The sequence below is a fragment of the Stenella coeruleoalba genome (genome assembly GCF_951394435.1).
Source record: "Stenella coeruleoalba genome assembly, chromosome: 2".
In the NCBI taxonomy this organism is placed as follows: Eukaryota; Metazoa; Chordata; class Mammalia; order Artiodactyla; family Delphinidae; genus Stenella; species Stenella coeruleoalba.
In genome coordinates, this window is record NC_137147.1 from 24,273,972 (window position 1) to 24,418,150 (window position 144,179).

The window sequence follows — 144,179 nt, forward strand, 5'->3', positions numbered from 1 at the left end:
GAACACATACAAACGGTTCATCTGAGGAAGAAGTGAAAGGTGATCTTAAGAATCAAAGTATGGAACCGTTGTATGAAGGCCTTGAGTTCCCAGGCTAAAGAAAAAGGACTTGATATTGCAGCTGATGGGAGACATTGAGGGCTTGTGGGCAGGAGAATAACCCAGGGAAAATGATGTTGAGGAAGATTGCTTTGGCAATGGTGTGGACAGGATGGAGTAGAGGGAAAAAAGAGGCAGAAAGATCTGTCATAGGCAGAGGGCCTAAATTAGTATCGTGGCAGCAGGAAGGAAAAGGGGAAAAGAGGATGCAACAGGCTTTGGGTGACCGATGAGATGCTTCAGGGGAAGAACGGATGGGAGACTGAGTGAAGCATTGTCAGAAATAGGAAGGTGGGATGGAGTTGGGAGATGGATTTGGAATGAGGGCGATAATGAGTTCTGTTTTAGGCATGATAAGTTGAAGAAACAGAAGAATCGCTCAAGCAAAATGTCTAAGGTGCATTTAACAGTATGGGACTAAGGTCTGCAAGAAAGTCAGGACAAATATGAAAGTGTATCACCTCCACTTCATGAAAGAGAGGGTCTGTGCCCATGTAAGTGAATGAATCCTCAAAGAAAAAGGGGCCAGAGCACTGAGTCTTAACCTGGGAGGGATGGGGGATATTAAGATATCCTGGAGGTTCTTTTTTTTACATGCATATTCAACAGTAAAGTAAAATTTTACATTCAAAAAGAAAAAGGAACTATATGGCTTTCCAATATAGATACAGAAAAATAATGCTCAAAAAAAAATCTTAACTGAGAAGGATATAATTAGCAAGGAAGGAAAAGCGATCTATGCTGGCTGTGTGTTATGTATGTGGTTGATGAGGAAAGCGGGGCGGGGGGAGGGGAATGAAGATCACCCTTCTTGTCAATTTCAGAAACAGAGGGTCAGCAGTAGCCCCGCAGACCACACAGCCAGCCTTGGGACTAGCACCTGGCTGGGTTTGCAGTTTGGCATTTAATCTGAACCTGATGTTCAGGGCTGCTAAAAGACAAGATATGGGCTGGAACAGGGGGCTCAGGGAAGCAAAGGGGACCACATCTTTCCAAAACAATCCCACCATCAGCTCTGAATTTGAATAGATCTTCAATGAAGATTCAAAAGCCAGCTCCATAAAAGTTCACCTAATGGAGGGTAGGGAACAGGAAGTGAGCTCAGAAGAGCCTTTGATAGTCAGGATATTGAGAATTTTCAATACAGAATTCTTATGGAACTACAATGCCTTTTTAAAAATAATTATAAAAATTAGAAAGCAACTGAAATGTTTCCTATGTAGATGTCACACACTGTCAAAGTGCTACCCTAGCTGGATCCAGGGACCATTCTGGATCCCACGAAGATGTCTGAGATTTTTTACCCTTCTCTTCACTCTTTCTAGTGCTATGGCCCACCCTTCTTGTGCCTATCTCTCTGTGGTGCACAGGTTCTCAGGGTACATACAAGAACAAGAAGAGAAAAAGATCATCAGTAGGTAAGACATGCAAAGTTGAAACTGCTTTAGAACAGACTGCAAATCATATGTAGATTATATGCAAAATATACGTATGGCCCTCTAGACTATGTTATACCTTTTGGGAAAATCCCTATGGAGATAGCTGCTTTTGCGGCTCAGGAGAATGGAAATGGCTACGAAAGCAAAGTCATTTGTAAGTGGCTGTGGCCATCATGAAGCCTGTCATGAAAATGACTAATATAGAGAATAGAAAACATTTACTGAAACAGGCAAAAGGAAGATGCAATGTTCAGGAACCAGGCCAGAAGTTGAAGGCCTCCATCATTTAATCTAGTACTGTGTCCCCCTCGAATCTATAATATCCCACCCCCTCAGATAGTTTTTAATCCTCCTTCCTTCCTTCATTTTGGCTGGGTTATTGGGGAAGGTATTTCAGGGGAAGAAGGAAGTCACTCATGGAAAAAAAAAAAGAGAGAGAGAGATTCGGGGGGGTGGGGAAAGGCAAGTTATCTCTGCCAAGACTTTTCTCTCATTCACTTTCAGGGTAACTCTTCCCCCCCTGTAAAATCCACACATATCATCTCTTTTTCCATACTGAAGTAGAGAAATGAAATGTCACTAATTGCTATAAGTGCCAAGTGCCAACGTTGAATTTTTATGAAGCCACAAGGACTTTTAAAAAGAGTAATTACATAAAATCAGAAGGTAATGGAGACATTCACCCTATGTTTCTGGAGGAAGTAAGGAGATGGTGAAGATGGTAGGGGGTGGGGCCTGACAGAAAGAGAAGCCACAGGTAACCATCGTGTCTGCAGGGTGATTGGGAACTTGGAAAAGAGAAGGGGAAAGAAGAAATACACATCTTAGCATTTTAAGCGCTTAAAAGAGAGGAAATTCAGTTAATTTAGTAAAAAGAATTATAACAGTAGCTAATATCTGTTGACTGCTATATATAAGGCATGGCTATGTGTCATGGTATTAAATACAGCTCTATGGGAAAGTCATTGCTATAATGTTGATTTTATAGGTAAGGAAACCAAGACCTAGAGCCAAAATCCCCCTGCTTAGTAAGTGGTGAAATGTGGATTCTAAGCCAGCAGGTGGATTCTGCAGGCTGGATGGTAACTATGACACTAGCTACCCTGTCTAATTCAGTGCTGGTGGAGAAGGGAGGAGACATGTCTTGGAGAATTCAGGAGCAGAAAATAGTGTCTGGACATTAATTCAACTTCATTTATGATTCTGGTGTAGCATGATTTAAGGTGCCCTGGGGAAACCCTTTACATAAATGGCCACCATCTCCCTCTCCTCAATCTCCATCCCCAGATTCTACTAAAATATGAAGCTTTTCCTTTCCTGGGTCATTTCTTGGGGCTATTAAGCAACTTCCCTCATTAAAATGCAAATCTGAACACAAGCTGCTCTCAGGCTCCTCAGTCATTGCACTGCCCTGTGTGCGAGATCATCAGGAAGCCAAGCTTAAGATCCTTCTCCAAAGACAGGAGTGGCACAGGGACACGTGAGAAGGAAGGATAGAGACACGCAGTCACAGGTTGAGGAAGTCTGCCACCATGGGCAGGGGAGGACACAGGGGATAGGCTGGGACTGGGGAGAAGGATGCTTAAGGGGTGGGGCCTGAAGGAAAGCTCCACCTACTTCCACAGTCGTGTCTCAGACCAGCCCTTCCACAGGCAATTTCCTGACCTTCATCACGAGCTTCAGCATGGACTTCAGCTTCCTCGTCCTGTCTGGGGTTCTCCAGTGGCTTACAGCAGAGCCTAGAGCTGCTCAGCGTTTTGATAAATGACTTGGTGAGAACATTCATGACATGCTGTCTGGATGTTGTAATGAACTAAAGCTGAAAGGAATAGCTAACTCTTTAGTCATCGGAATTAGGGCCCAAAAGATGTGAGCAGGCGAAAGCAAAATTTAATTTTAAGGGGCAAATATAAATTGTGGCACTTAAGCACACTACCCCCACCAACCCCCAGCAGTCACAAATAAAAGGAAGTCAAAAGTCCCACCTCTTCTTATCACTCACCACAAAACCTAGGGTTCTGGTTCAGAGAACAGTGCCATATATTAGGAGGGGCATTAATGAGGTAGACATATCCAAAGGAGAAGAATCAGATGCTAAGAGGTCCAAAAGCATGTCACATGCAGAATGGCTGAAGGAACTGCTACGCACAGCCCAAACGGGAGAGAGCTAGGTAAGGACATGAGAGCTACCTTCAAACATTTTAAAAGTTGCGCATGCAAGATAAAGGACCAAGTGCATTCTGCAAGATGAGGGTGGAATAATAGGGGATATTTCACTTGCCAGAATGCCACAGAAGAGTCAAAGTGGGGTTTTAGAAGATAACCACCAAGAATCCATTCCAACTCTAAGACATAGGGTTTCTGTGAACCAAGATGATTTCTGAAGAGGCCAAGCAACTACTTACTGGGTTGAACCCTATGAAACTATTTGACTGGTTTTGACCTACAAAAATGACAATTAAAATGGTTCAAACTGATACCCTGAGAACACCACCCATAATCAAAAAGGCTGAAGCACGAAACGAGGCATCAACAAACCACCCAACAGCAATCATGAACCGACACGAACAGAAGATCAACCGTTTACTTGTATGATTTTGGCTTTTCCACAAGCCTTGAACAATACTGGGGATGAAGTGAAGAGTTGGGCTGATGATGGTGATAGTTTCCAGAGGAGAGCCTGTTGCTATTTCTCCAAGGCAGGTGCCTCTGGGTTGGTCCTTCCATGATGCCACTACATTCCATTCTCACCACTAAGCCCTTTGTTGGATGTAACTGTGCTAGCGCACTCACTATTTGCCTCTAGACCGACTTTGTTCTTACAGCATGGTGACCCGGACTGAACAGAAAGTATTTCCTCAATGGCGCCCATGACTCACCAACAGTGTCTGTATGGCATAGCCACAGGGAAGAGGAAAGAATGTCTGCAGCACCTTCCCAATCTATTCCACCTCTCTGGAGGGGCGGGTGTGAATACCATGGAAGGAAGAGAGATGAAGGCAGTCGTGCTTGTCACTCTAAGGGTTAAAGCATCAGCAATTATGGCTTCTAGAAAAGACTCTTCCCAAAGAAGAGGAAGTCCTTGCTCTCCAAATGTCATGAACTTCTCTAAAATAGCTCTTTGTTCATGAATGACATGAAGCTGGAAGGGCGGGCAGATGTGCTAGATGAATTAACTGTATCCAAATAGACCATGGTGTGCAGGATTTTAAAAATCCAGGGATGAATTTGACAAAATCAAAGAATGGTCCCAAATCTAAGTCAAATAAACCAATTGCACAAGTGCAGGAAGGGGAGAGAAATGGCTTAGGAGCGGTGCACACAAAATCTTAAAAGTTTTCAGTGACTCTAAGTTCAATTTAATACTATAGTCATTTTTTAAAAAGTAAGGTGTTTGATGCTGCCGTTAATAGATGCAGGGAGTCTAGAAAAAGGGAGCAATGCTACCACTCTATAATGAATCGGTTGCAGCATGTCTGTAACACTGTATGTGGTGTGGGCATCCTTCTTCGGAAAGGAAGCAAAACAATGTTATTTTTTCAGAGAACTATGACCTGGATGAGAGAGCTGAAAACCCTCCTTGTATGAGAATGCCCAAAGAAACTGGAGACGTTTTAGCCTTTAGAAAAGAAAATCCTTAAAGACAAAAGCCCTGTCTTCAAACACTGGAAGTGTAATTAGATCTATTTTGTGTGTCTCCAAGGGCTGGAAGCAATACAGGTGGTGAAAGCTATAGTGACTCAGAATAAAGGAGAGCTTGTGAACACTCAGTGCTGTTAGAATGGAACAGAATGGCTAAAGGAGCAATGAGTTACTCATCACTGAGGTAGTTCAAGCCAAGTTTGAATAAACTCTTACAGAAGAGATTCAAAAATTAGGTGCACAAAGAACCTTGACAACCATCTGGCCCCTTTCCATCTCTGAAATGCTGATTCTAGCAACAAAGTTTATGAACACATACAAGATGGCAAGCAGTGGGGATGCAGGCATGGATAAGTCTCTGTTCTCGAGAATAAGGGACTCCCTGTCCTTCAAGAGCCCACAGTGGCTGATGTGGGCATGTGGGGGACAATACACAGCTGGTTATAGCAGAGTGTATTATGATGAGGGCTTCACTAGCCCTGTGACCTAAGGTGCCATGGAGCTCAAAGGGGGGATCATTCATCCCCTCCTCCCTTCTATCTCCTCACCCCCACCTCCCTGCTTCCCTTAATTTATGGAGGGTATAAACCAGCAGTTAATGCTGAAGTTTTTAAGTCCCTTCACTTTCCTTTAAAACACTGTTTTTCAAACTTTGGTCATATCAGAGCACCTGGGGGAAACGTCTTACTTCAATGAGGCTGGATCGCATTCATTCACTCTCCAGGTGATTTTCATGCTCACCAGAATTTGCAAACCGCTGCTCTATATAATCCAAAACCTGGGTTCAAATCCCAGCTCTACCTCTTGCTAACTGGGATTCTGAGCATGTTAACTATTCCGTGCCTTTTTCCTGTAAAACAACAGCATCTCACTTGTAAGATATCTTCTCAGGATCACTGTGACCATCACATGCAACCACATATGGATACCACTAAGCAGAGTTCACGGCACGTAGGAAGGGCTCAAAAGCTTGTAGTCACTGCTGTTGTTATTCAGGAGACCGGCATATCTAAGCCCTCTCTCCTCCAACCCCCCCCTCTCATCTCTTGCCAACATCGCTTCTCCAGTAAGCTGGCAGCACCGGCAGACCGCCTACCCAGGCGTCCTCAGATGCCTCCCTCCATGGGGAGGCACAGTCAGCTAAGTGGCCCCATAAGGGCACCCACTGTCCTCAACAATCAGCTGTATTCCATCGGCCCACCCCTCCTGAGGCCCAGCCCCACAAACTGACTAGCTTAGCCCAGGAGCTTTCCAGACCTTCCTAGGCAGGTCTTCGGGATGGGAGGGTCTCCAGTGCTACCATAAATAGGCTGTGTGACTCAGCTGAATTACAGGGAAGCGCTATGGCCTGTTTTCTCTCCTGTACAAAGAAGGAATTAATCTAGAATAGTTTCTCTTTGGTCTCACCAACGGCATCTTGAACAGCACAATCTTTGAATGAAACTTCCCCATACACTGCGGCACATTTAGCATTCGTTGTCCCTTCCTCCTAAATGCCACCAATGCCCCCTCATTATTGGAGCAACAAATACCCATCCTACACGTTTGGCAGGGTCAGGGGTAGGGGCAGTACTATCCCATTGAGACGACAGGATCACTTTAATGGTTTTTCCAGCTCTAACCCTGACCTTGCCCTCCAGAACTGAGAAACAAACTGGGACCATCAGCAGCACCCCGGTGAGTCTGCCTTGCCAAGACAGTAAAGCAGGCGATTTTAAAAGGCTCTAGAAAAAGGCACCAGGGCCTAGTGATCTGCTTCTTTGAGTTATAGCCGAAGCTGGAGGCACGCTGGCAAGCAGCTCCTTACTCACACCTACTCATCGGGAACAGCTACAGGAGCCAAGGGGCTCTTCCCAGGCCCCAGCCGGGCAATTGGCTGGGAGCTGAGCACTGTTAGCCCAGCCAAGGGCCCCTTTCCAATCCAATTACGCGCAGCAGTGGTGGATTTCCCTACAGCCCGCATTCCCCACTGAGCTGAGCCCAAGATGGGCACTGAATAAACACTGGTTCAATTACCTTCTGTCTCAGGGTGAACCCCAACAAAAAAGCAGCCTGTCTTTTAAAGGGGTGTGGGGTAAAGCTAAGAACTGAGCCTTGAGCGCTATTCATTCACTGAGCAAGGGTCTACTCTGTGCCTGTGATGTACTGGCACTGTTCTAGGCTGACACCATCCACGTACAGGACTAGTGTACCTTTGTGGGGTGAACGCTCTAGCTGGAACTCCACAGGAGACATCTCCAGGGCCAGACATACCAGGGTCTGCCTCCTGCTCCACCACTTTTTACTGGGCGGGACTGATGAGTTAACATCCCTGAGTGTCCGTTTGTTCATGGTGAAATGGGTTTAAAAACAGAATCCACCTCCTGGGCATGTCAAAAGAATTAACTGATGCACGTAAAAACATAGTATTTCAGTGCCTGGCTCAAAATACAAGCTCAATAAATGTTTCTCCTAATAAATAACAGAGAAAAGCCAGTGGGACTATTGCCCAAAAGAATAGGAAAGAAAAGACAAAAATAAAACGGGTAGCACTGGAGTTAGGAGCTGTCTGTCTCTGGTAATGGAGGAGAAGGCGTTTTCCTGAATCCTCCTCCCCAAGAGAGCTCAGTTAGATGGCCTAATCATAGATCCTCAGAATGGAAGAAGCCTGAGAGGTCATCTGATTTAAAGAAGCCTGATACCCAGAAAGGTTAATGACTTACCCGAGGCCACATAGCTCCTGGGGAAAGCAACAGAGCCAAAGGGAGGCAGAATGACAAAGCAGAGACCCCGGGATGCATTTAAATCTTGATACCTACCACACTTGCTTCTGGCCTTGGGCAAAGGATGTGATGTTTTGGAGACCAAGTTTCTTTATCTGTGAAGTGGTAGGGGCCTGGCACATGGTGGATTCTTTACAAATATCAGTCCCCTTTCCGCCCTCTTACTGGGGTTTCTTGGCCTCACTTGAGAGCAATGGTGGCCAGGATCTAAGTCTGAGGGACCTCTTTACTGAATGCATAAAGATCAGGAAGGATGGGAGAGTGTGTGACAAGGAGAAAACAGCAGGTGTGTTTAGAGGTGTCTACAGCTCGGCAGTGGGAGCATCCTCTGAACAGTTAGGGGGACCAAGACACAGGAAAAGAATGTTTTCTTTTGTTTTTAGACCTCTCTGAGCCTAAGTATCTTCATCTGTAAAACAGAAACACATGTGGAAAGGATCAAGCAAGATAACTTAAAATAATAGCTAATGTATACATTGCTTACTATGTGCCAGGCACTGTTCTAAAGACTTGACATGCATGAGCTCATTTAATCTTCACAATAGCCCCATGGAGTAGGTACTTACTGTCCCCATTTTACAGAGGAGGTTAAGTAGGGCCCACAAAGGAAAAGTAAGTTGAACAGGCCATACTGTGCTGAGATAGAGGCAGGATGTCAACCCAGGCATCTGGCTCCGAGCCTGTGCTCTAACCCAGAGGTGGCACACTTTTTCTGTAAAGGGCCAGATGATAAATCTTTTAGGCTTTGCAGGCCATAGTGTCTGTGTTGCAGCTGCTCCAAGCTGCCTTTGCAAAGCAGCCATAACTGATACAGAAATGAACAAGCATGCCTGTGTTCCAATAAAACTTTGTGAACACTGAAATCTGAATTTCATAAAATTTCTGCATCACTCATTATTCTTCTTTTGATTGCTTTCAACTATTTAAAAAGTGAAAAATCAACCTTAGCTTGAAGGCCGTGTGAAAGCTGGCAGCTACCTTGCCTCACATATATAGGAAGTGCCTGAACAGAGACCTGCACAGACCAAGTGGTTGCTAAGTGTTCATTCCCTTCCCTTTCCTTAATCTCATTCTTCCTCTTAGCTCCTATCAACCCAGAAAGTGGATTTTTCACTCTGTGCCCAGCAGAAGAGATGAGGAACAGGGCTTTAGCAAGGTGGAATGCACCTTCTTCAGTAAACACAGCCCTGTGGGCCCCAAAGAGACGGGGAGTTTTAGGTCAGTGTGTCTCCAGCTTTAACGGGCAGATCCCTGGGGCTCTTGGTCTTTGCAGGTTCTGACTCCACAGGTCTGGGGTGATGCCTGAGATCCTGCCTTTCTAACGGGCTCCTGGGCGAGGCTGATGCTGCTAGTTCTGTGGGTCGGATCCCCTCTCCCAGCAGCAAGCTTCGAGAGCAAAGCCTCCATGTCCATAAACACAAGGCAGCGTGTCAGGCACTGCCTCCTGGCTTCGGGTGAAGAACGGTGTCCCTCAGGCTGGACGAGGGACTCCCTGGAGACATAGCAGGGCTCAGGACAGATCAGCAGGTCCCCTCTCCAAGGAGAGCACTGAGATGACTTAAACTGGAGGAGGAAGACAACAAGGGGCAGAGATCAAGAGCAGGCAGAGGGAGGCTCGAGCAAAGGCTGTCAGCTGCTTCCAGCAACCGCGGACCAAGGCCCCCTCTGGGCCCCGGCAGACAGGAGCCCCTCCTCCCACGCCTGCCAGGGTTCCAGTGGACCGAAGCAAGAGGCCTACTTCCTCATCAGGCCTCTGAATAACTAGGGCACTTCCACAAGGTCACAGCTTTTCATTTAAATTCCAGCTCTAATCAGCAGGCAGAGCCTGAGAAATTATCCCTTCCGAGGAGAGAAGCTGTTATTGGAGCACCGTAAACAGCACCCTAGCCCACGGCTGGGGGGAGAGTCTCTGGGGGAGGGGTTGAGAGGGGTCTCACAAGCACAGGCCCCAGCCCTGTTCCCTGCCTCTGAGATCCTCCTCTACCCCATCCTCTTCCTCACTTCCTTTGGCAGAGAGTTCTAGAACACATCGGGGGTGGGGAGATGACTGAGGGCAAACAGTTTGTCAGGGCTGGGACTGCCCACTCCTGCCCCACAGGCAGCCCAAGGGCAGATCCTAATGGCCAGGAGCATGGGATAAGGTATCCCTTCAGGGCCACAAAGGGGTTACATGGCCTTGGAGATGCCCCTCCCCTCCCTGGGCCCCCATTTCCTCCTCTGAAAAGTAAGAGTTACAATCCTTAGACAGGATACCCTTTGAGCTCCAACGTGTCTCGGGACCCTACAGACCCACACTGCCCCTGGTGCTTGCGGCCACACTTTCAGCTCAAGAAGTCCTTCTGAGGTCCTACTACGGTGCCATGCACTGTGCAGAGCTGGGAATGCAGACACAGACAAGATGTACGCCTGGCCCACAGCTCTGCCTTGGAAATGCCAGGGTTTTGAAGAGACAGGCACAGGCTTCGGAGGCACAGCCATCTGCGATCCTGGTTTGCGCTGGCAGCTGGCGACCGTGAACCTCTCTTTTGCAGCGAGGATGACAACGCTTACCTGGAGGGGCTGATGTGAAGATAAGGGAATGCATGGGAGGCATCAGAGCCGAGGGTCTCTCACCTCCTTCAGGCCAGCACGCCACAAATGCCTCTTGCCACTTTTTTTTTTTTTTTTTTTTTTTGCGGTACGCGGGCCTCTCACTATTGCTGCCCCTCCCGTTGCGGAGCACAGGCTCCGGATGCGCAGGCTCAGCGGCCATGGCTCATGGGCCCAGCTGCTCCGTGGCATGTGGGATCTTCCCGAACCAGGGCACGAACCCGTGTCCCCTGCATCGGTAGGCGGACTCTCAACCACTGCGCCACCAGGGAAGCCCTCTTGCCACTTTATTATCCTGAACCTCCTTCTCAAGGACTAGGAGAATGGGCTGTGGATTTTCCCACACAGAAGTCCATCGAAATACCGCTTGCCCCTTTTCTCCTACCAGGACACTCTTTCTGAGTCCCCAGCTCATCTCCTGGACCTTGGGAAAGGTGTTGCCTGCCAGGCGCCATCTCCAACTGCATTTTATAGTAGGGTTACTTCTCAGCAATCTCCTCAACATGTAAAATTAATCAATTAATCAATCGTCACTTTATAGTATTCCAGCGGCCCCTGGGTAAATAGTTACATTAGCTCATAAAATCCCCAATTTGTCTTCCTGAGCGGAAGGAAAAAAAACATCAGAGAACCACTAAAGGCCTCCTGTTTCGGAGCCACAGCACCGCTGGCTCCAGATTGCCTGGCCAGGGGCTCGGAGAACGGGAGGCCGCCCGCTGACCGCAGCCAGGGCCGGGCAGCTCAGGCTGCCTCCTGCTACGGCCGGGGCCACAAGCGAAGTTTCTGGACCTGTGATTTGCTTCAGCCTCAGAACCCACAAAAAAAAGCAACGGTCAACGGGGTGACAAGATTGGCAATCAGCTCTTGACACCTCAAGGGCAGAATGGAGAGCGCAAGGTTCAGAATCAGGCTGGAATCCCCACTTGGTCCTGCTACTCAGCTGCTGGGTGACCTCAGCACAGCACTTAACCTCCTGACCTCAACTTCCTCAACAGAAAACTGGGGCTCAGGCAATGTGTCTCAGAGGATTACTAAGAGAACAAAATGAGATAATGGCCATGAAACTGAGATAGTGCAGTGTTGTGCTAGTGATAGTGGCTATTTCTAAGGTAGGGTCACCCCACTGACATCCATCCCTTTGAAGAGATGGAGGGGAGCCTATGGGTCCTTAGCGTTTCACCCCACCAGGACCAGTAGGGCACCTTTGTGAGAATTAGGAAAAGGTGCCCCCAGGTTAGAGGCCTGCCCCTGGGTGCAGGCGTGGCAAAGCACAGATTGGATTTTGGCCTCCATGCCTTCCCTGAGCATGCAGCCGCTATGCAGGACACAATACACAAGTCTAAGTGGAGACCCTGGGTCATCTCTGCCGTGAACCAGGAAGAGAAGAGGTTGAGCCAAGTGGCACTTTTACAAACAAAATTTTTGATGTTGGGCTCACTCCCTCACTTGAAGTATCCTAGAAAACATCAGCTTAGCAGAGAGACCTTCCTGGACCACCCTCTTTAAATTAGCAACTTCATTTTTACCTGCTTCACTTTCCTCCACAGCACTTATTACCCACCACCTGATACAACAGACATGTTATTATATACATACATATATAAGATGTATATATGTTTGTATATATGTGTGTATATTTATCTATATATAGAGATATATAAAGATACATACATTTTTTTAGTGCCTTGTCTTCCCCTGTCTATAATAAAAGATCCATGAGGACAGGGATGGTCTTCTGTTTTGTTCACTGTTTTATCCCTAGTACCTAGAACAGTGCCTGGTACATTGTAGGTTCTCGATAAATAAATATTTGCTGAGTGAGTGACTGAACTACAATATTATAAAATAGAATACATTTAATGATATCTTCCTAGAAAATGCTGTCCTGTGCTTTGGTTCAAACACCAGTTATTTTCAAAGGTGCAGGGTAGGCAGAAGAAACAGAGGCAGGGAAACCCTGTGTATTTGGTAGGGATAACAGTATTAGCCTTTTGTGTTGTGTAATATTCCATATAGATCAATGATCAGAAACCCTACTTAAGTCTGGCTGATTCTTTTACATATTCAAAAGCGATAAAGGATAAATTCATTTGGAAGGGGTGCTACTAATAAAGAAAAAGTCACATTACCTCTGCGCAAAAATAAACAATAGTCTCATTAGGAAATACGAGATCTTCAAGTGAAGAAATTCTGGGATGGGACCCAGCGTGTTCCAATGCAGTATGCATGGGCTTTGGAGTCTGAAAGCCCCAAGTTCAAATTCCAATGAGCTGACAAGCCCTATGACCTTGCACAAACTGCTTAATCTGTCAGGCCCTAAATTTCCTTCACAATTAAAATATATATAACATCGACATGTACACACTGCTACATTTAAAAAGGATAACCAACAAGGACCTACTGTATAGCACAGGGAACTCTGCTCAATGCTGTGTGGCAGCCTGGATGGGAGGGGAGTTTGGGGGAGAATGGATACATGTATATTTATGGCTGAGTCCCTTTGCTGTGTACCTGAAACTATCACAACATTGTCAACTGGCTATACTCCAATATAATATAAACAGTTTAAACAAACAAAATGTACTTAACAATACCTATCCTGTATTGATGCTGTAAGAATTAAATGCTAAAAAGACTAAATAAGAAAATATATGTGAAAATACCTTAGAAATATGATACCCCCTTCTTATTTGGTAGGGTTACTCTTAACCCAAAGTTCTAGACAGTTTAGAATGGTTTCCAACCATTCTGTATCACCTGACACTTCTTATCTATAAATGGTTATTCCTCTCATATGCATCTATGTGTATGTGTGTACACATATATGTGTCTATACACACACATTGCTTACAGTCAGGACCCTGGATGAGTATCTATTTGTCTATTGACAAAAACCATTCCTCTTTCTTTTTCTTTTCTTTCTTTCTTTCTTTCTAACAGTGAACATGTATTAGTTATTATAAGCATTAGAAAAAAAATATGGCTAATTCCACTGTGGAAAAGTAAAGTCATTTCTTAGAATATAAAGAAAGAAACCTTCTTTTACCCACATCATATTTTCCATGCTAAGTATATCATATCTTCAACTTTCAACCACATGAAGCTATAGAAGATAAGCAGATTTATGAAGACAAGGCAAAAATGCTTATTAAATTGGAGAATACATATCCTAAGAAAATCTCTTAAAAATAGTTTCAAAAATTGCACAATTTCCACTTCTTTTATTCACCCAGAAATATTAATCAGAAGAAAGTAATTGTATAAGCATGGGAACCACATTCCTTTGATTTTAATATGGTTCTTCAAAGCCAATTCAAATCCTTCAATTCAAGGCATTTCTTATAAATCTAAATCAATGAAAATGCAATGTACTTAGATTCTTGTTCTGTTTAGAGTCCCCAGGAAAAGGTCTCCCTCAGAGGCAAACCATGCAGTCTGGCAGAGGGGAAATTTCCACAGCAGTTGTGCAAACACAAAGACTCACCTGGACCTTGACTGACATCTGTGGCAGCATTTTCAAAGGGAGGGAAAGGGAGAGGAGAGAAAGAGGGAGAAAAGGGAAGAAGAGTGTTAGCAGCACACACACACAATACACTGTGTCCTTGCATGGCTACCAAGTTCATGCAAGACTCCACATACGCTCAGACTCTGAGCAGTTAGTTCTACTGTCACCCAAAAACCACCCATGCAAGCCGAGGGGCCAAGCTCCCTTTTCACTGTGCATGTAGCAAGAGAGGTGAGCTTCACATCTGTCCGGAAAGACATCATCCTGGAATCAGATAGGGCTTCAAAGAGCTAAGCAGACTGGAATCCTGCAAGAATATTGGTTAAAATATTCTGGTTGATTTCTGCAATCCAACACCCAAGCAAATCCTCCTCCCCTCCAGTTACAGAACACTGGACATGAAGCCAAGCAAGGTTTCCCCACAGAGAGAAAAGATAATAATAAACCATTCCCTTGAGGAACAAAGGAAAAGGCATTAGAATTAAGAGCAAATTGCAGCGTTATTCACTTCATAAGACTGGAGGACACAAGATCACAAAACATTTATAATTCCCTCCCTCCCCAGTATTCCCAGTGACCATCCTTCATCACAGACAGCAGTGTGTGTGCATGAGATTGTGTGTGAGTAGATCACTTGCCACACAAATTGAAATTCTGCCTCTCCTAATTTTTCTCCTTGCGTTTCACACCATCATTAATGACAGAAATTGCCATTTGAACTCTCTTCTGACAACTACAAATAAACATCCAGCCTTGGGAAGGTTAATATTTGAATTAAACCAATGAACTTTCAAAAAGTGAAGAACGGTCCACTCCCATCATCTCCATGAATACAATCTCCTCCTCCTCCCCTCAAATGTAAAATAGAATTATGCTGGGGAAGCCCAACCAAGAGCAGCCCAAAGCATTGTTAAAATCCCTAGACCTGACCTGGTAGGATATACTACAGCTTAGGAAAAGGAATGGGGTTACTTCACGAAACCACTGGCCATCCAGGCCATCCTGGGTGACTCCCTTAGAATCACTGAATGGTGGGTCTGGGACATCCGTAGACATTATCTAGTTCAATTCTTTTTTGCTAAGATGGAGGATGAAAAAAGGTTGAGAGACTTGTCCAAGGTCACACAGCTAGTTCAGGGAAGGGATCCTAGAAAAGACCCTGGGTCTCTTGAATCCCACCCAATTCAATGTTCATTCAACTGAAACCCAGGTCCCTCCAGGGCATATGGGACCGGAATTCAGTTTGCAAGCTTAAGTGAGCACTGAAGCCGTGAGGAAGTGGTGAGAGCCTCCCAGTTACCCTATGTGCTTCTAATCTACAGCAATCAGATTTGCAGAGCTCCAGCGAGTTCCTCAGGGCTCTTGCCCCAACAGAATCCAGGCGCTGACTTAACCTGCAGCAACAGCCAGGCATTTCTCCAGCCCACACCCTGCATTCCCTGGAAGCTGTATTTGCTCAATGAGACTTACAGAGAGCTCTGAATCATTCCTCAGCCACACCCACTTCCAGGTTTTCTGGTGAGTTGTTAGATTTAGGGGTGGAGTAGCAGCATGGAGGAAGAAAAGAGGCCAAACAGAAGAGGTGGAAAGGCAAAACACGCTGCGAAAATAACAAAGCAGAGCCATTAACCGTGACTGATGGACTGCCTAGAACAGTGGTCGTAAAAATACCCCTTCATTATTATGCAGGGTATCAAACTATTTACACATGGTGGAGTTCAGTGGTGAAAGTGTCAACACTGTTGTTCATAGAAACGCACTCTTCGTGGGCACCAAGACCCAAGGGAGACAGGACACCTTGGAACCCCAAAGTTCTTCTGACACTAAGTTGGGCACTGTATTTACAATCCTCAATTATGGAGACAGTCCAGGTTCAAATTCTGACCTGCTTGATGACCTTGAGTTAATCAGTGAATTTGATTGTTTCCTTCAGCTATAAGATGGGAAGATAACACAGCTTCCCTCGTGATAGTGTTATGATAATTAAATGAGATTAAATACTTGTAAATCACTTAACTCAGTACAAGGCAAACACTGCATAAACGTTAGCTGCGCTGATTGTTACCATTTTGAATTACCTCGGACAGAATTATCCAAATATGTTGACCAGATGGCTCCCTGAAAACACCAAGAGACCACAGGAAATTTTTTTAAATTTATTTATTTATTTTTGGCTGCGTTGGGTCTTCGTTGCTGCATGCGGGCTTTCTCTAGTCGCGGCGAGTGGGGGCTACTCTTCGTTGCGGTGCGCGGGCTTCTCATTGCGGTGGATTCCCTTGTTGCGGAGCACGGGCTCTAGGCTCGCGGGCTCAGTAGTTGTGGCTCACGGGCTCTAGTGCACAGGCTCAGTAGTTGTGGCGCACGGGCTTAGTTGCTCCGCGGCATGTGGGATCTTCCCGGACCAGGGATCGAACCTGTGTCCCCTGCATTGGCAGGTGGATTCCTAACCACTGCACCACCAGGGAAGCCTGACAACAGGAATTAAGTTGTATTTCGTTTGGTGATTTGGGTTCAACTTTTCTGCTTGTGAACGAAGACGTTGCTCCAGCCCTCCTCTCCTTCTGGGTCTCTTTCCTGTAAGGTCGGATCTTAACAAACGGCACCGAGAAACAGAGGAAAGCTTCAAGTGAGCTTTATTAGGGAGCGCTCCCGGGCGAGGTTCACTGGTCCGAGAGAAAGGGGCCAGAGAAGTCGCACCCGGGTGAGGGTTGGGCAAGATTTTATAGGGGAAGAAGGGAAAGGGGTGTGGTGAATCTGGGAGGGCGCAGGGTATTCCTTATTTGGTGGTCTTTTCGGGTATCCTGGGGGACCCTTAGTCCCGCCCCTCGAAAGGCGGGAAGGCTGGGCTGGTTTCAAAGTCCCCAGGTCAGTTCCTGGAACTGGGTGGTCCGGAATGTCTCCAGGGCAGTTTCTGGAACTGGGTGGTCTGGAGAATTTCGTTCTGATGCAACCTGTGAATCTGATTGTGTTCCCCTGCCTCGGGCCAGTTGGCCTTACATTTCCTCCCTCCCACTCCTCAGTGAGAATTGGGGTAAAGGGGAGTTCAAAAATTCTAGGTGAGCAGAAGTAGGGGGCAAAACAAATTCCATTCTTATTTCTTTTGTTTTCCCTCCTGAAGCCTTAATACAGCCCAGTTCTAGTCCTGCATATAAAAAATACAGTATCTCCTCTTGCCAAAGAGGGGCAACAGACCACGAAAAACCCTCTTTAGCTGAGGGGTCAGTGTCCAAGCTCAGTTCCTGATTGTGGCGCCAAGCCAGAGGCAGTTCTGAGCATTCATGTCCAACCTGAGGAAAAGAGACACAGTATCACTTGGCACCTGTTCCAAGAAGCAGTGAGTGACCTGAATCTCTGCACTCAATTCTGACCAACAGAATGAAATGGCAAAGGCTGGGGTGTGGCAGTGGGAGAGCGGAATAGGGGGAGATCGGAAGCTCCACAGTACCCATCTGGTATATTGTGCGCCCAGCATCGTTTCCCCTTCTTTTTGTATCAAGTCCCAGTTGTCTTCTGGGGAATCTCTTTTCCCACCCTTAATCCCTGTGGTTTGGTAAAGATGACCCCCACCCTCACCCTGGCTCCAAGGGTACATATGTCCTGCAGGCCAAGTCATAGGGATTAACGCAGAGAAAGGGGGCTCCACAGCTGGATTACTGGCACTCAGGCTCTGGCTCTTCAGGCTGCATGGACTTTGTGCCAGTCACCTGAGTTTTCTGTGCTTCAGTCTCCTTATCTGTAAAATGGGTGTGTTAATAGTTCCTACCTCCTAGGGTTGTTAGGAGGCGCTCAGAACAGTGCCTAGCATCTAGAAAGCCCTCAGTTAATGTTAGCTGGTAATTTTATTACCTTCATATATGGGAGGGCAAGGGTATTTTTTAGAAAAGCAACCTTTCTTGTGGTTACACAGCAAGGAAGTCTGACTTAGGATGCAGCTGGGGGTTTCTAACTCCATGCCTTGCTGCCTCCCCACTTCCAAGGTGGTCATCCCCAGAGCACTTCAGGCTGTCATTGCTGCTGGTACACAGCCTGGAGTCTGTGTATGAGGCAACAACACTGGGCCCTAGGACGGATCAGAGGAGATATATATATATATGTGTGTGTGTGTGTGTATCAATTTTTTGATAGATAAAAAGTGGGCGCAAACTGCCAACGAAAAGGCAGTTGCCAACCAGATGAGATTGATCCAGGGGAGTTGGCATCCTCTCCTGTGCCAACACTTCCTCAGCCCCCTCCTGCTGTTTTATTTTCTCACACTGCTAGGCCTGTAGTTTTCCAGAGCGCCACTGCATTTAAATCTATATTCTATTTTCTCTCCTAGAAAATAGGTCAGACCCAAGGCAGAGTTCACCAGGTGGGGTCCCAGAAGGTTTGGCTGCACCTCGCCTCCAGGAGCCTGGCTGTGCAGCCTGCCCCATGCTCCCCAAAGCTCCTCCAGGGACGTGGGGTGGGTGTTTGGAGGTATAAAAGTAGCAAGTGGGGGAATCTTGGACTTCTGCCTCTTGAAATGATCTAGCCCAAGTGAGAGGTGAGGTGGGAGGGCTCCCCGGGTTGAGCCATATTCTGCAACAGCAGCAGATGGAGGGTCCTTTCGTTCCCCCACCTGGTTAGAAGAACCGCATCTCCCCAAATTGCAGGAAATTGTTTCCCTTTAACTTTAAAATAACCACGCTGAGCATACTCACTTGTGGCTGAAATTATTGTTGAATACGCAGTAAGCGTCCGTGGGGCGCTGAGTAGAGGTGGGACTGCCCTAATTTACTTCTTCCCTCGTTGTGATGCCAAAGAGAGTGGGTGAAGGGTGGCAGTGGCTTTCAAATCCTTTTCCTCTCTTGTGGCTTTCCCATCCCTGGTTTGAGCATGGCACTCCTAACAGAGGTGGCCCCAGCCTGGATCAGAACTCCTTTTCATCAGGGTCCCACCCCCAACAATGTCTCAAGCACCTGCCATCCACCGAGGTCAGTGTGAGTGCCAGAGCTTGGAAGACAGGAGAGGGAAGGTGCCAGTTTATATGGGCCGGTCCTCAGCCCTCCTGTCAAACAGCAGAAGGAACTAACATGAATGGAGCAGGTCCTGCCTAGAGCCTGTGCATTTGCTATTCCGCTGCCTGCCAGAACAGTCTTTGTCAGACAGATGTAAGACTGGTCCTCACTTTCTTCAGGTATCCATTCAAATGTTCCTTCTTAGAAAGATTTTTCTCTAACCAGCTTCTCTAAAATGGGGACCCTCCTCTACCATTGACCCAGCTTTTCCTTTCTTTATGGCACTAATCACTATCTGACATTATAGGATGGGTCTGTTTTTATTGTTTAAATCCCCCTTGGAATATAAGCTTCATGAGAGCAGTACTGCCTGTTTCATTCACTGCTTGTATCCCCAGTGTTTAAGGAGGAGCTGGCCTACAAGATGTGCTCAGCAATATGCAATGAATAGTGACTAGATCATCTCAATTGATACAACTCACTGATATAGATGTTATTGGTGTCTCCATTTACACATGAGAAAATTGAGGCTCAGAGAAGTTAAGGTCTGTGCCTATGGACAGAAAGGCAGAGCTGGGATTGGACTCTGGGTCTGTCTTAATGCCCTTACTCGATTATGAACCCTGTTTTCTTCAGCGTTGGCCTCATTATCAGGTGAGTTGTCTCCATATAGAAACAAAGATGGAATCTGGCAGCTCTAGAGAAAAGAGAGCAGCCTATTTCTTGGTAATTCCAGTAAATTCCCTGGGAAGGCTCTCATTGGTTTGGCTTAGGTCACATGTCTGTTCCAGAGCCAATTACTGTGTCCATCATCACATACCAGAGGATGAATTGGGGGATAAAATGGGGTAATGCCTCTACGTCCCTGGCGCAAATCAATACTAATCATAAAAAAGCTCACATTTATTGAGGATCCTCTGTGTGCTGGGCACTGTCCTCAGTGCTTAATATACATCTTCTCATTTAATTCTCACCACAACCCTAACAGGTAGGAACATTATTCATCCCATTTTACAGATAATGAAATTAAGACCCAGTGAAGCAGCTCTGTCATTACTAACACATCTTATACTTAGAGTAGCACATCAGATAAGGGTCAACCTATACTTCTGAATAAAAGAGTAAACCAGGATAGGTACCATCTGACCCATCAAGCTATAAATTAGGGATACGAATACTGGGCATCTCATAGGAGTGAGAAAAAGGCATAGCCCAGGCAGAAGGAGGCGGCCAAATGCAGTGTGACCGTAAGTCTGGACAACTGGAGTTCCTGCCTGGGCTGTACACTTTAGAGGAGCCTGCTCTGGCCCTCCTGAAGCCACATCCCACCACATGAACTGAGCAGTCCACAGGGCCGGCTGGATTTTCCCACCCAGCACCAGCAACACCTGCCACTAACCCCGAGGACACTCAGGTACTCAGGTACTCTGAATTCCTTGCCCAAACTGCCCCAAATCCATGTGGGCCTCTTCCCTGTGTCCCTTCTTCCCAAAGCAGACCGACCCACTGATGTGTGTACTCTTGTGTCAAGAAATGGCCAAGGGGAAGCTATTTGCAGGAGCTGTTGACTTCTACAAGCTGGGGCACCCACAGAAATGTGCACAAGGATATCTGTGGTGCTGCAACTGGAGAGAAGGGAGGCTGACCCCTAGCCTCCATGTGTATTCTTATCCCAGGCGCACAAACATCGGGCAGGTTTTCAACTCAGGATTACACCTGACTTAACATTAGGAGAAAAAAACTTAAAAAGGCAAAGACTGCATCTCCCCAACAGTCTATCCTTTCTTGCCCCTGAAGAAAATGAGCATAAGATTCTTCCCTCTACTTCAGGAACAAATATATAGAAACAGTATTTTTTTTTTTTTAGTTGAGAGCTAAAGCAAACTTCCAGCAGCAAAGAGGCTGGGTTTCCTGCATTCTGGGGCTTTTTCTGGCTCTCAGTATCTGAGCTCTTCAAACACAGGAAGAGCTGTCTTTCCACAAAAGGCCAGGTGGTGTTAGCTTCATCCCCGACACAGAGCCCATTTATCCGCCTTTGTAGAAGACTGAGCCCTCCCAAGCCCTGGTGCTGTTTGCTTTTGTTCTTTGATGCTAATGACTCCAGATTGCAAGATGGAGCGGAGGGGTAGCTGCTGTGTCAGGTGCCAGGCTGCCTGGGAAGGCAGCGGCGGGGAGAGGGGCAGGATGAAAAACAGGAAGGAACGAGGATGGCACTCCTGTGGGCCAGGTCTCCGCTGCTCCCGAACACTTTAGGGGCTACAACACACTTGTAGTGGCTGTGGCTTGAGGAGCCTGAGCTTGACTGACAGTTGGGAGAAGAGGGAATCTACTTGTTACAGATACAGTCGGAGATCAGTGCAGACAGTGGGCTTTGTTCTTCGTGATTTTTTTTTTTTTCATTCTTTAGAGGTTCTGAGCACAGATGGGGGGTAAAGCAATCTGGGCTTTAAATCCTGTCTTCGCTATTTGTTATTAAAAATATTTTTGTTCAGTTTCTTACTTTACCTTCCTCTTCAGCCCCATGGGAATAATGGCAGTGGAGTCAATTCAGCTAGAAGCACCCACGCATCCCTAAAAGTCAATGTGCTATGCAAAATCACGTAGTAGAAACCACAGGGCTTACAGGGAAAATAGGATTGGGGCACAGTACCCCAAAACTTCATCAGTGACACATAATGAAAGATAGGAACCCGTTTTACACGTGTTAATGGTTAAGGAATGCATAAATGATACAGTAAGTATAGCGCTTGAAAAAGACCTGAAGTTGCTTGTGGAAGTGGGAAACTTGCAAGTTGCTTTGAAGTAATGAAAGAAGGGTCATCTGAAGTTGGACAGGAAGTTATAACACCAGATGCTGATGGGTGTGGCTCATAACATGCCTGGTAACTGAAGTAGCTGGCACGTGTTCAGGTGTGTGCGCTTTGTGCATTCCTACACAGTTTGGTTCATCTGGCTGCAGTTTTCTGCCTTCACCTAGAGCTTCTCATGGGCAAAATCATGCACAATCAAAAGCAAAATTATTATGCTCAAATTGTTCCCTAATATATCAATAGCATTGGAACAAATTTGCATTTTCGAAACAAGCATTATAGCAGAACTGACTGTACCTAATTGAAATGACTGCTATGAGGACCAAATGAGATGATTCATACAAAGTGCTTGGTACAACGCCAGGCACAGGGTAAATATTCAATAAACACTTACTGAAACTGTTATTATTAATGTTTCTTCTGGCTTGTTGACACCTCCCTTGTAAACAGAAAGTACCCAGTTGAGCCTTCTATCCAGCCTTGCAAACAAAAGGCATCTCTAGCTAACTGCTAACTCCCCACCTTAGGCCATGAGGCTGGCACCTGCAGTAGGCCCCCACCTAACGAGACAAGGGTTTTAGAAAAGTCCTCATAGCGGATGGACACTGCTGGAGACAGGCTCCAAGTGCCAACTTCTTAGGTAAAGAAATGGGCGTTGGCCTCCCCAAATGAGCATGACCCACAGGGAGAAAAGTACACACCTGCATCTCGGAGAACACCAGGAAATCAAAGGAGAAACTGACCAACATGAGAGGATGCCCCATCATCTGGCAGGATAAGAGAGGAGTGCATCACAGGAGGGGAAAGAAATCAGTCAATCCTCAAATTAGGAAAAGAGCCTAGATGCAGACATTTTCAATCTCCCTGTCGCCTGCAGAGAGCACAGGGGTTAAGAGGCAGGAAGAGCTGAGTGAAAATCCTGGCTCTTCCACACACTATGTATATGAGCTCATGCATGTTAGCTAACCTGAGACTCAACTTCCCCACCTGTAAAATGGGGACAATCTACTTATCTTCCGTTCTGCAAGATGAAAAGAGTTCATGGGGACTGATGTTAGGGTTATAAGGAGTTAACGTATGCAAAAGCACTGAGAGGGTGTCTGGCACTGAGGGAGTGCTAATCAATGCTGGTGAATCATAATTATTACATTTCCTCACCTGAGCGATTTCCATGAGACAGAGTTTTTGCCCTCTTTCTAAGAATTCCTCGCTCTCTGGAAAGACTAACTCCTCAGGGCTTATGCCAATTAGAAGAATGATCTGGAAGAAGCAAGGGTTTCAGTGGAGGTGAGTTCTGCAAATTCTGCAATTCAGTACAAAGGGCCTTGGAAGAGGAGGCTTATGTCTGCTCCTCTGTAGGGGGCGCTGTTGTAGAATGTGGGAAACAGCCCCACGCTTAGAATCAGAAGCCCTGGGGTTTTTGTTTTGTTTTCCTAAAATTTTTATTGTGGTAAAATACACATAACATAAAAGTTACCATCTTAACCGTTTTTAAGTGCACAGTTCAGTGGCATAAAGTACGTTCATAATGTCGTGCAACCATCACCCATTTCCAGAACTCTTTTCATCTTGCAGAACTGAAAGTCTTGTACCTATTAAACAACAGCTATCTATATGTCCTGCATCCAGCCACTGGCAACCACCCTTCCACTTTCTGTCTTTAGCAAGTTAACTACTCTAGGAACCTCACATGAGTGGAACCATAGAGTATCTGTCCTTTTGTCACCGGCTTATTTCCCTTAGCACAGTGTCCTCAAGCTTCATCTATGTTGTGGCATGTGTCAGAATTTCTTTCCTTTTAAAGGCTGAATAATACTCCATTGTTTGTATACTGTAGTTTCCCCCTTATCCATGGGGACTACATTCAAGACCCACCAGGGGACGCTTGAAACTGCAAATAGCACTGAGCACTATATATACTATGTTTTTTCCTATACATATATATCTATGATAAGTTTAATTCATAAATTATCCAGTTGTTTAAGCCTTGCAAACAAAAGGCATCTCTAGCTAACTGCTAACTCCCCACCTTAGGCCATGAGGCTGGTACCTGCATTAGGCCCCACCTAACAAGACAAGGGTTTTAGAAAAGTCCTCACAGCAGATGGACACTGTAAGAGATTAACAATAATAACTAGTAATAAAATAGAACAATTATATTGTGATAAAGTTATCTGAATGTGATGTCTCTCCTTCTCCCAAAATCTTACTGTACTGTACTCACCCTTCTCGTGATGATGTGAGATGATGAGATGAAGTGAGGTGAATGATGTAGGCATTGTGACGTAGCATTTAGCTACGAATGACCCTCTGGTGATAGGTCAGAAGAAAGATTATCTACTTCGGGTGATCCCAGAGCATTGGTGATGTCAATGGTTGGACGTCAGGATCAGATGATGTTGATGGGTGGGGATCCCGAGTGGGACAGAGCAGGATGGCACAAGATCTCATCATGCTACTCAGAAATGCACACAATTTAAAACTTATGAAATGGTTCATTTCCTGAATTTTCCTTTTTTTTTGGACCATGGTTGACTGTGGGCAATTAAAACCATGGAAAACAAAACTGCAGATAAGAGGGGACTACTGTACACCACATTTTGCTTACAGAAGCCCTGGTTTTGAGCCCTGACTTTCCAGCCTACTACCAGCTCTCTGACCTTGGGCAACTCACACAGCCTCTCTAAGCCTCAGCTTTCCCACCCATAACTAGCAGGAATAATGACTCCAATTACATGAACAGGTTGCAGTGAGGCTGAAATGAGCCTGTAAATGTGGAAGCATTTTGTAAACAACAAAGTGCTATGTCATTCCTGTATTCACTCCAGAAATATTAATCGAGTGGCAATTCCTTACTGGTCCCTATGCTAGATCCTGGTATGAAAAACAATAAGTAGAGCCCCTATTCACAATGATATTACAACAGAAATTTTAAAAGAAGAGAAATACAGGGATCACAGTTCATTATAATCCCTGCTATTTACTGAAGGCCTCCTATGTGTCGGGTACCTGCGGCAGTGTCGGACGTATATGACCTCATTTAATCCTGATGTAGACCCACTTAACAGACGAGGAAACCAAGGCTCAGAGAAGTTAATATCCCCAAGTCCCCTTAACTCATAAGTACTAGTGATGATTTGAACTCAGATTTCTCTGAATCCAAAGCCCTTTTCCTTCCCACAGCACCACCCATCCTTCCCCGATTATCTCTTCCTTCTCTGGTCTAACCACCCAAATCTATCACCCTATGTGACATGGGGGCAAATTTCAAGAAATTGGTGTGGAAAACTGATGGAAACTGTTGAGTGTCCACAATATCTTCTGCTGGGCAGGATCTCCAGATCCATATTTCAGAGAAAGAATTATAAATTGGGGCAACATACCCAAAACTGAATTCCATAAAAATACAACACCCAGCAAGATGTGAATAGGAGTTGCTTGCCAAAAAAAAAAAAAAAAAAAAAAAAGTGTGGTCAAATACATTTAGAAAACAGTGAGGTAAAGCAAGGTAATCAAGTATCTCTATGGCAAGACTCCAGAAAGCCACACCTACACTAAGGTACATTGTGAAGTCCAAGAGGGGATATAGTGTGCAGTTTTCCCAATGTTTTTGGAACATTGGACACTTTTTCTTCCGCAAAACACCTAGTAACATCTCACAGAACACAGTTTGAGAAAGGCTGGCTTTGAGGCTCTCAGAACAGCTGGGAAGCCTTTCAATTTATCACAAGCCTCTGTCCTCACCCTTTTAGTTCTCATAGTGAGACTTTGTATCTGGTTCAGTTTGAAATAGCTAACATTTATCGACCACTTAACTACATGCCAGACACAGACTTAGGTGCTAGAGACTCAAAATAACTTCTGGGGATGCAGTTATAGTAAATCTAATAACCAAGAGAGTGTATAAACATGATAGGGCGGCCATATACAGCCATCTAGTATCACACTTCGCATTAATGGGGCATTTGGGGTTGACAGAGACTGCTTCAAAGTCTTTTGCTGGAGAAATCTTGCAGTGGTCCCCAGAGGATAAACAGCAACAATTAAGTGGAGAGAAATCTTGTAAGAACATTTTACCAAAACAGGCCAGCGGTCAGATTGACATCCCTGAGGGATGGGCTCCCTGCAAGGCATGTAGTGCACCAAAAAGACCATAAGCATTGAGCTTAAATCCCAACTTTGTTATCTATTACGTGACCTTGGATAAGTTATTTAAACTTCATCTGTGAGATGGGAATCATTACATCAATTTGAGTTGTCAAGAAGATCAAAAGAGGCAATTGTATATACAATGCCTAATGACCTGCCCAGCACCATGCTTAGTTCCATTTTTTTTGATTGGTAACATCCCGGAGTAACGTGTTAAGAAAGAGTCTGAGGCTGCATATGAGCTTAGAAAGAAAAGAGGGTCATGATTGATTTGCAGTTCCTGCCAGGGGCTTGAAAAGGAGGGGGTCATATATTGGCTCAAGTTAGCTGGAGAGTTTCAACAGAGTGCTTTCCTTGCCCTGAGAAAAGGAGTTTCTAATGACCTGGGGAACCTCAGAAGAAAGCAAGTAGCCCTAACAGAGGCCTTCTCACTACTAGCACCTGTCAGCATTTCTGCTTTCCCTTATACCCTTCCCTTTCTTTCATTTTCAGGAAATGAACAAGGTTGATTTCTTGTCTTTGCAAAGCAAGGGTGGGTTGTGATGTGAAATTAGTACAGTATTTGCTCTGAACCTAAAATAATTTTTTTCTGAGCCTGAAAACCATGCATGTAGCCTAATTAGTACCAGTCCTATTTTAAAAGGCTCAACAAGATTCTGCAGACCCTACTAGAGGGAGCTCAGAAACCCAGGCAAGGAGGCATTCCACTGCCAGGAACTGCAGAGATCAAGCAAGCAGAGAGGGAGCCCCTAGAAGGAAATTTACATTTTCATATTGATAATATGCTTTTTGAGTTATAATTAATATTAATCGCCATTTTTATCTTGTAACGTCTGTGGTCAGTTAAAAACAATAAAAACATTAAAATTCGATTGTTCCAGAGAGAACAGAGTAGACACATTGAATTTTAGAAGTGGAAGAGTGCTGGCATGTCAAGCAGATCCGCCTCTTTTGGTTTAGCAGTTCATTCCATCCACGTGTACTCATTGCATATATCCATCGACGTGTACTCATTGCATATATCCATCGACGTGTACTCATTGCATATATCCATCGACGTGTACTCATTGCACATATCCATGGCCAAGGGACCGTGCTAGGCACTGGGGTGATGGCTAGTGAACAAAACAGACACAGGCCTCGCACTCTTGGAACTTAAAGTCTAGGTGGGGAGATGGGCCACAAATAACCAGACAGACATTTAGCTATTTAAGTATAATTATGATCAGTGGCATAAGGTTGTACAGGATCCTTTGATGCTCAGATGAGAGAGACAGACCCAAGACAGGGGAATTGACATGTCCACCCAGCTGGACAATGTTGAAGCTGAAACCAGAATTCAGGTCATCTGCATCCCAGTTCACAGTTGTTCTCACTGTGCCACAGCTGGGGGACCAGTGCCCTGAGAGGGGTTTGGGAGAAGAATCCAGTACTAAGAGTATGGTGGTGGCAGCTGGGACAGAGAAGCAAGTGGCCAAATATCTGCAGCTTTCACAGAACAAGAGTGTGAGCCTGGAGACTTCACTGTCTTCTCAGACACTCACTCATGCATCGCAGCAGTGGAAAATGGTTTCAGCTACCCTCCCGTGGGGGCCTGAACGCTAGAGCCTTCAACAATCAGGACAACAAAGAGGGGACAGGAAAGCCTCCCCCAAAACCAATCAGAGAGGACAGAGAATGGGAAGTGTAGAGCCACCACACAGACTGAGCTCTGAGCTATCTGCTGTACTTTGCTTGGGCATTAATCACACAAATCCCTTATAAATCTAGGGCCGTCATTAGACAACACTAATATCCCCCTTCGAGTAATCCAGACAAATACGTTGAGAGAAGGGGGAGCCCCAAGTGGCTGGAAAACAGACAGCTTTCATGTTTGCACGCATCCCCCAGCCCCCCACCCCCAGAGGTCTGCTCCCAATAGCACCTCTGGCTTCTGCCCCAATAGCTTCAGGCAAGGGGAGTGAACTGAAGGTCTGGATCCCTCCTCTCCTCAACTCTGCCACTGACCTAATTCTCCACAAGGGAGGATTTTTCCTTTTTGGTCCTGCTTGTTTGTAAATCACACACAGCTTAAGGGGGGCCTAGCTAGGAAGCAGGGAGAAGTGAAGGCGCTTCGAACAGTGGCCCCGGCTGCTATTTCTTAGGGAGGTGGACCACTGGGAATTCTGTTAAGCTCAGAAGAGGGGTCGGGAGGTGGAGGGTAGAAGAAGGAAGGCCCACCATCAACATCATCCCAATTTTACAATCTTACTCTGCCCTTTACTGAACTAGAGATGCTTTATATTCTAAAATGACCCAACAGAACTCTGCCACGAGCCTTATGCATGACTTTGGGTAGGTTTCTTAATTCATCTAGGTCACTGGTCTCTATAAATGACACAGGATATTTTGACCCTGATGTTATGACCCCTCAAGTATGTTTTGGAACTGCTTCAAAAAAAATTAAAAAACTGTCAGGAAAGAGACTGATTTTAGTTGTAGGAAGAAGAGATGGTTCTATGAACTGCAAAAATTGACCTGGAAAAAAATTAGACCTGTCAGAAAAAAATCAACACAAAATGGAACTGACAGTGGCTAAAAATGCACATGGTAAAACGTCATTGACTGAAAAACTGAAGGAAGAATCAAACATTCTTGACAAAATTTAGACTAGCGAACCTGACGTGAGAAAATCGGATAGAGTAGAAATAACGACCACAAAAGAGTGGTCACAATGGTAGAAGCTATGTGGGTAAAATTACATAGGCACACAAAAGAATAACTGATAGATGAATCAAATCTTCACTACAGAGGGCACGTGGAGCAGAACTGATCTTGTTCAAAATTATTCAGTGAAATAAAAATGAATTGGAAAATTAAAAAATGGTTTACCTATGCTGAAAAAAAATGGATTGAGGAATTACATGAGCCCTACATCATTTGCTTCTAAAAAACACCCCCTTAATAAAACTGTTTTAGTGTTTGTATAATCCTGATTATATTGACATAGAGTTAAAAGTTCTCAGGGTCAAATCATGCAATCAAAACATCTTGATAAGTGCTGAAGAAAAATAAGTTACAAAATCTCAGGGGTCCTGTCCAGGTGCAATTTTTTCTGATAAAAAATCAGAATAGAAAGTGAAGACAATTATATAAATAGTTTACTCCTAGGAAGAAAAGAGCATGGGATCCAGCGATTCCCTGCAAGAATGGTTCTCACACTAATACATTTGATATATTCATACTTCAAACAATTTAAAGCAATTTTAGAAACTAACAATGCATAATTATATTATAATTTTTCCAAGAAAGAACAAAAACCTGAAAATGACACTTTGTATTACTATAGTTTCTTAAAAAGGCATTTTAACACCCCAAAAATAAAAGGGCATTAATTTCAGAATTTTTAAAAAAACTGAATGTGTCTTTACAATAAACTTCTACATTATGTTTATTTTTCTCGTTCTCCTGAAGAATTATACAATTTCATTCTAGTTCTTTTGAGTGTCTTTTGTACCACTGGGCAGAGGGCAGATGGGTAGTCTCTCTGCAGTTCAGCCTTCTCATTTGTAAAATGGTAACAAAAGATAAAGCTACTCACACAGAGCCTAAAACACTAGTAAGTGTTCAATAAATGTTAGCCTAAAACCCAGGAAGCAGAAGCCATTTAGGATCAAGCTGATTCCCAGCCTCAGATTATACCCCTACTACTCCAAGCTGAAAATTCTTTAATGTTCTGGAATATAAATGCCCCTGGTACACTATAAAACTCTTAGAGGAAAACATAGGCAGAACACTTTATGACATAAATCACAGCAAGATCCTTTTTGACCCACCTCCTAGAGAAATGGAAATAAAAACAAAAATAAACAAATGGGACCTAATGAAACTTCAAAGCTTTTGCACAGCAAAGGAAACCATAAACAAGATGAATAGACAACCCTCAGAATGGGAGAAAATATTTGCAAATGAAGCAACTGACAAAGGATTAATCTCCAAAATTTACAAGCAGCTCATGCAGCTCAATAACAAAAAAACAAACAACCCAATCCAAAAATGGGCAGAAGACCTAAATAGACATTTCTCCAAAGAAGATATACAAATTGCCAACAAACACATGAAAGGATGCTCAACACCACTAATCATTAGAGAAATGAAAATCAAAACTGCAATGAGATATCATCTCACACCAGTCAGAATGGCCATCATCAAAAAATCTAGAAACAAGAAATGCTGGAGAGGGTGTGGTGAAAAGGGAACCCTCTTGCACTGCTGGTGGGAATGTAAATTGATACAGCCACTATGGAGAACAGTATGGAGGTTCCTTAAAAAACTAAAAATAGAACTCCCATATGACCCAGCAATCCCACTACTGGTCATATACTCTGAGAACACCATAATTCAAAAAGAGTCATGGGGCTTCCCTGGTGGCGCAGTGGTTGAGAGTCCGCCTGCCGATGCAAGGGACGCGGGTTCGTTCCCCGGTCCGGGAGGATCCCACATGCCGCGGAGCGCCTGGGCCCGTGAGCCATGACCGCTGAGCCTGCGCGTCCGGAGCCTGTGCTCCGCAACGGGAGAGGCCACAACAGTGAGAGGCCCTCGTACCGCAAAAAAAAAAAAAAAAAAAATGGCTCTGAAAAACCTAGGGGTAGGACAGGTATAAAGATGCAGACGTAGAGAATGGACTTGAGGACACGGGGAGGGGGAAGGGTAAACGGACAAAGTGAGAGAGTGGCATGGACGTATATACACCACCAAATGTAAAATGGATGGCTAACGGGAAGCAGCTGCATGGCACGGGGAGATCAGCTCGGTGCTTTGTGACCACCTAGAGGGGTGGGACAGGGAGGGTGGGAGGGGGATGCAGGAGGGAGGAGATATGGGGATGTATGTCTATGTATAGCTGATTCACTTTGTTATAGAGCAGAAACTAACACACCATTGTAAAGCAATTATACTCCAATAAAGATGTTAAAAATAAATAATAAATAAATGCCCCTGGTAACAAGAGCTAAAAAGTGTGGATTGATCAGGGCAACCCCCTCTACCTCTTCACCTACCAAGAAAACACATGTGGCAAGAGGGAGGACCTGGGAGGGCAGGGAGCAAGAATGTAAGTGCCAGGAGGAAAGGGCAGCTATTGGAAATGCATGAGCTGATCTCTGGGCTGTGGGTGGGACTCACGCTATATGGCTCTTAGAGGAACAAGTCTCTCTAGGTTGGCGGCAAATGACACTGACTGTGGCTTTCTTGTTCCAGCAGCCTTTCATCTTCACCTTCTCCACGCAGAGCTTCCTTTAGAGAGAGATTCTATTCCCAAATCCTCCCTGGTAGGATTCTGCACTCTGGGTGGAGATGTCCAGGTTTATGCTCACTTAGCAGACAAGATTTGCTCTCCTGCTGCTGTCACACTGAAGGCTTCCCTCCCCAGCCTCAGACAGTTCTTTTTTTTTTTTTTTTTTTTTTTTTTTTTTTGCGGTACGCGGGCCTCTCACTGTTGTGGCCTCTCCCGTTGCGGAGCACAGGCTCCGGACGCGCAGGCTCAGCGGCCACGGCTCACGGGCCCAGCCGCTCCACGGCATGCGGGATCCTCCCAGACCAGGGCACGAACCCATGTGTCCGCTGCATCAGCAGGCGGACTCCCCACCACTGAGCCACCAGGGAAGCCCCCCCAGACAGTTCTTTATCCATCCATCCGTCCATCTGTATTACCCATCAACCATATCCCAAATAAATACATAAAAGCAAAAGACAGTTCCTGCCGCGAATATTAGACTGATCAACCTTGTCCTTAAACTGAACAGGTGACAATGCACGTATGCAGCCCCTCTCCATTGCTTTCTCTCTGTTCCTCATCTTTAGATGTCGCTCCTCAGAGGAGTGACACCCCTTTTCTCATTAGATCTCCCCTCACCCTGCTCTTTCCATCTGCAGCACTCATCACCACTGCAATTATACATTTATTGGTTTACGTTTTCCATAGCTCTAATTTGTAAGCTCCATGAAGACAGGCGGCACAGCTGTTTTGATCACCATGGATTGTGCCTGGCAATCAATGTTCTTCGGAATCAATCGAGTCTCTTTTCTCGGCGTGATGTAGGGGAATGGATGTTAGAATGAGAGTGAGGACTCCTGGGCCCTAGCCCCAGTCCCCTGGCCACTTGCTAGCTGAGTGGCCTATTGTAAGTTACCTTGCTTCTTTAAGTCACAGTTTCATGAAAGAAGAAGGTTGGATTGTGATGTTCAAGATGGGGGAGGGTGATAAAAATATATGTGCTGGGGTTGGATATGCAAATCGTAACAATATTCATTTTACAACTTAATACAAGCAAAAGATTTCCACCAAAGCTTGACCAAGGCCTCTTGGGTAGTGGGACTATGCTAACAACAACAACAAAATGACTTGGAGACCGTGGGTTATAAAAGACTGAGAAAATGTGGGATTCCAGGTCCAGTACTTCATGGTTCATTTACAGCCCATGGGATGAAATAAGACACCAAGGAGAAAGGCTCGGGGAGAGGTGGGAGGGGGAAGTCCAGGACAGTTTTTATGTCCCTCTTGGCAACATGTGCCTGATTTGGGATCAAAGTCAGTCATGTGCAGGAGAGGGAGAAGTCAGAAGACAGGTTAGTGAAGAGAAGAAAGGCAGTGCCCCTGCATGCTAGAGGCACCCCAGTTGCGCCAGCAGAGCATGGAATTGGGTCTTCAATGGCCACAGAAGCCACCGTTCAGTGCCACATTGAAGAGGGGACAGAGTGAGGCGATAAGAACTCAAAGTCCAGATCATCCAACTGCCCAGACTCATGTCTTAGGCAGATAGATTGCTTTCTCTTTTCAACCTTGTTCCCTGGTTTAGAAAACCAGAAAAACGATAGAACCTCCCTGGTGAGAGTGACTGGGAACATCAAAGGAAGTCACATTTGAAAGCACTTAGCTCAGTGCCTGGCACATAGGAAGCACTTCATGAGAATTAGTTCGTCATCACCATTGTTATTAAATTTAGTCAATCAGATAGACAGCTGATAAATCATAGGCTCTCCATGATACTACAAGGGCATCACTGAGGCCATACTCAGTGAGAATGACTAGAACTGGGCATAAAGCTAAACTCAGCCCTAAATCCACGGACTTCACCTGTGATCCTCGGCCGGGAGACCCAGGCTAGGAGAGCCGGCCTGAGCACTGGGTCCAGAAAAAGCCCTGGACCTCCTGTAATTCCTTGGAGCGTCTTAATCACACCCCTGACCTTCACAGAGTCTTTGCTCTGCCAGGCGTGAAGAGGGACTCCTGAACGCACAGAGACCACGGTTATGTTATCCTTCTCCTTTCAAAGCATCCATCACTTGATTATTGCTTTTGGCTAATTAAGCAGCATGAAGGCATGACTGTCTTGTCCATCACTCTACCCCCAATGCTTCTCCTGACACACAGTGGGCCCTCAGTCAGTGTGTCATGTTGTAGGGGGTGGGAGAGGTACTTTCGAATAACATCCCTGGGTTTCTGTAAGAGATTTCATGTGAGCATGCATGCTCACGTATGCTCCATTTCTTGGTTCTCATCACACGCCAGCTGGGCCCCTAACACCTCAATTTCTTCTGCTCTGAAAAACGTTAGGAGGCGTTCCCCCTCCTCCCTAGGCTCCCCATCCTGACTTACGCTAGATAAGCAACTTCAGATTGCTGAACAGCAATACACAACACAGCTGGGCGAAAATTCCTGTGTCCTGAAATTCCTGGAAAACCATGATGCACAGCGAGCATTTGGAGCATGGACACACACACGATCCCCACCCCGGGGCCCAGAGAGTCGGAGATGGGAGGGAGGCAGCAAGCAGGCAACCAGAACCGAGCCTTGATTTCCTTCAGAAAGTATTTTGCTTCCTTTCCAAGCGCCCCACCCTGGGCAGAGGTAGAGAAACCACAGTGAGTTAATTACCAGTACTTAGATCACTGGCTGTTGAGCCAGGGGCTTCCAGCACCTCCAGTTTAGGGGATCTTGCTCTTTCAGCTCACAGGAGCCAGAGTGAGAGGAATCTCTTCCCCAAGCCCAGGAGAAGGTGTGTGGCTTTGAGCTGTGTGTCACCGCTGGTATCCTGAGAGTTCAATACGCCCAGTTCCAAGAAAAACGTAGCTAAAGCATTTTATGTTGAGCTCACATGGTCCCAAAGAAACACGAAGTACAAATCAGAACACCAGCTGGCTGATCTTGGGCAAATCACATCACTCTTCTGGGTTTGTTTCTTTCAGATCTTTGAGCTCTTGATTCCCATGAGATTCTAACATTCTAGGAGCCAGAAATTCTATCATGTCCATGAGCAGAACATCCAAAACCCTCAGGTTCATCATCTCTATATGAGACTTAAATTTCCATTAGTAGAAATTTTCTCAAATGGACAGATCTCACTAAATTGAAGGCAGAAGAAAGACCAAAGTGAGTAGTTTTTAAAACTAAATTACGTAATCTTTCGATGCTGTTTTATTATATTCAAATGCATGCCCCAACTTCAACCAGGTTGAGAAGGTATATTTTTTCATTCATTGCCCGGTAAAGAATTTTAAGGAACTTTTTTTTGTTCCTAGTTTCCTTCTGTATCTCTGGTAATCTGTTTTAATCTATCTTGTGGATTCCTTTTCCTCTACTATCCTAAATATTAAGGTTCTGGAAGGTTCTGAGTTTAGCTTCCTTCTCCTCTCGGTTAGACTCCTTGCCTGGACAAGCTCATTCCTGTGCCAGCCTTCCCTCACCCCTACAACAACAACCCTGACATCTGCCCAGCCCCATCCTCCTCCCTCGCACAACCATTGCCCCCACCTGCCTCTGAACATCTCCCTGCAGGTATCCTACAGGTTCTGAAGAGAACGTGGGAGGGATATGGACAAACCAAAATGTATTATTACCCCTCTCCCACCTTCACCCCAAATCTGCTCCTCCCACTGACTTTCCTAGCTATACCCACAACCAAAAGAGCATATGATCAAAGTTCCTCTTTCCCCTTTTCAATCATCAGCATCATCATCAATAATAATTAGTAATAATGGCTAACATTCACGGAATGCTTACTGTGTGCCAAGCATTGTTCTAAGTATTCTATGTCTGATATCTCACTGAAGCCTGAAAGCAATCTGAACTGGTGGGCACTGTTATTACATCTATTTCACAAATACTTAAGTTGAAACACAGAGAAGTGAAGTCCTTTGCCCAAGTTTACACAACTAGTATGTGTCAGAGCCAGGTAGCCTGAGTCCAAACCCACTAAAGGTCATTGCTTTCCAATTATTAAGTGCCTCTTCTTAACATCTCTGCAGTTGGCCCTTCTTTCATCACTACTCCCCCAGTACTGCCTCTTCTCTCACCAAAACCACACAGTAGCCTCTACCTGGCCCCCCTGCTTTCTGCCTTCCAGTTGCCAATCAATCCCTCATGCAAACCACCCCAGAGCCATCTTTCTAAAATCCAAATCTTACGGTCAAGTCCTTACAAACATTTAAGACCGGCGCTACCTAAGCACTCTTCATATTCCTCTTCCATGGGCCTCAGCCCTTTAATCCAGCCACATTAACTACTGCAAACTACTGGCAAGAGTAGCCTGCTGCTTCACAGGGCTGCCCTGAGGGCCCTTTCCTCCCAGTCTGCTAGTTAAAGCTTCCAAGTCCAGCCTAAGATTTTCCACTGTAAGGTGTCCTCCAACCCCTGGCTCCCAGCCTAAGCACACACTCTCATACCCCAAGCAGGTGGAACATCCCCTTTTGAGCTACTCCACAAACATTCCACCTGGTATTTTAGCGACTCTAATGTGTACAACACCTCTTTGCCTGACAGCCTTCCCAACTAGTCCATAAGATCCTCAAGGGTAGACGACAGGCACTCACTCAGTGAATGTCAGAAAATGCACTTATTCCAGTAAACAGATGGTCTATTTCAACAAATAGATGATTATACATCAAGGACTGCTTTGCAAATGCTTGAACATACTTCAAAGACTTTGTTCTCTTACACAATCCAAAGTTGCCCCAGCAAACACTATGATTTTTTTACGCTGAAAAAAGCTCTGAGATAGTAGATATTATCAATAATTCCAAACAGTGAGGCCTCTGAAAGAGGAAGGTGTGACTGGAGTAACTTCCCGTGGGACCCTCCAAAGCCACCTGGCCAGGTCAACCAAGACCACCACACACAGAGCTGAAGACAGAGCAGAGGAGCCCAACACACATCCCACTGGCATCCAGAACACTTCGGGCATCAGCCTCCACCTGAAACCTGCGAGCCTGGGGGTCGAGTGACTATAACCAATTAGAGATAAATGTAGATTTGAGTGTTGATCTGTGACCTCCAAAGCTTTCTGAACCAACTCCCCATTAGGAAAAATAATGTTACCATGTTCTCCTGAGAGATGTATATTTATTTATAAATAATTTGCATATAAGTTAACTATACATTTTAATTGTTTCCTTCCTATATCCCACGAAGTGGTCTTTGCATGTGCCCCTTTTTGAAGGCCACTGATCTGGAGAATAATCTCTCCACATCCCTGAACTGCAGAGGACGCACGTGATCAAACGTAAGGGTAGGCCTGGCTGCTGAGACCCCAACAACCATGGAGTCCCCGGTTTGAAGGCACGTACACACCAGCACACATTTCTGACAGGTGTCACTCCAGCACCTACTGCACCCCTCCCAGCCCTAGGACTTGGCAAAGCTGTGCATTCAATGGCCCAACAGCTCTAAGCATCAGAAATCCTCCTCTGTAGCTCTGATCCCTTCCACCCTCGAGTCTGATATCCACTCCCTCCTCTACATGGCAGCTCTTCCGATATCCGAGGACAATTATCTTGTCCCCAGTGAGCCTCCTCTTCTCCAGGGAATCCACACAAGCTAATGGGGCCTCTCCATCTCCAGTGACAACAACGCGCTTGCCTCAAACAGCCATTCCACAAGCATTTACATGGTCCCAGGCTGGCTGCGGTCTATGATTGTTACAGGAAACCACGGGCTCATAAACAAACACAAAAAAGTCTTGCTAGTTCATCTTCAACTAGATCAAGCCAAGTGGAATGTACATGTGTTTGACACAGATTCTGTGAAAACTGCCCCACAGCAAACACGCCACTTTTCCTATTAAAAGAAGGTATTTCCAGTGGTGGCCCATGCCACTGTGGTCCAAGTCACAGCTGTAATCAATGTATTAAACAAACATTATTGAGCTCACATTCTTGATGGGAACCTGCATCCATCCATCACACGTTAGAGACCACACGCACAGACATGCATACAAAACATGAAATGCATGCACACATCCACACGGACTGTGCTTTATCAAGGCAACAAACATTTATTGAGCACCTGCTTTCTGTCAGATACCAGAGACATGCCATTTAGCATACAAGCCTGGAACATTCATTAACAAAGGGAAACAGAGTCTTCCCATGGTTTCATGTCTTACAGGTCTCAAAGAGAGTTCCTCCTCGCATACACTCCTGCAGAAGGAATCAGGAAACCCAGCTGAGCTACTGCAACTTGCATTAAGGTTGTGAAAGCCAAAGGGAGCCATGAGACACATCAAAACGTAGCCCACTGGTTATATATTCTACACAAGGAAAAAATAGCTCCAATCCGAATTAACACAAGGCTGAAAACAACATCAGGATGAGCAAACAACAAAGTTCCCACGGCAACTAAAACCCAATCATCTTCCCACGTGGCAATTACCACATGACTATGTGAGATGGTCATGCCCATTTCCCTGCACAGGAATGCAGTACATAGAACCTGGCTGGACAACGGGACTGCACAGAAGTCGGTGACTCTGAGTATATTTTAATACTTGGACTCAAAAGGATGGCTGTGGGCTTTGCTCTTAAAAGTAAACTATTTTAAACCATGAATTATGAGACAAATTCTCCTTTCTTTGCTGCAGTGTCAGTAAAATGACTGTCAATGGGGAGGTGGCTGAGAGCCAAGAATAGCTTCATCCCTTTTAGGGTGCAGGAGGGCATTTGCTTGGCAGGTTTCCAGTCCATGCCAGTGTGGGAGCAACATCTTCTAGCCCTGCCTAATCCTCTCCCTGGGAGACTTCTTCCCAACAGTGCCAAAAACATGGGATACCCAAGGCAACCTGGCAGAGCAGGAAGCATTTTTGAATAGGGCATATGCTTCCAAGGCCAGTTGCCAGGAATAGCTACTCAATACTTCTTCATTTCATACCCTTATCTTTTTCTTAAAGCATCATACTAGGCTTTTTAGCAAAATCTTGATGTCTGTTGGGGTGTCTGACCCTGGCTGCCACGATGGATTTGTAAAGCAAGTCCAATTCAATTCCATTTTCCTCTACTCCATAGCATTCTAGGACTTCTCATCTTATTGCTTATTGCCATTAGAGATTTCCAGGGGGCACCTTGGAAATTCAGAGATGCTGAAAAGCTGGCTGAATATGGAGGAAGATGGGACATCTTAGGGGGATGAAATGAGGCACAGATAATAGAACCAGAGAGATGGGGCTAACCATGAATCTTTCAGAGTGAAGCTCCCTAGGAACAAAATGACTGGAGCATGAATCACCTGCTTACATCAGAATCTCTTCCCACATCAATCCCTCCCATGTTGTTTAAGATTAATCAGAAGCAGTCAATTCTAAATAACTCAGTGGTGTGTATACTGTTAGTGCTATATTAGAGAATCCCTTATGAATTTTACTTTGCACAAGGGTTCATTCCTACAAAGCATCATCCAGAAATGTTATGACCTACCCATCCCCCTCACCCACATGGCCCATGGCAAAGGTCAGACTGCTTTAATTAGAATGAGGACCAGTGAGGAAGTGTCTGAGAAGCAGACCTTGGCCTCATGTAGGAAGGGCTCCCTGATGCTCAGTATAATCAGAGATACATCAGGATGCCTTGAAAAGTACCAAGCCCCTGCCATTGCAGTTGACTAGGGGATTTTTGGGGGGTGGGGGGTGGGGCAGAGATGTCATACAGTGGAGAAGAGGATAGGAAATGAATAGTTAGAATAGACACAATGACCTTTAAAGTTCCCTCTGGTAACGTACAGCATGGTGACTATATTACTGATAATACTGTATTGCATGTTTAAAAGTTGCTAAGAGAACTGATCTTAAAAGTTCTCATCACAAGAAAAAAAATTCTGTAACCATTTATGGTGGTGGATATTAACTAGCCTTACTGTGGTGACCATTTTGCAATATATACAAATATCGAATTTGTATATTATGCTATACACCTGAAACTAATATGTCAATTATGCCTCAATTTTTTTAAAAAAACCCCTCCAAACATATTATCCCATGATTTTTTTTTTGTTTGTTTTTTTTGTTTTTTTGTGGTACACGGGCCTCTCACTGTTGTGGCCTCTCCCGTTGCGGAGCACAGGCTCCGGACGCGCAGGCTCAGCGGCCACAGCTCACGGGCCCAGCCACTCCGCAGCATGTGGGATCCTCCCGGACCGGGGCACGAACCCATGTCCCCTGCATCGGCAGGCGGACTCTCAACCACTGCGCCACCAGGGAAGCCCTATCCCATGATTCTTAACATGCACCTTGGTTTTCAGTGCATTACACAAGCAAAGCCATGGCTAGAAGGTGATATAAATGTCTTACTGTCCTCTACATGGGTCACAGGATCTGTGCTTCATCCCTCACAGAGGATTTCTCCCACAGCATCAGAGTCCCCCCGCATTTCAGTGTGTCTCCTTAAGAGAAGGACTCACAGCACATTGCCTCAGCCTAAACTCCAGCCTTGTCTTTCCTGACCTAGATCAAACAAATATGCTGGGGAATGAGCATTAGTCTTTCAGAATCCGAAGGGTGAGAGGCTTAACACCCTCAAGCCCACTCTTCCTCATTCCCTCAGCCCTCCAAGGCTAACCATGTGAGACCCTTCTGGAGATGAAAGAAGGATGAGAGGATGAGGAGGAAGGAAGAGACCGTGAGTGTTTGGCGAGCCCTTTCCCACTGTTTGAATCACAGAGAAGTGATTTCAGCCTTCTCATCCCTCCTTGCAATGGGGCACTCGTTTTTATTTGAAAGCGACGTATTGAGTATACAAGCTGTACACTCCCTCGCTGCGCTTTTTCTATTCCAGTCATACCTGGAGGAGAGGTTATAGAATTGCTTGGAACGCCCTGCCTGCCAGAGTGGAGACACCAGCCCTAACACTGCCAACAGCCATGGGACTATCAAGACCCTGGCCCCCAAAGGCTTTGCACCAGCAAACAGGACCACTTCAGGAGAACCAAATCCACAGGCGAGAGGCCAAAATGTCAGAAAAGGGTTGGATGCATAGAGTCTCATGGAGAAACTTGAAGGAAAAGCTCCCCAGAGCCGTCTTCTTAGGTGCAAAGATACCGAAATTAAATAAGAGCCTTGGTAAAACCGAAAGGATCTTAAATGCATTTCACAGCTTAAACCGGGAGTTCCTGTTGCCTACAGCTTGTGTCCCCGCCTTTCTTTCATCCCCACCCTCTTTGGGACCTTGCACACCCTTCCAGAGAGCTGCATTTCCTCCTTGAAGAGCTGAGAGCTTTCACAATTTTTAGGCCCACATGCAAAGTAAGTTTTATCACAGAGTGGAGCTGGGTAGTTTGGCTGGATGACTATGAGATCAATTTGTTTTGAAAAGCTACTAGTACTGGTTCCTGGATATTAAAAAAAAATTTTTTTTTAACTTTATAAAATACATTATGTAGGAATATTGTGGAGAGCAGTGGAGGTTTGAGAGCAGATATAGATGATGACACATTTAAAGGGGCCCCATATTGCTTTCATTTTATTTTCAATTAATTAATTAATTATTTTTGGCCGCGTTAGGTCTTTGTTGCTACGCGCAGGCTTTCTCTAGTTGAGGCGAGCGGGGGCTACTCTTCGTTGCGGTGCGCAGGCTTCTCATTGCGGTGGCTTCTCTTGTTGTGGAGCACGGGCTCTAGGTGCGCGGGCTCAGTAGCTGTGGCACACGGGCTCTAGAGTGCAGGCTCAGTGGTTGTGGCGCACGGGCTTAGCTGCTCTGTGGCATGTGGGATCTTCCCAGACTAGGGCTCGAACCCGTGTCCCCTGCATTGGCAGGCGGATTCTTAACCACTGCGCCACCAGGGAAGCCCCCATATTGCTTTTAAATAGGTCACCCAAAGACATCAGTTTTTGGAGAACAACAGCTGTAATGACAACCCACTGGCACTGTCAGTTCCCACACAGATCACGGAGACAGGCCTGTAGAGCCACGCTTTGTCCCTCTCCTCTGTCATCCACAGCCTGTCACCTATAACACAGCCCCTCAGTGAGCCACGGCAAACCAAGCATCCCGACTTCAGCTGGGAAACCTCAGGAGGGACCAGGATGCTCCCTCTGTTTAAACACCAACTGGTTCCTCTAAATCTACAGCAAACATTTCTAAACACACCCTCGTCATCCACTGTATACCCTAGATGTCCCCCGCTCCCACCACAGCTCCCCAAACAACATTCCTACAGGCCTTCATCCTCCCACACTCCCTCTCCATGGCTCTTCCTGCTCTGTTGGTTATGAAGTGAGGGGAAATGCGTCTGTGATGAAGGGTCATCAGTCACTGGGGAATCACTCATACACCCAGAGCAACATTGCTGTCACTGGGCAGCAACAAGCCTTCTTAACAGAGGCAGATCCACAGAGGTGGGGAGGAGAAGCTTATGATACTGGGCATTCCTTAAGAAAAAGATCACCAATACAGTATTAGGCATGGGGCCTTGAAGGGACCCATGCAAGTGAAGATATATGAAAGGTTTAGTTTTGTGGCAAATCCACCTCTGTAATAATCTCCCTCCCACACACACAAAAGAGAAGAGAAGAATAAACAGAGAGAAAGGGAGTTTGGTTTTGTTATCTGGGAAGAGAGTCAGCAGGAGAGCAAGAAGTGTGAAAGGTTAATCCAGGAGCTCCACCTTTTACCACCAGCCCTGGATGGGCTGGACACTTCCTGGTACCTGGGAAACTAAAGGTAAGTCTGAAGAGGTCGTGCTGTCCAGCGATGCTCCAGTGTAAGGAAGCCGTGCTCCAACTCCCTCGGGACCCACAGGTCCATTCTTAGGCACTTCATTTCAAACCAGCGTCTTGAGGGTGGGAGTTGAATACTCATTCATTCATTCTCTCTCATTCTCTCACATCCTCTCTTTCTCTCTCCTGGGACTGACCAAGCTGATAACCTCCTGCACCAGGAGTCTGACATTTTGCTTATCATCAGCAACCAGGGAGGCAATGACTGCTCCATTTCACGATGGAGACACAGGCCATTTATGTTCATGAAGGGAGCCTAGAAGCAGAAATAAAATGCTGTGTTGAGGATCTGGGCTCTCAGGTCCCAGAGCCACCTGCCAAATAGGCAGCATCCAAGCTTGCCCTCATGCTGTCTACCCACAAGTCCCACGGCACCTTGCGTCTGGGGCTCCTCACTTATTCAGTGGGATGGTAAGGCCTGTCCTACCTACCTCATCAGGATGCCGTGGGGACCAGAACATCCCATTTGCAGGCAAAGAGTTCTGAATACAGTCCAAAGGGCACCACCATTGGCAGCGACCCATGCTCTTAGGCAGGGGCAAAATGGTGATGGGACTGGATTCTATACTTTCCTGAAATTCCCCTCCTTTTCTCTCTGCCACTTCTCAAACTGGGATGAAGGAAAATGGCAGAGGTGGGGGTAGCTCAACGGGTTTCTATGAAACCAAATCGACACATAATTCGTTCTTACACCCACCAGGCGGCTAACAGCCCAGAGTCAGGACTCGTTCTCTCCCAGAGACTATACTGATAATTTTATATGTCTGATCTCATTTCATGCTCTCAACAACTCCCTAACGTATGACTTCTTGTTGTCCCTGCTTTGCTGCAAGGCAGGATAGCACAGTGGTTAAGAGTGTGGACTCTAAAGCCAGACTGTTTAGATACAAACTCCGGCCCTGCCTCTTCTGAGCTGTGTGACCTTGGGGGAATTACTTACCCTTTGTCCCTCAGCTTCCTTATCTACAAAATTAGAATAATGACAGCGTGTGGAGAGTGGTTCTGAGTGTTACAAGGGCTTATACAGAGCAGTCATGGAGTGAGTGCCCCGTGACTGTCAGCTGCTATTATTATTATTGTTGTTATTATTACTGTTAGATGCTATTATTATTATTATCGTTGTTGTTATTATTACTGATAAGGATGCTGAAGCTTCCAGAACCTTCTCCAAAGACAGACAACGTGTAAGTGGACAAGCCTAGATTTAAGTCCAGATCTTTTTCACTCCAGAAGCCATGTTCTTAACCACCAAACCTTGTTCAAGTTTTCAATTTCTCTGCTCCTCAGTTTCCTCATCTGTAAAATAGGGCTAGTTAATGATATCAACTGCATAGAAGCGCTGTGAGGATTAGATGAGACAATGCACCTCGGATGTCAGGCACATGGTGGTACTCAATCATAGCAATAATAACAGCATTATTATTTTTGTCTAAGAAGGGTACCTGACCTTCAGAGCCCTGCCCCTAAGCCTCTCTCACTCCAGTTCCACCTCTGGGGCCTCACTGTTCTGGACTCACAGCAGAGCCAGTGACTCCAGGGCAATAGGAGTCATCATGGGGGAGGGCACGTTAGTTCCATCCCCCAAGCACAGCCCACACCCCACCTCTTCTGCCCTGTGATGGAGGAAGAATACCTAGCTGAGGGCAGCTGCTCCAGGAACTGGAAACCTCTCCCGGACAGCCTGCAAAGAGAGATAGGGGACTCGATGATTAGCCCCCCAGCGCTGGGCCTGTGGTGTCTCATTACCAAATGCAAATGCAAGTTCACTGCTACTGGAAGGGTTCTGGCAGAATGCCTGCCCGGCCCTCAACGCGGATGAATATGGACCAAAGCATTACACAGGCCCACCTACTTTGCAGCCAGCAGCTGGTGTGCAGGCTATGCGAAGGGAGAAGGCTGCTCTCACCCCACTGAAGGGGGGATTAGGAAGAAGGGTCTTATTTCTTTAAAGGAGGCAGAGATGCTATTGTGGAGGGGGAGGGGGGGCAGTAAAAAAATTGCTCTTCCCTCGCAGTTAAAAGAGGGATAATTGGAGCAAGTGGCAGGCGGCTGCTCTGCCATTTAGCATACAGCATACCCAGGAAATCTCACTGGGTAATCAGAAAGAGAGGAGGAGAAAGGAGCAATCAGACCCCTATTCAGGCTCGTTTAGCGACAGCCCCTGCTGGCTGGCTGGCTGGCTGGCGGGGCCGGTGGAGAGCTGGGCTGGTCCTAAAGCCCGAATACCAGGTGGGAAATCAAGTCTCAGAAGCAGCAGTCCTCCCTGCTTCTGTGCTTCTGTCTCTCCACACCAGGGGGAAGGATTCTGAAAGGAGCTAGCCTTTACTCCTGATTACTTACTACTGCCTGCCCCCTCCTAGGCCATTCAGGGTTGACTTAGATTAGGAACAAAGCCACGTTCGTATTCCGGCAGGAGGTACGAGGGGGAGGCGGTGGGGAAATGACTGTATTTTTTACGCAAGTGCCCCAAACAGGAGGATCCAGCTGGGGCAATCATCCATACCTCAACTATAGCATCAATGTCTTTGGCTCTTGGTAAAGCCTCCGGGGCAAGCACCTTCTCTTGGAACACCTTTCTGTCCTAGTTCTGGCTTTGAGAAATGGGGGAAGAGAGGCAAGATTCTCAGTAAAAAGAAAACGAATTGAAATTCACTTTCAGGAAGGCATACCAAGGCTATGCAGTCGTGTGTTGAGCCATCAGTCAAACCAACCTGAGTAGGATGTCAGCTTCAGACAGCAGGAGGGATGGGGGATGGGAGGCTAGTGGGTACCACACAACCGCGTGCTTGTAATAAGACTGGCCACTATCACCCACACCCACAACCGTACTTCACTGTAGGATCCCAACACCTGAAAACTTAACAGCTGAGACTCAAAGCAAGCAGCTTTTTGGTCTGGGCACCTGCCCAAGTCAGCAGGAAAAGATAGCAGACAATGAACCAACTTTTTCTTTTTTTGCCAGCTGAAGAGGACCTCATGTCTCTTCACTGAATTAACCTAAAAACATGGACATACAAATGATATGTGACATAGGCAGACCCGTGTATTAAGATGTGAGAGTAGAGATCAACCTGGGAAAGCTTTCCCATCCTTCCTTGGCTCCACCCCACCTGCAACAGGCTGACTTCATGCTAAGTGAACTCTTTAGAGAATCTGGGACTGAAATGTATACACCTTGGCCGTGAATCAATTCTTCATGGCTGTAAGACTGTTGAGAAATTGCACATTCATAACTAAGGATGCTTTAAAAATAAACAATCAAGCTTAAACTCATTTCAAGGTAATGACAAACTCCCAATGACCCATGAGGGGGCTGCTCTCTGGAGGGCACTAGGGATACCTCCTTATTGCCCAGGGAGCTCCAGGGAGCTTCAGGGATGCCCAAAACAGGACAGACTGGACTAAACAGAAAAAGCCAGGTGAATATGATCCACTGCAGCTGGACTATATTCCAAACCAGATATGCATAATTTTAAAGTCGTTTAAAAAGATTAAAAGTCAACTCGAACAAATCTGAAGTTGAGAACCCAAACGTTTTATTGATAAATATCACACCTAGAAGTAAAAATCTGTGACCCCCTTCTCCCTCCATCATGTGCCAGAATGTTCAATGTGACTATTAGTTGGTTTGGGAGTCTTGGAATGAAGTTTTCCCAAGTAGGCTGTGTGGAGTTCAGTCTGCAGCCAGAGCTAATAGCCTTTCGCCCCAGGAAACAGAAGATACTGTGTCCATAGCTCTTCCCCCTAAACCCAACTCTCCCACAGCAACTATCTCCGGTGTCTTGTGGGTCTTACCGAGAAAAGATACCCAACGAGGGATCAAAATAGCCCAAAGCGAATAGAAGAGATGGGCCCATCTGTGCGTTCTTCCTGGGGTGCAGCGTGGAGACATTCTGGAGCCACTGAGGCATGGAAAGCCAGACGGGCCGAGCAAACATCAATACTGCCAGCATGCTAGAAGCTAATGGACCGAGAGAGCGCCTCCAACAGGCCCCGATCACATCCATCGGAAACTGCAGGAGCCTTCCTAGCCCTTCCTACTCTTGAACTGCTAAAGCATGAAGCCCTCACACAATCAAGGGCACGGCCCATGCTACAAAGTGGGACGATCAGATGCCTGGTACACAGGACCCGCTGCTGGGACTAAGTCCCCTGGTTTCAGTTCTGCGACATTTGCAATTTAAAATGGGGGAGAGAGGAGGGAATAGACGCATCCTCACTACCCACTTTACACTATCTTTAGGGAAACGGGAAGGCATTTCTTTAGGCCATTGATCTTGTTTTATGCAGATCTGCTTGACCCTTAGCAGCTGTGATTTTCTTCCCCTTCATATTTTACGGGTGAGTTTTCCCTGCTTACTCTAAAACTCAACTGTGTGTGGAGAGAACGGGTATTTTCTAAAAGCCTGAAATGCATTTTTGTGATTGATTAGACATAATGACAATTACCAGGATCAACAGGCTTCAAGTCACCAACAATAAATTCTGGTACCTGTCCCAGCATCCATCCTCACCTCAAACTTTGCACGGCTCCAAACCAACCCAGTGTTAGTTACTACAGAGTTTATTTACTGTATTACGCATCAAGAGAATAAGGAAATACGCTGTGTGTCTGCCTTCTACAGACAGAGGTGTCAGTCCATAGCCACGAGATGATCTGAACCCTACAGAAAGAACTATTATTAAAATATACATATTGTATTTAGCTATTAAGAAATTGACTGCCTATCATCTGCTCTGAAGAGATTCCTCTGGAGACCACACACACACACACACACACACACACACACACACACCCCGAACCAAAGGGAAAAAAAAAGAGAGAGAGAGAGAAGAAATTGTATACATATACAGCATAGAGATTCTTCCTGCAGAAAAGTGCTGATCCAAACCTGCCCAGAGGAAATGAGTTCTTTTTAAACACAAAAAATGCAATCAGGGATAATCAGCAAGTTAACAACACACTTGCAAACACCCTGGTCCCTAGAAAGGAAGAATGCCGGCTTCCAAGGCAAATTCTGAGAACAGAACAGATCCTTTGGGTGAAGGAGAAAACAAGTGATCATGTCAGCATCTTCAGGCAGAACTTTCTCCAAAGCCAAGAAGCTTTGGAACTGCAGTCAGCTCCAGGAGGGACCTGCTTGTGATAAGTGCTTCAGTAACCACAGTCGCAAAGTGGCTTTGTGGGTTGGTGTTGCCTCTACCCCTCTTCCCCAACCCTTCTTCCAGTGGGTTCAATGGGGAAAAACAGAAGCCAAAAAAGGATGAGATGCATGTCTTCATCTCCCTCTCCTGCAGCCCACCCACAGGAAGGGAGGTATGATATCCAGCCCAAAAAAGGAAAGAAGCACTTGGGGTAGCCCATACTTGACCTACAAGGAGGCTCCCAACAAGATCCCCAAAGTGTCCTAGTATCCAGCACGTATCACCTGTGAAACAAACTTTGTTTTTATTTTTTAAAAAAATTTGTAATACCTACTAGTTGCTAAAATTCGTATCAACCACAACCTGCTTTAGGCATTGGGAAGTTCTGGGAAAGTTTGAGGAACACCTGCAGACATTGTTTTTAATTACAAATCCCAAGGCAGTGGGGCATCACCTGAACGAAGAGATCATGGGAGTCACCACTAAGACACTCACCTGGCTGCACCTACCTGACTTCCCTTGACCTGTTGGTTTCCAACTTTAGCTGCACAATGGAATCACCTGGGGAGCTTTAAAAATATACAAATGCTTGAACCCCGCCCCCTAGAGATTCTGATTGAATTGGTCTGGGGTGTGGCCTGAGAGTCTGTTTTTTTTTTTTTTTTGCGGTACGTGGGCCTCTCACTGTTGTGGCCTCTCCCATTGCGAAGCACAGGCTCCGGATGCGCAGGCTCAGCGGCCATGGCTCACGGGCCCAGCCGCTCCGCGGCATGTGGGATCTTCCCGGACTGGGGCACGAACCTGTGTCCCCTGCATCGGCAGGCGGACCCTCAACCACTGCGCCACCAGGGAAGGCCCTGAGAGTCTTCTAATTCCCCCAGGTGATCCTAACGGGCTACCAAGGCTGAGAGCCACATTCCACCACATCCATGAAGAGACCAGCAGGGGACGGTGACACAAACATCTCTAAACAAACAGAGGGCTTAACTCTAAAAGGATAGGAGGGGATGTAACTTCCTTGCGTCTTCCTCATCCCAACCTCCCAACACACACACCCATATGGTCACTCTGTCACTTCAACAGGTATTGAAACCTAGGCCTTCAGTGAGTCCAGGAATCTGGAATCTAAGTATTTGTTAAAGTAAAGTCTAGACCACTTTTCTCCTAATCCCAAATAGTCAGAATTTGGTGAAAAAGGTGAGGGCAGTCTAAGTCTCTGGGCATAAATCCCTCCTTCCCTCCCCCTGGGAAGTTGTAGTTGAACTTGGGAGGTTCTCCAAGGCCAGGCTGAGTATTGCCACCTCCCCTGGGGGCTTGGCTGGACAGTGCTCCTGTCTGTGCCTTCTCGCACCAGGAGAGGAGAGGACAGGAAAGAGGAAGCACAGGTGGAAAATCCTAGTGCTGGAACAAGGAGGCGAGAAGTCCCATCCCCAGATGCCCTGTCCACCTGGTAGACACCTTCCATAAGATTGCAGGAGGAGGGGCACAGCTGCAGGGCTGGATTTACAGCAGGGCCAAGTGTGGACCTGCAGTCCATCCCCGCATTTTTCTCTGCACAGGCATTCCTTATGTTAGGGACGATAAGGAAGAAGTGATGGGGAGTTTCCCATCTATCCCCAAGGGCCCAATTCTCAAGGGATCAGGAGGGACGGAGATAACCACTTTGCCCATTTCTGTCTGACTTCTCACCTTGGGCTCATCCTGCTAAGCTGCACTGTGGTGGAAGGAACTCAGCTGGGACACACATCCTGTAGTCTACTCTATCTAACTTTTTGAGTACAGCCAAATATTTGCATAAGGAGCCCATGGTTGAGTAGTCAGGATTCTCTGCTGCTAAGTTCTGATGGATTTTCCATTGAGAGCAAGCAAAGGATTTCTACCACTTCCTCAGGGAAAGGGACACAATAATCTGACATGCAGCTAAAGATGCACTTCAATGGTAGAGCTGGTTTCCGTCAGGGGTCTTGGTCCTTACCCAACCCAAGTGGGCCTCTAGCGATAGAGGAATAGGGAAGAGGGCCTTACCTTCTGAGCAGAGCTTGCCACCATAGCCGGTGGTAGAACAGTCACAGGTGGGGTGGCCATCCAGGAGGAAGCAGATCCCACCATTTTCACAGGGACGCTCACCACAGGGTCCCTCGGCATCCAACAGGACACCCTGGCTCCCCAGAAGCTGAGGCTCTGAGTTGCCATACTTGAGATCCAGGATTAATCCCTTGAAGCCGGCCATGGCCTGTACTCCATCAAGGGTCAGGGCAGAAGGTCGTATGTCTGCAGGGACTCCGCCGAGGAACAAGTCACTGACCACATCCATGTAGGGCCGCTGGGGCTGCAGCTCCCCAGACTGGCCCTCACCATCAAGCACCAGCACGGTACGCAGGCGGTCACGGCTCACCATGAGGAAGTGCCAACTGCTGTCGTTCACCTGTTTGTTGGACAGCACGGCGGTCTCGGCACAGTCCATGCTGAAGCGGAGCTGCACGTGGCCATCCACCAGGGAGAGGCAGAGGAAGTCACAAACGCCGCCGTCGTCCAGGTAGAGGAGCAGCCCCGTGGAAACATTGGTCTTGAACTGGAAGCTCAGGTCACTGCGCGTGCTGGCATCCCAGCGGAGGTAGCGTGCCCACTGGTTAGGAAGGCCCATGAACTCAAGGCCCAGGCAGAGCCCCAGCAGGGACCCCAGCAGGACGCTCACCTTCAGGGTGAAGAAAACCGAGTGCATGGTGAAGCTCATCGTGGCTGCCGGGATCAAGCCCCGGAGGGGCAGACAGGCAGAGAACAGCCCTCGGGGGAAAATCCCCCTTTGCAGTAGAAGGGAGGGAGGAAGAGGAGATGGGTGGGGGACAGAGAACACACAAGGGGAAGGAGGCACAGGCACAAAGATCAAGAGGGGGAGGAAGGAGGAAAGTGAACAAGACAGCCGCAGACGTGCTGCGGGCACACGAGCAAGAAACTCAATGAAGAGGGGAAAGACAGGGCAGCAGTAGAGGAGGACAGTCAGGTTGAGAAAGTGAGGGTGCAAAGTGTCTTTCTCCAAGAAAAGATCTCAGCTATCCATGTGGATCCGGAGGCCTTGATTCAAGGAGGAGAAAGTGCACGGCGGTGGAAGCCTTCAACAATGCTGTCCTCCCGGTGGACCCCCAAACACCCCAGCCAGGGAGGCCGGGGAGAGGGCTGGGGTCAGGGGGGCCGTGATGGAGGACAAGCGAGCAGTGAGGTGAGTCAGGTGAAAGGTAGAAACAGGACAAGGAACAGTCCTGAAGGTCTGCCTCCTAGCAGCAGGGGGCTGCGGGGAAGGGAGCAGCTGGAAGCTGAGTGTTCAGGCAGAGCAGGGCCGGGGGCAGAGTGGAAGCAGGCTCAGACTTCATGGTGCAGGCCAGAGGCAGTCCTGCCCATGACCTGCCTCCCAGGACTCCAGAGAAAAGACCTGCAGGATGAAGGGGAGGGTGGGGGAGAAGGAAACAAAGATTAGGGCCACGTGTCAGGAAAAGACTGCATCCCATTTCACAGATATTGATGGAGTGCTGACTGCGAGCCAGGCTAGTCTAATGATTCCCACAGTGCTTGGTGCTCCAAACAGAAGGGAGGGCCCGGGGTCTTCCAGAGCCACACCAGGACCCCAAGCTCAGTTCCTAATGATGCACTCAGTTTGTCCGTGTGCAAAAATAGTATAAAACCCCCAAAGCCATATCAGTACACCTTCACAATATTCATATCACAGGGTCACTTAGACAAAATTTATTTTTAACATAAGTGCTAACATTTTATACACTCAAATACACACATACAATTTTAACTCGTTTACCTGTTAAAAGACATGAACATGAAAATGACATTCTTGTTTTTTAGATTTTTCTTTTTCAGTTTGACAATCCAGTGTTTGGTGTAGGCACCCTAAGACAGACCCTCACCTTTAAATTTTTGAGAGAAATATTTATAGGAATCAGTGAAAATAAATCAGAAGGTGAGTAAAGAGCAAAAAACACTCATCTCTTAACTAAATGTTGGGGGAAAGGTCTTATTGAAAAAAATACATGCTTTGAGCTTTAAAAAAAAAGAGGCTGAGTGAATCCTAGCTCTTGTATGTGGAACTTTGAGAAAATGTCTTAATCTATTTGAGTTTCTATTTTCTCATTTATAAAGTAGAGAAAATAAAAGACTTTTTCCAAGGTTGGAGAGAAGATTCAATGAGATCTTGTATTGGAAGATTCTAGCATGAGGCTACATACATAGTAGGTGAACAATAAACACTACCTTCTTTCCTTCCTTATTTCTAGGTAGGAAGGGACGAGAAGAAGTGTCTGTACGTGCGAGTGTGCACATGTCTGTGAAGTGGGGATAGCATATTAAGACACATTTTTTTAATTAAAAAAACGGCAGAATGGACAACAAATGAACAGTTAAGGAATGTCACAGACCTAGCGCATATTACGCGTGTTTTATACTGCTTGGAAATGCACCAGCACCCAGTCAAGGGGGTGATCTGGTCACATAGCGGAGTGGAGACTTCTGTGTTCACATGAAAGCAATGAGTGCAATTTCCAAGAGCTATGCAAGTTGCTGCCTATTAATAGGCATGTTTGATAATTCACCATGGTCTCTGTCAGACCACTGTCCACTATTTTTATAATGAGCGCATTAGCAAAGCTAGTTATTACCCCTGCTTTGGAGAGGCAAACACTGTTCCTTAAGCAGGAACAAACACCTGTTTCCCCTGAATAAGCAAGCCCAACCAAAAAGAGGCTGATTAAATCCATCATGAGGAAAGCCTCTGTCTTGTCCATGCAGTGTTTCCCAAAGTGTGGCATGGGCACCTCCAGGGGTGCAAGGGATGCTTACTAGAACATGGGCACAGCAGTGTGGAGGTGCCAACTCGTGCGGAATGTGAGAACCAACTATTAAAATTTCAGAAATTTTTGAGCTGGTTGATGACACTTTGGTAGCATGAAATCAACTATGCTAGGAATATTTACACCACAGAAATAGGCAAACATCACAAATCAGAGTCTGAGAAGATGAGATTTAAGGAAAGTCTTCAGAGAGGGTGAGAGAATTAGCCACATAAATATCTGGGGAGAATGTTCCAGAAGTAATAGTCAGTGCAAAGGCCTTAAGCCTGGAGCAGGCTGGTATGTTTGAAGAACAGCAAGGAGGCTCGTACTATTGGAGTGGAGTGAGTGGAAGACATGAAGCCAGAGGCGAGGTGGGTATCAGGCAGCTAGAGAATGAGTGATGACCTAGTCTCTAAGAACGTGATCGTTGTACGAGGTGAGTTATGCCAACCAAAGCAAAAGGCAACATCCCAGGGGAGAGAGGAGATGCTTGTCCCCAAAGAGGGCTTCTTCTGGTCTAACATCTGCCATGTCTACGTATTTTTTTCATCAAATTTTTGAAAAGGGGCCACTTTCAGGGAATGTGCTCGGAGGACAGCAGCTCCCCTGCCCCCTCCCCCTATCGTGCATCTGATCTAGAAGAGCGGGGAGCAAGGCAGGCATGAGCACGAAGCCTCTCCAGAGGAGTTTCCCAAGCCAGGAAATGTTAATGAGCTGGGAAGGTAAAAATCATGTGGTATGTGATGGAGCCCACGGCATGTGAGCCCCAGAGGCCTGGGCAAGTGTTTTCTCAGTGACGCCACCCTGGCTGCTGCACCTCCCTCTCCACTCCCTGTCCTGCCCGTTTAGACCAAGGCGTGCAGCTCAAGCAAGGCCCAGGATCAGATGGCTAAAGCCAGTGGGATCCTCAGTGGGAGGCAAGGACATTCAGATGGAGGGCTCAGTGATCTGGATGAGCAGGGAGATGGGAATCCCTCTAAGTGGATAGATAGCTCCAGAAGCTTTCAGACTGGTCTAGATGTCAGCTCACCTCTGGGCCCCTGCAAGTCTCTTATGTGTCTGCAGAAATTAAATGACTTGCTCAATTCAATCTAACTACTTATTGAGCTCCGATCTTTTCCAGCCACTCCTGGATCTAAGCAGAGTAAGACACGGTTCTCGCCTTCAGGGGCATCACAAAGTAGTGGGGGAAAGTGTACTTTAGAGACATAAAACAGAGCGATAAAGAGTCCAGGCACTGGAAGCTCCGTGGGACGCAACCTGGGGGCACGGACTGCTTCACCATGGTGCTGCCACAGGGCCTTGGCATGGAGTGGGAGCTCAGGAAACATGTACAGGAAGAATGAACAGTAAAAACAGAAGCTGAAGAGCAGTGCTGAGGATCATCTGACTTCTGTCCCACGCGGCGGCCTCCACACCACCCCGCTTTGTACAATGACGGCAATCCTGCGCCAACACACTTCCCTGGATGCCCACCTCAGATGACTCCTCAGGACAAAGCAGCACATGTCTGGTGATCTGGGGTAACCCACGAGTTAAGAACTAAGCTGCCCAGGACCACTTGCTGTGAGGAGGATCATGGGAATTTACCCAGCCTGCTTAGGGGTGACCACTCTATCCCGCCTGCTGAGCCTCCTCCATCAGATTGGCAGTCCTCCCCTCCAGCCCGGACCAGCACTGGACATACTGACGTTCCCCTGCCTGCATCTTGGGGAGTCAAAAAGGCTAACCGAGGAAAACCAAGCTTTCTCTCCCACAGGCGCCAGGTAGAGTCTGATTTCAGGACTGGTAACATCAGAACTGGGTTAATCTACACTTGACACCCTATGGTCTGCCCACATTCTCTCCTAAAGCCCTTCCATTTCTTTCTTGGACTGTGGACATTTCCGTGGCCTCTAGAAAATTGCCACAGTGGCCCAGCCAAAAGCTAGAGACGACCTTACATTTAATATCACAGGCCTCGAGCCAGCCGCCCCAGGCATTTACCCTTTGGCCTTCTCTAACCCTCTGGCAGGGCTGTGCGAGGCTCAAGAAATGGGAAAATGGGAGCCAGGGAGCGCTCTCTACCGGGTAGGCCAACTGCTACCCTCTCCTGAGCCACAGGAGAACGCAGGCAGCCGCACATGCAGGTGGTTTGCTCCAGGGCCCACATGGAGGGCCCAGACTGGTGCAGAAGCTCAAACAAAATGCTTGTCTACTGTGTGAGAATCCAGCAGGAGAGGGAAAGTGAGTGACATTATCTAATTGCCAGCTAATTTACATAATTATTAAATGGCATACTCCTTATGGGGGGTTCACATCTTTGCAAACGTCTCACGATCCAGCTCCTTAGGAGGCAGCGGGGCCCTCACACAACTCCGACACATGGGCTATTTGCCATCGGCACAGCTCAGGAGATCTGGCTGCCATGTGCCTTTCCACCTCCCCCCCTACAGCTCCTCTGTTCCCTTGACAGACTCAGAGGAAAGAGGGGCCTGTGTCTAGAACCACGGTCATTGGGAACGATGATTACTGTCCTCAGTGCCTCAGACTGGGCTTGCCAGTTCTTCCTCTAGAACAGCGGTCCCTAACCTTTTGGCACCAGGGACTGGTTTCATGGAAGACAATTTTTCCACAGACCGGGGCAGGGGGGATGGTTTTGGGATGATTCAAGCGCATTACATTTATTGTGCACTTTATTTCTATTATTATTACATTGTAATATGTAATGAAATAATTATACAACTCACCGTAATGCAGAATCAGTGGAAGCCCTGAGCTCGTTGTCACTTGCCACCCACTGATAGGGTTTTGATATGAGTCTGCAAGTGACTGATTTATTATGGTCTCTGTGCAGTCAGACCTCTCTGCTAACAATCATCTGTAGTTGCAGCCGCTCCCCAGCACTAGCGTCACCGCCTCAGCTCCACCTCAGATCATCAAGCGTTAGATTTTCACAAGGAGCACGCAACCTAAATCCCTCGCATGCGCAGTTCACAGTAGGGCTCCCGCTCCTATGAGAATCTAATGCTGCCCCCGATCTGACAGGAGGCGGAGCTCAGGCGGTAATGCGAGCGAAGGGGAGCGGCTGTAAATACAGATGAAGCTTCGCTTGCTGGCCCGCTGCTCACCTCCTGCTGTGTGGCCTGGTTCCTAATAGGCCACGGACTGGTCTGTGGCCCAGGGTTTGGGGACCCCCTGCTCTGGAACTTCTCATCAGCATCCTTCTTATGTCCCTCATCAGGACCAGAAAGTCCCTATAATGGCTCTCTGTTGGTTCTACTGGCCTCCCTTTCACCATACCCCTTGCCCCCCTTTGAAGGTAAAATGATTTTCACCACCAATGTGAGTCCAGGTCATTTAGGTGGGCTTCATCCCAACCCCAGATCTTGTGAGCCAATTTAGCCAATTAGGACATTCTAATCTCCTGCCATAGTGATTAGTTTAAAGATGGGTCTGTCAACCAAACTGAGTCAAACCGGAGTTCACTCTGGAACTTTTTCTGGAATTATTGGGAGAAGGGCCCTCTTTTTTTACCTCATTGTCAAACAACTATAGTGAAATCCAGAATTGATAAGAGATACCACTGTTACTATTCCAGATAATCTTGTCTAATAATGAAGACAACAAAGAAGTAGAGCCAAGAGATGGACAGAGATGGGTTTCTAGCGGTGTTTTAGCACCTAAATGTAGCCAGACCTGAAGCCCAATGGATCCTGGGACTTTCATTACATGAACCAAAACTTTCTTTTTTCTCCTTGCTTAAGTAAGTTCTAGTTGGGTTGTGACCAAGAGTCCTGACTGATACACTCCTAATACTAAACCTTAAAAAAATACTGTCATTGGGCTTCCCTGGTGGCGCAGTGGTTGAGAGTCCGCCTGCTGATGCAGGGGACCCGGGTTCGTGCTCCAGTCCTGGAAGATCCCACATGCCACAGAGCGGCTGGGCCCGTGAGCCATGGCCGCTGAGCCTGCGCGTCCGGAGCCTGCGCTCCGCAATGGGAGAGGCCACAGCAGTGAGAGGCCTGCGTACAGCCAAAAAAAAAAAAAAAAAATACTGTCATTGACACATCAACAGAAGCTTTCATTTCATATGGCCACTCATACCTGGCAGGACTCCCTGTGACTTGAGAGACATGTCAGATGTCGCACCCCTACCACCAATGCTCTATACCCCTCTTGCCCATGTCCCTGGGCATGCTCTATCCCCAGGTGCTTTGGAGGGGGATGCAGGCTCATCCTTGCACAACAGCCTCAGAGATTCACTCTGTCAACTAAACTATGCCCCTCTTGACACTACACCACTAGGGCAGCCCCTCACACTCAGTACTCTCTATCTTAACTCAACAGCAAAGACTCTACTGCAGGCAGGGGTGGTGGGGATGGGGGTGTGGGAGGGTGAAGGCATGAATTCCCTCCGAAATATGAAAGTAGTTCAGGGCAGGGATGCAGAGCATGGGCTTTGGCGTCAGGCAGGGCTGTATTTAAACCCAGACTGTCATTACTATAGCTATTTAGCCTTGGGCAACTCTCTGAGTCTTTGATTCATCTGAGAGAGAGAGAGAGAGAGAGAGAATGATAATACCTATGTCATAGGGTAGTTTTGGACTTTATTAACTTTTAAAATGCACAGAGAGGTACAACTACTTTTGGAAAACTGCATGGCAATAGCTACTAAAGCTGAATATTTTTGTCCCATGACTCCATAATTCCCCTCCTAGGTATACACCAGCAGAAATGCTTACCTATGTCCAACCCAAGACATGCACAAAAATCTTCATAACAACATTAGTCATAACAGCCAAAACCTAGAAAATAACCCAATGTCCATCTGCGGTAGAATGGAATAGAAAATTGTCATCTATTCATGCAAAATGCCATACAGCACTGAGAATGATTGGTCTTCAGAGAGCCACATGGATGCATCTCACAGAAGAGCACATATTCTTTCTTTTTTTTTCGCAGTACGCGGGCCTCTCACTGTTGTGGCCTCTCCCGTTGCGGAGCGCAGGCTCCGGACGCGCAGGCTTAGCAGCCATGGCTCACGGGCCCAGCCATTCCGCAGCATGTGGGATCTTCCTGGACTGGGGCACGAATCCGTGTCCCCTGCATCGGCAGGTGGACCCTCAACCACTGTGCCACCAGGGAAGTCCTTCTTTTTTTTTTTTTTAACATCTTTATTGGAGTATAATTGCTGTACAATGGTGTGTCAGTTTCTGCTTTATAACAAACTGAATCAGCTATACATATACATACATCTCCATATCTCCTCCCTCTTGCGTCTCCCTCCCACCCTCCCTATCCCACCCCTCTAGGTGGTCACAAAGCACCGAGCTGATCTCCCTGTGCTATGCGGCTGCTTCCCACTAGCTATCCATTTTACATTTGGTGGTGTATATATGTCCATGCCACTCTCACACTTAGTCCCAGCTTACCCTTCCCCCTCCCTGTGTCAGTCTCTAAGGTCCAAACAGAACACAGGCATTAGAGTAAGTGCCCATTTCAGGGAGGTTAAACCCATGGGCTCTGGAGCCAGATCTCCTGAGTGCAAATCCCAGATGTACCACTAGCTACCTGTGTAACCTGGAGCAAGTCACTTATCTTCTCTGAGCCTCAGCTGCCTCATCTGTAAAATGGAGTTAATAGTGAGTTACCATGGAAGGGCACTTAATAAGGGTAAAGCCCTTAGACAGCAGTGCTCGGCACAGGTAAGTACCGAGTGAATGCTAGCTACCGCTGCTGCCGCTGCCGCTACTTGCCCTTGATGCTTGTATTTCCTCCTAGCAGCATGGCTGACGTTGGTGCCTCAACTGGCCTGCTCGGGAGAGTAACATGGACAGATGGACATCTTTTAAACTTCATCCCAATGACACAGACAATGGTAAGAGTCACATCTGAGTCTTCGTGTGAGGAACCTTTGGAGGTACAGGGGTGTTTGGACATACAGAGGCAACTCGACAGTAGCAAGAGCAGTATCTTCAGGGGCCTGAGGCAGTCTTAAATTGGAAGGGAGATCCCGCAGGCTCTCTCAAGGACAGAGTTTCTGTCTAGTGAATGGAAGTTCTAGAAAGAGTATTAGTGTCTTTATCTTACACACAGACCACCTTCAGATGAAGTGGGCTACCCCGTCACTGGAGATATCCCGGAAGAGACTGGAAACCCTTTGGCGCTGCATGTCCAGTACTAAATAGGTCTTTGCATGAAGTGCAATAGAGTCCAGAAGAACAAAAGATGACTCTGGCCCAGTGTGGTCAGGGAAGAATTCTCAGTGGAGGGGGAACTTAATGGAACCTTGAAGGATACGAGGCATAGGCAACTGAGGAAAAGTCTGCTGTGGGGAAAAGACCGCTAGACCAGAGTCAGAACGAGGCTCTGTCTTTCCACTAACTATGGGTCAGGTGACCTTATGGGAAACTCTATGATCTATCCAATTTTCATTTCTTCTCTTGTAAATTAGGGAAAACAATGAATCCACCTTCCAGGATGTCGTGAACACCTAAGGAGGTAAAAGACTACACAACGTAAGGTGATAATCATGCCTTCTTATTGTCATGCCTGACAGTCCTTTAAGGTTCATACTAAAAGCACCTCATGGCATTAGTCTCTGCCCCTCCTATCACTTTTACTCCATCCTAAGGGTGTCCTGAGTTTTCTAGTGTGCAAAACGCAACCACGACAAATGCTCCCCCACAGACGACAGAACTCAGGCCTTGCAAGGTGCCGACAGGCTTTCCAGCATCCTAGGTGCAGCTAGGAACTCAAGAGGCTGTGGTCATTCCCTCATTCATCCTCCTCCCTCCCCCGTCCCCTCCTCTCCCAGACAGCGGGCCTCCCAGTCCAGAGTTCCAAGCCATGGGCTGGGAAGCCATCTGGCTGCTGGGAGAGTTAATAATTTATAGTGAAGATAATCACCCTTCAAGATCCTCGCCTCTTGGGACCATTAAAAAGGATTCCATTGAGAGTCAGTGAGTTCTTTACATGAGGGGATAGGGAGAAGGGGAGAGGGGAGGGCTGGATGCGGGGAGGAAACGGGGAAGAGAAAGGGAGGGAAAAATCAACTAGGTGCTCAGCTGATCTTCCACCTAACTGAGGTAGGGGGAGAGGGAAATTATTCAGTTCAGGAAGACAATCTTATCCAGCTTGCGCAGCACCAGCCCAGAAAGAGTGCAATTTACGGTCTTTTCTCCTAGCCAACTCTCTCTACACAAAGAGAAAAAAATCAAACATGCAAGAGATGCAGAGAGAGATGCAGACAAGAGGAAACAAGCCTGCCCAGCAGTCATGTCTGGGGCTGCTGGGATGGCTCTCTCTGTTCTCTTTCCAGGGCACAGTAAGGCCCCCACTGTGCTAACTACTCCCATTACTTGACAAATTCTCCATTAACAAGCAAGCGGTGCCAGAGCCGACGGGGGTAAAGCAGAAAGGACTCACCGGGGCTCTGCACAGACTTGAGGTGCGCAGACCCAGACCCGTGAGTCCCCAGCTTCATTACGGGGCAAACGCAGGGCCTGACACAGCCCTTCTGTGGGGTGCACCTTGGAGGCGTGAGGTGCAGGCTACGCTTCCTGCAGTGTGATGCGATGGCTGAGGGTAGAGGAGCACGTGCGGGCAGGGACGGGGAATGCCATCTCTAGGAAGGATTACAGCGGGAGTGTGGACTGAGCCTGGGGGTCTGGGGCAGGCTAAGGACAGCCTCTAAGAAGGAGGCAGAGCTGATCAGTGTGTTCAGGACCAAGGCAATGGCAGCTTGGTCCTCCCGTGACTTTGGAAAGCCGCACTGTTCTCCCAGCACACACATCTTACAAAAGAGAAGCGGCACCCACAGCAAGCACTCCTATCACACTCACTCTGTGCAAGGCATACACCAAGTATCTTACACTCTAAGAAGTAGTCACTATTATTATTCCTATTTTATAGATGAGTAAACTGAGACCCCCCAAGAGATCAAATAATTTTCCCAGAGTCACACAGCTAATAAGGGGTAAAACCAGGTCTGGCTCCAAAATCCATGCCGCGGCCCTGCCATCTCCTCTTCTCCACACTCAGGCTGCCCAGGGTTCCCTGACTCTGTGTCAGGACATTCCAGTCCTGGCCCAGAGAGCCAAGATCTCAAAGGGGAGTGCTCTGGCTACACTCTGATCAATTTAACTATACCAATGATTCCCTCTCCCCAGACCATGTACCAGCCTCCTAACAGGTCTCCCTGCTTCCATCCTTGCCCCTTATGGGATATCTTCTACACAGTAGTCAGAGTGACCTTGTAAAGTGGACGTCATTATTTCCTTATTCAAAATCCTCCAATAATTTCTCTACATACTCAGAATGAAATCCAACATCCTCCCTGTGGCCTACAAGACCCTACATGGTCTGGCCCCCAGGCCACCTCTCCAATCTCATCTACTTCTCATCTCCTTACTTACTGGGCCTCAGACATGCTGCCTCTTTGGAGTTTGCAGAATTCACCGAGTACAGTTTAACCTCAGAGCCTTTGCGTGGGCTGTTCCCACTGCCTGGACTGCCCTTCCCCAAACCTTCTCACGTTCCACTCCCTCTCCTCCAGATCTCCACTCCAGCATCTCCTCTTTCTAAAATAGCTTTGGGGTACCAGTTAGCACTCTCCAGTCTTCTCACCTTCCATCTTTGTGGAGAAACTGTGTGCCTCCTTATCTTCCCATCCTATCTGTTGCCTAGGAATTGAAAAGGAGATGCAGGTACTGCCAAGAAACAACCAGACCTTAGCGCCGACCCTTCCCAGGAAGTCATCGCCTGAGAGAGGGAGGTGGCCAGAGGAAAGGGATCTAAATCAGAAAAGTGTTTTTGTCAGATGAGCATCCCTGTCAGTGGCTAAGGAGGCCTGGGCAGGGCACAATGACCCAATGACCACATCTGTTGCAACACCCCCAGATCCCACTGGTCACTGTCCCCACTGCCAATTCCCACAGACTATGAATTGTTGCCAACCCTCATAGTCTGTCCTGCAGAGAGGCATAAACATGTGAAGAGAAGAAAGGAAGACAGTGGCAAGGAAAAGACACGGCTAGGGGGCACTCTTGGGACTCTCCCAGATCAGGGCAAGTTATTAGCAGCTTACAAGCTTTGCAGGAATGTGGGTATGGTGCCTGGCACACAGTGAGTCATAGATAAATGTTTGCTGAGATAAATGTTTGCTGACTCAACTAAGGTGAGGAAGCAAATGGAAGTTAGAAGAATTCAAGGGAGAGACTTCTGGGTCAGACCACTGGCAGACCAGGTCTAGTATCTCATTCCCGACAATATAATAGGTACTGCTGCTGCCCCGCACCCCCAAAGATGAAGAACGTCAGAGCTGGAGAAGACAGTGAAGATCACCTGATTCAAACCCTTCATTCTAGGCGGGGGATGGAGGAAGGACCCTGGGGATGGTCAAGCTAGTGTCCAAGATCTCACAACTGGGCAGTGCCAAAGTGACACTAGACCCCAGGGATCTGGACCCTTTGTCCAGGGATCTTTCCATGAGACCAGTGGCTTTCCTTTCTTAGGTCACTGAGACACTTATTTCTTCCAAAAGAAGAAGTAATGCATCAAAACCCAAAATATGACAGTGAAAAGCAGAGTTGCTCTGTAGAAGTGGGAGGTGAAAGCTCCCTTTCCCCCATCTTGACTTCCAGAGTGGTTCTCAAGATTGTATCATCAAAACCTCTAGAGTCCTAAAGGGCAGTTTCAAAACCACTGTACCATACCAGCCTCAACATAGAAAGGGCTATCGCTCAGATCTCCTACTTTCCCCTCCAAAAGCTACAAAGAGACTGTCATTTACACAAATCTCTCTTGAACAGATTTGCCTTTTCATTCGTACTAGCTTGGGACTGAGTCTTACAACCTTTGCATCTCTTACAGTTGCTAGCATCCGTGAATACTCATGAGAGGGACACATTCCTTGAGTTTACCACCCTCTGCATGAAATGGGTCTGCCTATTATTTGTCCTGAGTTTCTCCCCAGTAAATTTCAAGCAGTGTCCCTGCCCTCTGCCCTGGTATTCTGAGGTTTGGTTAAGAGCTAGACTCTGAAGTCAGACAGAACCAGATTCTGATCCCAGCTCACCACTTAGGAGCTATGTAAACTTTGGCAGGTACTTAATTCCTCCGAACCTCAGGGTTCTCATCTGTAAAACAGGAGAGGTAATACTAGTAGCTAAAGGTTTGCTGTGAGGATTCAGGGGCAGTGGGGGTGTGCACACAAAGCTCCTAGCAGAAACTGGCCCGCAGCAAGCATTCAATGACTGTTAGCCGTTACCATCACCATCATTGCTATTTCTCTGCTGGCCTTATGCACATAATAATTCTGGTGTTAATGACCAAAATTCTTCACCTCTCTCTATCTCTAGGCACTTTACCATCTAACATTACTGCACCCAACCCTTGACACCAAGCTCAGACATGTGACTTGCTTTGGCGGAATGGGATGTTAGCAAACATGACATGAGCGGAGGCTTGGAAAGTAATTTTACATTTTTTTGTGGCTCACCCTTGCTCCTCTGCCATGAGACCATGCCTAAGCTCACCTCCTAGAGGATGAGATATGTAAAAGGGAAGTGAGTCATCGCAGAGAGCCCCAATCCTGAGGCAGCTAAGGAAACAACGCCCAAGTTCTTAGCTCCAGATTTACTGTGAGCCCTTAACATGGAACCTCCAAGCCTATGAACCCCATGATATGGTCCAGCCTCAACAGCTTCAGTGTCACTGACTTTTCTGAAGGACATCACCACAGAGAAGCAAAAGGTGGGAGCCTTGTGAGAGCAGAAGCTCGGTGGTGTGTAAAGTCAGTGGATCAGGGCAGCTTCTGTACGCTGGGAGCAGAGAATGTACAACCAGCAATACACATGGAAACCGCCATACATAACACGCATGGAGCAAACAAATAGGTACTAAGTCCCTATAGCAATGACCTCATAAGGTTCATTAAAAGTAGTATGCACTAATGTGTGTAGAGTACCTCAGAGTTTACAAAACACTCTCATCTTACCTTCATAGTGACAAGATGTCAATTTTTTCAACTCTCTTTTACATATGAAGAAAGTGAAGCTCAGAGAGAGAACGTGGTTTGTTCAGGTTCACAGAACCAGTAAGTGATGTAACTGAATCTTAAATTCAGGCCCTTGAACAGTAAGTCCTATGTTTCTATCATTATGTCACACTGATTAGCATTAGATCATTACTTCTGGGATCTGTTAGATAAGGAAGGTGAATACATGAATCCTCCCTTCACATGTCCTCAGTACACTTCATAATCAATCATAGAAACTTTCTATTAAGCCAGATGGAGCCTCAGACTCCCTCTCAAACCAAGGGTCAAAGCATATACTACCCATACATCAATCACACCATAACATTTGAAGTGAAACCTCTGGGCTTACCCTGCAGTAATTAAACACATTGGATGGCACTCAATGGACTCACCTATGCCAGACTGTCTTATAACAGATAGTGAGTTATTACCTAATGACAAACTTTTCATCTAGGTTACCAATCCAAAATGTGCAATCATTCAAACACAGTTTTCATTATCCTCAAAAGGTAGAAAGTTCCCATGACATCTTTCTCTACAAAGTTCTAGGTTTAACTTAATAGTAAAAATATCTTGAAGTTTCTAAAATAAAAAATCAGTGTCACTTTCAAACTCATGGCTCAAAAAATTAACTAGTCTATCAACATGACTTCAACTTTAGGGCTCATTGAATAATTCTGTAATATTTAAGGTCTTTTGTTTATGATACATTATTATATAATCAGGACTACCTGTAATTTTGCATTAATTTTCCCAATTTACTTATTAGTACCCATTTATATCTTAGCTTTAAAAAATGTGCTATGTTTGAAAGGTAACAAAATTCCACCTCTTCTGTAAAATATCCTATAACTCCATCTCTCTAAGCCAGAATGGGCTTTTGTTATTCTAAACTAAGGAAGTCTTTTTATAAACAGAAAGGTGAGTGCCTAAGAGACGGTGACCAGAGGGAGCTAAGAAGTCACAATCTTCACTTCATTCAACACAACTCACACTTATTCATTCATTCAACAAACCCCCAATAAATACCTGCTACTTACCAGGCACCACATAAGGTCCTGACTCCCAAAGATCCCAGCCACTTAGGGAGCGAGGGGAGATAAACGTGCAAACAACAGTCATAATGGGAGGTGATGGTACTTTAATAAAAATGTACAACTGTTACATGAGCACAAAAGATGGAGCCAATGACTAGCCAAGAGGGAGAAGAAGACTTTTGAGCTGCACTTCAAAGCATGAGGGTTTTTGCTAGACCAAGCCATGGGGGTGGTATGCCAGCAGAGGGAAAGGCATGAATGAAGGCAGGGAAAAGGTAAAGATCGTGGGATACTCAGGAAGTAATCAGAAGTTCTATTTGGCTGGAAGGTAGGGTGGGTGGGAGGTAAGAGTGGGGAAAAATGTAAAGCTCGAGAGCCGTGCTGGAGGCAGAGTTCCAAAGGGCTTGGATGCCAAGCTCAAGAGACCTTGGGGACCCACCGAGAGACTTTAAACAGAGGGAACGATGGGATAAAGTCTGCATTTTAGATGGTGTGGGAACTAGTTTTAAAAGGAATACATGAGGACACAGAGAAACCAATTAAGAGGTCATTGCTCTTATCCAGAAGATAGGGAAAGATCCTGAACTTGATCCCTATACCTAGTTCTTAACCATCCATGGCCATACCCCACATACCTGAACAGCCAGGTTGATCCAATCCCCGAGACCACATCCTATCCATGTAGATAATCCAAAAGAGGGAGAAAGTAGCTAATAGTCCCTGTTCTAGACTCCGTGCTTTCCCTTGGAACTGCCTGATTTTCAGAATTCCTGACTCTATCTTGACATGTCCAGACCTCTCAACCTCTGGTCACATGCCTACACAACCAAGTGCTTTTGTCCTCAAGCCTCCAGATAGATAGTTATTTGATGCCTCAAATCCTCCCTGGGGTGCAGGGTGCTCAGGGGTGAGCCAGGGCTGCTCTAGGAATAGTGGGCCAAAATAGAAGCTTAGCAGGTACGACCCAATTCTGAAACCTGAATACCCACCTCCAACATCATCAGGACAAAGGATGACCACATGTCTGAACCCACTGGGTGCTCTAAAAGGAAGCCAACCCCATCCTGAGCACCGAAAAGGAAAAAAAGAACACGTTAAGTCTGGTGCAAGTGTGCCTATGAAGGTGGGATAGGAATGGCCTTCAGAAGAAATTCTACAAGGATTAGTCCACCAGAATTAGCCTAAACCCACATTTCCTAAAGTGTGCTCCTTAGAAAACCAATCCTATGAGATGCTCTAAAAACAAAAAGAAAAAGAAAGAAAAGTCTTCATGGTCAAATACGCTTCAGAAACATTGCTATTGACAGAATATTTGTCAATTTTCATTGACAAACATTCATATATAGAAGCCTGATACCCAATGTGATGGTATTAGGAGGTAGGGCCTTTAGGAGGTGATTGGACATAAAGGTGGAGCCCTCACAAATGGGATTACGGCCCTTATAAGGAGAGACACGAGAGAGCTTGCTTCCCCCCATCTCTCTGCTCTCTGTCATGTGAGGATACAAGAAGACAGCCATCTGCAAATCAGGAAGTGGTTCCTTCCCAGAAACCAGATCTGCCTGTACCTTGATCCGAGACTTCCCAGCCTCCAGAACTGTGAGAAATAAATGTTTGCTGTTGAAGCCACCCACTCTACAGTATATTTATTATAGCAGCCTGAGCTGACTTAGACAGACATCAAACTGTTTCCCCCTTTTTAGAGATTTGCAATGAACAGTAGAATATTAAAGGCTCCAAGGAGCCTTGTAGGAAAGAAATGTGAATGAATCTGGTTGAGCTTCCTCTTTTGAAGATGGGCAAACTGAGGCTTGAAACATTTCTTCATAGCTCTTCATTGTTAGTTACTGTTCCCTAAGCTGCAAGTGAAGATAAGCGACCATCTGGCAAGGACCATGCCTTACTCTCTATGAATGCCCAGAGCCTGGTCACCTGCTTGATTTTCAAGAGGTCCCTGAATATTTGTTGACTGATGTGGACAAAAGAAAATTTGGAGTTCTTTTGAGTGGAGATCAGTACGCAAGCCTTAGATATTTTATCATTCTCTCATTCATCCACTCAAAAATATTTATTGAGCACCTATTATGTTCTGTGTGTGCTGCTAGCCCTGGGAAAAGAGCTATGAATAAGACAGGCCCAGCCTTTACCCTCAGTGAGCTTACAGCCTCATCAGGGAGGGAAGATCAAGAACGCTTGAAAAGTAGTGACAGGCTCTGCAAAGATAAAGTATAGGTTTGAGGTGCTCCAGCCCCCTCCATCTTTCTCCTAGAGTCTCTCTTTCCAAGGATGGCTGTTATTTCTATTACTGTATCACCATTAAAATAGTTTCCTTCCCACACTCACCCTCTTGCTTCCTTATTTGTAGTACAAAAAAAAAAAAAAAAAAGGAAAAAGAAAAAGAAAAAAAGAAAATTTCCCAACACACTGTCAGAGTAAAAGTAATTGTGAAATCCCAAGTATATATGGAGCTGTGACTGCCTCTCCATGGAAACATGTCCTCCCCAGGAAGCATCTGCCCTTCTCAGTTAGTCAGAAAGAGCCAGCACACAGAGCCCCATTCAAGGCAACGTGGGGGCTGGTCTCTACAACACCTTCCCCAAATAATAAGGCTCCCAGAGAGTTTAGCTTGGGTCAGCCCAAGCTCCTCTAGCAGCTGTGCGTGTGTGTGTGTGTGTGTGTTCTGCCCATTTTATTCCTGAGGCTTGGACTTCCCCACTCAGGCAGTTGCTCTCCGACCCTGGGTAGCCAGCTGTGCCTCTTTTGAACTCTTCCCTCTGTGGCCTCTGGAATTCTTGTTGTTCATACTTGACTTCTCACAACACAAAAGACTGTATCTTCTCTAATCGAATGATTTCTCTGCCAAACACTCTTAGTTGGGGCCACTTCTATCTCGGGGTGGGAGCTGAGTAGACAATGTCCTTTCTTCCCACCCTTGTTCCTCCATTGTCGTTCAAGGGTCCTATGCCATCTGCAACCCCATCCTCTCTCTATCCTCATAGCGCTTATCTACTACCTGTGGTCAATTAGGTTATTGTTTAAAAATATTCACTTACCAACCCAACTACCTCCATGGGTAGAGTGTACTTCCCCACCCCTTGACTTTAGCCAAAGAAATGTTAGCAGGCATGACACGACCAAAGGTTTGAAAACTGCTTGTTCTTTTACACCTCTGCCATCATGATGAGAAGAGCAGCCTGAGCTAGCCTGCCAGTCTCAAGAGGTGAATGACCAGAGCCATTTCAGCCAGCCCCCTCAACCATGACCAACCCAGATCAACCAGATCCCATACAACCTGCAGATGCAAAATCAACAGAATTAGCCAGATGAGTCTGGCCCAAATCTACTATCTCCAGGTGTGGAGCTAAATCAGTGTGTGCTATATGTTAAATGCCAGCAAGATTTTTATAGTTATTTGTTATGCAGTAAAAACTGACCAATACATACATACATACAAAAACTGACCAATACATCATCCCAAGATTACTCTGTCACATTTGCTGAGACATTTAACTGACCAACAGTTCCCTCCTGCACCCTGACTCCTACCACTGTGTACAATTCCCATGTGCATAGTGCCCTAGGTTCATAGCCCTTGTTCTCTTCTGCTCCATAACTTTCACCTTCATCCTTACCCCCTTCATACCCACCTGGACTTTGACCTCATCCGGAACTACTTCTCCACCAAACACCTATCTCAGAAAAATCTTATTTCTATCTCGCATCCTGTCCTAATCCTCTTCTTTAAACTTGTAGAGCCACAGCACCCCGATCTCTTCACTCTCACAGTATATCGCCCCTTCCCCACCGCCTTCGCTTAATCTTACCTAGAAGTTCATGGCCAGTCATTCCCTCACCCCTTGGACTCCCAACACATCCACACCAACAGTCCTCCCACTTGAGGAAATCTAAGCACACACTTCCCTTGCCCTTGAGCAACTGATCAGTACCAGAAACCAACAGCCCATCCGTGTCATTGAGTTCAACTACAATTCTGTCCCTGTCACCCTCAGTGACTCAGCAAGCCTTAAACTTTTTCCCAATCTGCTCCCTTCTGCAGCTCTTCTAAACCCTTTCCACCTTCTTCACTAAGCAGGTGCTACAGGGGCTCCTGTGTTACTGAGAAAAATGGAGGCCTTTAGTCATGAAGGCCTGTAATCCCCTCCCCTTCAGCTACACTTTGCTCCCTCCCGTCTCGATGAAATCTGGTCCTGTCAAGACTGCCTCCTCGTCAGTGCTTTCTCCCAGCCATCCCACCTCCCAGGAGCTTCTTCTATCAATACTTCCCTCTCTTCTGTACCCTCTCCACTCCTTTCCCACCTACCCACTGCTCAGCAGCATTCTAGTAATCTGAAAATGAAACAAACATTTTCCCTCTTCCCCCACCTTTGAGATAATCTCTGTAATTCTTTTCTCCATTAAAACTCAAAATCTCCATTCCTCCCATTCTGTCCTAATCCTCTGCATTCTGGCTTCTGTCTCCCATGTGTCCCCGACTCACAAAGCTCTTCCCAAGGTTACCAGTGGCTCTGGGAATACCCAGACCAGAGCTTCTTCTCAACTCCCACCCTCTGAGGACTTCTGGCTGCTTTTGAGCCTGTTGGACCCCTTTTTATGAATCTCCTGCCTCTATCCTCCACTTCCTTCTTTGAAAACCACTCTTTCAAAGCCACTTCACCTTTGAAAGTCACTCTCAGTGCAGTTGCTGCTCTTCTCCCCTCCTCCTTTGGATGTCAGTGTCCCAAGGTCTCATAAACTACCCACTTCTGATCCAGGATGTCACGCAGGCAACTCAGACATAACTAAAACCAAATTCATTATCTCCCTCCTTCTCATCCTCCCTTAACAGTTTCTCCTGATTTTTTATCTTTCTTAATATCATCATCCATTCACTAAACCCAGCTAGCAACCTGGGCGTTATCCCATTAGCCTCATCTCACAACTCCACATCCCATCAGCCTTCACATGTTCTGATGCCGTCTCTCAAATGTCCCTCATTTCCTTCTCTCTCTCCTGTCATCTTTCCATATCCCTCTCTCCTCCTTCCCTTCCTCCCCACCCACCCCACTCACTCAGTTCAGGCACATCTCTCTCATTTGGATTATTTCATAATCCTAATAACTGACCTTTGTATTTCCAGCTTCTTCCTACTCCCAACTCTCCTTATACACTGCTTCCAAGCCAGAATTAACTTTCTAAAACTCACATTTAAACATAGCACTCCCATGCTTCTAAAGAAATTCCAAAGCCTCCGTTGTTGCCAAAAGGAAAGAGTCCAATCTCCGTAGAATCAGACTCCAGGATCAACTAACATTTTTGAAATCTTACCAGATACCAAGCACTGTTCTCATTTTATTCCTACAGAAACCCACTGATATGTCATTACTTCAATTTTAGGGATCGGGAAAATTGAGATTACAAGGCTAAGTAACTTGCTCAAGGTCACACAGCTAGGAATTAGCTAAGATCAAACACAAGCCTTCTTACTCAAATCGGGGTGCTTTCCATTGAGTCCTTTAGTGATTAGCCTGTGACATTAATAACTTGGACTTTGGCTGCATGATAGTCTATGTATAGCTGATGGAGCTCCTCAAAAGTGGCCTCCCTCTTCCAAATTTGTCACCCTATTCAATTTCCTCTGGAAACCAAAATTTGAGTGGACCTCACTTTAATCCCGGGTTTTCTGGTCCTACCAACCTTAAACTAGAGCTGTGACACAATTTCATTTTCCCACCAGCTGGTCAAGGACTCCTGTGACCTTTGATTATTGTTATATTCTAGGAAGATTAAGTTCTTGGAGAGAATTAACATCCCAGATAATGGGCCTGCTTTCCAACCAGGACTGGGGGAATCTAGTCTTGGGTTTTCAGACTTACAGATATTGTGGAGGAATAAAACCTGATCCTCCCCAAAAAAGAGAGCTAGCCTAATATGGAACATAGAGTTATCAATATTTTATTTCATCATGTAAAGACTTTTTTTTTTTTTTTTTTTTTGCGGTACGCGGGCCCCTCACTGTTGTGGCCTCTCCCGTTGCAGAGCACAGGCTCCGGACATGCAGGCTCAGCGGCCATGGCTCACGGGCCCAGCCACTCTGCGGCATGTGGGATCTTCCCGGACCGGGGCACGAACCCGTGTCCCCTGCATCGGCAGGTGGACTCTCAACCACTGCACCACCAGGGAAGCCCCTAAAGACATTTTTTAAAACAACAAACTATAGATCAGTTTAAAAAATTATACACACACAAACACATGTGTGTATTATATATGTATTTATATCGATATGGCTAGATCTAAAAAATGTTGAAGGGAAAAACAAAGCAAGATGCAGAATATGTTATGATACTGTTTATATAAATTAGAGGAATACTTATGCACAACAAAACAATACCATGTATTGTTTATTCAGGCTTGTAAATGTATGCAAAAGTATGAAAAACATTTCTAGAAGGATACCTATCAATATCACGGTAGTGCTTCTCTCTAAAACAGAACTTCTCAATCTACAGACTATTAACATCTTGAACCAGATAATCCTGTTGTGTGTTACGTGTGGTGAGGGCTGTCCTATACACTGTAGGATGTTTAGCAACATCCCTGGCCCCTACCGACTAGATAGGAGCAGGCCCAAAATTGCCCTGGTTGAGAACCACTTCCCCAAGAGAAAGGAGAGGACAATGTAACTGAGGAGAAGATGGTTAAAAATAATTTAAAAAATCTATGCCCGTAATATTTTTATTCTTAAAAAAGTGCTTGAGTCAAATACGTGCCTTTTGTTGTTCATTTGAGTGATAAGAATATGAGGGGGTTACTTTTCTGAATATTATAAATTTATAAAGTAAAAAGCTACCATCTACGATAAAACCATAATTTCATAAAAAAGAATGGCATTTTAAAAATCAAACAAGCAGGAAGGGCGGGCTAAAATACGGTGTTGTGGGTTAAATCGTGTCCCTCAAAAAGATAAGCTGAAATCCTAACCCAGGTACCTGTGAGTGTGTGCCCTTCTTTGGAAATAGGGTCTTTGCAGATGTCACCAAGTCAAAATGAGGTTATACCGGAGTAGAGTGGGCCCTAAATCCAATGACCGGTATCCTTAGAGGGAGAGAGAGATTTGGACACTGAGATATACAGGAAGATGGCCATGGGATGATGGGAGCAAAGGCTGAAGTGATGCAGCTACAAGTCAAGGAACACCAAGAACTGACAGTAGCCACCAGAAGCTAAGAAGAGGCAAGGAAGACTCTTCCCTAGAGTCTGCAGAAAGAGCACGGCCCTGCCAACACCTTGATGTTGGTCTTCTAGCCTCAAGAACTATGATAGAATAAATTTCTCTTGTCTTATGCCACCCAGTTTGTGATACTTTGTTAGAGAAGCCGTAGGAAACTAATCCATAAAAGGAAGGCTATTCACCTTTTCAAACTCACTGCATTCCTGGCAGGGTCTTCATTCTCCCACCACCCAGAGAAAACGCTGTCTCCAGCAGGTTTGCCTTTGCCACCCACTCAGAAGTTTCAGGGCCTGGTTGGCTAGAGTTCAAGGGACCCTATGGCTCTGCCACCTCCAGTCAGGGCTGTGGGAGGTGGTGGGACAAGGTGGGAAAGGGGCAGAGCTGATACCGGAGCTGCCACTAGTTCCGTGGACTTTGCCAAGCTGGGCCTCAGTGTGCACATCTGCGAAACAGGAACAAAAACAACTACCAGGCACAGGGACACCAGGAAGACACAATGAGATCATGTACATGAAAAACACAAATTCACACTGTTATTAGCCCCAAGCAGTCATTTCACATCTAGACCAAAAAAAAAAAAAAAAAGACAATTAGCCCCAGAAAAGACAATTAACTTGATCCCTGTAGGGAAAAAAAAAATCTGTCTTTGACTATAATTACTTTTACACTTGCTTGGGAAATCTCTATCCAGTCTCAAGAGGGTTAAAAATGAGGAAGGGAAACAGATACATGCTGAAAACAGAATCAAAAATAAAACCGGTTAAAGGTTTTACTTCATGTTCCCTAAAAATTTTTAATCATACTTGCTCCTCTGTTTTCTCTTTAGTTGGTCATCTTGGCCGAAAATTCCCCACATTATCCTTAAACCCAGAGTGGTTACCAGTCACCGTGCTGAGCTTTTCTGATCTGGAGTGGCTGCTGACACCAGCGCCAGTTCTTGGAAGTTTGTACCTGAGGAGGAGCAAGGTAAACGGAGAGGAAGGGCCACAAATTCAGAGTGCAGGACAGCGGTGCAAGGCCCGGTAGAGCTTTCACCAGGTACATAAACCCTAGAGTACAAACATAGCAGCGAGAAACAGGTGTGCACAACAGGAAAGAGTGTGTGGAAAGGGCATCTCAACCCCGAAACTTCACAGCATCTCTTGCAGTGTCAGTTATCTGTAGGGTGGGTATCACTTTAAACGCTTCCCAGTCTATTTCCCCCGTTCCAACAGGACTATAATTGGGTTTTTCTTTTCTTTGCAAAGACCTCCAGAAAGCAATTCCCACAAGCCTGGTTGCCTTCTCCATTTCCAGCATTTAATTACCCTCAATGCCAGAAAGTTCTTTCTGGGATTCAGCAAATCTCTCAAGCTAGAGGCCATGACAGTCCACTCTTGCTCTGTGCCCTGTGGTTGGGAGTCTGTCCAGTAATAGCTTCCTCCTTCCCTCTTTGAGCCCTTCCTATTCATGAGGGTCTATGGGGCTTCCTATTGAAAGGAACCTTTAGACGTCAGTTCCACAGTCCCTCCTGTCACTGATGAAGGGACCCAGGCCCAGGGAGGCTAAGCAACTGACCCAAATCATCCCTCAAACTTACTCTACTATTCATAGAGCTGATGCTCCAAAAATTTAACTTTTTCAGCTCCTTTGAAGAAGAGGGGGTTGGAGTGGGCTCAGGGAACATGGTCGGTGACAGGGCCTGGATGGTATCCTCACCCGCCCCCATCACTGGAGACTTTAGTTTTCTTTTACCAAACAGAACTAAAACATGATACAGGAATAGCACCTGTAAAACACTACAGAGTTTACAAAAAGCAGTCTTTCCCATATTATCTCATTTAATCTTCACGTTTCCACTTATTTAAAATACACCTTATCATCCCCACTTTAAGCCAAACAGCTTAATGACTTAGTCAAGGTCAGGTCAAAGGTGAGAGTGCATCGAGCCTATACGGAAGCCGGGCATCCATCTTCAAATCGTATGCCAAGTGCCCACACACAGCCTCCCTTAGCAAAGTGAGCAGGGGACTCGGACTTGAGAGACTAAGGTGTGAGCCCCAGCCCCTGAACCCACTAGCCGTGTGAACGTGTAGAAGCTGTCCCACCAGCCAGGCTCGGTCTGTTCCGAAGTGAGACAAGGAGGTTGAGCAAACAAGGACCTTAGAAGTCACTTCCAGCTCTGGAGGAGTCTGTCTTGCCTGCCTTTTATTTTGTTGCTGTGCCTATTTTACTTTCACTTACTGGACATCCTAGTATTCTTTTCACCTCCTCCTCTGTGAATTAGTCACTAGAACAAAACGTGTGATTGAGCATCTGCAGTGTGCCAGGCACAGAGGTACAATGATCAGCAAAGACAGAGGCGGCCCTGCCCTTGTAGAGCTTCTATTCTAGTCTAGTGGGAGAGCCAGGGATTGAATAAACAGTCAGCCAGAAAAGATGCAAAACTGTGCCTGTGACAAATGCCACCCAGAGAAGGAACATGGTATGTGGGAGCCACTATAGGGGACTTGCACCCTCCCTGAGGAAGTGAGCCTGAACCAAGATAGAAAGAAGAGAGAAGAGGAAGGAAAGAGCATCCTGGGCAGAGGGAAATCATGGACAAAGGCCCTGTGGTGGAAATGAGCAAGGCAAGGACAAGGGACTGCAAGGTCAGTGGGGCTGGAACAGGGACGGGGGGTGTGGTGTGTAATAAGGATGCAGGGGTAGGCGGGGCCTGGGGCCAGGCCAGAAAGCCCAGGATCAAGGGAGTGGTCTTTATCCTAAGTGCAGCTGAAAACCATTGGGAGGGTTTAGGAAGCTACGGTGCAAGGATGACATGACCAGTCACATCAGGGTAGCTTCAGGTAAGGAAGAGGGATCTGTTACTGCAGGCCTGCTCCCAACAAGCTCAGATAACACCCTCACACAAGCTGCACAGAATCCCACTATGGCTGTCCCCCTGGTCAGGAAAATATGCCTTACTTTCCTTCATTCCCTTGTTTCAGCAAACACCTCATTGCTCTCTGGATGGCCCTCCTCTATAGGGGTGGCCATGGAGGGGCACCACTCAGATCTCCTGCAGGAGGACTTGCTACAGGGAGCAGAGCTGATAGACAGCCGCAGCGGCCACCCCTTTGGATCCATCGTGGCCCTCATACTGAGCTCACACTTCCCCAGGGCTGCTCCCAGTCAGTGACCAAGCTCATAGGAGCACTGGTGGTGGCCATTCCTGTGCAAGGCAGAATTCCTCTAATAGGCAGCTTTTGTTTGGAAACTTCCCATCAGCCTGACTGAGGTTTTCTCAGAGCTGTGCTGCAGCGAGGCTCTTCCTCCCCAGTCCTTCCTTCCTTGCCCCTTACACAGGTGTCAGATCTGCAACAAGGTCTGAACACTCTGCATGCCTACACCTGTCCCCTCCCCCTTTATCCTTCACAAGCATTTCCCCCAATAATATTCTTGCATAGCTAATCCTGTCTTGATGTCAGCCTCTTGGAGGACCGAAACTGACACACCTACCATCCTCACCCTGTTTTCGTTCTCCTCCCCCCACCTCAGATGAGTAATCCTAAGAGAACTGAAAAGATCCTCACTGTCCTGGTCTTGCTTTCACAGGGGTTTTCTGGGACTCAGATAGCATACCCTGTAATTTCTTACAGCATCTTGCCCAATATCCAGGCTTCCAGCCCTCCTAAAACGTCAAGAATCATTTGCCTTCAGGGAAAGCACTAGATGAGCTTTGCCAAAGCTATGGTTCCTCAAGCAGTCAGGCTCCTTACAGAAGAACTTTTCAAACCATACCTATGATACTCAGGTACTTACAAATACTCTGTGTGGATCTAAAAAAGGGGAGGCCTGGTTGGCTGATCTTGGGGGCCTCTAGCCCCACTTTATCCAGAACTGCTCCACTTTTATCCTTTTGTTGTTGTTTACTTTCGTTTTTGATATTGAGATCCTATTTAAGATTTCATTTGGAAAAAAAAAAAAAAAAACAAGGTTCTGCTGCCCTAAGTAGAAATATATGTAATTTAAAAACCACTATTGAGGACTTTCTGGTAATTGCAGGCTATTACCATTGAAAACAACTAAAAATCTGGATAAAATATGCAATATATCTTTTTTAAATCATCAGAATGAAGATTACATAGTAAGGAAATACTAGTTTAACACTGAAGGGAATCAGAGTAGATTCTCCCAGAGAAGTATGGACATCACTTTTGCCATGAAGGTATTTTCTGAGTTTAGCAAATATGAACTTTGTTTTGAAAGCCTGGCAGTGTTAGAGAGATAGAAATCAATGCCCAGAACCTGCATAAGATGGGGGGACCAGAAGGTGACCTTTCTCACAATAAGCTGTGACCCTTGAGTGAGAAGGAACAAGAAACTGACTAGCCCTGAAAAGGATCTGTAGAAAAGGTTTGAATTTGCCTGTTGTTGAGGGCACCTTAAGCTTTTAATTTGATTTGGGAGGTAGGGCTGGGGGGAAGGGGAGTCCTAGATTTAGAGTACCTTCAGATTCCTGCCAGAAAAAAGCAAAATTTCTCTCTAGAGGAAAGCATCGTTTTCATCTCAGCTCTTTAGAGTTATAAATGGATTTCATGTACAATGACCAACACACAATCAAAGATAACCAGGCAGACTATAAAACCATGACTGAGAAACCAAAGCACTAATACATATGAATGAGCTTTGCTTTCCCTCAGCTCTGAGACCCTGTTGGTACTAGATCTCCACTGGGTCAGAGTAACTGAGTTCTTCTAGGACTACTCCCTGGGGTCTGACCAGCCCAATCTATAATCTCCTTTCTAACAATGTGGGAGCCTCCATTCTCTAATCAAGAAGCTCAGCTCCCATACTCCCTAAAGGACACACCGAAAACGTGAACATATGATCCCAGAGTCAGCCTTAGGCTTTCACCACAGGGAGAAAGTTTCACAGTTCCGTCCTGTGGGAAGGTGGAATCACTTACACCATAAAGACAACAGTGCCTTCCCTTCAGCCCATGACCATCACATCACTGCCCCACTTTTCCACTTTCTTCTCTCCAACAGTTCTGACCCTGCCTGCTCTCCCTCTTGGTCAAGACCGCTCTCCTAATTAAAATAAACAAATGTCAGGAAGCAATTACTGCAAAGAGGAGGCAGATGGTAGAATCGTGGCACTCTGGTATTGGATTAAGCAGTAACTTGCTACCTCTTCAAAGTTTCTGCACTTTAATTAAGCACCATTATAGACAGGTTCAATGAGCTTTGGAGTGGGATTTATCAAATTAGCTTCTTGCAGGGCTGATGCTGTATGATTGTAAGAGGTGTCCCTGATGCACAGCTCAGCTGCCTAAGAGGGCCCGGGAGAGAAGCAAAGGGCGAGAAGGCCCAATCCCACCCCCTCTGCAGGCCAGATCAGGGGGTGAAACTCTACTCACAGGGGCAGGGATGGTGAAATAGACTGGGGTAGCTTAAGGGAACATTGAGGTAGGGAAGCCAGACATCCCAGAGCTGAGCGCTAGCTCTTCTCCTTCTTGTATGTGCACCACACAGGATTCTGGCTTGAAGGGGAAGGACCAGAATGGGGGAGGTGGTAGAAAGAGGTTAAATCAGACAGACTCAGTTCTGATCCTTCCTGCATTCCAAATAACACTGGTCAAACTACCTTACTTTTCTGTGCCTCAGGCCTTTTTCCTTCATTTGCAAAATGGAAGCAATAACAGCTAACAATTACTGAATACACGCTTGTGCCAGGCACCATTCTAACCACTTTATGAGTTTAGTTTACCTCATTTAATTCTTCTCCCAGCAATCCTATGAGGTAGGTATGATTATTACCCCATTTAACAGATGAGAGGCCTGAAGCACAGGGAAGATAAACTTACCCAAAGCCACACAGCTGGTAAGTGGAAGAGCCAGAATTCCAAACAGTCAGCCTGGATCCAGAGTCCACGCTCACTCATCGTCACAGAAACCACAGAGCAAAATAAGAAACTATTCCCCACCAATCAGCAATAAAATCAAATGAACCACTGCTACATGCAACACAGATAAATCTTAAAAACTTTACCCTGAGCAAAACAAGACATGAGTATGAGTCTATTTATACGAAATTATAGAAAAAGCAAAGCCAGTAAATAATGACAGAAGCTACATCAGTGATTGCCTGGGGCCAGGGATTGACCACAAAGAGGTACAAGAAAACTTTTTGGGGTGATGGGAACGTTCTATATCTTGATTGTGGTGTCAGTTACACAGGTGAATATATCTGCCAATACTCATTGAACTGTACACTTCAAATGGGTGCAGTTTATTGTATGTAACTTAAAACGCTAACAAAATTTTTTTTAACTTACGTACTGAATGACTGAATACAAAAATATGAAGGGTAGTTATCCATGTGTGGTGGGATCATTCATTGCACAAATAATATTAAGCACTTACTAGGTGTCAGGAAATGTTACAGGTGCTGGTGACATATCAGTGAACAGAATAAAAAACTTTCCTTTGTGGGTCATAAGTTCTATTGGGGAGAGACAGATAATAAGCAAATACGTAAGTATAACAAATAGTGTGCCCTATGGCGATAAGTACTCTGGAAGAAAATTAAGCAGAGAAGGAGGAATTGGGAGTGCTGGAGGGAGGGTTGCAATTTAAGACAAGGGGCTCAGGCAAGGTCCCCTTCCCAGCATGTGAGCAGAGATAGGAAAGTAGGTGAGATAATCATGCCTACCATGAAAGCCAGCCCATCGGACCTCTGTGTTCTCCCTCAGCCTTTCTCCACAGTCTTCTACCCCAAAGCTGCCTCCCAAGAACACATGTATCCAGGCTGCTACCTCATTTACCTCACGCTCTCCAGACTCCCCTTGCCTTGTCTCCCTCTTCTTCTTCCCCCAGCCGGCACAGTCCTGCCCACTAAGGTCTTCAGGTCCCCCTCTCCCTCCCTCTGCCTATGACCCCACCCCCCCACATACATACCTCCCAGGCAAGCCTTCACACCTTACTTCACACCACCTGCTCAGTTCAGAACATCTTGCCACCTCTCAGGTGTGGATTTATCTCCTTCAGACAGGATCCCGCAAGAAAGCAAAACCAACTGTATGGAGGCCAGGACACTGACTTCATCCCAAGCAAGACGGTCCAGGGGTTCAGATAACCACCAGTACGTGATCATCTACTAAAGGAGATGCTGGGATTATAAAGCTGAGTATACAGGGCCCCAACCTTCATGGAGACACATATGTAAACTATAAATTAAGTAGTATGTGATGCCTGTATTAATGGAAACACATCATCATAGTAAAGTACTTGATGTCAGCTTACCATGTGCTGGGAGTTGGACCCAGCCCTTAGTATGCATAGTACCATGTAATTCTTACAATAGCCCCATGAGGTAGGTAACTTATTACTCCCATGTTACAGATGAGGCTCAGAGAGGTTAAGTAACTTGCCCAAGGTCAGACAGCTGATAAGTGGTTGAATCAGAATTGGAACAATGTCTGTTCTGCCCCAGAGCCTCCGGACTAACCACTATAATGAAATATACCCCACAATGAAAGTAGCTCAGGGGAAGATATGTTATCTCTGTCCAGTACTATGGGGATGGCTTCAGATGGGAAGCATTTACTCTGAATTTTAAAAGATGAATAATTTATTTGAAGGTTCATAAGGGGGAGGAGACATTGGAAAGAAGAGGGAAGAAGAATCCCGGGATAAAAGGAAGCACGAGGAAAAGCATAATGGTACGAAAAGTGGCAAATTGTTGAGCACTGCTGGAGGCACAGTGCCAAGGACAGGAGGGTTAAGAACCTGAGCTTGGAGAGGCCAGCAGGGACCCAATTTGGAGAGGCCTCCATGCCAAGCTAAGGAGTTATATATTTATTTTATTTAACAAACTCTTATGCAGGGTTTACTATGTGCTAAGCACTGTTTTAAGCACTTCATAAATATTAACTCATTTAATTCTTATAACAACACTGCGAAGCAGGTATATTATTATTACCCCCCATTTTATAGGTGAGGGAATTGAGAAACAGAAACGTTATGTAATCTACCCAAGATAACTCAGCTAGTCAATGGAATTCAAACCCAGGCAGCCTGACTCCAGAGTCCAGGCTCTTAGCCACTATCTATGGTATACTAAAGAGATTTTACAGGGGAGGCGGTATTTGATGCAAGGAATGGGTTGATCAGGTTTGTATTATATTTCCCTTACATCCTTCCAACAGTATGTGGGAGAGGAAGAGAAGATGGAGGAAGAAAAGAATGGATAGTAGGGAGACCACCTGAGAATGTACCAAGTGTTCTAGTTGGAAGCTGGTGATGGTCTGTCGGCAAGAAAGACACAGAGGAGCAGACGGAGTCCACAGATGTTGAAAAGGTAGAACCAAAGCGTTCAATGGCTAATGAGGTGGAGAGAAAGGGATATTGTAGCTGGCTCCCACCTCTCCAGCTCACATTCCTGGGTAGACAGGGTTGCTGCCCACTCAAGATATGCAGGAAAAGATGAAAAGCAGACTTGGGTGTGTAAAGTTTAAGTCTCAACTTACTATTGATTCTCAATTGCAAGAACCAGTAGGCAGTCACCTATGTAGGTCTGAAGCCAACACCTTTTGTCTATAAGCTGCTGATTTTGATGTACCCGTGGGAGGAGAGGACCAGGATTGGTGATCTAAGGTGTAGGAGGGGGTTCAAGGCTGGGAGTACCAACTGGGGAGTCATCCACCCTTGGATAGCAGTGAAAACCATAGGAGTAGATAGGACCACACAGAAAGAGGAAGTAGAGTACAACGGAAGAGGGTGAGTGGCAGGGCTCTAGAGAATCCAGACATTTAAGGGTTACATAGAAGAAATGAATCAAAAAGAAGGGGTGTTTATACCTCAGTAAGATTTCTTTAAAGTTCAATGTGGTGAAGTAGGAAAAGAAGCCAGGAGACCAACTCATTGTCTGACCTTGGAGAAACCTCTTTACATCCTTTTGAGGCGCAGTCTTTGCCAGTTATGAATCTACGGAACAGGTCAGCAGCAGGCCCATAAGGTGCCCCCCGAATGGGGTCTATTTAACCAAACTGGGAACATTCAGGAAGGTGGCTCCATGGAGGGAGTGCAGGCCAACCAACCAAAGAGGCTACCATCAGGGAATGGAAGCAACCTCGCCCGGCCTTGCCCCTCTAACCAGAGAGTAAAAACCACCTGAGTGACTATATTCTAAGAACACGCAGACACCATTTCATGGGACACTAATGGTGGGGGGATCCCCGAGAAGTAGTCATGAAGGTGTTTTGGAAGAAAAGTCCCACTGTATACAAAGAAACCCCTCCATGGTGTCAGGAGGCAAAAAGTGAGCCTCTTTGGGGCAGTTTACAAACTGGAAACAAAAGGTGTCTGCACTTCTGTGTCCCACAGGCCTTTTAAACACAACATGTACCAAACTGGACTCATCAGCGTCCCACCAGCCCCCAAATCTGCTGTCTACCCTAGTTTCTCTGTCTCAGTGAATGCACCCCCAACCTCCCAGCTCCTCAATACGAATGCTTCCCTCCCACCTGCCCGCCTCTCTCTAGCCTCACTGCCACTACAGTGGGTTAATTCCACCATCATCTCTTGCTGGAATTACTGAAATAGACTCTGGTCTCCCCGCAGCCAGTCTTGGTCCCCTCCAACCCACTCTCCATACTGGAACCAGAGGGGTCTTTCCAACAGTTGAGGCAGATCACACAACTCCTTTCCTCACAGCTCTTCAATGACTCCCTGTTGTTTCCAGTCTGAAATCCAAACTCCGACCTGGCAGGACAGGGCCTTCATCATCTGCCTGTCTGCCTCGTCGTTGTCACCACTCTTATCACTTGCCTCTCCCCCAGCAATCAATGTCTCTGCGTTGTCCCTCCACCTTTGTACAGGCTGTTCCCTCTCCCTGAATACTCTTCTTTACCCTTTCGGCCTAGGCAGAGTCACTTTTTAGATCTTCCACCTCAATTTTTCCAGGCAGACTCCATGGTTCACCCCAAGCTAAGCTTGTGTGAATGGAATGACTCTTAGTGGTCATGTAGAACAACCTCCCACCCAGTGCAGGAATCTCCTCTGACCAACGTTTGGAGGCTCTGCTGAACCCTTCCATTGCTCCACTGACCACTGCTGGGAGGCTCTACTTTCTAGAAGGGTCTTCCTTATACTGAGCTGAAATGGGTCTCCCCAGAACATCTCAGACTTCATCAATCACAGCTCTGCTCTCAGAAGTCACACAGACCAAGTTGACTCTTTGCTCCTTATGACAGCTCCACACATATTTGAAGGCAGCTGTCATGCTCTGCTCATTCCCTCAATTACTTTTTCTTCTACTACACTCTTTACTTGTTTTAAGAGCTCCTCCCTGGCCAGGAATTCCAGTCCTCTCCCACCCTAACCACTCCCTGCTCTGGACAGAACCTCAGATTAAAGAGTGATGCCCAAAGTGAACTGAGCGTCTTCATACTCAGGGCACTGATAGCCAAAGACAACCAAGGTAACAGAGCATATGGGGCTTTAAGTCATAGAGCTGAGTGAAATCTCCAGTTCTCAGAGTTCTCCTCAAACATCCAGGATGAAAGACATAATAGGAGAAAAGCCCATGACACTGAGTGCCTGAAACTCAAAAAATAAGGGCATCTCCACATGGAAACTTGAGTCTGGGGAAAATAAATCCATTTTATCGTTGACTCATCTCTCTGCCAGCTCTCCTAGTATATCTCCCCTTATTACAAAGTTCAATATTTCCTCTTCCTTTGAATATCATTTAATAATTACCATTTTATAATGAGGAAAGACCGACACTGACCTCCCCCCATGCCCAATCCTACTACTCAGAGAGTTAAGATATCCTCTTTCATCCAAACTCTAACCAAGCAACCTCAAGTACTTAAGAGCCATCCAAGTATGCTGTGAATCATCTCAGCCAATCAGACATACCCAACACATGGTATACTGCAGCATCCCAGTGGAACACTGTGATGGGGGAAAAAAAAACACTGCCTTGGGCCAGTGACTGAATCCCTCTAGGTCTCCACTTCTTTATCAGTGAGTAAGGGGACTAGCATAGCATTCAGTCCCCAGTATACGTGTCATTATCAGAAAAACACAAACAAATCAGTCCCTCCAGATGACATTTAGATATCAATCTTCTGGCATTCCTTGCCTTTCAGTTTCCAAACACCAACCCCAGCGGTCCTGAGAGCCACTGATGCCTTGGATGACATGTCCTACACACCCTGTGGTCCAGGGCAGTGGGCATCATAGATAGGTTCTTTCCCTCCTCCGCCACCTTGTGCTCCCAAGTCCACACAAAGGGCAGAAGAGCAGATGGAAGCTATTCTGGGTCTCCCTACTTTGGCTCTAGCCTCATTAGAAGCCCCTGCTATAAAACGGTCCTGCAAACTCCAAAGAGCCCCATGACCCTCAAAGAACGTAAAAAGACTCAATAAGCCACAAAGTTTGGGAGGGAATCTAAATGACCCAGCATCCAGTTACTCAGAGCTCTTTATTTCCATGTATAACATTTTAGAGTTTACTTGCTAACATCTGTTTTGTGTATGATTTCAATAGTATTACATGCATCTGTTAAAAGCTTTGGAAAACATAGGGGAAAAAGTGTAATTATAACATACAGAAATGACTAACATTCACCTTTATAGCCTTTCTCTTATGCACACATTATTTAATTGAGATCATAATGTACATATTATTTTACAGCCTGATTCTTCCCTATGCCATTAAATTATTTTAATGATTGCATAGTATTCCATTATCATTATTAATTTAACTAATTTCTCATTTTAAACACCTAGGCTTTTTCAACTTTTGCTCTTATAAATAAAACTGTGACAGATACCCTTTAAAAGATATTTATATATGCCTCTTTCCTTAGGGTAGAGATCTAGTGTGTTTGTGTTACATTGGTAAAAGAAAAATCAAAGGAGACAAATACAGAAAATCAAATTGAGATGGCTGACATCTTTTTTTTCCCTTATAGTTCCAACAAACCCATCTACACATACTCACATTCTTTCTTAAGAACTGCTTAAGGTTGAAACAATGAAATAGCTTTTTTTTTTTTTTTGGTCCTATCAAAGAGGCTAAGATTAGCAAAATATATCATAATGGTATTGGAAAATGTTTGTTCTTATATACTACAGGTAGAAATGTAATATGGCCTAACCTTTAGAGGGATAAATAGTAGTATTTCTAATCATAGAAAATGTAGGGTCTGGGCTTCCCTGGTGGCGCAGTGGTTAAGAATCTGCCTGCCAATGCAGGGGACATGGATGGGTTCGAGCCCTGGCCTGGGAAGATCCCACATGCCATGGAGCAACTAAGCCCGTGCTCCACAACTACTGAGCCTGCACTCTAGAGCCCGTGAGCCACAACTACTGAGCCCACGTGCCACAACTACTGAAGCCTGTGCGCCTAGAGCCCGTGCTTCGCAACAAGAGAAGCCACCGTAATGAGAAGCCTGCGCACTGCAATGAAGAGTAGCCCCTGCTCACCGCAACTAGAGAAAGCCCGCACACAGCAAGGAAGACCCAACACTGCCAAAAATAAATTAATTAATTAATTTTTAAAAAAGAAAAAAGAAGAAAGAAAATGTAGGGTCTAAATATCCAACAATAGGAGATAAAGTAAATTGTGACATCTATATAATAGAATATTTTATATCCTTACAACCTTTTAAATAAAATGTTTAAGAATATTTTTGACACAGTAATACACTCATATTATAACACTAAAGGCAGGAAAAAAGACCACATACAGTGTTTCATTTCTGTAAAAAATTAAAAATAAGTGTATTTCACTCACACACACACACACACACACACATACCTGGGAGACTCTACACCAAAATGTAAATCGTGGTACATGGTAGGAAAATAGTGATTTTGGCTTTGGCCTTCGTGCTTTTCTGAGTTTTTCAAGTTTTCAGTATTAATTATGTACTATTTACATACATAAATACTGTGTGTTAAGGTGGTAACTTAAAAATTATCAAATCAGTGAAGAAAATAAAACAAAATTAACTCGGGTTTCCAAACTCCGAGGCAGTCAGCTCAGTTCACCACGTCTCCTTTCTCAACCTCCACCTTTGGCCATACTCAAGAGGGAAAAGAAGAAAAACAACAACTAGAAAGTGAGCCGGAGACATTGTCCAGCCAGTTCTGAAACTGAGCCAAGTCACTGAGAAAAACTGGGATCAAAGAAATAATCAGACTTGGGAGCTGGAGCCAAACACCATGCTACAAGTTGCCGATGTCTAACCCTGAAACAGTAACACTGGGAGAACACTTTATCCAGCTCCAAGACACCAACAATGAGTAATTAATACTCCCCAGGCCCCAGGAAGCCTCATTTCATGCAGGGAAAGGCTGAAGCAAAGAGGAGGGGTCTCCCTCACAAAAAGAGCCTTCCACAGTGCACCTGGTTGGCGCCCCACACCTGCCCAGTAACTCACAACCCCAGGGCCCCAGGGCAAGCTGCACTCCGGAAGCCATTTTAGCACTGCTCAGAGCACCCTCTCTCTTGGGACACAGACATAAGAGGAAACGTTATCATGTGTAAAGAGAAAGGCACCAGGGACTCAGTTATGAAGCTTTGCATGCTCATATCTTCTTCATGTATATCTTCAAAGAGACAAGCCCTCAACCCAGCCAGACAGGTAGAGTTTGGCAGTCATGGCCCAGACCAGGGCTGTATACTGGATGTCTCCACTCGCTGTCTGTGCAACAATAAGCAAGTGTTTTGATGTTTCTGCACCTCTTCTGGAACATGGTGAAGAGTAATCCTATCTATCCAATGGATTATTGTGATGATTAAATTGAATAATACACATGGTACTTGGAAATTGGTTCCATTTCCTTCACTTGCCTTTGTCCCTGGAAAAAGCCAGGGATTCTTATCGGCTGAGAGGGACATGTTCCCCACCCTTAGCAACCAAGACTTCCCTCTCTGGGTGTTAGCAGGGGGACTGGGCTTGATATAAGGCCCACTTGATCAACACATATTGCACAAGAAGGTCCATCACCGTCATTTATTTTTCCCAAGAATCCTAGAGCTAAGAGTTGGGAGGGACTTTAAGGTTACCTAGTTGAACCTCCCCCCCTCACTGCTCCCTTTGTCCTCCAACCTTCCAGCCCTGACAGGTGACCTCCCAGAGGAGTCCTCCAGTGGAACGTTCTGGCTACGATTAGCCCAAGCACTTGACAAATGTCACATCATTTTACTCTTGACATTCCCAGAAACAGAAACCATAATGCTGCAACATCTTTAAATGACAGGGAATCCGCAAAGTCCTTTCACAGAGGCTGATTTAAATTTCCCTCATTTCACTTTTTATTTTAAAAATTCTGTCAAATCCTTTCTGGCTGTAGACAAGAACAGGTGTTCCCTGCATTTTCAGGCAGGGAAATGGAGTCATGCTAGTCTCGAATCACACAGCCTTTTGTTTCCCCTCCTGCTTTACCCAGGATGGTACTCTGCTCCCAGATCCTAGAAGCTGTGATGAGGCTCACCCAGGGCAGCAACACACCTGCCATGTTAATGGTGGAGAAAAAAGTCCAGGAGGGATAAAAGGGTGTTGCTATGGGTGTTTCTCCCATCCCCACGGCTGCCATTCAGAGCTGTATCTGAATCAGCTACCCATCCTTCCCCTAGGTCGGGGACCTAGCCTGAAATGGACCTTAGATTAAATGGTCTTGGTCCCTGTAACCCACTTCTGCCCTGGTGACCTCGCTCAGAGAGAAGTTTCAATGGTGCGTGCTCAATCGCACTTTCTTCTTGCAGCCCTGGAGCCACATTTCAGATGTGCAGCCTCTAAGATGGAAGGCGGCATGTCGGAGTGTCTAACCATGTCATGGCCGTTCTGGCTCTGCCCACTGCTCCATCTCTCACCAGCCCATGAGCTCCCCTCCCGAAGCGGTGATATTTCTCCTCTCTCCTCCACCTTCTGCTTCCAGCCCAACTTGTCGGCAGCCCCTTCATGTAGCAAACATACAAGTGGGTTTGGCTTAAAAGGTCAATTGCAGCAGATTTGTACGTGTTCTCTCCCTCTGACGCCAAAGTCCCGTGAAAGCAACGGGAGAACAAGCCGTCCTCAAGGCAGGCTCCCCCTTGCTCCCACCCCCAGCTTCTCGCTCCTCCACCCCCACCCCCACGCCTGAATGGTGTCTTCAGCCAAGCAAGGACAGACGCTTGCAGGCCGAGTGTTCCCACCACCTTCCTCACAAAGAAGAGCTTGAGCCCCAGAGCTCGGCACGCACATCTGTTCAAGTCACAGCAGAAGCCATCGGGGGTCAGATGGAGAGAGACCTGGGGCTGGGGACGGACCCTTCTGAGCAGATTGACCTCTCTGCTCAAAAGGCTACAGTGTAAAGAATTTAGCCCGGTACAAAGTCAGGGGGGCTACTTGGCTACATTCTCGGGAAGTCATTCCTATTAATGAGGCACCTGTCCTAAAATGCAGTTCTCAAATCAGGGTCCAGGGCCTTTGGTGCCCTGGGAGATTCTTCCAGATGGTCAGCAGGCTGTCACTTCCAATATTAAGGCTTAAAATATGACAGCATCAACACTTCTGCTGCCAGCATGACGTAACCATGGCCTTTTCTTGGGACATCTCTAAGAACCGTGGACTGTCACCACAAGGGACCTTAGAGAGTTCCAAATCTATCCTCACTTCACAGATGAAGAGCCTGAGCCCAGGAGGCAGGAAGAGCCATGCCACAGCCCCTGAGACTAATGCCAGAACCCCAGTGCAGGTTCTCCTTCAACTACACCAAGTCACCTTAAGGAAACACCCATTGTCAACCACAGATCTCCTCCACTCAAGTCCAGTGAAGGATCTTGTGTGACAAGGGTGGGTGGACCATGGGGAACTTTGCCTGAATCACTGGAACCACTGTTGTTAATCCGATTAAATCCAAAGAGGATTTATTAAGTATATTTTTCATTAGACAATATAAATCCAGCACTTTATAAATATAAATTCAAGGTTTTCTCCGCCTGAGAGCTGTAGGCTGTGTCCAGGATACTACAGTTTAATTACGCTAGTTTACTGACCGCTGTGGTTCTCAATCATTAGCATGTATCAGAATCACCTGGAAAGTGTTTTGGAATGCAGCTTGCTGCGCCCCTTACCTGAGTTTCAGACTCAGGAAGTCTAGGGCGGGACCCGAGAATGTGTAGTTCACATACGTTCCCAGATGACACTGGGACCCACTTTGAGAACCATGTACTTGAGCGTCACTAAGATGGACATTTCCATTTCCAAAGTCCCCACTTCATCTCCCAAGCTACACGTCCACAGCTAATATACACTTTCTCAGTCTCCTCTGCCACTTTATCTGATGGTTTTGCCCAATTATGGTGACGGGCTCGTGCTACAACATAGTCTATTGCTCCATTAACAGATGGCTGAAGATTCAGGCTGGCCTCCTTCCCAAGATCGCCTGCCGCTGTGCTATACAAGTTCCCCCAATCTAGACAGAGCAGATGAACCAGCGAGGGGTTTCCAGCCACTGTCCTGGCAGCAAACCATTCCTGAAATGCCCCCATTACACCAGCTTTGCCCGGAACTGTTGAACCCCAGGAGTTATCACAATCCAAAGGGGGGAATCTTCAAGTCAGCACACACCCTAGGTCTCCTCCATCCATCTCCACCTTGCAGGGCTTTGCTTCATTTCCAGAAGCAGCTGGTACCAGAAGCTACAGGTACAAAAGTCTATGACATCATTCTGGGGGGACAGCTACTCCTACGTAATGTGTTCAGTCCCTCCCTGGCTCAGAGCAGGTTGGGTTGGCCCTGCTTCAGAAAGGGCGAGGCAGCTGCTCACATCAACAGGTGTCTTCCAGCCTCTGGGGTTTGGCAAACCTCCTGGGGCACTGGGGTGCTCAGTGGGACATAGCCAAAGAAAGAAAATGGGAGCCCAGCTGAGGTTCGGGGTGTATATTAACCAATAAAGTTCCAGAGTAGGCTTAAGAGCATGGCCGCGTGGTCAGACACCAGGATCCATGGTCCGCTCACCTCGGGCTAGTCATATGGCCTTAGGAAAGTCAGTTCCGTTTTCTACACCCTAGTTTCTCATCCGTCAAACAGGGAAATAATGATAACTACCTTATAGCTCTGTTCACAGGAATCTTTTTTCAAAAGCCTGTGAAATAGTTAACAGAGCACCTGGCACAATAAATGTTAGCTGCTCTTATTATTGTTTACGATTAAGGAAAACCAGAAGGCATGACACCTGGCTTCAACTGCCACATTTCAAAGGCCTTTGGGAGTGTGACCTCAGATTCAACCAGGCCCCGGTAGACAAACTGGCTGGACACCTCTGTGGGTCCCCCGGGCACCCAATCGCTCATCCAACCTCCAGCAGGTCTGGCCGGGATCTGGCCGGTGGCGCACTTGCTCCTCTCACATGAGGCCTCTTTGGCAGTTTTCTGGATAGTTCATCTTGGCCTCTCATCAACGTCCATTTTAAGCCACAATGCAGGCTCCAACAAAATACTTCTGCGGACTTCAATGTTTCTCCCATTGCTGGGCATCACTAGAACTTTCCCTGGAGCCAGGAACCCCATCCTGCAACCGGGGATCAGCCAGAGGTTTTCTTCCTCAGTCACCATTTGACCAACACACGCCCATCACCTGGCCCTGACAGCAATCTGCCAGCTATAATCCAAGTTAAAGAATCTTCCAGGGGCTTCCCTGGTGGTGCAGTGGTTAAGAATCCGTCTGCCAATGCAGGGGACACGGGTTCGAGCCCCAGTCCGGGAAGATCCCACATGCCACGGAGCAACTAAGCCCGTGCGCCACAACTACTGAGTCTGCACTCTAAAACCCACGAGCCACAACTACTGAGCCCATGTGCCACAACTACTGAAGCCCATACGCCTAGAGCCCATGCTCCACAACAAGATAAGCCACTGCAATGAGAAGCCCGCGCACCACAACGAAGAGTAGCCCCCGCTCGCCACAACTAGAGAAAGCCCACGCACAGCAATGAAGACCCAACACAGCCAAAAATAAATAAATTAAAAATAAATTTAAAAAAAAAGAATCTTCCAGGAATTTTCCCCAAACTACAGGAAATGAGCTGGCATCTAAATTTTGCTAGACGCTACCTGAAATGAGACACAACTCTAAACTCTACTCCCAGCCAACCATTTGACAAAAGTCTGTTCTGTTGCCCTCACCTAAGTGCTGGACAACTCAGAGGACTTGGACGTTTTAATAAACCTTAGATTTGTAAGAAACAAAGTCTCCCTCCAAGTATGGTTAGGATAAGGGTTTGTTGGGAAGATATGAGGAGCAGGGCAGGCTGGGACCACAAAGCCGTCAGCACAGGAGGAGCTACACCCTCTTTTCCCTTTTCCTTTCCTTCAGGGCGCTACTGCTCTGCTTTCGGCATCGTGCTCCATCTTCACTCTCTGCTGGTCACCATCTCCTAAGGTCAGTTAGGACTAAATCATGATGTTTTAGCTCAGAAACCCCCACTACCAGCTCCGTTTCCCAATTCCAAACTCCTGAGGGAGCAGAGCCGTCAGCCTGACTCATCTTAAGCTCTAGCTTGCAGGCCAGGATGTGGCTGGGCAGCCATGGGGGCTCCCCTCTGGCACAGAAAGCCATGGCGATGGGGTAGGGTGGGCAAGGTCACAGGATACAAAGCAGGGCTGCTGTCCACTCAGCAGGGGTGATGGGAAGGGCAGCTTCTCTCAGAACAAGGTGTAGCTAAGCTGGGAGGGGAACAAAAGAAGAAAATCAAACTCATGTTCCAGGCAGAATCCAGCCCAGCAGAGCACTTCCCAGCCCAGAGCTGTACCAAAACCTTAGATTTGTGACCAGCAGAACAGCAGCCAAAGAACAAGTGTGAAGGGTGGACCTGGGTCCAGGGTTTTACAAAGGGCAGAGATGAATCTGAGTCATATTCTTTCCTCAACTGGAAACACTGTCAAATGTCCCTTGCTCTAGGTTGGAAAAGCTATAAGGTGGGTCATGTTTCTCTAACTATACAGTCAGCACTCCATTGACATTGTGGGAGGGACAATAGGATGGGATGGAGGGGGACGGTGTCAGAGGAGACAACAACATCTCCCACCGTTTGGAGGTATTTTAGAAGTCATCCCCTCTCCTCCCTGATCTGGGCAGGAGGGGAGGAAGCAATGGGAAGGAAATGACCACAGCAATGTCTCAGAGGGATAAATGTTGGGTCATGGATACCCCAAGAAGGGACATGTCAGGGCCAACCCAGCTCTTCTCACCAAGAGAGGGGGGGGTAAGACTGCCCCACCTAGTAAATACCCAGCCAGGAAGGATATAAGGGAACTCACACTCTCTCTTGCCAGCCTGTCTGCCAAGACTTGGACACTTCAGAAGTGGTCAGAAGCCCTTGGAAGGACCAAGATCGGCAAGAGGAAAAGCCAAGTGAAAGGCCCGCATGCCAGCAGCCTAGCAGCGCTTGAGCTGAGGCACAACCAAGCATCTCCCCAGCTGCTGTGTACGAGGGTTCGGTACAGTTACAGGAACTGTGGCCCACCTGCAAAATCCTGCAGTGCAGCCTTACAGAGTTAGGTGGAAGCCAGAGGAAGAGCGGAGGAGGGGCACGGCATGGAGGAGAAAGCCAGTGCACGGCTGAGCTCCGTGAAAGTGGAAGGTCTCCAGCACCCCAGCTAAAAGCAGTGGCAGCCTCCCGTATCGATTATGCATGGGGGCCGCTGAGCGAACAGACCGGCTGGGCAAGGGCCGAAGCCTATTGGATAATTGATATCCTGGCATTAGCATTCACAGAGCCGCGGGAGAAGTTCAAAGGAAAGAGCCAGAGAACAGATATTCAAGACCTAAGCAAACTGCCACACTTCTTCAGCTTCCTGTGGGTGGAGCAGAAAGGTCTCCTAAGGAGATCACGCAGAGTGATGCCAAAATGTGTGTGTGTAGGATACGCACCTCCCACTGCCCATGACATACCCTCCGGGCCTGAATCTCCTAGTCAGACTCCTTCAAGCCCAGGGGGGTGTTGCCACCTGACCATTACTCTGAAGTCAGGCTAGGTGACCTCCTTGGTGTCCCTCTGATAACCTATGGCTGCCTCCATCAGAACCTTCTAACTAACTCACCCATCACTTCAAAGCATTTCTTCCATAGGGAAGCCTTCTCCAATGCACTTGACGAACCTCCCATTAGGGTCAAACAGCTCCCTCAAGCCCTCCTTCATAGCTTTATCCCAGTTTGTACTTGGATTTTCAGTACCTCTTTGCTCACTTTCCCTCCCTGCAAATGTAAGCTCCATGAAGGAGAGGACTTGTCGGCCCTTTTTACCACTGTACCCCCAGACCTGCCACAGTACTTGGCCAGTGTAGAAACTCAACAATCACCTAATAAATAGATAAGTGGGTCCTACTACAACATATTATGGTTGTGTTTATTGTTCTTTCCTCCCAACTAGACTGTGAGAGTCTTTGGGGCAAGGACAGTGTCTAACTGGTCTTTTCTCCCCAACACCACAAGAAGGGGCTGGAGTCAAGCGTTTCTGGCACCCTCGGGCGATTATTTTCCATCACCGGGATGAACCAAACAGCTCACCTCATGTTCTGTCACAGTGCTTAGCATAATTCCTAACCCGTAACAGGTGCTCAGCTATTTTCAGATGATTTACCTCTCACGGAGCCCACACCTAAGACTGGGAATCAATCCTCTACGGCAAACAGTGGCAAGTAGGCCCCGAGTGGTGGTGACACTGCCAAGCAGCCCCTCATGGCCACCCGACATAGACAAACGCAGTATTTCGAGAAGAAGGAGCCCACCCAGTGGGTGGGAGAGCTGAGTATCAGCCCCCACCCCTATACTTTCTGGCTGGTGACACAGAGGAAGCATCAGACTTCCTGGTGTGCAGTCGTCTCATCTCTAAAGTGGAAGAAATCTCCCCTGGCCCACAGGTATCAAATCTACCATCCCATGTTGTGGTGACTAAGTACAGCTGCCAGTCATACAGACCCAAGTTGGAGTCCCACCTTCTCGGATTTTCAGCTGGGACGTTGGATAAGGTACTTGACTGAGACTTGAGTCTCAGTTTGCTCATCTGTAAAATAGGGCTAACGATAGTTTACGGGTATGGACTAAGACGATGAGTGAAAAGGCCTTTGTTACAAATGAACACAGCTAGGCATTTACTGACGGCAGCAGCTTACAGTGGAAAGATCATGGGTTTGAACTGACAAAATCTTCTCCAGTTAGCTGGCTGATAGTGGACAAGCTGGGTTCTAAGCTTCAGTATCCTTGTCTGGAGAATGGAGGAAACAAATCTGTCTCTCCTCACACTGGCTGAGTTCCCACCCATCCGGGACACCTGTACTTGCTGCTCCCTGTGGGAAGGCCCCTCCCCAGCATTTCCACGGCTCTTTCATAATTCAGGTCTTAGCTTAGATGTCATCTTCACAAACGGCATTCCCTGCAGCCCTTCCAAGTCACCCACCTGCCCTTTATCTGATTTTATTTCCTTCCTGACAGTTGCTTCTGTCTGAAATTGTCTCATTTTTATGTGTTGATTGTCTATTACCCTTCTCACTAGAACCTGAGCTCTATGAGAGCAGAAAACCTGGTCTGTGCTATGCTCTGCTGTATCGCCAGAGCCTAGAATGCTACCTTGCACGTATTACGTGCTCAACAAACACTGAATGAATGAATGAATGAACCAATGAACACCCTCCAGGATCACTATGAAGATACAAGTGGACAATGCATATGAAAGTGCCAAGCACAGTGCCTGGTTCATAGTAGCCTCTTCATGTTCATTTTCCCTGCTTTTCCTGTGAACTTATTTTTTAAGAACTACAGTCCTTAAACATTATCTCAGCTTGAGTACTTACTTAAATTGAGCCAAGGTTACCAGATGGGGGATAAAAAGACGGGAGGGGGAGCAGCCATAATTAACCTCCCCACGCAAATCTCCACCAAGAACTTCTTAACACCTCTGAAACGTCAGAGCGACTGAGCCTCCCAGGATCCCCTGAGCGCTCCAGAAGACAGGTCATCAGTTGAGCCATAAGTGCATCTGCACACATTGCAGATCAGACGCAAAGACAAATGGCGCTCAAACCAGTGCCACGGGGGCAGCATCAGCCAGGGCGCAGATCGCAGTCTGGGCCCCCGAGAGGGCTGGGGGCTGAAATTCAGGCCCAGTCAGGCATTGACCAGGATGGGGCCCAAGATGGTCACCCCAGGACACTGCAGCATTCTGCCCTGCTCTGTGACTATTGTCCCCTCCCCTTGCCATCCATCTCTGGAGCCCCTCTGCTCATTCTGGCACATCTCACGCTATCCTCCTCTTAGCCCAACAGCTGGGGTGGCTCCCCTACTCTGCCCAAGGTCCCAGGCCAACATGGTAGATGTCTGTCCTCCCTCCTCCTGCCCAGGCCAGGCCCTGACCACGAGGGGGCAAAGGTGGCAATGACTTCACCTTGTCCACACATTCTAGGCATCTACATTCTGAGCGACTGAGCCACAGCTGCCCCAGAGGTCAGAGAAGCAACACATCAGAGGTCAAGAGGCTCACACCGGTGGCTGTCAGGGCTGTCTCCCCAGTGGGCTCTCTCCCAATGGGCTGAGCCTAGATACCAGCCGGAACTCACAGCCCTGACCCTCTCCCACCTCTGCGGGACAAGATGTGAGAAGTGTCCGATGTGAACCTCCATTTCAAGTGTCAGAGAACAGCTCTGCAGTTCTCTATACTCAATACCACATTGCCTATCAAAAGGCCAAAGCAAGGCCACAATGGGGATAATCTGTGGTTTCCAACCATTGCACTCAGTGCATTTCACCCAGAAAACCCTTACCACGTGGAGGAAATGGACTGACATGGGCATCACGCCTCTGCCCCAAACCCAGCTTGCATCATCTCCACTGGACTAGAGCATAGGCTGAGTCTCCTCTCCATTCCTATGGGGCATATTCCAAAGGCAGGGGGCTAGAATTAGCCTGAGAGCCAGCTACAGAAAACAGGCACTATGATACCAAGTCTAGCAGAACAGGTGGGGGAGGCAGGGAGAGAGACAAAGAAGGTGGCCCTCAAGCCACCACACATCAATGGCCACAGTACCTGGGGAGAGGACTTCCCAAGGGCATGGGCTGACAGATGACCTTGAACTCTGTCTTCAAACCAGTTCAGCTGTATCCTTGACCCCTTTAGTCCCATTTCCACTTGACACCAAGTTTCTTAGTAAAAGAGAGAGCCAGTTCTTTTACAGGACAGGAGTCCTTACCCTCCACTCCAGCAGACTCCTGGGGTAGCCTGAAACTCCTAAATAACACTGTGCTGACTCTCAGAACGCTTCATTTGGTGTTTTTCGGGCCTCCTCTCGCCAGCTTTACAATGACTTAAGCGATATTGTGTCCCAATGTCCAGCCATACCAAGCTACTGTGTGACTTTACGCTATCCTTAACCTCTCTGAGCCTCAGTCTGTGTATCCCTAGAATAGGGGGTTAAATTAGACAGGTTCCAAAGTTTCATTTTAGCACTAATATTCCACTATTTCATAACTGTTTGAAAGATTATCAGCTGAGTCATCTGTGATAATGGTATCTACTTTATCAGAATTGGACTTGAAACTATTTGGGACCTGCCTGGGTCCTAAGCTGAACAGGCTTTCCGAAGTTTCCCTTAGCCTGGTAAATGTTCAGTCAGTCCATTTCCCCTCCTCATATTCTTATTCCATATAGAGGTGGGGGATCAGGAAGGCAGAAGGCACTGGGCACACTGAGGAGGAACTGGGAAGTACTGCTGAGTGCCCACTGCTTGTAAGGAAGAGAAAAATGCACATGTTCAGGCTCAGTGGCTGACACCTCTCGGGGCCTCTCCTACCCCTCCCCTTTTTGAAATACTTGAAATCTGCCCTAGCAATCTGGAGCCATGCCACCCTCCCTGGGAGAGGAGTTCTGGTGCCAAGCTTCTGATGGCGACTCACATCGACACCCTGGGAGTTGTTCTCCACACGGATCTCTCCCTCATCCCCATATCCAATTCATCATCAACTCCAGTCAATGGTACCACCAAAACATGCCTCAGCTCTGCCAGCTGTCACCCACACCGCTGACCCCACTCCATCTCCAGCACCCGGCACAGTGTCTGGACCCAGCAGGTGCTCCTGCTGAATGAATGGAATCCAAGAGGACTTCTTTTTCCCTGAGAAACAGGGTATTTTGCAGGGCAACACTGAGTTCACCATTTCCAACCCAGCGAAAGCTTAAATAAGCAGCCACACCAAACCCTGCACCACCACCTGAGTGAAGAATCCCTCTCGCCTTCCTTCTCGCTCCGGTCTCAAGGCTCAGGAGTGACAATGAAACCACAGGCATCTCCTCACTCTGTGGATAAGATCTGAGCGTAAGTATCAGTTTAACATCTGAGCAGCATTAATTCCCAGGAGCCATCTCCTACCCTTGGGCGGTGTAACAATATCCAAACAACACACAGCCTGTGCGCACGCACGCGCGCGCACACACACACGCAAACACACACAACACTCCGGCGGCAGAAGAGAGCACGGCTACAACTCGGATCCAATGCTGGGGCCTCATGGCCCCGTCCCCACAGGAATTTTAAGAATCTGCACCTCGGTTCACTGGCACTGGCGTGGTCTTCATGAACACAAAAAGCAGCCCTCCGACCCCTACCCGCAGTCCCTATCATCAGGGCCAGATACTCAAAGTTTGCTCACAGCTCGAAGAGGAGAAGGGACGATTTAAGATCCCTGTTTACTCCAAGTTTCTGGAGTCCCACATTCATCTGTAGGGAGCCACTTGCCACAAAAGCCCTGAGCTGGAGAGCGATGTGGGTGGCCGTGCGGCTCCCCTGCCACGCCCATTTCAAGACTGTCCTTATTTCACCTGGTGGCACCTCCTCCAACCTTCTCACGCCAGCACACCGGCACTGCACCTGCCTGGGAGCCAACCTCCCAGCCAAAGACACAGAGCCGGGCTCTCGCAGCCCATCTGGCCACATGGCAGAGCAACTCTGGGGGCCGGCAGATCCCCAGAAAGCCCCAGCCTCCTCCCTCAGTTTCATCAAGTGCATATCCATGCTGGCCCTCCTGCCTGTCCGTTCTGACTGCCCTGGGAGCATGTTTCACTCTGGTTACCAACACAGGCTCTGGAGTCCAACAGCCTGGGTTTGGATCATGTATCACTCCCGAGGGGTGTACCTGGAGAAGTCACCCAGCCTCTCCAAGTCTCTGTGCTCTCACCCATAACAAGAGCACATAACGTGACTCACAATGCCTACCACACAAGACTGCCGTGAGGACTAAGTGAGTTAACTACCGTAGAGCTCCTGACACCACGTAAGTGGTCCCTCCACTGCTGTCAGCTCCCATGCCCCCGACCCAGCTCCACGAATCCCGCCAATTATGACTCTGATTGCACTGAAACACACAGTTCTCATGGCCTTAAAGAAAGCTCCATGCAATAGATGCTCTGAAATATAAGCAAAATAAAGGGAAATGAATTTCTCTTTTACCTTTCCTGCGGTGTCTCTTCCTCTTCCCTGTGTAGAGACTTTTATCTGATTAGAAACAAACTGATGTGTCAATATATGAAAGAGAGTCACTGATGGAGGCCAAATTCTTCCAATTCCTAGTCACACCACTTTCCACCAGACAACACTGTTAGTGTCACTGTCATTTCGTTACACATTTCCTTAATAACATCCTTCATTTGTAGACTACTCCTCCCAATTCATCCCTCTCCCCAAGAAAGAAAACCTGTGGTTCGGAGGAAAGCCTGAGGGGTGCGCCTCTCGACAGTGACAGTGGTTCCTTCTGGGAGGAGGGATTCCAGGTGATCTTCAATTTCTTCTTCATGCATTTCTCTGTCTACAGAATTTTGTTTTGATTCTCTTTTTTTCCCCCCACAATGTACATGGCACATGTATTCCTTTTTAAAATGAGAAAAAATATAAAGTTACTTCAAGAAGTTCTAGGCCTTGTCTCCAAAGGTAGTTCATGATAGAGAACTAAGGATGATGAATCATTCTCATTTGACCCTCAAGGACTAGGCAAGAAGTGGCCTGACGTAACAAGGGACCTGAACTGTGGAAGCAGGAAGGACGGTACTCATTCATCCCCATGCAAGGTGCTGTTTGTGAACAAAACAAAGTCCCAGCCAGCCCTTGGGGTGAGGATGTCCTACTGGGGCAGACAGACAATGAGCAAAACAAACACATATGTAACCTGTCACATGGTGGTAGGTGCTATGAAAATTAAGTAACATAAGAGGGATAAGAGTGCTGGGGAGGGAAGTGCTGTTCTGGAAAGGGTCAGGGGGAAGGTTTGTCCAATGAGGTTCACTTCTGCAGAGGCCTGGGGAAGGGAAGCAGCTGAGGAAACAGCCAGGACAAAGGCTTGGAGGTTGTACTGGACTTGTCGAGTCCAAGGAGCAGCAAGGAGACTCGTGTGACTGGAACAGCACGAGTGAGAAGGAAAGTGGAAGGAGAGGAAGGTAGAAAGTTGCTGAGACTAGATCTGGTGGGGCTTGCCAGTCAGACTCAGGACTCTGGGGCTCACTCGGGGTGGTATCGGAAGCTATAGGAGCCTTTTGAATGCAATGACATAATCAGACTTTCACTTTAAAGGCTCATTCCAGCTTGCTGTGTGAAGAAAAAAAAAAAGTATAGAGTCAAGAGTGGAAGCAGCAACCTAAGTGTCCATCGACAGATGAATGGATAAAGAAGATGTGGCACATATATACAATGGAATATTACTCAGCCATAAAAAGAAATGAAATTGAGTTATTTGTAGTGAGGTGGATGGACCCAGAGTCTGTCATACAGAGTGAAGTAAGTCAGAAAGAGGAAAACAAATACTGTATGCTAACACATATATATGGAATCTAAGAAAAAAAAAATGTTCTGAAGAACCTAGGGGCAGGACAGGAATAAAGACACAGACGTAGAGAATGGACTTGAGGACACAGGGAGGGGGAAGGGGAAGCTGGGACAAAGGGAGAGAGTGGCATGGACATATATACACTACCAAATGTAAAACAGATGGCTAGTAGGAAGCAGCCACATAGCACAGGGAGATCAGCTCCATGCTTTGTGACCACCTAGAGGGGTGGGATAGGGAGGGTGGAAGGGAGGGAGATGCAAGAGATATGGGAACATATGTATATGTATAGCTGATTCACTTTGTTATAAAGCAGAAACTAACACACCATTGTAAAGCATTTATACTCCAATAAAGATGTTAAGAAAAAAAGAGTGGAAGCAGGAGTCCAGTAGGGAGTTCATTGCAATAGTGCAGGTGAGAGGTGGTAGCGGTGGCTTGGACCACAGGGGTAAGAAGTCTGGATATATTCTGGATTTAGCTTTTAAATGAGAGGCTACCGGCTTGGTTGATAGATTGAACGTGGGATGTGAGAGCAAGAAACGAGTCAAAAACAATTCTAAGTGTGTCCCGGTGAGCAACTAAGAGGATGGAGTTCCCCATCTGGGAAGAGTAGGTGGGAGCAGAACGTATAATCAAAAGATGTTAAAGTGTGTAAAATTTGAGTTGAATTAGTATTAAACAAACAGGTAGAGCTGATGATCAAGCAGGTGGATGTACAAGTTTGAGTTCAAGTGCAAGGTCCAGGCCAGACATATAATTAATTCTGAGAGCCCTAAACTAGGTAGTCTACTTATAATTCCTCACTTAATATTCCCAATAGACCTGTGGGGTGGGTGTGACTTTATTCCTGTTTTGTAAATGACAAATCTGAGACTCGGAGAGGGGAAGTCACTTGCCCAAAGTTTGTACTCACAGAACAGACTCACTCACATTCACATCTGGGTCAGTCTGATTGAGAACCCATGCATCAGGCCTTAAGAAATCCAGATTATAATAACGACATGGCCAGTGAATCCAGGAACATGGCAGCCTGTACCTTCCCCATTCAGTAAGCTGAGCCCTACCTCCTTACGAGATCTTCAATTGTTCTTGTTGCCTCAGCATCTATGGGCCCAAAGTAACGTCTAGCTCTTACGCGTGGGCTTCTGCCTCGGTTTCCTGATTTGTCCCAGATCCTCCAAGGGACCCGAAATCAGGCTCTAAACACAAGCCTACAGCACTGTAGCCCTAATGCCCCCTCACTTCTCGTCAGTTCCCTGCGTGGGCAGGCACCCCAGGTATCTGCTATACATTTTGAAGTAACCATTACCTGGAGATCTCATGACCTTGACCTCAGATGGCTCCTCCCACTGTGGGACTTTGGTCAAATCATTTGGCCACTAAGCCTCTGTTTCCTCAACCATCAGAGGGTGGAAGGTAAAATGGAATCTTTTAGGAGTCTGTGAAACATGTCGAAAGGGCAAGTTTTTCTAAATACAGATATTCTACAGTGGAAAAGCCTTGCATCCTGTAGTCCTGTTTTGCATCCTGGTTCTGAGGCTCACTGGCTAGGGAGTCATGAGCAATTTAATCCCTCCTTCCCTAAACGAGGGTGATCATATCAACCTTACGGGGTGTGAGGAACACAATCATATGACACACGCGTGCTCTCTACATGCTAGTTTACTGAATACATACTTTAGAAAAGTCCAAGAACACACGGTGAGCCCAAGCTCCCCAACACCACCTCCTAGGGACTTCTCTTCCTCTGTAGCACACATAAAAGATTCCAGCATGTTCCACCGAGCTATCTGATGATCTCTCTCACCTCCTGCCTTGACCTATGCCACATCCGCCCCCCAAAACCTTACATCCTAACAGCTCACCTTTCCACTTGGCCCTAGTCTCATTTCTTCAAATCCTACTCCCAAGAAAACCCTGAGAGATGTATTTGGAGGAAAAGGGAAAGATGAAAAGAAAACCTCCTTGCCTGTCCTATCTGTCACCGGAAGCAGAAGCTTTCTATTAGCAGAATCTGACCAACAGAAAATAACGATTATCACCACCAGTATTACTGTGGTAATGGCTCTTATATACCAGGCAGAACCACAAAGTAGTATAGAAAGGGGAGTGGCATGTGGATTAGACCACAAAGGGTTCTAATCTCGGCCGAGTCACCTTACCAACTAGATGACCTCGGACAAGTCACTTGATTCTAAGCCATCCCAACTACAAATATGATGTTATTACCTCTGATTTATAGATAACGACACTTGAATATTAGCTTCATTGTTAATACTCATATGGCCTTGGACGCTTGGCTTTGAAGTTTCAGAGAACAGCTATGCAGGACCTACTATGTTCCAGGGCTGCCTTGGACCTGTGAATTTTCTCATTTTGAAGTAGCCCTGAGGTAGGAGTCACAATAGAGCTGTAAATCCAAGTGGCTCAGGAGGTGAAGTATCTACTTAGCTAGTAAATAACAAGCAGGGAGTTACCCTAAACCAAAGCTCATGATGCTTCCCTTGTCATACCTTGATACTCAGAGCACTACAGGCTTTGAAGTCAGAAACCACTGGCTTTACATCTCATTCACTTGCTGAGAAGCCTTGGGTGAATTACTTAACCTCTCTGAGATTCCATTTATCTCATCTTTGAAATGAAGACGCCGCTACCTGGCTCATGGGCCGTCATGAGGAGCTGGAGAGCATGCGAACAGTTTAGGCACAGTGCATTGCACAGAGAAGTTCCTCAGAACCTAGGGCTCCATTCTCACTGCTACTTCAGGGCCACTTCAAAATAAGAAGCAATCACACGTTCAAGGCAGCCCTGCGATACAGTAGGTCCTCCACAGCTGTCCTCTGAAACTTCAAAGCCAAGTGTCCAAGGCCATGTGGCTATGAATGACAAAGCTAACATTCAAACACAGCTCTTTTGCCCCAAGTCTAGGGCTCCCCCAAAAGCCAACTCAGAGCAATATGACCGTCCTGAAACCCGAGAGCATCATGTTCTCACTGCCAGCCTGCTCCTTTTATCCCCTCTACGCTAGCTCAATTTTCAGCTACCTATACAGATTCACACACAGGAGGAAAATCACCAAGTCAGAAGAACCCCCTTTTGCCAGTTCACAAGGGATCTCCTAGTAAAAAGGCTTCTATCTCCATTTCAAGGAACAGAAACAAAAAGCATCCTATTGACTTTGCGGCATAAAGCAATTAATTCTCCAAGCACAGTTCAGAGCACAAACAGTCCAGCAAGGTCCAACTAAACATAAACGGAAACCAGCACAGCAGCTCTGAAGTCATCAGGTCCCTGAGGAAATGGTGATGCTGCGAAGGCACCTATCAGTCAAAGCTGATGCTGGAGGAGCCATGCATGTCCATGCTGCAAGAGGAATAAAAAACTCAGATCCACAAAGTATAAACTCAGGTTCCTGCACCTCAGGCTCTACCTAGGAAACCACAGGCCCTTCTGAAGTATTTTGCAAGAAGCACCAACCCTCAGGCTTCCCTGAAAGATTCTTAGCCTTTTCTCTCTGAAAAATGACAAAATCTGCAGGAGAACAATGTTGACAGATGAAGACTGGCTTGGTCCTTTGTAGTTACTCCCTTGTTCCGCCTTTCCTCCTTCCTGCCCTGTGCCAGGATGAATCAGATGCACCCACATGGACCATAGTCTGGACTTGGCTCAGTGGCCAGTAGAGCCAGTGTCAGCCAGGTAGTGCCCTCCTTGCCTCCGATTCTGCCAAATCCAGTGACTTCTCCATCCTGCCTCCGGAGTTCTGCTCCTACACCACATGTGAATAAGCCACCACTGCTCTAATTCATCCCATGTTCCCGGGGACAAACAGACTAAAGTCTAAATGCCTTTGCCTACGATTTGCATCTCCCAGCACCCACACCAGACCCCACCCATGGCAAAGCAGCCATGTAGTTGGGGTGTGTTGGCTCCACCCCCAGCTCCAGGGGAGGGAATCAAATTGCAATTGGTTCAGAGAGGGGCATGTGACCTAAGCTGGTCCAACCCAAGTGAAGCCCAAGATTTTTCTTCAATGGCTAAGGGAGAAGTTTTCTCTAGCTCTTACGGGTCAGGCTGCTGACCTGAGGTCTAGAGCTGCAGAGCATTTTACTACCACGGGCGAACCAGCCTGAGCCTCTGATAATATTGGATAGCCTTAGACCGAACCAAAGCTGAGATCCATTCTCTAAAATTTTAGTTATGTGAACCTACCCCCCAAAATTCCCTCCATGGTTAAGCCTGATTGAGTTGGGAGTCCCCCTGCTAGGGATCATGCTAACTGAAACACCTACCATTTCAGGTTATTCAAAAACTTGCCTAAACATACCTTCCAGCCCCACGCTCACTCAGTCCTCCACCCATTGCTATAAAGGTCAATCTCCTATTTATCGGAGGGAATTCCTCATTTTCTTTCTTTTCCTCATGCCATTTCCTTGGCCTATCATCCTTGGTCCTTCTTCCCCATCCGCTGATGTCACTGTTTATGAATTCCACCACCTCAGTGAAGCCTTCGTCACACTCCCTTCTCTGGCAAAAAATAAGCATCCCCTCCATGGAAACCCCCTTCTATCCTGGATCCAGGCCTCCCGCTACGATGTATACATTCATAATGTCCTTTACTAGAGAATGTCAACTATCACTTTCCTCTGTATCCCTAGCACTAAACACAATGCCCCGGGCAAAGGAAGGGTCCAGGAGCGATTTGCTGAGTTGAGTTCATGGAAGCCTGCACTGGACCAGATGGGTCTATGAGCAGTACTGACTTTCCAGAGGGCATTCCTCTCTCCATCCCACCCCCACCCCGCCCCAGGCCTCTGTGGAACCACAGATGTGCATTTGAGAGATGGTGGCATGGAGTATACTGTAGATAAGGAATGGCGTAGGAGATCAGCAAATCAAACCTGTATTGCAAACCTCTTTTAAACACAGTAACCAAACTCAAGCAAGGCCAGTGGAGTCCCTCCATCTGCCCAGCAAGGGGTCTCTCTGAACCACTTCTACCAAATCCATCTCCGACCGCCGTGCAACTCTCCCTAGCACCGCTCCCCAGGCTCCAGTCCCAGCTGTGCCGTCAACCATGTGTTTGTCCTCGGGCAGATCATCTGACTGCTGATGGCCCTCATCTATACATTGAAGAAGGCGAGCTAGCCATGCTCTAACATGCCACCCACTATCTAAAATGCTGGGATTCTATACAGGAGAATGGAATCTCTCCTTTCCAAACCCCTCATTTGGAGAAATCCCAGACTCTAACACTAATAAAGGGTTAGAGTTTTTCCCACCCTCCAAACCTGTCCCTTCCTTCTTTCCAAGGTAAAGGAACACATTTCCCCCCAAGGAGACTAACACAGCACCTGCCTTATGTGCTGAGGAGAGAGGCTCAGCAATCTTTCCTTCCTTCTTAAGACATGAGACTTCAGATGCCAAGATTTGCCAACTGCCTCGTTACACCCAAAATCTAAATCTGGAAGCTCAACACCACGAGTGGCTGTTGTGGAAAAGTGCTCATGATGTATCTTTAAGTGAAAATCGAGCTAGTGTGACAGCCTCCAAAATGTGATTTCAGTGCATGGCACAGAGCAGGCACTCAATTAGTACTTGTTAAATGAGTGAAGGAATGTCTTTAGAAACAGAATCGCACACCCTGGATTGTGGATGCTTAGATATTAAGCTGGAAAATAGAAATCGAAATTTCCCCATTGGTTATTTTTGGAGTTGGGGACTTACAGGTGAGTTTTTTTTTTCCAGTATTTTCTAAATGTTCTGTAATGAACAAGTAATATTTTGCAACAAGAAAATCATTAAGTCATTTTTATAAGGAGTTAATTGTTGTAAAAAAAAAAAAAAGAAGAAGAAAAGAAAAGAAAAAAAGAACCACACATATACAAAAAAAGAAAGAGTGACTGTCATCCAAACGCGCAACCCACACACGAGCCACCCTTCCTCCCTCCCACACATCTCACCCCTTCTCGGAAAGCTTCCCCGCCTTCCCTTTTGTGTCTTGATTCCAGGCATCTGGGGAGTCAAGCGATTGCCTTCAAGTGTTATCCTCATCAGAAGCAGAGCCCAATATTGAGGCAATCCCCATTACTCCAGGGCCAGGAGAAAAGCAGGCAAAAAGCTACTCTGCTCCCTTAGGGTGCTCCCCCCGCTTTGCCAGACCATCCCGTCAACCCTGGAGGCGATTCCAGGCAGGGCACGGAGAAGCCGCCGTCTCGTGGGGCACTTGTCTACATGGGCACATTCACTCACCTGCAGGTCAGGGAAAGGATGCTGAAGAAATGAACTCCCGTGTCCTGGCAAGCTTTTCGGGAAGTTAGTATTTTATCAATGACCCATTAACACATCTCCTTCCGCTTCTCACATATTCTTGCCTCTCTCTCGTGGCTCTAGACCAATTTTGTGACCTGAGTCCCTGTCCTTCTTCCCACCTCAACTCACATCGGCCCAGTGCAGATCAGCTCAAGGTGGGCCAGTGGGACCACAGGCCTCGAGGGCAGAGGCGACCTCAGGTGAACACGCAGGGAGGGTATTCGGGGAGGCACCAGACAGAAAAGGAAGGACGGAACTGCAGGTGACAAGCATCTAACTAATTAGCAACAAGTCAGAGGTCCTGGGCCATCAGACCTAGAAGAAGGCTGGCCTGGGGGCTCTTGCCAGACAAAGAAAAATGGAGATGGCTCACAGCACAGAGGGGCAGCCATGCCCCAAAGAAGTCCTTTGTTCCTCCTTCCTCTGGGTTCTCCCCAGCCAGGACAAGCAGGCCTGAGGGCTCTGAAGTAATCCCCCTTGTCACCCACTGTTCATGATTAGCAAACCCAACAGGTGAGATCCAAGAAGCCCAGACAGGGCAAGATTCAGAGTGTCCACCGTCTGGGAACTTTACCTCTCAAAGCCTCAGTTTCCTTGCCTGCAAAAAAGGGAATAAGGATTCCACTCTTCCTAGCTGTTGCAGAATTCAGTGAGATAATTTTAATAACGCATTTTGCACAGCGCTTAGCATCTAAGCGCTCCATACGTGGCCAGGATTGGCAGCATTTTCTTAACTTCTCTGGTTTTGCTTCACCCCCACCTCATCCCTCAGCTCTCTCTCTGCACAAACATCGGTTTTTCCAACCCACCTCCCCACTCTGAGATGGGATGTTAGAGAGGGTAGGAGAGTCAGACAGACCTCAGTGTTAGGTCCAGCCTGGCCACCTCTCCGCGGCTCAGTTTCCTCATCTGTAACAAGGGAACAATAATAACGTACCTCCCTCCCTCCAAGACTCACTGTGAGGATTAAGTCTAGTGATACATATGAAACCCTTACGGCAGGGTCTACATATAGTGAGAACTTTAGCTATCACCTTCCCCCTTGATCCCATCGTTCTAAATTAGGTGTCCATAATTCTCAGAGCATTCGCCATAATTTATAATTACGTATTTCTTTGTGTTATATAATATCTGCCCCTCCACCCAAGTTTAAATTCCATGAGGGATAAACCAAGTATCTCTCTTGATTGTGGCCTGTGTATTCCCAGCACCTGGTACAGTGCCTGGATATAGTAGGTGTTTAATAAATATATGTTGGATGAATAAATGAACAGAATATTAACGCTGGCATGGAAGATCACCAAGGTCCCTTCCAGCTCTGAGAGTCTCTGACTATTCTCTATTTTTTGACAGCTTTGGAAGAAAAGTTTAAAATGAGCCCCAGAGAAGCTGTTCACCGATCCCGGGGGAAGACTCGGGATGGTTGCCGCTGACAGACTCCCGAACACTCAAGTTGTGCAGAGATTTACTCTGATTTTTTTAAAACCTGAGAAGGAAGGCTGCCAGGTTTCCAGATTGGGATCATCTTCTCCTCCCTCAGGGCTGCCTGCACACAGGACATGAAACAAGGCTCTGTGGTGAGTAGCAGGGATCCAGGATAGGGGGGCAGGCCTTCTCGTGTTAGCAATGGACAGTCAGCCCTGAGCAAAGACGACCAAACCTCACGGATCAACAGGTGACCACAGCAGTCTCTGTCCTCACCTTTTCACCCCTCCAAAGAGAGAAGACTTCACATGTATGTGCATGAAACAAAGGGGGTTCTGGGGCTGGCCCTGGATATCATGACCTCACCCAGTCACAGAAAGTGCTTGCTTTTAATGCAGATTCCTGGGCCATCCTAGAACTTCTGAATCAGATCTGCAGTGGGGCCTAAGGATATGCATTTTGTAAAAGTTCCCCAGATGTCTTGATGCATACCAAAGTCTGAAAGCTACTATTCTAATGAGAAGAAAATTGACCAATATAAGCATTGCCCCACTGGATACTGGGTCTGTGTAACCAATTAATTCTGCACTTCTAACTCTGGAAACAGAAACTAGCCTAGCCTGCAAACACCTGCTTTGCAGCAGAGGCTATTCTGAACCACCAGTTTATAAGTCTGATGGATCACCTGGGAAGCTTTAAATATACTGATCCTGGAGTCTTACCCCTAAAGATTGATTTGATTGGGATGAGTTGCAGCACAGGTTTGGGATTTTTAACATGGTGATTCTAATATGCAGCAAAGTCTAAGAACTACTACTCTAACTTGCCCTTCCCACCCAGCTCACTAATGCAGGCTCCAGACACCACAGGCAGCCAGAACAGCCTTCACCCAACCAGAGGCTCGGCCTGAGCTGTCATGGGCTGAGAAAGGAAGGGACAGTGAGGTTCACATTGCAAGACTCTGGGATTTCTGGGGCTCAGGATCTAGTCGGAGAATCCACCCTAAAGGCCCCAAGTTTTTACCTCCCAGAAGTTATAGGTGACTTGCTGAGCAGGCATCCGTGTCCTCAGTGTGGATGAGACAACAGAACACGACTGTAAAGAGGTCCCAAAGTCCTGTTCACCAAAGTTTTATTCCAGCTCCGCCGTTTACCAACTCTGCAACCTCAGCAGGTTAGTTAACCTCTTCAAGCCCCACTTTCCTCATCTTTAAAATGGGAATAACATTACTTAACACTTACTCACTGCATCCTCACAACTGTATTATGCAAAGCACTTAACACAGGTGTTGGCACGTAGCAAAAGCTCAATCCATCTCAGCCAGTGATAAAATAACAAATCATTCTCTGTTGCTTCATCCTTTTCTTTTTTGCCTTTAGAGGGGCGTGGACCCTTGGCAGCTATTCTGCTGACCTCAGATACTTTTTACTCTTCTAGGGCCCCCTTTTCTTGCCAAGCTTGCCCAGCTCTTTGCTCTTGAGTTTGCTACTTCTCTGAGCCTCAGTTTCCTCATCTCCAAAGTGGGGGTATAGAAAAAGTACTACCCCTGTGTTTATTTTAAAAACCAATGAGCTAACCTATGTAGGGTGCCAAGCAAAAGGCCTGGCACAGGGTCACTCAACAAACAAACAAACAAACAAACAAAAAAACCAAAGATGCTGGAGAAGGTGAAGAATGACTGTTTCTCTCCCCTTGAATTGAGGTTCAGCAAAGAGCCATCTCCATCTGCTCTGGCAGCCAAAGGGTAGAAAAGACGCCTCCTGAAGGTTCATGGGGAGCTGAAAATTCCAAATTTCGAGCCAGGGGAGGAGGCAGCCTTGCCTCCCCTCCACCCGTCCCGGGGTGACGCTGAAGAGCGCTGACTCCAGCTTGGGCCCCTCTCACCAGCTCCCCACCCTCCTCACACCCCATTAGCTCTGGCAATCCAATTCCCTTTCTTCTACCTGGAAATCGATGTTTAATTAACACATTATTGAAAAAATAAACACAGTCTTCAATGGGACTGCAATGAAGCTAATGCAGCTCAGCTTGGGGGCCACAGACCATCCCCTCAGTGAGAAAAATGCTCTTCTCATGTTCTCTGCTTCTCAAGCAAGAAAAAATTCCCCTTTCTCCCTGGAGTCCTCCAGCAGGGGAATCCCAGCTTCTCCCACTGTGTATCCTCCCTCCAGTCTCTAGGCGGGGAGATCACCCACCCCTTCTCACCCCTGACCCTATGACATAGACACAGGGGGAAGGAAGAGGGATTAGGTGTCAGTGCATCTATCGCTGCTCCATGGGGGAGAGAGGTACCTGCAAGGCGTGGGTGGGCCCATCTCCCCATTCCCTCCAGACCAGAACGAGCACTCATCCAGTGAGAGGTCAGCAGCTGTCTTCCCCTGGCTGGTGGAGGGAAGGAGGCCCAGGGGTGGCTCAGCAAGATGATGAGCCCCAGACGCCCTCCGCAGCCCTCACACTCAGGAGCTGATCTGAAGACCTCCTCCTGGGGAGTCTCCTCCTCTGGCTCCCACCCCCTCTTCTCCAGGGTTCAGCATAGCGGGCAGTGCAAGGACTCAGAAACAGCATGAATTCTGGAGTCAGACCCAAGCTTGGGTCCAAAGTCTGCTACTTCTCACTGTGTGATCCTAGACAAGTTAGTTAACCCTTCTGACCAACGGTTTCCTCATCAGACAAATGAGGACACTGCCCATTACAGGAAATACACCAGAACACCACGCTCTGCTAAGAGCAGGTGCTAGGTGGCTGTCCATTCGCCAGAATCTCCACTGAGGGCCACCCCCTGTTGCAACAGCCAAGGGGAGTGTGGGCCCATCAGGGATCAGGGCCACAGAGCAAAGCAGAGGCGAGTTGCAGGTTCTCTGCCTTCTGCCCACCCACCACCATCCCAAACAACCTAAGCTCCCTCCCCCGACAAGGTGCCTGAAGCCGCAAGAAGGTAACTGAGTCACCAAGGGAACCAGAGTCTCTAAAGTACCATCAGAAAGACCAGCAGCAGCGCCACTGCTGGGCCAGCGGCTTCCTCTCCCTAAGCCTAACGGGCCACTGACTGGCAGCAGCATCTTCCGCAGGTCCCAGGGTTGTGAGCAGCCAGCCCAGCAAGCGGGTCGGCTCTCAGAGTCAAGTTCCCAGACGTGGGGACCAGAGGACAGGCCCACGGAGGTGCTGCGACACAGTGTGGCTATCAGAGCGTTGGAGCCAGGCCACGGGGTTTGAACATGACCTCGTCACTTCCTACCTGCGTGACCTTGCACATGTTATTCAACTTCTGTAGGGCTCAGTTTCTTTATCTGTCATACTGAGATGTTAACAGTACCCACCTCGTAGGGTGGTAGGAAGGTTAAGTGGGACAATGCGTGTCAAGTGCTTAGCATAGTATCTGACACACAGGACTCAAATGTTGGCTAGAAGAAGTAGTTGTAGTAAGGTAGTTAGGTTAGTAGTCGTCATGTTGGTAGTTGTAGTAAGGTAGTTAGGTTAGTAGTCGTCATGTTGGTAGCAGGAGTAGTCAGAAGATTAAGGTCTTAATCCTTTAGAAATAGGGGACAAATGGAAGCATCTCTGGGGGAAGTCTCTTCTCCTAACCATCTTCTTGGCCTAAAATTTGATTTCCCTATCTGACACGCCTTTCCTCTCTCTGTCCCATGAACAGAAAGTGGGTAATGTCACCTCAAAGAAGGATGACCATATGTTTTATCATCCAAACCAGGACATTTCTGAGAGCTAATAATTACACTAGGACAAAGGCCTAAATGGGCCTGTCTCTACAAACCAGGGCATCTGGTCACCCCACCTCAAAGTCACACAGAAAAGGCTTCTCACGCTGTCTCAAGGTCCTGGAAGAAGGTAAGGCTTCCCTGCTTCTCAGAACCCACTTTACTCTGGTCCCCCACTTCCCCTACCTTCCTGGCCCCAGCATAACATACACCCACACATGCACACATACACGCACGCTAGGATGTCTATCCCCTCCCTGAGTCGAGGTCAAGGCCAACCCTAGAGCTGGAGCAGAGGGACTAGTAAGGACCCTTCCACATAGTCCATGAATTCAAGCTCTCCAGCCAGCCTCTGGAAACGGAAATGAAACACACTGAGGCTAGTGTCTGGCTCCACGCCTTGCTTTCTTGAGAAGCAAGGGCTAAGCCAGTCTGGGAGAAGCACACAAGCTCCCAGGTCATCAGGATCCAGACACCAGCTGCTTGGACCTCTGAATGGAGCCACTGCTGTATCTGAGAGTAACCATGATGGGCAGGGCTACATGGGACTAAGAACCTGGAGCACTCCACTGGGGTCTCTTCCTCCAGCACACTCAGGGGATGACCTTGACCGGCACCCAGTGATTCTGATGACCCTAGAGAATAGCCCCCAGTCTCCTTCCAGCTCGGCAGGAAGAGTCTGCCCTCATTAAAGGCACATCTACTCCCTCCCACCTCACCAAGACCCCACTCCCCCACCGACCAAGGAAGAAGGAAAGCTAAGAGGGCACCTCAGGCAGCCTCCAGTACAATCCCATTTGAGAGAGGGCCCACGTCCCACAGGCAGCAAGATGGTATAGAAAGAACACTGCCCGGATAGCCAGAAAACCTGGATTCCAGCTTTGTCTCTGCATCAAACTTGGCATATGACTTTGGACCAGCCATTTAATCTCTCTTCGCCTCAGTTTTCTCATCTGTATTTGAGAGCACTGAATGAGATAATGGCTCATCTCCCTTTTACCTCTAACAGGGTAACATAAGGGTCACGGACTTGGGCTCTGGAATAAAAAAGATCTGAGCTCAAACCCCTGATCTGCCATCTTACTATCTTATTTTATCTAAGTCTCAGTCTCCTCTTCTGTCAAAGGCAGGGAATAATAGCAGAGTCATCCCTCGGTAGCCATGGGGTATTGGTTCTAGGATCCCTCGCAGATTCAAAAATCTTCGGGTGCTCAAGTTTCTTATATAAAATGATGTGGCACAGTTGGCCCTCCATATCTGAGGATGCAGAACCCACGGATACAGAGGGCCAGCTGTATACTACACTGAGTTGTCTGGAAAATTAAAAGAGATACTGAATGTAAAAGAAAAAAAAAGAAAGAAACTTGGTACAGCACTTGGTATATATTAAGTACCTCAGAAACGGTAGCTATGTCACTACCATTACTACTACTTGATGATGATGATTAACTAGTATTAGTGGGACCATGAAGGAGGCAGAGTCAGTCTGAGCCAGGCATGGAGGAGACCTTTCTATTGAACTCGAAAGTCGCACTTTGCAATTCCTCTAGCAGATCTGGACTTGCAGGCAGGGACAGGCAGAGGCAAAGTTCAGCATTCGCAGAAGACAGGCTCCAAGGTTAGAGCCGACACCAAATCCAACACCAAATCCATATGGTTGTTTCTTCCAATCAACAGATATTTGTTGAGCACCTACTACATGCCAGCAAATGTCCTAGGCACTGAGAACACTGCAATGAACAAAAACAGGCAAAGACCCTGACCTCACGGAACCTGAATTCCAGAGGGAGAGACAGACAAGATTACCTTAACACTTCGGTATGTAATGCAGTGTTAGGTAGTGAGCAGCTGACTGGAATGAAAGGCAGAGACGTGGGCTGAAGGTAGCGGGGGGTCAGGGTGAGGGGCGCTATTTTAGAAGGCCACTCAGCAGAGGCCTCACTTGAGCACAGACCTGCAGAGCCCTGCTCGAGCCCAGTACTGCCACCTGTGGCTGGCCCAGTCACGCCTCATCATCTGCAGAGCAGCCAGGGCTGGCCCTCAAGGGTCAGAGCTGCGGAGAGGCTGGTGGTTCCTCCCCCAGCAGGTACGTGCTTGAGGGAAGCAGGGCCTGGTGGCAGCAGGAACCAAGGCCTGCACATTTCTAGGGGGCGAGCTTTGGAAGGGACGTTTCTACTTTTCCAAGTCTCTCATCCACACACGAGGGTCACATAAGGAGAACACAGCAGGGGGATCCCAAGAGCCTTCTCCTCTCGGCGTTCGGCGTTTGGCACAATGATTCGCCCCTGGGGCATCCTACCCCCCATTTGTCCCCTTTCTCTGGCAATGACGTAACCCTTTCTCCCTGACCCCTCAAGGTCAGCCCCAGGAAGGGAGAGGGACATAAGCTACGTACAACAACCAGCATTTTGCCCCAAGGATTTTTTTTTCTCTTAGGAAAAATGTTTTCCAATTTCACATGTAATTGCTCATAAAGAGGGACACACCTTTAACCAAAGGAGAAGGGAAAATGGCGTCCGATAGTTACGACGGCTGGAGCCCAGGAGGGCACAGGGGCTCAACCGCTATCCTGGCCGAGGGCGAGCGCAGCTCCTCAGGGGCTGCAGAGCCTCCCACAAGGCCGGGCCACCCTCCCACGCGGGTGGCTGAGGCCGGGGCGAGCAGGGCCGTCCTCCCCCACTCTGCCCAGGGCTCCCGAGGTGGCCAGGGAAGCCCTCAGTCTGGCCCACCTCATCCCTTCTCCCCTTTCCGTCCGCAGCCGCCCGCTCGTCCTCCATGAGCACAGCCACCCACGGGCCTGCTCTGGCGAGCGCGGCTCTCCCACGAGGCTTGCCGCCGGAGACAGGCGCCTTCTCCCCCCACCGTCTTCTCAGCTACCCTGAAAACTCCGTCGCCTTCTCACCCCCACCAAACACCGCCGCTCTTTGCCTTCCTCCCCCACAAGAGAGGGAAGGGGAGCCTCCCTTCCCTGTCGCCCCCACACCTCCCCAGGGCCGTGCGCGCGTCCGTGCCCACCAAGCACACTCACGCAGCACGAACAGGCAGGCACCCCCTGCCTGAACCGCACGCACCATGTGGACAATCCGTGTTGTCCGACTGGGAGCACACCGGCGTTTGACAAAACACAAACACCCCTCCAGCCCTCACCCAAAAGGCAACACAAAGGCCACCAAGAATTTTAAGACCAGACATCAGCCGGAGAGCGAGGGCTGGGTAGGACAAAGACATCACTCCAGACTCCCCACGAGCCACGACAACTCTGGGAGATTCTGCAGTGCCCTCTGGCTTGACACAGCCCACTGAGCAGAGCTGGGTGTTGGTGTGTGTGAGAGCATACATATGTGTGTGTGGAGAGGGGGCATCTGTCTCTCTATTGTCCAGGCATCACATCTCCCCAGAGGTAACCCAGTCCAGACTCTGCTTTCCCCGTGTAACCTTCCTCTGATGCACCGCAAACATATATTACACGGATGGTTAAATTGGATCATTATCACCGGGTGCTTATTTGGCCAAAAAAAAAAAAAAAATCATTAATGTCATCTACCCCCATTCCAACCCCCTTCTTATGAGGTCCCCTCCCCCAAAGACTCCAACATGCTAATCCCATGAACTGCGACACACCACAGCTTTTGGTAAAGAATAATGGCGAGGAGAAAGAAGAGAGCGGTGTGGGGAGAAGACGTGGGTATCGTTACTGCATTTCCCGTATGAAGACGGGTGGAGAGGAGCCATGGTGGAGGTAGGGGTGGGGACAGCCGTAAAGGGGAACGAAACCAAACGAAATCAAGCCCTTGATCGCCTGTGTCTGTGTGAGAGAGTGTGTGTGCAAGAGCGTGTGCAAAGTGCGTGCGTGTGTAGATGTGCCGACTTAGCCCTCCTATCAGAAGGCTGCATCCGTGTGGCATGTAGGAAAGGCCATCGCACCACTGTTGTGTTGGAAAAAAAAAAAAAAAAAGAGCCGCAGAGCCATCAGAATCAGAATTTTCTCATCCAGACAGAAAGGACTAAAGGAAAGGGGGAGGGGGTATATGGGGGTAGGGGAGAGCGGTGTGTGTGCCAATGGAAGCAAGAGAACAGCAGAATTAGGGGAGGATAGAGGGGGAAATTGGTGGTAGGGCGGAAAAAACTGCACACACACAGAGACACAAACACACACAATACCCAAACGCCAACCCCACCGCTCCACTGTGCATCCAAGACTGACAACCCGTCGTCCCCCATCTCTCTGCTGCCTCTCTGTGCCCCCAAAGCTGGTGCCGATGGATTTCTGTATCTCAGTTTTGCAGCAGTGGGCTAATTACAACCAAGCCCCCTCACCAAATTAACCCCTCCCCTCCTTCTCCTTCTTTCTCTAAAAGGCCAATTGAAGAATAATGTGTTTTTAGAGATAATGGATTTTTTTTTCCCAAGGAACGAGAGAAAGGGGGATGCAGGACAGAAATTCTGCAAGCCGGTGACTTCCGACCTCACCTCCGTCTCTCCTCATGTCCCCATTTGCTGTAGCATCTCATCTACCATTTTCCAACCATCCCCTTACCCCCCACCACCCAAAAGAAAAGACCTTCCTACCATGCACATCGACAAATACATCAACCGCCACCCAATCTCAGTAGCCGATCTCAAAACCCCAAGCATCAAACCACCTCGATACATCCTTTCCCTTATATAAGCAGCAAATCATCAACACGTTCAGTAGAAACGCAGCATTAAAATCAACAAAAAAGGAGGCCAGACCTCCATCAGACCCCTAATAATTAATAATAGGGAGCTACCAGAGCAGCAAAGATGCAGTTGTCTCTCAAAATCTAGAATCCCTTTGATTTCTGGCCCCCGCATCTTAAGAAGCAATTTTTTAAAATTATTATTTCACTAGAAAGGACCGGAAAGCTCCAGAAAAGACCATTCGCACAGTCCGATTGTTTTTAAAAAATTAACCCAGCCCTGTTGCTCACTTTAATAGCGAACTTCCAGCGTCCAGCCTTTTTCCCCTCTTCCAGAAGGAAGACTGGCTCGCCAGATGAACCCCAGGCTGCAGAAAATGGGCCAAGAGCCCTTACTCTCCACTCCCCAACCAAAAAAAAAAAAAAAAAAAAATTCAAACAATAGGAATGTCTCTGCACAACCAGCACCCATCTGAAATATCGTTCGCCCCAATATGACTGAGGCAGATTAAGCCAGAAGGTTAAAAAAAAAAAAAATACCAGCCTTGCTGTGTCTCTCTCTTCCCTCCATCCTTCAGCCACGTACCCAGTAGCCCTTAGGTAAACTTGCCCATCATAACCAGCGGGACCATTTTAACTTGAAAGGCGATGCAGAAGCAAGCCCTTGAATGATGATGGGAGGCTCTACCCAGAATGGCAAATTCATAAAGGCTAGTTCTTCGGGCTCCCCAAACATAACCTCCAGGTGCCCCCAGATAGACTATCCCAGGTACTAAGTCACCCGGCGCACTGGGAGTTCAAATTTCCATTGGAACCTTCATCACAAAGGCAAACGGTCATCTGACCCCCTGAAACTACACGGTCCTCCAGGTGTGACAAGGAGCATCTCTCTCCCTCCAGGGCCATCCACAGGACCCAGAGCAGAGGAGGAATTAAGAATGTTGGGGTGGATTGTGGAGGTAAAAGAAAACTATCTCCCCAAGCGGGAATGACCGGAGGAAGCGGGGAAATGACAGCTCCCCTTTTCCCAGCTCTCCTATCTTGTCCGACTCTGTCTAGCTCCATCCTAGCCTAGCTCTGGATGATCTCTGACCTTTGTATTCAAACAAAACATTTTTAATAATGATCAGGGAAGAGAAATCCTACTTTACCTAAACCCCAATAATGGTTATCAAAAATAAAATTTTCTCACAGCATGATGATATTTCTACATCCAAATCCAAAGAAGAATGCATCTAATGGAAGAAGGGAGAAATTTATTTCTTTTAACAAGTAATCACAGGGTAAGTCACCTGCAAAGCAGCCGAGCCCATAGGTTGGTATGACGTCACTGGCCTAGGAAGGGATGGGGGGGCGACAGATATTTTTCCCTTGTCATCAAGATGATGTTTCTAAAGCAGTTAAGTTTTGTGGTTAAAAAAAGAGAGAGGGAAAGAGCTGAAACTCTGGGTACAACACAATGCCTAGAAAAAAATACATCGAACCAGCCTTTAAGGTCACTGAGAGCTTACAAAACCCACAGTGCTTACACAGAGGGGAAGTTTTCAGGCAAGCCTGCTACTAAATCATTAATATAAACAAATGGAAGGCAGAGAAGGAAGATTCCCTTCTAGCGGATCCAAACAGGAGTGCTCGCACACACGCCACACACTCCCTTTTCACCTTCTCTGAGTATGCCCACCTCCACAGCAAGATAGCAGGACTCCAGCCTGAATCTTCAGACTCAAGATCCACCTCCTCACACATCTTCCAAAAAAAGAAAAAAAACACACTCACACACACACACACATACACACCCTTCAATTCCTCAACAGCTAGGGAAATCCCTATCTCAGTTCAATTTTCTCTTCTTGTGATCCTCAGAGCTTCCCTTCTTCTCTTTCTCATTTGAACTAGCCCCTTCCCCAGAAAAAAAAAAAAAAAAAAAAATGAGGGGAAAAGTGATCACAAAATGCAAAAAAAGTATCTGCCCAAAATGAAGTGACAGGTACACGTCACTGCAGACTAACAATCCAAGCAAATAAGAGAAAGACTTTAAAAAAGATTAAAAATCTAAAACATTCTCTGACTTTTTCAACATCTGGAGCAAAAGGACCCAACTTCCAGGAGAAACTGAAGGAAAAGAAAGGCAGTTGGAAAGCCATTCCCATGGTCAGCCAAGGCTCTCCGATCCAGCCTTCAAAAAAAAAAAAATCTAGGTTGGTCGCTCCCAGCTGAAAACTTCTACCCTCTCAGGAGCGACCTCTTCCCAGAACCAACAAGAAGCCCGAGTTGTTTCACATGCCGCCTGCCTTCCTTTCCCCCCACATCTTACCTTTCCAGTTGAGCAGAAGATTTGGGGTCTGTTTGTTTGTTTGATGTTTAATCAACTGAGTTTGCTGGGTATGTTTCCTCTTTGGGGAGGTTCAGATCCCGGAATCTTTCGGTCTCCTTTTCTTTTTCTTTCTCTCTGGGAGGGAGTGGCGGGGAAGAAGGGAGGAGGTGTTGGAGGTGCGAAAAGCAGGTCCTTGGTGGCTCGAGATGCTGGCGGCTTCGAGAGGGGAGGACACACTCCCTCTCGCTCTCAGTGAGTTGCATGCGAGAGGAGATGTGTAGGGCTGCGCTCTAAGCCTGAGACTGCCGGAGGAGCCCAGGAATTTCACGCACTCCAGAGCCGGCCCCTCCCTCTCCCACACAGACCCCGGCATTTAAAGAGACAGCCAGGCTGCCTGGCTCAGGGCTTCACCTCCTCCCTGACTGTTTTTCAAACAGCTGAGAAGATATCAACTGGGAGGGGCACTGTGCAGGCCCCTGCGACTAAGAGGCAGTGTCAGGAGCTCATTTCTCCCTTCATCCCAGCCTAGGAAGGGTCTTCGCTGGATCTGGAGCAGGAATTAAAGACAAAATCCTCATTTACAGCTTCAGTAGACTAAGCCACTTCCTCACTGGGGAAGATGCATGTGTCTCACTGCAGAATGAGGGAGTAGAGAGGACCCTGACCTACCAGTGTGCCTCAGTTTCCCTGAGCAGTCACTCCTCCTTACAAAATTAGGGCAAGCCCTGTGCATCTGGTGGAGGCTGTAACTAGGACACAAAGCCATTCCTCTGCAAGCCCTCTGAATGCCTGCTTAAGACAAGACATAGTGCGGGGGACTGGGGACACACATGAAGGTGACAAATGGGGCTTCCCCTCCAAGGGCTCCTGGCAGGGAAGGCAGACAGAGGCACAGCCCACCCTATCTTTGGGGGCTGAGAGCTAAAAGAGACAGAGGCAGGAATCAGGCTCTGTGTTGGATCAGGCGGATGGTTCCCTTCTGTGGCTCGCACCCTGAGCTCAGGGCATTGCCACTGCACACCCAAACCCTTCAAAGTCCATCACCAGTTTTGTCAAAGTAGTCCACGTTTGTGAAAACATTTCCCCAGTCAAGCCTAAACAAGGGATGGCTGTCAGTGGCACCAAACACAAGGTTCTGTTCATCATCAGGCCCTGGTGCCTCACAGTGGGCTAACCAGCCCTGCCCCTTTCTTCTCCTGCCTCCCCTTTCTAAGGGCTGCATGGCACATGGTCCTTCCTCCGGCCAGCGCCAACAGCAGGAAAAGCCGCTAACAGCTGTTGAACACTCACCACGTGCCAGCACATGGGTCAGGTCATTCAGTCCAGTGAGCTTGCTGCCTGTTGACCACTGAGGTCCATTTTACAGTTGAGGAAATCAAAGCTTTATGGAGGGTCCCCTAAGGTCACACAGCAGGAAATAACCAAAATGAAGTTGAACTCATGTGTATCCAACTCCAGAGCCTGCCTGCTCAGCCTCACGTTATATTGCCTCCTTTTCAGGGAGCGTAGTAGTCCTTATATTTCTGCCCTTTACCGGACATTCTTCCAACCATCCTAGCAAACTTGAGGGCATGTGTACTCAGCCTTATTCTCACAGAAAACCAAACAAGTAGGTCAACTTTCCTGCCCCAAGGAGTCTTCTATGCTTTGGTGGAAGACAGAGATGTGTTCCTATAAAGCAAGGGAAAAGTAATAGTCATGAAAGCAACGTAAAGGAAGCTCTATGGGATTGTCAGGAAGCAGATGATAACATTCTGTTTTGAGATTTGGGGGTATGAAGGCAAGCTTGGTAGACTAAAGCAGCATTTGGGCTGGGCTTAAATGGACACACGCAATTCCAGCATTACCAGTCTACATTTCCGTCTGTTTTACCTTTCAGATAATAATCTCACTTCCTTATATTTCTTTGGGTCCCCAGTTTTCAATACCTCAATGGTGCCCAGCACATAATCGATTAATTTCATGTATGACACCTCACCTTTCACCAGTTTACGCTAGACCTGAAATGCCGTGTCTCCTGATCTATATCTTCCTTACCTGGCCTTCCTTGAAGTCCATGTACCTTATTTGTTTTCAGAATGTGGAAGGGAATTTCAGAGGACACAGTGCATGGGATTGGTCAAGCTGTCTAGAGCTCCTGTGGGAAGAACAATGTAAAGGATCACCATGATCCAGCAGGACACTAGAACTAGCCAGGGCAGCTATAGATTCACCTTTGGGAACAGCAGGAAGAGACCTAAGGGGCCCCCCGGGGAATATGAGGGTATAAGCCCAAAGGGAGAGTCTGAGGACTCACTGCCCTGCAGATGTCACCTCCCATGGGACTCCTCCAGCAAACAGCAGCTGTGGAAGGACATTCCCTCAAGAAGTCCACCGCATGTCTACAGGACGACCTAGGGTTAAAACACGTACCTGGATTCCAATCCCAACTTGACCACCTAAATTTCGTGTGATGTGAATAATTTTTTTCCCTCTCCAAGTCTCAGTGTCTTCACCTACAAAACGGAGATAATGCCTATACTTACTTCATAGGATTGTTTCGAGAATTAAACAATAAAATACATGCAGAACACCTGCCCCACTGAAATGTTTTAACAAATGGCCACTACCTTGGCCCAAGGGTCTGCCTCTGCCCCTGCATGGGGTTATTAACTTTGGACTGCCCCTATAGTTAGCATTCCTTTATTTCATCATTTAATTTTTAATATTTTAGCTTACTCTGACATCTTAGGTACTATCATTTCCTTGTTTTTAGTCCTTTTGCTTTTTACCTACTTTACCTTGTATACTTTGAGTATACTTGTCATTATCACTTTATTCCATTTAGTAGTTTCTTGGGCTTCTCAAGTGTTATTTACCTTTCAATTACTCTGGGGTATCCTTTTAGTCTGCCTTTTATTCTGAAATCTTTGGGCTCATTTTATCCCATTCCTCTACAGCATTTTAGCTAACTACCACTCCGCTCATTCTCAGTGATCCAGCATTCCCTCAGATAGTCCTGGATTTATGAGGCTGGATACGTACAAAAGAGCAGAGATGGACAACAATAAAGACAATAAGACATGTAATGCAACCATAAGCATAAAGCAACATCAGGTGTCCGCCCAAATGATGGTGCCACACCAGCAATGGTACTGATTTTTTTACAGAAAGACTCAATGGAAGCAACTGAAGGCTTCAGAGACCCTGGCCTTTCACTGCTCTCACCTCTGTCCTGAGCGGCGAGGACCACAGTCAGAGGCCATTAGGTTAAAGGTTCCCTGGTGGACCTACCTTCTTCACTTGACTCTGAGGCTGCTGCCTTCACTCAGGTCAGGAGGAAAACAAAATGGGACAGGGACTCTCCCAATTTTTCTCAAATGTGCCAGACCAGTGCTTTCAGAATGGAACAAGGAACAATTTTATTACTAATCAAAAGAATAAGTTGTCCATGACATTCTGGGGAAAAAAGTCAAGTTGATATAATGATGAGAATGACAGTAATAATAATAAACACCACCACCAGTCTGGGCCTCCACTTGGTAGCATCCTAGTTAAGATCCCAAGGCTCTGCAAAGAGCACATCTAAGTTCAAATCCCAGCTGCACCATTTGCTGGCCATGAGACCTTGGCCAAGTTATTAACATTTCAACTCTCAGCTTTCTCATCTGTGAAGTGGGAATGATAATGATACCATCCTCAAACATTTCCTGTGACAATTATATCAAAAGCACCTGTAATAGTAAATGGCACTTGGAAGGTCCACAATGGAGTATCAGTTATCATTATCAGAGTGAGATTTAAACTATTTAATATCTGAAATGGCATGGCAGCAGCCAATCAGACTGGAGGCTGGCCGTAAGCAAATGGTTTGATCCTAACAGGACATACCAGCTATCAGCCCTGATCGTTAGCATTATTTTCACCTGCCTGGTACTAAGGTAAGCACTTGGCATGCGTTATCTCGTTTAATCTTCACAGCAAGTTGGCTTTATGTTATTTATCGAAATATATGCAATTGCATATTTATAAATAAGACTATGCCTATAAAATCAGGGTTATAGATAAAAGACTTAACATATACCCTTCTGTTGCCCTAATGACTCTTGGTATGTGAATTTCAGGTTGCTTTGGGAGTCTTTTGCCTTCATTACACAGGTTCTTTCTTTTACTTACTGATTCTCTCAATAATCTTTGGGAAACAATGATAGTGGTCAATGGCCTCAGTTTCTTCATCCATTAAATAGGTATACGTACTGTCCTCTCTTTCTGAGTTCCCACTGCTCTACCCTAACACACCCTAGGAATATCAAAGGCTTGTCAAGCCAAGACCAAGTCCCAAAAATTGCGCATTAGACAGTTCTGCTAATCCCCAGCCAGCACTGCAGTTGAGTCAAGGTCTCAGATCCCCGCTTGCCTTGCTCCTGAGCAGATTGCGAATTCAGCCTCAAATGCTATTGGCTCAAAGCGGTTCATCCAACGCCACTTTCGAATATCCCTTACCCTCTTCTCTCCTCTCCTCCCACAAGAGCTGGGCTGCATTGCTGCCTCCTGGAGTTTGACATTCCGTCACCCACGTGACGGTGTTTCCAGTGGTATTAATAAGTGACTGCTTATTAATTAGTATTATTAGACATGCACTGTGCAGTGTAGACAGTAATACAGAGGGGCCTGGTATCTCCAAGGAGAGAACTTATACAGAAAGAGTTAAACCTGCAGTCCAGCAAGAGGACACGGCCAGCAGTGAGTCAGGGGGAGTCAAGAGCAACACTCCCCAAATTCCGCAAGCGGCACCTAATCCAGAGAACTGTTCGTCACAGGATGGAAGAACACGTGGATGTGGGATTTACAGGCGTGTGAGGACATAAGCCCAAAGGCGAGCCTAAGCATTCAGGCCTTGAGGGGGTTAGTTCCCAGGGAATGTTTCTAACTCCAGGCATCCCTTCCACCAGGGTATCAGCACCCCCTACCCACCCACCCCCAAAGAGGCTGCAGGAAAGGCTAGCTCCCAGGAAGGCAAAAAGTCTTTAACTTCCAACTCCAGTGGGGAACCCTCTACCCTCATTTTCTTTCCCTGCTTCCTCCATGGAAATAAAATATTCTCGGGCGCTTGCAGCAGTAGAAGCCTCTCAACCACCTCCCTGAATTCAGCAGCCATTGTCAGCTGAGAGGAGCCAGCCTTTGGGACAGGACTGCCGATTCCAGCCTCGGGGAGATCCTGGCTAGGACGTGCAATGGCATCCCTGCGCTGCATCCTTCTTCCCCTGAGCACCCAGGAGCAAGCAACTTGACTAGACTGATGATGCAAGAATATCTCACCAGAAACTTTACAAGAAAAATGCTAGAAGGAAACTATTTCCTCCCACGCTGATAATTTTCAGAGCAATTCTAGAATTTCCTGCTTGGGGATCACATTTTAATACGGTCCAGATATATTTGGAGTGTTTAATGGGTTTGAATGTTTGAGTGGCAGGGAGTTACCTATTAACGCTTGATGGTTGCTTTAAAAAAAATCATCATTTGCTCCATTTATGACAGAAGTTCTTGTCTGTTTTAAACTTCATTCCTCCCACCAGCTAGGTAAGAGCGGACAGCTGGCACAGGCCACTTTCAGATCGAGTGCCAAGAGGGCAGGACTTGCATCTCCGCATAGTGTAGTGGCAAAGGGCGTGAACTCCAGCTCCAGACCGCACAGGCTGGAATCCAGCTCTACAGCCCACAGGTCACAGAACCTTGGGCGAGTTGCTTGACCATTCTGCACCTCAGTTTCCCCTTCTATGTAATGGGGATCACAATAGTTCCTACCTCAATAGAGTTGTTAGGAGGATTAAGTGAGCTAATATTTTTAAAGTATTCAAACAGTGGTATTCACAGTGTAGAGGCTATGTGTGTTACTTAAATAAAAAATGAAACAACTTCCCATGGGCACTACTTCCCAGGAGGCCCTTAATAAAAGCTTCCTAACAATGGCAATGGTGATGTGCTGGTTCTAGAAAATCTCAGGATCACGGGCAGGAAAGGTATCCATTCTGCTATCATTCCTGGAGGTTCAAGCAGCCCCAGTTCTGGTGCCATTTGCCCTGTGTCCCTCCCCAGCCCCTGCTTCCCATCGTCTCTCCCTCTCCCTCTGCTGGACGGCCCTCATATCATCCCTGCCCCTTCACACTGTAAAGCCAGCTCAGCCTGGGTGCAGGCAGGAAAGGCGGCACCAACAGTGATGATCTTGTGGAGACTGAAGCGCGCCCCATCTCCATTCCCATCCCCAGCAGCAGCCATTCTCTCGGACCCACGCACCAGGACTATTCTTAAATGATATACTTTTGCCCGGTTGTGGAGGAAAAAAAAAGAAAAGAAAGAAAGAAACACCCTCCTCAGGATTCAAGCTGAAGATGGAATGATTGCCAAATGCTAACAGCTTTTCAAACAGGCCGCAGTTAAAAATATGTCTGAAATGGTTTTAACTCAAACTCAAAAAATAGCTTAACCGACTGTGGAGCTGTAGGCAGTAGGGGGTGGGGAAGCTGACGAGGAAGAGGGATTCCCTTCAGAGGGGCCCAAGGCAAACCCTCCACAGGGACATAAGAGAGGTGCCTGGCTTATTTCTCCATGGGAATAATACCTTTTGAAAACACAGACCAGATCTCCAGGAAATGTGGTGACACCAGAACGCTTGAGCTGCTCCCTACGAGGAGATACTCCTGATATGGGCCAGACTATGTGGCTTCCTGGACCTTCACGACGCTCAGCGTGACCACAGCTGCACCAGCATTGTCTCTGAGCGGGTCAGCAACGCAGACTCTCAGCTCCTACCCCCACTCCAAGCCCAGCAGACCTGCTGAATCAGAATCTGCACTTCAACAAGATGCCCAGGTGATTCAAACTCAAACTCCAATGTCATGGGTGTTACCTTGAACTCTGTCATGACACCTCAACCCTAAAAAGGATTGGATTCAACATATTTCTCCCCATTTACTTATGAGGAAACTGAGGTACAAGGAAGGACTCATCTAAGGTCACCAGCTGAGTCAGGCTAACAGTATCATCCACAGTTCCATCCCCTCCCCGAGGGCTTTAAGTCCCAAATTAGGCTTCATCATCAGACTAGCTAAGGACAGCAGAGAATTTCTGATGCTTTCTTTCTAGCGGCAAAGGACCTAGAACATAAAACAACAGCTTAAAGCAACGTTTCTCCAAGTAGGTTCAGTAGGTCACTATCCCTATCAGATACTCTGAAAGACTCTATTGTCAAATATGATCAGAAAATCCATAATCACATGAATATATTTAAGTCTCTGAGAAGTCTCACAGAAGAGAAACTTGCTTAACACTGTTTAATATAATGTTCTCCAAAGTTACTTTACCACAAAACCCTTTTTTCCACACAGGAGACCTGTTAATATGAATGACATCATGTTCTGAGAAATACTAGCTGGGATTCACCAACCAGTCACGTGCTCAACCATTCAATCACACGCTCAACCAGTCTGCCGGAAAGCAGAATGTTTCATGATGTTTTGTAAAGGTGGGTGCAGGGGGAGGAGTTCCTTTTATAGTAGCCCCCAAAACATCATCATTCAACCTGATATTGATCACTTCCTGCAGCAGGGAGCTCACTACCACACAGAGCAACCCAACTCATCGCTGGATGACTCCAATATTTAAAAACGTTATTACATTAAGCCGGAATCCTCCTTCTTGAGCAACAATTGCTTAAAATTTATCTTCAGCACCAGTGTGCATAGGGATTTGATCATTGTTTCTAACAGTTACCCTTCACACGCAACTCTAGCAGTAACAGACTAATAAGTCTGCTCTGTCCTCTGCAGTCTAGACCTTCAAATATTTCTCAGAATCATAGAATTTGGAGCTTAAAAGTATTTTAAGTATTACCTAACCCAACCTTTTTATTTTACAGATGAGAAGGCCATGTCCAAGAGCAATCACATTCCTTGCCCGAGATCAAACAGACAGTAGAAACTTAACCTGGGAGACTGGATTTGAATATAATAGGGTGCTTGTGTTCTTTCCTTAGAAGGAGAACTTTCTTTCCTCACAAGGAGCTCCTGGGTGTTTGAGGTTCATGTTTAACCTCCAAGGCCCATCATAAAGAATCACACAGCCTCCTGCATCCTTCCTCCTGGTACCCCTTTCAGATGCCACACTGGGGGCCAGATGACTCACAGAGCTCACCCAGCGTGGGGAATTGTGTTCCAGCCTCTCCCCTCCTGGGGTGGCCAAGCTGGGACTCTTCTTCACCCCACGCTGCCTCCTCACCATCAATGCCATCTGCACCCTCCTTCTCAAGGATCACCATCTGCTTTCCTGATACCACTCAGCCACCCCCAGCACTTTGCTTGGTTCCTTAACCCACTGCTTGGGCCACTCTCCTTGTAACTTGTGATTTCCCTTTTTCCTTCCTTTTCCACAGTCTTCATCCACTCATTCTTTCACCTCCTCAGCCCACAACTTCATGAGCTTGCATGCGTACAATCTCCTATTTCCTCACTCTCTCTCATGCCAAGCCCCCACTAACCTAGAAATTCTATCAGAGCCCACTGCTTGGGCTAAGATTTTGCTGCTAGGCTATATATGTCTGCTGAATAAATAAATGAGGTTCTTTCTTTCTGCTGTTCTTCTATGCCAACCTTGCCTCGCATATTCTTTAACATCATCACATAATCCCACTTGCCCCTCTTCCTACTAGTATACTCCCTTCCTACAAAGCAGTTAAGGGCTGGGTACACACTAGGGGTTAGGTAAATGCAAAGCGATAGTACTAGGTCACTAAGAAATATTCCTAAAGATGACTACTGCTCCTTTACTCCCTAGACAGGAGGGCAGTGATCACATATATGCAACCATACATAGCATTTAAAAGTTCTCAATAAATACGTGATAAATGAATTTTTTTTTAAAGTTTGGGCACTTATGAAGCCCATAATGATTTCCACTTGTTTAACATCTATTCTGTGCTGGACATTTCACATATATTATCTCGTTTAATACTTGGAAGAGCTATAAGGCTGGGGCAAGAGGTTCGGGGAAGCAATTCAGATCTATGGCATTCTGGCTTCCATACCTGTGCACTTCCCTCTTCCTCTCTGCACCCACAAAGGTATCCACCAAAAGGGTCCAACGCCGGATCCCTCATTTAAATGGAGATTAGTTTCAGTTCCCTACTTTCTTTCTCTCCTTTCTAATCAGTAGTTCTCCTGTTCTCTGACGTTCCCTTTCCCTGTCTACAATTCCTTGAGAAACCCTTCCCACCCTTCCCATTCTTCACCGCCCATTGGACGTGTGGCAAATACAGGCATCAGCAAACAAAAGTTTTATACCAAAGGTCGCTCTGGAAGCAAACTGGAGCCCTATGTGAAGCGTAACTGTGAGAAACAGATTTCAGTGATTAATGCCCTATTCACACTGGAGGTGAAAACAGATTTTAGGCCATTGTTGACTAAGAAAATCTCAAAGTGTGAAAATCTGGCATGTAACTATGGGGAACAGGGAATCATCCTCTTCCCCCACCAAATGCTCTGAGGCATCTGCTTCTAAACTCTGAATTAACTGGTTCAAGTCTTCTCTCTTCTTTGCAGCCTCTGGTAATAAGTTGGCACTATCAATGCCAAACACTGGAAAGAAAATTAAAAGTCTAGAAAATCAACCAAACATGGATGAATCACCTCTGAAGCACCCAAATATATCAACAGCCTCACATTTTTAGTTTTCGAAGATTAACCCTCCGTTTTGCTCTTCCACGCCCCATCACCTTATCTCCAGTTTGTCTTCTAATTCCTGTAACAAGTGTGAGTCACTTCAAAAGCTGATGGTCTCCACCCCCTCTTAGTTTTATTGCTTAGGCCTGAAGCACATGTAGACCATGTTGCTGAGGATGGGCAAGATCTCTAGACACCAGGGGGGAAAAAAGACAAGATGCCCCTTTTACTTCCTGGAAAAGTCAAGGAAAAATGATGACATGCCCATGGTTCAAGCTAACTTCCTCACCCTCCTAAATCACACGCCACGTCAATCTCTAGGGTGAATTGACATGCAGAACAGCTCTGCTGGAAGGTGAGACATACCAGGCTTACAAATACAGCTACCTAAACCTCTTTGCTTTGGCTCCCAAGAGCTGGGGACCCTTGCTGATTGGAAATGGTCTCTTCCACTAGGTCTCTTTTTTAAGCTGTACGTTGACTTTTTTCCCTTTTTAAACTTCTTTTTAAACTTGCAAATCTCTCTAGTCCAGAGGACTTTATTAACTCTCTCCCTCTCTCTGGATTTTCCTCCAAGAGTCTACCAAATTATGCTTGGGCCTAGATTCATTTACTAACCATATCATATTCCAAGTAGAGAGAACACAGTAGTAAACAAGACAAATCTTCTGTCCTCATGTACCTTATATTCTAGTAGGGATAAGGAATAGAAAATAATAGAGCACACAAACACATGAGATACTTTCAAAGAGTGATAACTACTATGAAGAAAACAAAATCATAGAATTTTATAAAAGTAGCTAGGGGAAAGAAGAACAGTTTTAGACTGCATGGTCTAAAAGGCTTTTCTGGAAACAAAAGGTTTTTTGGACTTAAATCTTGACTAATAAGAAGTATCCCATCATGAATGAATACTTTCTTTCAGGATGATAGGACAAATATTACTTGGTAAAATTCCAGCTAAAAGATAAGTAAAATTTCAGAAATAGCATTAAGGTGCATCACTCTTAGAAGTCAGTCTATAAAATGAGGTGAGAGACGTTTGTTATAGAAAGGACATGAGAGCAGGGGAGAATCAAGCCATCCAAATATTTTTCTTACCTCAGGGAACATGTAACCACTTCCCAGGAATTTGTAAGCTTCAGGTTTTTATAGCACAGTGGTTAAGAGAATCGACTCTAGAAGCAGACTGCCTGGTATCGAATCCTGGCTCTGCAATCTACCAGCTGTGTGATCTTTGGCAAGCTATGTAACCTCTCTGTGCTTCATTTTGCTGATTTATAAAATAGTTATAATAATGGTACCTACCTCAAAAGGTTGTTATGATAATTAAATCATTTAATATTCGTAAAGCACTCATAACAAATCACAGAGTATAGTATGTGCTGTATAAGTATTACCTTCATATTGCCAGGTGCATCCTTTTATGAGCACCCGTGCACACATCAGCATCAGGCATTCTCACAGCACACTCCTCAGGGCAATCAGTGCAGAGAGCCCTGTGCACACTGAGGGATCCTGATCCCAGCAGGAAGCTGATTCAAGCCTAAAGAGACTTTTTCTCTTTACAAAGTCAGAGATGGGGATTTAGTTCATATAGAGTTGTAGAGGCCTCTGATTCCTTTAGAACCCACTCAAGTCACACAGTGGTTCACGGGAGTCACAAATGGAGCCCCAGTATTCCCATGACTTTTCCCCAGGTCTCTTCTTGGCTATAACCATTAACTGAAGTCCAGAGTGGTCAGTCACCAGATAACAGTACTTGTTAGGGGAAAAGGGCAGCCTTCCCAGAGTCACAGCTCATCTAATTCCTGTGTGAGCTATAAGCTTGTCCAAGGCTTAGCATCTAGCATATTGTCTAGCATATCAAAAGTGCACCCAAAATATTTGTGGAATAAATGAATTGTGGCTCTTTCATTATGTTTGTGCTTCAGGTGGACAGTAATATACACCCCATAATTAATATAAGCATCTGCTTTCTTTCCCTCACCACTAGGAGGAAAACTAAATAAAGGAGGCATTCTAAAACAATCAGTTGGCATCACAGAATAAGAGCAAATGTGAAAGTGGTCGTTAGTTTTTAGGGTGGACATTCATTCAGCAAGTCCTCAACAGCTTGCTACTCTGGTTTTATCTCAACTCTCCTGTGGGGCAATCATTATTAGAGTAGTTTGTGGACAATTTCCCCTCAAATTCCCTACAGAAGTGTATTGCCTGCAGAATCATGGAGAGCTCCCAACAGCTTCCCGTTCGGTAGAGCAGCCTCAGTTTTCTCAGGACCACGGAGAGCTCCCATGCTGCTCAGCAGGTGTGCGGGACTTGCCATCTTTCACAATCACTGAGAACTCCACCAGGAATTGCAGACTGATGACCCCTAGTGAAACCGCCTCCACTGCGATTCAAATATTGGAATGGGGTAAAAGGTGACTGGGGTAAAAAGTGTCCCAAAGTCCAAGAAATAGCCAGAGAATCTGCTATCCTGCGGTATGACTCAGAGCGGGCCCGAAGACAGCAAACTAATGATTGCAGCTACTTTGTGCCAGATCGGCATTTTTATTTCCCTTTCCCCCACCCCCCAAAGTTAAATGCCCAAGGTGAATTCAAAACCTGCAGTCCAAACTGTGATCAGATCAACGTGGCTGCACCAGACGAAACTGATCTTATCTGAATGGTGACTTTATCCACTTTGGAGAGCAGAACTCATGACAATAATAAGGAGAGACAGAAATAGGAGGAAGAACAGTCACAGCAGAGCCAGGAAAGAATTCACTTTACTGTCATTTTGGAGGATTAATTCTAAGCTTCCCTCCTATAAATGTCGTTTTTCACTTCAGCAGGAGGCCTGGGGTCTGAAATTATTCTAGCCAACTTGCAGAACGCACCACTTTACACCCGATTTGCAATGCATTTCTGCTTCCTCCTACCAAGCGCAATGATGTTTGCTTAATGGTCACCTGGCCCCCTGCATGCTCCACTCCCCTGGTGCGAGGAGGTATACACACTGGAGGTCAGGTGGGAGAATGCAGTTGTTAGGAAGGCCTGAGGGTATGTAGGTAAGGAGATACGGTGTGAGCTTACAAGCACGAAAAAGGTATACAGACTCTCACAAAGAATAGGATTGCATGGCTGCAAGGGGTAGAGGGAAGGCAAAATGTGCTGAAGCAACCGTGTGCGCTTTAAATAATGTATTATATCTAGACCCGGACCCGCCAGGTCCCTTACCCACTAGCCAGTTAAAGTGAGAGGATTATATAATTACCTGGATCCTCCTTAATTGGATGTACTAAGTCTTTCCAGTCTCGTCTCCTCAGCAGCCCCCTAAATTCCAGCCTCACTGTATTAATTGCCTTTCTTCAGACTTGCTACATAATTTTACACCTGCATGTTTTTATTCATGCTGTTCCCTCCTCCCAAAACTCCCTCCTACTTCCTCCTCTCCATCTCCCCATTCAGTTAAAATCATATTCACGCTTCAAGGCCCAGATCAAAGGCCACCTCCTCCACAACACTAACCCCTAACTCTCCCCCATAATTATTATTCACTCCTTCACCTCTGTCCTCACAACAGGCTATTTTTAACTCACATTAGAGCTATTTGCTTGCATGTTTCTCTCCCCCTCTAGATTGTAAACTCCTTGAGAGCAGCAGGGTTTTTTTATAAATTTTTGTATTCATGGCGGCACACTGGAGCTTCTTGATCATGGGTATATCACAATACATTTTTAAGTAAATGAATGATTTTTTTTAATGTAACAATATAAAGCAAAAACCAGAATACCTTCCTCAGTCACCTTTTGCTGGACGTTTGTACAATAACTTGGAAATGGTCGAATCCTTCCAGGTGCTGATTTTCTTCCACCAGCTTAGCAATCAGGAGACGGAGGAAGAAGAATTGACCGTAAGTCTCTAGTGTGCCTGGCTAGGGCTGCATCCACAATCCCCAACAATAAACAGGATGGAGCCTTTGCCTTAAGATCAGAGCGCTCTTACTTGTGCCACTCTTACTTGTGCCACTGGTGACATCTCTCCAACTGATGGTCAGATTCTGGACACTACTTTTGACCCCAAGGTGCTTACTTGATATTTCCTACCCTAGCAGACTTCTCTGAACTTAACTTCTGGACTTTTAAGAGTTATGGTCTCTCTGACTTTACAAGTCCTAGCTTTCCCCCCAAAATTCATACTCCTTCCTACCAGTTCTCTACTATGCGCTGAACCCCAGGTCCTGGATCCTTCAAAGCACCTCTGTGCCAAGTGCCAATGCATCAGCCCGGAGTGGCTGTATGTGTGAGTGTGGATGTGAACATGACTAGACACAGCAGCATGTGTCGTTTACACTCAGCCTCACTCTGTGTGTCATTATACAAAGGTAGGAGTATACTCCCATGAGGAACAGGGCACTCCTCAAATCCTCCTGGGAAGAATGTTGATAAATTTGATGCCAGAGAAATGCCTCCACTGCCTCTCTCATAAACTTTCTACCTAGGAGCAATTGTCAGTTCCCAGGACCTGCATCATCCACATCTGGCACTCTTAGAATTGAGTCTGACCATGGGAGGAGAGAGTGGAGGTTGCCGAGTCTCATGTGGAGTTACCTCATCCCTGGTGTCCTCTGGAAGATGCCGGTGCTGAGCTTTGTTTTCCAGTTTCCCCACTCCATGTACCTCCCATGACTGGCTTCTTCAGGTACCACCCCCATATCTTGCTCAATTCCTTTCAGATTTCTCGGCTGAATCTTGATGGGTGGATTATGACCTTTCCATCTTGCTCAGCCCACTGGACTCTGTGTCCTTTGATTTTCATTTATCCGCTCCCTGAGTCTTGAGCTGTAAGTGGGCTCTGTCTTCTGGGTTCGTCCAAGAATACTACCTTTCCTGCCCCTGACAAGCTGAGGAACATGCAGGGCACTTGAGATGAGAAGAGAAGGGAAAAGTAACACCATGCTCTAATAGATGCAACAGTCCTGCATCCTGAATGATCATTTTGTCTCACTTTCTAAAAACTTAGTGGTTAATTTCCACTGCTCCATGATCATCTCTCATGTTTTCCCCCAGTAGCCACTATTTCTGCCAGAACCAAAGGAGTTAAAGAAGCAGCCAACATGTAATGCAAGAAGTATAACTCTGAGTTTGAACTTATCTCTACTTCTTTGAGTTCTGGGACATACCTATCTTGAGCCTCACTTTCCCCATCTGCAACATACTTAACCCAGGACTCTGATGACTGAACCAGGCAGCATAAGTGACGATGTCCAGGACAATGCCTGGCACGTAAGAGAAACAATTTGTTCCTGAGCCCTGCGGAGCTGCCCTCAAGGATTCTATGGTTAGTGTGGACTTGTGGCAGGTGGGGGCAGCAGAGGGCCACTGGGGGAGTGGAAGAAAAGGTAGGAGGCCCAGGTCTTCCGAATCCTTGGTTCTGGGAGACAGGTTCCAAGAGCAGGCATCTCAAGACAGGTCAGGTCCTCTACCAAAGAAATACAGGAGAGAGAGCAAGTAGGTACACAGAGGCCTACCTGAGATAAGAGAGGGTCATGAGGTCAAGATGTCAAGAATTCACGAGAGAATTGGCACCACGGAGCCAGCCATGCCAGCTGGAGAGCCTGGGGTGCCAGACAGAGAGGCCAACAACCTGCAGTTACAGACATTTAGTGGCTTCTCAGAGCTGCCACACCACTGGAAACAGGTTTTCCTTGGCCTCAGCAAAGGCAGCCCACATCAGCAAAACTATTTTGTTGGGGGAAATTTTTTTATATATATATAATAATTCACACCCTTAGCCAAACTATAAAGATTTAAGAGTTTCTTCTGGCCTGATAATGTCCCTGTCTTGAGGCACTTGCTAAAAAGCTCATCCTTGCAGCTTCTTTGTCTCTTATTCCCAAGCTGCAAAAATAATTCTCAAAGAGGCTGCCTCAGGACCCTGGGCCAGGTGTCAAATGTCCACCCTCCGAAATCATGAAGGCACCTGAAACTGTTTCATCATATGTAAAAAGAGGGGACTGGATAGGGCCTTTTTCTTCTTCTAAAGCCTCTCAGAGTCTAAAGCTGAAAGCTTTTCCTTCATTCACCGTGTGCTAAGTGGGAGCTCCACTTTGTGTGACCCCCTTTGGTGATGACATCACCTTACAGCCAGGGACCCCAGGTGGAGTATTAGAGCTGGAGTTCAACTGTCCCCAGCATTGACTCCTGGGGCTTTGGTGCCATTCAGGCCTTAAAGGTGTACCTACCACATATGCGTCTTGCCAAAACCACCCCTAGCTGCACATTAGTACCACCTGGGAAGCTTTTCAAAAACCTATCTATGACCAAGCTTCCATCACCAGAAATTTTTATTTTATTAGTCTGGGGTAGGGTAGGAATAATGATCAAAATATCTACTGACCAGTAGGGCATGAGCCCAGCCAGTCAGATGGTTACTGGCAGGACGTCATACCTGCATGTACACACTAAACGTCAACCCTATCCCTGGGCCCCGTTATCAATATGTTTAAAAAGCAGCCCAGGTGATTCTAACATGCAGCCAGAGGGGAGAACCACTGGGCTAGACTTTGCCTCTGAGTAAATGTCCAGTGACCGAAGACTCCTCCATGAATGAGAACGGCTCACAGACAAATTGACCTAAAAGACGCTCTCTGCACTAGAAAAGCAAGCAAGGAGATGAGGTTGTGATCACAGGACAGACACAGAGGATTCCATGGTCTTTGAGGGCAGGGACAATGTTACCTCTCTGTCTTCGACCCTCCAGTGCCTCTCACAGCACCTGGCAGGCAGTAGGGGGTCAGTAACATCTGATGATGAATGAATAGCACTGACCCTCCGTGGGCTTCTGTCATAAGGCTATATGATCTACACAGCCCCACAGAGGATGCATGACCAGAGTGCAAATACTGCTCGTGCACCCTGTAATTCAGGCTGTACTTCCACTGGCTGAAGGGAGGGGGCGCTGTCGCTCATCTCTCACATCAAGCGCCTGCAGGGCATCACTAAGCGCTTAGGAGAAAGTGGGGCCCCTGTCTTCATACAACCACCCCACCCCATCATTCTCCTGGGTCGAGGGGAGCTTGCTGTGCGGGTGTGTTTCCAGCCTCGGCAGCCAAAGCCTGTGATCTTGTCTGCAGGAATTTGGAGGGCTGATTCAGCTCTTCCTAAGTCCCCTGGTCTGCCCCTGGGCCTGCTGTCCCAGCCTGAACCATGATGGCCCCTCGTCCGGGCTTCTCCTGCCGCTCCCCTCACCCCATGCAGCACTGACCCACTTCTGCCATCTGCGCCATGGTGTGGGTCTTTGGCCGAAACGGAAAAAAAAAAAAAAAAAAGACGGCCATTTGGAATCTTAATGAGACCAAGGTCATTTCATTATGTTGTCATTTCATATTTCACCGCTTTGACGGTGAAGGCACAGGAGACCCCAGAGGGCCTTTCTGCTTTGCACACAGGGTGGAGAGGCAGGAGAAGGAAGGGGGTACATGACTGACAGGAGACCACGCCCCCTCCATCACCCTCTCTGCCCACACCAAAACCAAAGTGGGGGGAGGGCTGGTCCTTTCCTTGGAGACCGGTGATGACAGCCAGATACAGGAGGCTGAAGGAGCACCTTTCCTTACAGAGGGGCTCTGATCAAACCGGGGCAGGAAGGGAGGAGCCCTCCTCAGTGCCGAGCTCTAACATGTTCTCAAGTACAAACAGAGCTGGCCTTGGGGCATCATAGAAATTGCGATTATGAATTCAGATGGCGCACCAGGGGGTGCCTCGCTTTCTATTATTGTGGTTGGTCTCATGAGCCACTCCAGCAATAGGATCTCAAAAGTGCAAGTGCTACCCCCGGGGGCACCATTAGAAACACATTATTTTAAAGCACCACAATAAAGCATGAACTCAAACAACTTCATTGAAATAAAGATTAATATGGAACATGTGTTCCTCAGCCTCCTCCCACCCACACACCCTACAACCCATGCCTTGCTCCCCTGCACAAACACCTGGTAGTCCACTCACTAGACCACCTGCCCAGCCTGCAGTTCAGGGCTTGATATGATAGGAGACATGGAACTTGGGTGAGCCTCAGGAGACAAGGACGTAGGAAGGCCAAGCCACGCCAGGCACAAGGGGAAGCAGCAGAGAGACCACTCTTGAGATTCCAGGCCCGTGAGCCAGTGGGATGCAGTGTACAAAGGCCCGGACTGGAGTGGAAAGTCCTGCACGTCGCCAGATTCAGCCGCTAAGGAGAGGCATTAACCCGAGCACATCATTTAACCCCTCAGAACCTCAATTATGTTTTCTATAAAAGAAAACTAAATGTCCTTCCTTATTATTCCTGTTTCACAGGGTTATGGTGGGGATGAAACAAGGTAAGGCAGGTTGTATTAAATGTCATTAAAACCAGAACATACATCTCAACATAAGATACATGCTACGTTTTATTGTGCTTCACAGATATTATGTTCTTCACAAATTGAAGGTTTGAGGCAACCCTGTGTGGAGCAAGTCTATCGGCGCCATTTTTCCAACAGCCTTTGCTCACTTCATGTCTCATTCTGTGTCACATTTTGGTAATTCTCACAGTATTTCAAACTTTCTCATTATTATTATGTTTGTTACGATGATCTGTGGCCAGTGATCTTTGATGCTACTATTGCAAAAATATTACAACTCGTTGAAGGTTCAGATGATGGTTAGCATTTCTGCAATGAAGTGTTTTTTAACTCAGGCATGTACATTGTTTTTTAGACATAAGGTCATTGCACACTTCATAGACTACAATATAGTGTAAACATAACTTTTATATGCACTGGGAGACTGAAAAATTCACGTTTTTTTCGATATTTGCTTTATTTCAGTGGTCTAGAATCTAACCCACGATAATTCCAAGGTATGCCTGTATGCCCTTCTGCAGGGTGTGGTCCGGGGAAAGGGCCTCAGCTTCTCTGGCCACTGAGCCATAGGAAAGCAAGTAAGGCCCACCACCGGCAGATACAACACCTTCCTCTTGGCTCGGCCCAGCTGGGGACTGGGGGGCAGCCAGGGCTTGGACACTCTGGCTTTTTTTTTTACATAGGCCCAGGAGACACAGGCAGTACAGTAGAAGTGGACGAATGAAAAAGAAAACAGGTGACCTTCTACTAAACAAGAGCAAAGGGACTTCCCTGGTGGTGCAGTGGTTAAGAATCCGTCTGCCATTGCAGGGGACACGGGTTCGAGCCCCTGGTCCGGGAAGATCCCACATGCTGTGGAGCAGCTAAGGCCATGCACGACTACTGAAGGCCACGCTCTAGAGCCTGTGCACCACAACGAGGGGTAGCCCCGCTCGCTGCAACTAGAGAAAGCCTGAGCACAGCAACGAAGACCCAACGCAGCCAAAAAAATAAATAAATAAATAAACAAGAGCAAAGAGGAAGAGGAGATGTGCTCCCAGAGAGCAATAGCAATCAAAATGATATAACTGAAAGTCATCATCTTCCCTTCCACTAGACAGCATGGAGTTCTTTCCTTACAATCTCTAATCTCCCTGGAAGGGGGGTCAGAGACAGCCTTCCCTCTGTAGACCAGATGAGGCACAGAGAGCTTATTGAATCAGGAGAGAAAACCAGGGACAGAACACCCAGATCCTGGCCTCTAATCCAGTCTCCCTCCCTTAGAACCTAGGTCTTGAAGAGGGTATTTAGAGGTAGTTCTCATTTAAGGGAAACTGTGTAATCAGATGGGGTTGCCTACAATGAATTAACGGACAGAAAAGAAAATTCATGCTACAGGACTGGGCTTTCATCCATCCAGTTCAAAGGACTCAGGATCCTCCCTGAAATCTTGTCCCCAGTTGCAGCTCAGCAGGACCACAGAGGGGTAGCTGGGAGCACCAGAGAACCCCAGGTGGGGGAGAAAATAATGGTGAGGGGTTGGCACAGGCATTAGGACAGAATACCCTGCCGTTACTACTTCTAGTGTCACGCAAGAGGAGAAGGGACAAATTTAAAAGTGGGAGACAGATGCCCCAATGGGTTTTGCATCTCCTTTACTTTCTGTTTCTGGAAGGGAAAGAGGATTGTCATAAAAATAACTGAACTGACATCAAATATTTAAATTTCAGAAATGGAGGAAAAAAGAAAAAAGTGAAAGTGAGATTAAAATATGCTGTAAACAAGGCACAAAGCTGGCCTGTGACAGGAGGGCTCTTTCCTCTCTGGCCTAGCAGGTGACACTGCCATGCCACACCAATGTGCCACAAGCCAGATGTTTCCAGGAAAGAGCGTGGGGTAAGGGGATGCACCTCATCTCACCTCTGGGGTCGGGTGAGTCAAGGCAGCAGGCCCAGGTCATAGGGCCTGTGTGGGGGAGCTTGGCTCTGTTCTGTGGACCAGACCGTACTTGTCACCCTGGCCCACTTCCTCTGAAATGCACATCACTGGTCACTGAGGGGACAAGACAGAAAGGTGGAGGATGGAGTGAAACCAGAAAACCAGGGTGGGCCAGCCACAATAGCTCTGCTCCATGGGCCAGGCATGACTCAAAGTGAAATCTTCAGGGAGCTCTGAGGACAGGGAAGGCAAGAAACACAATTCAGGACCGTGGCTGATAAAGCAGAAACAGAGGGAAATGCACACTGTACCCTCACCATCCTCTTCCATTAAATAGAGGGGATTAAATGAGAAGTGGAGGCACACGAACTCCCCTGGCCTGAGAGTGGGGAGGTAGCAGAACAGAGGAGAAACCGTAGCGTCATCGTGGCCTGGTCAAAACGAGCTGAGGGTCAGAAATGCGGATTTGAAGAGGCATGTGGGGCTCCAAGCCTGAAACCAGGGAAGATCTAGACCAAGTAAGTTAAAATAAGCAGATGGTAAGGCTGTCGAATGCCTTCCACAGTGGACTCAGCCGGCCTTGGAGACCGAATGGAGCATGTGTCGACTCTCGGGTTTAGACAGTGGATCCAGTGATTTAATGGACCTGTGAACTGTACTTGCAGGTGGGACTACAGATGTCTAGAGGAAGGATGAGCATCATGGGACATGAAGGAGATTTTCTTTCTAGGAACTTAGAGAACAAAGGGATAGAAGATTAAACTTCTAATAGTAGCATCTGAGTGGCAGAGATTTCTACATCAAGGGAGCAGCAATCCTACAAGATCTCATGATTCCATTACATTTCTCTTCTACCCACCCTATCCCCTACCCTCCTCCCCATACACATAGTTACCCTCAACTACCCATGTCATCAAGTTAGTAAGAGAAATTGGTTGGATAATAGAGGGAAAATGCAAGTATACAAAAGTCTGCTAAAATGCAAGGATGTATCCTCTCAAATAAAAGCCCTGTTAATCTTCCACAGTCCAAAGGGAAATGCAGAGACTGTCTTCCTTCCCTCAGTCATAACCATCTGAGTGTTCTTACGCCCTCACTGGGGGATAAGATATTCTTCCAGGTCAGCAGAGTCTCCCTTGATTCAAGGTGCTACCCCTATGTGATACATGAGCAGTGCAGCTCAGAGCACAAAGGGGACTACAGGGCTCCTGTTAGTTGCTTGTTCAGTAGCATTCGCACCCCACATTACACCTTCTTTCTTAAGGAAAAGCCCAATTTTGTTTCAGTATCAGGCAACCACAGCTTTATGGAAGGCTGGCCCCGGGCCTAGGGAATGAACCTTGATCAGTTCAAGCCAACAAGGTAATTCCACTCCCCTTGCTAGTAATGGCATGTGATGCCATTCTGACCAGTAAAACCCATGGGGAAAACCTGCACTTCTGCGAAGCTTCCTCTCTCTCGAAAATAAGCATGTGGCTGTCTGCATGTGACACCATCTTGGGATCACCTGGAGACCATGAGGAGAAGCCAACCCAACGGGATAAGCCAAGACACAAAGGATGGTAGAGTGGAATGAGAGAAAGGATTTGGAGACATATTTGCGCCACAGAATTAACCAACCCTGGAACGCTTACATCTAGACTTCTTATTCTTGGAAATGACATAATATTTTTCTTATTTTTAAAACCACTTCTCTGGGCTTCCCTGGTGGCGCAGTGGTTGAGAGTCCGCCTGCCGATGCAGGGGACGCGGGTTCGTGCCCCGGTCCGGGAAGATCCCACATGCCGCGGAGCAGCTGGGCCCGTGAGCCATGGCCGCTGAGGCTGTGCTTCCGGAGCCTGTGCTCCGCAATGGGAGAGGCCACAACAGTGAGAGGCCCGTGCAGCAAAAAAAAAAAAAACCACTTCTCTTTGGGTTTTACTTGCTACTGAAAGCATTCGAACAGATAGGCACACCATACTGCTTTCACCTCTGGGGCCTTTGCACATGCTCTTCTCCTTCCACCTGGGTCCTTTTTCCTCCCTGACCCTCCTCCAGCTGGATGCTTATTCATCCTTCAGGTTTCAGTATAGATGTCACTGACCCTCTCTCACTGGCGCCCCCAGCATCCTACACTTCCCTTCTCACAGCACTTATCTCGCTGTTCCACCCTGTCCTTCACTAGGCTGTAAGTTCCATGAGGACTGCGACAAAGAACATATTGTTTACTGTTCTATCCCAAGTCTAGCATATAATAGGCACTCAAACATTTTATTTCTTCAACAGATAATAAGAACAGTTAACATTTATTAAGCACTTTACACGAACCAAGTTCTAAACACCATAATCCTAACAACTGCCAATGAAGTGGGCACTTCATTATCGCCATTTTACAGGTGAGGACACAGGCACAGAGACGTTGAGTCACTTGCCCAGGGTCACACAGCTAGAGTGCTAAGCCAGGATTTTAACGCAGGTGGTCTCCCTCCACTACACAATACAAAACCATTGTTGAACACCTACTATATGCAAGGCATGGTTGTAGGTGCTGGAAATACAGTGTGACCAAGACAAAGTTCCTGCCTTTGCAGAACTTACATTTTAACGGGAGGAGACAGATAATAAATAAGTAACAAATGCATACAACCTTATGATCCCAATATTTAGATTTAACTCTCACCTCCCCATTAATCCATGGTGTGACCTTGGGCCAATTACTCACTGTCTCTGAACCTCAGTACATACTCATGTGCAGAAACGGACTGATGTGGAAACAAAGTAAGAATACTGATAAAACATCCTTTACCCTATCCGCCACATAATAGGGGCTCAATAAGTGTTAGTTGAATCTGCATCCCCCAAAGTATCAGCCCCATGAAGGAGCCCAGGGAGTTTTAGAACTGGAGAACTGGTTGAAGGAGTCTATTGAGAATCTGATTGCTCAATTAGGAAGGGGTAATTTACCTTCTTAGGCTAGAAGGATTCCAGAACCCAGCCAGCTCCCGACTCCCATTTTTTCCAAGTTATTATCTACATCCGTTGGAGACAAAATAGAGATTGGCAAGGTTGGGGACCAAGATATTAATTTCTGGTGCTAAATCACCAGTCATGATACATGAGAGGATGCCATTAATGTGTTTGCATTAATAAAGCCCTATCTGGCCTGCTAGGATCTCGATAATTGTCCGGGAGGCCAGCAAGGAGACCATCATCAGTAGAATAGATCACGGTGGTGAATGGTGATGGAAAAGCAAACTCCAAGGTCCTAATTATTGATGGACTCTGTCTCCTTTCACAATTGCATTGAATTATTAATGCATATTTTTTAATCTATTGGAAACTATTCATTATTTCAGAATGGATAAATGCTAATGTATTTAACTGGTAATATTATGAAAACTGACATCACCCTCAGCCCCTCTTTTTGGCTGCCTCAGGGCAAGGGAAAACCAGACATTTACATAAAGTAGAGGAGAGCTGACCCCAGCTAACATCCATGAAGTAAAAAGCAGTCTTAACTCTCAGACATCCTGGCCAGGCTAAGACAGGTTCAGGATCCTGCAAAACATGGCTTTCAAAAAAGTGAGGATGCTACATGCCCACCATAAGCTCCAAGATTATGGGAGAAAATTCCCTGCTTTGTAAGTGGTTCGTGTTCCTTATATATAAAACCGGAAGTTTTATGTCTGAAAGAGTGTGCCCCTCTCCTTCAAATCATTCACCTTTGAAATCTATACACTTAACCCAACGATTTGCCATGGCTTAACACAGCTGCAGAACTCTGCTTCTGGATATAACATTAAGTCAGAGTGATCCATCCAAGGAAACCAAATTTATTACTTTATAGTCACATGAGTTTGTTGGTTTTCCCAAACCATATTAGCCAGTTTGATAATGGAGATACCTAGGCTTGGCTCTAAATAACGCCTGGCTGTTTCCAAAAATAAAATCCACCCCCTTTAAGAAAAATATTTGCAAAAAAAAAAAAAAAAGAAAAATATTTGGACCACTGAGAATGTTCAAAGCAATGTGCCACAACATATTTTTAAGCAGCCTAAATGACAGTCTAAAGGTTATTGCCTCAATTCAGTGAATAAACATGCACATGTCAGTGTGTGTGTTTACAACCATGTGTGCAGATGCATAAACAATTACCAAGAAGATATACATTAGTTTTGACAAGGGTCTTCTCAGGAGGCTAAGATTATGGATGATTTATTTTTTAATTGTGTTTTCCTGTACTTTCTAAACTTTCTGCAACAAATCTATATAACTTTTGTAATCAGGATAAAAGCACAATAAATATTTCATAAATATATTTTTAATGTGCCACAGACCCTGAAGGCAACTTCAAATCAGAAGTTACAACAATGCTTGGCTCAGGAAAGCGCTGATGGATTAATGCATTGCCTTCCATGCTACAACTTTTGAAGGGCACAACCCTTATTTAGATGTACAACTTCTATTATGTTTGTTGTTGTTGTTGTTTTAAATCACTCTCCATTAACTTAAGGCCACACTGTATGTCATTCCCTCTGTGCCACTGGCAACTAAGCATTGTAATGCAGACTTTGCAATATGTGCAGTCACTAACCCCCATGGACAGGGCCCATGACAGGCCTGCATTGTGCCAAATGTCATTCTGCTACATAGGGTCATGGTCCAGAGCGAGGCCCCAGTGATTTCCTTTGAAAACCCCTGCACCACACTCAAGAAACCTTTCTAAAGAAGAAGAAAAGGCATGACCCCAACCGAAATGTAATTTCTTGTGTTTTGTAGCACAAGATATCCAAGGGTATTGGCAAGAAGCAACAATAACAGTAACAGCGGCTGTAAGGACAGGGTGGTCCCAGGTGTTTCAGGTACTGTAAGCAAATGGGAACTTCTGCATCTTCTTAGGGACCAGTTGGTCCCAGGTCCAAAATGCTTTATGATGTTACCATTGATGCTGACCACCAAATGGGATGGCAGAGAAAATTCAGTGAGGTAAGGTCTGATTTGACCACGCTGGCAAAAAAGAGGTAAGGTTCTTGCAATAAAGAAATTGGAGCACTTCGATTCCTGAGATGAGTTCTTCAAATTTCCAGCACATCACATTTTCTTAAAGGAACCAAAATTTCCCTCTCTTGTTACCTCGCATTTGCTCAACTCATTACATCATCTCCTCCAATCTCTCCGATGTGGAATCACCAAGAATACTCAATAACAACAAAAAATAGTCTTAAATACTCCCGAGAAAAAAGGGAACAGAGGAAAGAAAGGGACTGTTACCCAGAGTTGCAGAATGCCCTACACGTTTTTGGCAAATCTGAACTTAGGGGTGCCTCTGTCCTGTCTGATGTGGCCTAAAAACAGCTCAGATCAGCGGTGGAGTCAGAAAATGAGTGATTGACATATCTGTCAATTATTTTTCATCTATAAAAATTTCACAAAAGCCTGAGATTCCATGGAAAACTATATGGGCAGAGAGAATTCACTAGGAAGAAGGGAACATAGGAACCACCTAGCCTCACCATATATCTTATACTTTAGCTGATAAGGTAAGCCTCAAAAGGGGATGTGCAGTGTTGCTGTATGTAAACTATACCTCAATAACCTGACTTTAAAAAAAAAAAAAGAGAGAGACAAATGCAGAGAGTTACGAAATTCTCCTACAGAATTTCCCCCTCTCCCCATGTTACTAACTCCTGGTAATGAAGAGGAAGGTATCCCACTCTGGGCTGCTTGGGCTTCACACAGGTGATGAGTATCATAGCGTAATCTATGAGCACTCCATTTCCAGCTGGCCTGGGCATCAAGATAATCTGAGGGGGCCTTGAAGCCACTAAATGTCTTCTATGGTGATAAAAGCCTTCCTACTGTGAAACAACTTTAAACTGTTCCATACCTCTCAAAAACAGACTCCTAAGAGGTACAACTGTGCATCTATAATGATGTAAGGGAGAAATACTTTCTTTGCCAAGGAGCTAATCAGTCAATCAACATCTAACCTTTTAGAAAGAATTCATCCACACTTCACTGGGCTCCATGTCTATCTAAAAACCAGGAAAGCATCCTGGGATATGCCTGGTAATAGTTCAGCAGATGGCAGAACTTTAAATATGGAAAACAGTCAACTAACCAACCAACAGTTTTTGAGCCTGTGTTCTTCTGAGACACAGTACTAGACCCTGGAGGAGATCAAATATAAAAGAGAATTTCTGCCTTTGGTAATTTCTGATCATCGCTGGGGAGATGCCCTACTCGTTAAAAACTGAATACTTCAAAAAATTTTATACTTTACTTTGTATAGATTTTAAGAGTTTAACAGTTTACAATCATCACTTGCACAGAAAATAATCCAGTCCTTCCTATATAGCTATGAAGTCTGTGTTTATCACCCTGTCTTATAATTAGGGAATATAAAACACACATGAAGGGTCATAACATGGGATGTGATGATTGACAAATGTATAGTATGGGTGACATAGGCCATGGGCATGGCTTCACAAAGAAAAGGAGATGTGAGACTAAAGCTTTATGAATGTAAAATATTTCAGTAGAAGAAGAGAGAAATGATAGCACTTAAGGTAGGTGTTGTGGTGTGAGCAAAGGCGTGACTGCATAATGACGGCCAGAGGGTCAATTACTAAGCTCCAGAAGACCTGGCCCTGGACAGGTCTTCCACCCATGCCTGTCCAATGTGGGTGGAAGAAGGGCTCTAGATATGAGTCCCTTGGCAAAAAATACTCTCCAGCCTTATCTAGAAATATATGACAGTCCCATGTGAGAGAGTAGAGAAAAATGCTGATCAGAAAGCATTGCAGAAGGATGAGCAGTGTCTTCCTCTGTTCAGGCTGCTATAACAGAATACAATAACCTGGGTGCTTACACAACAAATGTTTCTTTCTCACAGTTCTGGAGGCTGGGAAGTCCAAGATGAAGGTGCTGGGATCCAGTGTCTGATGAGAGCCCGCTTCCTGGTTTGCAGGTGGCTGTCTTCTCATTGTGTCCTCACATGGCTGAGAGAGAGAGAAAAAGAGAGAAAAAGCTCTAACGTCTTTTTTATGAGGGCACTAATCCTATTCATATGGGCTCTATCCTCATTAATCACCTCCCAAAGTCCCTACCTACTATCACCATCACACTGGGGGTTAGGACTTCAACATATGAATTGGGTGGGGGGGACACAAACATTCAGTCCATGGCAAGTGGATATCAAAAGGAGTTATGCTGTGATGTTTAGAGAGAGATGTCTAGTTGTCATGGTGCTAAGTCATCTCTACACATCCAGAACCACTGACTAGTCTAATCAGTCTTACCTATCCCTTTCTTCTTCCAACTGCTTTAAAAAAAAGAAATTCTAAGCTCACATGGATGTTGTGTGGTTTAATTATCATTCAGATAGTCCTCCAAAAACCTCTCATGCAAAACATTACAGTGTGAAATGATGTCATTATCAAAATCTAGAATATTCTTGGGCTCCAACAGTGAAGAATTTATAGCCTCTTCTGACTCTTTTCAAACAGGTGGGTAGACCCAGTTAGCAGGCGAAGAAAAAAAGTGGCTTAAAATAAACTGTAATATTTTACTGTAACATATCATTGGCTGAATTCAAGCTTTATCCAAACTACATTCCCCAGAATGTAAGAGTGTCCCTGTCTGATGCTAAATTCTAAGCCAGTTGCTTCAGAGCTGTGTGCTGTTTCCTTCTCCATGGTCTGACCTTAACGGC

At 46.6% G+C, this 144,179-nt stretch overlaps 1 protein-coding gene across 1 annotated transcript; it reads right to left on the reverse strand.

Moving 5' to 3' along the window:
* Nucleotides 1-49,068: 49,068 nt before the first annotated feature.
* LOC307182298 (neurexin-3-like) lies at nt 49,069-119,758 on the reverse strand (the record flags this gene model as incomplete). The annotated part of the gene is made up of 5 exons (XM_079913556.1): nt 118,919-119,758; nt 118,544-118,643; nt 117,797-118,177; nt 116,507-117,053; nt 49,069-50,562 (listed from the first exon to the last, which is right to left on the reverse strand). Exon 5 carries the CDS (start codon nt 49,867-49,869, stop codon nt 49,069-49,071), a length of 801 nt encoding a protein of 266 aa, XP_079769682.1. The 5' UTR covers nt 49,870-50,562; nt 116,507-117,053; nt 117,797-118,177; nt 118,544-118,643; nt 118,919-119,758.
* Between the last annotated feature and the right edge of the window lie 24,421 nt (nt 119,759-144,179).